Source organism: Cydia amplana, chromosome 26, assembly GCF_948474715.1.
Source record: "Cydia amplana chromosome 26, ilCydAmpl1.1, whole genome shotgun sequence".
NCBI lineage: Eukaryota > Metazoa > Arthropoda > Insecta > Lepidoptera > Tortricidae > Cydia > Cydia amplana.
In genome coordinates this window covers 2,230,941-2,336,994 of record NC_086094.1, presented here as the reverse complement: position 1 = coordinate 2,336,994, position 106,054 = coordinate 2,230,941, and the positions used below count along the sequence as shown (strand labels likewise).

General features: G+C 38.3%; 3 protein-coding genes across 4 annotated transcripts; 2 read left to right on the top strand and 1 right to left on the bottom strand.

Annotated features, from left to right (window-relative positions):
- The first annotated feature begins 15,381 nt into the window (after positions 1-15,381).
- LOC134660025 (uncharacterized protein DDB_G0283697-like) lies at positions 15,382-21,264 on the top strand. The gene is made up of 3 exons (XM_063515724.1): positions 15,382-16,194; positions 17,554-19,443; positions 20,425-21,264. Exons 1-3 carry the CDS (start codon positions 15,382-15,384, stop codon positions 21,262-21,264), a joined length of 3,543 nt encoding a protein of 1,180 aa, XP_063371794.1.
- Positions 21,265-28,233: 6,969 nt separating this feature from the next.
- LOC134660334 (S-phase kinase-associated protein 2-like) lies at positions 28,234-48,203 on the bottom strand. Its single transcript, XM_063516084.1, has 13 exons — positions 48,037-48,203; positions 47,815-47,884; positions 47,147-47,227; positions 46,815-46,980; positions 43,468-43,656; positions 41,375-41,513; positions 38,504-38,633; positions 37,373-37,547; positions 36,021-36,111; positions 33,113-33,237; positions 32,077-32,236; positions 29,921-30,040; positions 28,234-28,333 (listed from the first exon to the last, which is right to left on the bottom strand). The coding sequence occupies exons 1-13, from the start codon at positions 48,102-48,104 to the stop codon at positions 28,267-28,269; spliced, it is 1,581 nt and encodes a 526-aa protein (XP_063372154.1). The 5' UTR covers positions 48,105-48,203; the 3' UTR covers positions 28,234-28,266.
- Positions 48,204-48,740: 537 nt separating this feature from the next.
- Positions 48,741-100,746, top strand: LOC134660153 (BCL2/adenovirus E1B 19 kDa protein-interacting protein 3). Of its 2 annotated transcripts, none has more exons than XM_063515877.1 (7): positions 48,741-48,901; positions 91,371-91,503; positions 96,466-96,547; positions 97,021-97,079; positions 98,326-98,428; positions 98,709-98,812; positions 100,635-100,744. In XM_063515877.1, the coding sequence occupies exons 1-7, from the start codon at positions 48,862-48,864 to the stop codon at positions 100,687-100,689; spliced, it is 576 nt and encodes a 191-aa protein (XP_063371947.1). In that variant the 5' UTR covers positions 48,741-48,861; the 3' UTR covers positions 100,690-100,744. The 2 variants fall into 2 exon arrangements, with proteins under 2 accessions (XP_063371947.1, XP_063371948.1); XM_063515878.1 differs by lacking the exon at positions 48,741-48,901 and adding an exon at positions 81,759-81,924 and having other exon boundaries at positions 100,635-100,746.
- The last annotated feature ends 5,308 nt before the right edge of the window (positions 100,747-106,054 follow it).

Here is a 106,054-nt window from a genome sequence, read left to right as displayed (position 1 = left end):
GAAATTAATAGTCTGAACTGATGTATGGAGTGAGCACTCTTGTCTTACTACATTTCTCTATGCCCTAGAAGATACTTGGGCAAGTACGGTGTTAAAAATCGTTTTTATCACGTGATAAACGACACTTAATACATTTGACTCAATTTATATAAAATAATGTCAGAACGCCCTTTATTTTGTCATGGTTACGTGATAAACGTGAAAATAAAGTTTAAATGTTCTCTATCCTCCTAAGGCCCAAGGTCCTACCTATAGTACTTAATCAGTTCGAGGAAATTTAAACCATACTCAATTGGAACAGAGTTGCATTTCCTTTGTTTCGTTATATTGTAATGAACAAGTAAATTAATGTAATTGTGGACCGTCCGTCTTTACGCTAAGGTTGAAATTCTTTTGTATCACTATATTGTACTACAGTTGGCCGTAACTGGTGATCAATTTACGCCACTGTCTTAACAGTCACCATGGCTCAGCGGTAGGCGCTCAGACTAGCGAACGGGAGGTCCGAGGTTCAAACCCCGCAGTGCATAAACTTTTTCCTAGTTTTATATGTTTATTTTAAAGAACAAGTTTCTTTGTTTAGTTGTTGTTCGATGCATGAGGGGAGACTTGAAATAGAATTCAAACACGAAACACGTATCCTCTACTGGTGCAGTGATTAAGATTTCCGAAATAGCTTACCGAAATATATGGACATAAATCTGGATATCCCACTAGTGAGAGTGATTACCTTTTTGAAATTAAGTGTCATAATATTCCACAAAAGGGGTAAGTCGTAGTGTAAGATATATGTAAAAACCAAATATCAGATTTAACGTTAATTAGTTTTGCACACAGGTTTTGCAACTATTATAAATGTAATTCTATTCCTTTTAGCGTAACGCAATGCCCTTTTTGATGGACGCACAACAGAGTGCGCAGAGACTGAGCTAGTCACAAAGGCAGCGGGTAGGCAGAGAAACCCTATCGAACACCAGATTAAATCTCTCCTGGCGCCCTCGTAGTTTAAGTCTAGGTTTCATTAGTAAATAAACATTTAGTCAGTAATTTATATTTTATATTATTTTAACTCCCTCGACAACACATAACAAATAGCGCCCAACGATAAAATGTATGTCTAGTTGTCGAGCGGTAGACAGAGGGCAAAGGTCGTTGCAGTGAACTTTTTGTGGTTGCATTTATTTTATTTCCGCCGTTGTTGTTGCGGATACGATATTTGTATTGGATTTGGGATACTGTAGTTAAATTTAGTTTATTTGTTAGTTATATATTGTAGACAAGGATGGTCTCAGAACAGATCCAGGAAAGGTAGAGGCGATTTTAAATTTTCCTAGACCAAGAACCTTTACGGAATTAAAACGATTTATAGGACTCGCCAGCTGGTACAGACGATTTGTGAAAGATTTTGCAGAGGTGGCAGCGCCATTACATGATCTAACAAAAGGTAAGAAGACGAAGAAGCTAACTTGGACAGAAGAAGCAGAAGCAGCATGGTCAAATCTTAAGACATTGCTTACGTCAACTCCGGTTGTAACTTGTCCAGATTATACAAAACCGTTCATCATTCAATGTGATGCCTCAAACACGGGGGTGGGGGCAGTTCTGTGCCAGAAATCGGATGGTGAGGAGCGTCCGGTGGCGTATTTGAGTCGGAAATTGAATGATCAGGAAATGAAGTACTCGGCTTCGGAACGAGAGCTGTTGAGTGTAGTTTATGCGGTAGAGAAATTTAGATCATACGTAGATGGCACACATTTTACAGTCGTAACCGACCATAGCGCATTACTTTGGTTGCATAAAATGAAGGACCCGCATGGGAGGTTGGCGCGCTGGGCCATGAAATTGCAGCAGTTTGATTTTGAGATTATTCATAGACCAGGGAAATGTCATACAGTGCCGGATGCATTGTCCCGAGGGGTAGCACAGCCGGATTGTGAAATAAATCTCATCGAAGTCACCGATGAACATAAGGATGTATGGTATAAGGATAAATTAGCAAAGGTTTCAGCAGATGGTCATAATTCGGATTGGAAAGCTTCTGACGGACTTCTGTACAGGAAGATACGGATGAAGCAGTTTCCGAATAAGGAGGACGAATGGAAGTTGTTTGTGCCAGAATTGTTACGCGCAAAGGTTCTCCAGGAATGCCATGACACTCCAACATCTGGTCATTTGGGAATAAGAAAAACCTTATTTAGGATTAAACAGAAGTTTTACTGGCATAACATGTTAGAGGACGTTAAGCAGTATGTGAATGAATGTGATTGTTGTGCCAGTCGTAAGGTTTCACAGAAATTGCCTTTAGGTCATATGGGGCAGCATAGGGAAATCAAAGGCCCATGGCAAGAAATTGCTATGGATTATATGGGCCCTTTTCCTAAAAGCAAAAAATGTAATACTATGTTATTAGTTATTACTTGTGTTTTTAGTAAATTCACCTTGCTGTTTCCTCTGCGTACGGGCAAAGCTGATAAATTGTGTGAGATTGTAGAGAAACAATTCTTGCTTTACGGTGCTCCGAAGGTTATTGTATGTGATAACGGGAAACAATTTGGGTCTCAACTTTTTAAGGAACTGGCCATGAAGTATAATGTGAGGATTTCGTACACCCCAAATTATCATCCACAGAGTAACCCGACAGAGAGGGTCAACCGCGTTATTGGTACAATGATCTCATCATATATAAGCTCTAAAAATCATAATGAATGGGATAGTCATTTAGATGAGTTAGGTCATGCGATAAGAACCGCGGTGCATGAAACGACTGAGTATACTCCGTCTTATTTGTTTTTAGGTTGGGAGACCTCAGTCTCAAATTTGGCAGTGCCTATTAAACTAACGCCATCAAGGTCGGAACTAGGGGCAGTTGATGCAATAGATAGGACATATTATATAGAGAATCTTAAAGCCAGACATGAAGTTTTTAAACAGGTGCAAGCAAAATTAAGAATGGGTCACTTCAGGAGCAGTAATCACTATAATGCTAAAAGGCGAGATGAAACATTTCAGTTAGGAGATATAGTCTGGAGACGTACTAAATGTCTGTCGAATGCCAATAAAAAGTTCATGGCTAAGCTGGCGCCTAAATTCGAGAAAGCAATTATTGTTGAGAAATTGTCAGACATTGTTTTTAGATTAAATAATAAATACGGTAAGAACATAGGGGTCTGGCACATTAAAGACCTCAAGCCTTATTTTGTAAAAAATAAATAAATGGAATTTATTTATTTTATTGAGGGAGGGGGCATGTAATGAACAAGTAAATTAATGTAATTGTGGACCGTCCGTCTTTACGCTAAGGTTGATATTCTTTTGTATCACTATATTGTACTACAGTTGGCCGTAACTGGTGATCAATTTACGCCACTGTCTTAACAGTCACCATGGCTCAGCGGTAGGCGCTCAGACTAGCGAACGGGAGGTCCGAGGTTCAAACCCCGCAGTGCATAAACTTTTTCCTAGTTTTATATGTTTATTTTAAAGAACAAGTTTCTTTGTTTAGTTGTTGTTCGATGCATGAGGGGAGACTTGAAATAGAATTCAAACACGAAACACGTATCCTCTACTGGTGCAGTGATTAAGATTTCCGAAATAGCTTACCGAAATATATGGACATAAATCTGGATATCCCACTAGTGAGAGTGATTACCTTTTTGAAATTAAGTGTCATAATATTCCACAAAAGGGGTAAGTCGTAGTGTAAGATATATGTAAAAACCAAATATCAGATTTAACGTTAATTAGTTTTGCACACAGGTTTTGCAACTATTATAAATGTAATTCTATTCCTTTTAGCGTAACGCAATGCCCTTTTTGATGGACGCACAACAGAGTGCGCAGAGACTGAGCTAGTCACAAAGGCAGCGGGTAGGCAGAGAAACCCTATCGAACACCAGATTAAATCTCTCCTGGCGCCCTCGTAGTTTAAGTCTAGGTTTCATTAGTAAATAAACATTTAGTCAGTAATTTATATTTTATATTATTTTAACTCCCTCGACAACACATAACAATATTTTCAAACAAATAAAAATCAACTCTATTCCCTGCACTATAGGTTCAAATTTCAGTGGCAAATTTTGGATTTTTTAAGTATGGCTGGGCGTTAGGAGGCTAAAAATATCTACCTACAAGGTGTAACAAAAATAATTGGGATCCTGTTAAGGGCATATTCGCTATCGTGTTCTGATTAGGAAAAAATAGAAGAAAAAAATTTTTGACGCTTACCACATAGATTTTTGTACATAAACCCACATGTTGCTATCTCTTTTGCACGCGCATTATTTGCTGTCCCGCCCGTGAGCGCAGAATAAATAATAGTACTAGGTACAGAAGGTTCACTCTCTAACAAAACGCGCTTATTACGACAGATATGGCCGCTAGGTGGCGCAAGCGCGGTGCGCGGCAACAACTATGGCTAGACACCAAAATTGGTGTCGACCGCATGTACTTATAGGTACTTGTAGTGAGCCACGTCTGCCGTGAGGCCGGTTGTCAATGCCACTGTGCGAGCTTGACAGCAATATCGCGTGCAATAGAGATAGCAACATGCGTGTCGATGTACGCAAGTCTACGTGGAAAGCGTCTCTTCGTTAGGGCCCTTCATTATATGTGACGTTATCTATGAAAAGGGACCTTATTGTCGATGGCGCTTACGCCATTATTAACGATGCTCCGATATAAATACAATGCCGCGCGACGCTGTGCGGCGTAAGCGCCAGCGACAATAAGGTCCCTTTTCATAGATAATGCCCCTTATATTCCGTTCCATTCATATGATTCCTGCCTATTTTGCTCAGTATTCCAATTATGTTATAATCAACTTATTTTTTTAGGTCTTTATTAGTACCTAATCGAAAATTGTAACCTGTAATGTAGATAATAATTTTAGTGAAAATGTAATGTTTTTTTTTGTTTGTTTTTTTTATTTAAATATTTTGAACCTTAAAACTTTGATATAAGTTGCAAAATATCAACATTTTTGACGTACGCCATCAGATATATCGAGCGGGTAATGTGCTCATAATTATCTGAACACGCTCTTACTGACAAAACTATAGCATATTCAGAGGGCCTACCGCGAACCACCGTTAGACGTGTTGCCTCTCCGTCGCACTTGTAAATTCGTACGTAAGTGTGACAGGAAGGCAACACGTCAAACGTAGTTCACGATAGGCCCTCTGTTATTTTAGAGCACCTAGGCCGCTTCGATATATCTTATGACGAATGTATACAAAATACTATCTCTAAAGTCTATTTTTTATTCGGTAGACTGAAATGACAGTTCATAGTATGAACATAAAATGTCATTTCATACTATGAAATGTCATTTTAGTGTACCGAATAAAAAAATAGACTTTAGTCAACTCAAATGTCACTTTTATTTTACCTATTTCCACTGTCATTTTAGTTTGTCATTCGCCCAATCCGAAGATGCATAGTTTATCTTATCGCCGTCGATAAAGCATTCTCTCTCGCTCTAACATAAGTTACAGAAAGAGATAAGACGATAAAATAGACTATTCAACTCTGTCTATTCCATATATCTCTATATTATCTATCTATTCTATATAACATAAGCCACATAAGTTCCAGTCATTTACCTGAATCGATAAATATATAGAAATAGTGCTAAGTTCGCTCCAGTATTAAATATATAGAGATTGTAATCAAATGTTTATAAAATTACTCACAGTTATTTGTGCACAGAACTGTTTATTATAAAAATACGTTTATTCAGAAATATTTTTTTAATACGTCTTTTCATTATAGTTTCATAATGTCCGGAGGTCGCGGGTTCAAACCCCGGCTCGTACCAATGAGTTTTTCGGAACTTATGTACGAAATATCATTTGATATTTACCAGTCGCTTTTCGGTGAAAACATCGTGAGGAAACCGGACTAATCCTAATAAGGTCTAGTTTCCCCTCTGGGTTGAAAGGTCAGATGGCAGTCGCTTTCGTAAAAACTAGTGCCCACGCCAATGACTGGGATTAGTTGCCAAGCGGACCCCAGGCTCCCATGAGCCGTGGCAAAATGCCGGGACAACGCGAGGAAGATGATAATAAAAAGTTTGAAAAGTCGTGACGTATTTCGAAGAATATTTCTAAATACATATAAACTGAATAATAGGTATCTAAAATTATTGAGTGGATTAGAATTTATTTCAATGCAACTTGGCCTGATTGGATGGACTTTTAGAGGATATTTTTACATTAAAAAAAAAACTTCGATCGACGTTTTTCTAAAATTTACAAAATAAATTCTAGTCAACTTTTTTACGATCAGCCTCTAGTCTTATGAATAGTAGTACAATATGGATAAGAATCTGCCCCCATACTTGAAAGTTGCTTGAAAGTATAAAACATTGCTTCTATGATAGGTACCCGTAATAGACTAGGAATCCTCTAGACTGAGCATAGTAACGCTGTGTCTTTGAACGGACCAATCACGGCACGGGATTCACTCACCTCGTCTCCCCGCACCCCCGTATTTTTGGCAGCATCGGTTTCATTAAATAATTGCTCTAAACTCAGTCTAGAGGATTCCTAGTCTATGTAGGTACCTATGTACTTAAAGGCCAATCGAGACGGGATGATCAAGGCAACCGATTTGATTAGAAACGAAATTGGCGACAATCTCCATTTAAATCACCAATTTAAGATTTATGGTGATATTTCAGCCGCCTTAATTAAAAAAATGCACCCACTCAAAAATACTAGCATCACAGATAGCTATTCTTGCGTCCGCACCACGATTTTATCGGTAATATCGGTCATAATCGGCGGTCGAAATTGGCGAGCCAAATTGGTGGCACGGCCTGATTTGATCGGACAATTTATTGGCGAAAAATTGTCCCGTCTGGGCTTGGCATTAAACAATGTCCGCCGATACAAGACATCAATGAAAAATCATGTAATACAAATAGCGCTCAAAGATGGGCCCCAGAAATAATAATTAAGATTCAAAATACATAGTATTGTATGAACAATTTTGTAAGAATATCTTGATGCTTGTAAATTGCAAGGTTGTAATAAAAACTGGCTGCAAATATCAGAAAGAACTATATCAGATTTTTGGTTACCGTTAGTAATTGACTACCGGTATTAAATGCTCCGGTACGGTACCGGCCCGGTACCAGTATCAATTACTCCCGGTAATTATAATATACGTTGTTCAATGTATAAGTTGGTAATGGTTGGTTGGTAAAAATGAATAACTGCTGAAGACATTACTTATATTGCATTTTGCATTACCGCATCGTGCGAAAGTGCAATTTAAAGATATTTTATTTATACCTACTTATATGTATAGTATTTTATGATGTTATAGTTCTTCTGGTATTGCGAAATAAAGAATCATTACATACTATATAGCACACTAACTATCGATATATGTGTGAGTATGAATTATTGAATCTCCGTTTTTATAGGATGTGTATATCGTTATCGACATAACATACATTATATCATAGATACATTTTCGTCTATTGCATAGGAAGAGATGCTTTGTCTATAACTATAGAAGTGTGTATAGATCATCGTACGTATGAAGGCCGAAGGCCTCTATAAACGTCACCGACAATGGCATGCGATTTGCAATACATTGCGGCATTTGGTCGATGGATTCGATTCGTTGCTCCTACTTGGCCAGCAATCATCTAAAATCGCATGACATTTGTTGCAGCGTCTATAGAAGCCTTTGTTCAACTTAAGTGTGCTAACACACTATCGCACCGCACCGCGACCATGGAGCGTCGCACCCATAAGTGAGAGCGAGAAACAGATATCTCTATCTCGCTCTCACTTATGGGTGCGACGCTCCAAAGTCACGGTGCGGTGCGATAGTGTGTTACCACTTTAAAAGCCATTACAGACAAGCGTACCGGACCGCGACCTTGGTGAGGTCCGAGGCCTGTTCGATCGTGTGTAAGGTGGTCCGCCGTACGTCCGTTAATGACGCAGCTATACGTGAGAGCGAGAAATAGATATTTTGACCGGACCAAGGTCGCTGTCCTGTACGCCCGTCTGTTATAGCTTTAAGGTTGAAGATAGTATCGTTAGTTAAATGTTTGTTGAATCGTAAGCTAGCAGTGTCGTAGTTTACACGCACTGTGTGAATCTGTGTCCTAAATGGCAAAATATCTAAGTGTTTTGTGCCTAGATCAAAGAAATAGGTTCTCGGTACAAAAGTTGCCTTTTTACACAACATGTCTTAATGTTATACCGGTATGATACCGGTATACCTACACGATAGTGAACTTCTCGAAAACTTATTGCGGAACTATTTTTATCGATCGGATACGTAACAACAACCTAAACTTAGTATTATGATTTGTAAAGTTTTGTTCGAGAAATAAAAATATACCTATACAAAATTACCGAAATAATGAAACGGGTAAATAACATAAGTACCGGGAACTTCTACACTAGCACCTTGTTTAAGTGACTGGGCATAAGATATCTGTCATTAGTAATCTTGTGACCAAAGAAACTATATTTTTGTAGTAATAACGAGTTTTTACATGAACTTTTTCTAATGATAAACTTTGGATCCGACCACATAGCAGCACCTACTTATCTGGTAACCCTGGACTCTGCGTTATGGCCTAGCACCTGAAGGGGTACCGCGAAATCCGTTTTTCGCAAATTGCGGGGATCTTTCCCTTTTACTCCAATGAAGGCGTAATTAGAGTGACAGAGAAAAACGCCCGCAATTTGCGAACTTCGATTTTCGCGGTTATAGCCCCGGCACCGATAATCGCATGCGATTTGCGATACATTGCGGCATTTTATCGATCGATTGAATTCGTTCAATCTACTTAGCCAGCACGTATCTAACCTCCTGAGTCCCTGAGGCCTTTATAAAGGATTTAATCCTAATCGAATTTTGGATTAAAATGAAACACCTACAAGGTTCCAAATTCAAAACTGCAAAAATTACAAGCGGGACTCAGGAGGCTAAAATCGCATGCCAAATTGCCATTTATATTGCAAATCTTTTAGAATAAATAAATATTATTATATATGTTATGTCTGTAAAGAGTCTTTTGACGTTGAAATTTTCTGCACTTAACGTTTTGATTTCATTTAGTTAGTTAACTATTACATAGGTATAATTTTTCGGTATACCAGTACCGGTATCAAAAAACAATTGACCGGGAAACCAGATAAAATGGTGTTGCTTATATAAATTAGAAATTATAAAAACGATTATCAAAATTGGTTGTGTCCACCAATGTTGCCGTCTAAGTTTTGCCATTTTGTAAGAAAAAAATGTGTATAATGGTGTTTAGTACCAAACCATTAATATTTTTTTTAAAAATGACACAAATATGTACTCTTATTTCTATATTACTTTAAAGGCTTGGCCAAACACAGAGCGCGACGCAGCGCCGCGTCCGCGCTGCGCGACCGCGGCACATGCTAACAGAGGGTCTACCGCGAACCACGTTCGTCGTGTTGCCTCCCTGTCACACTTACGTACGAATTTACAAGTGCGACAGAGAGGCAACACGTCGAACGTGGTTCGCGGTAGGCCCTCAGGTTACCGACGTCAAACAGACTGCGTCCCGCCGGTATCACGCCCCGCTTTAATCTCAATTTTATGATTGTGTTTTTTAATTTCATTACGAAATAAAGTATCTATAGATGGTCAAGCCAATCTTGTCAGTAGAAAAAGGCGCGAAATTCATATTTTCTATGGGACGATATCCCTTCGCGCCTACATTTTTCAAATTTGCCGCCTTTTTCTACTGACAAGGTCGGCTTGACCAAGTATATTCGTGCGTAGTTGATAGCCAAGTGAATCTGTCCCTTGTCTCCAAGCATTACGGTTCTTATCTGAGTGTACATAGGAGGCTGTTCTGTCTACATTGGATAGTTATGTCATTTTGTAAAAGCTTTTGTAATAAACTTTCCTAATGTAAATATGTTGTTTTTTCCTTTTCGCCGCCACGTCAATCCATGCTAATATTATAAATGCGAAAGTGTGTCTGTCTGTCTGTCTGTTACCTCTTCACGCTTAAACCGCTGAACCGATTTAGTTTGGTATGAATGAAGATAGTTTGAGTCCCGGGGAAGGACATAGGATACTTTTTATCTCAGAACTCACCCCTTAAGAAGATGAAAAGGGGGGTGGAAATTTGTATGGGCAATCAATAACCGGTGAACCGATTTAGTTGAAATTTGGTATGGAGATAGTTTGAGTCCCGGGGAAGGACATAGAGTAGTTTTTATCCCTAAAATCTCCCTTTAAGGGGGGTGGAAGTTTGTATGGGGAGTCGTTAAAAAGCAGATTGGGTTAAGCTACCCAAATTACTAACTCCACGCAGACGAAGTCGCCGGCAAAAGCTAGTAAAGTAATAAAGTGTCATCAGCGCCATGTCAAAAATTGCTCGTATACAAACCTGACCAAAACTACGACTTGATATCAAGTCGTGGCGTGTGGAGCACGAAATTTTCGGACTTCATATCAAGTCAATGTCCTAGATCGACACCCAATACGACCTTGTTAGTTTCCGTACGTCCGTGTACGCCAACCCGAAGCTACATTGGCAATTAAATTGAAGGGTGACCTTGGCCCGTCCCGGGCGTCCCGTCGGATTCTTCGTTGTATTACAATCCGTGTAGTGGGAGCTATAGTTGGTCAAGCAAATCTTGTCAATAGAAAAATGCGCAAAATTCAAATTTTCTATTGGACGATATCCCTTCGCGCCTACGTTTTTAAAATTTGCCGCCTTTTTAGGGTTCCGTACCCAAAGGGTAAAAACGGGACCCTATTACTAAGACTCCGCTGTCCGTCCGTCTGTCACCAGGCTGTATCTCACGAACCGTGATAGCTAGACAGTTGAAATTTTCACAGATGATGTATTTCTGTTGCCGCTATAACAACAAATACTAAAAACAGAATAAAATAAAGATTTAAGTGGGGCTCCCATACAACAAACGTGATTTTTGACCGAAGTTAAGGAACGTCGGGCGGGGTCAGTACTTGGATGGGTGACCGTTTTTTTGCTTGTTTTTTTTTCTACTGACTAGATCTACTTGACCATCTATAACTATACTTCAATACTTCCATTGTGGGATTCCCCCGTGATTTACCAATAGACAATATAGACATATTATACTTTGACAGTTATGCTTAGGGTTACCACACGCAAAGTAAAAGTCCCAATTTACTACCCGGTCCGTGGTTATATTGTGTTGTCTGCCCTGAAATCTTTTTTTCTTGTTATTTAAAAGCCAAACCACCGTTAACTGGATTCCATGTTAACCCTAGAGTGATCGCATTTTGCCGCCCGTGGCTAAAGAACTGTGATTACTTGAACACGGTACATTTGTCAAGGTCATTTTTTGTACTACTAAGCGTAAAACTATAATAAACGTTACTTCTTCTAACAGTTTTTGATTTAATTTATCCCATTAAAGCTGATATATAAAAAAATAACACTCAAAATGCTTCCCACGCGAACATTCGCGTTTCATCAAAAGGCGCGACTACTTTAAGCCCCCTCTACACTTGTGAGCGAATCGCGGCGCGAAGCCGGCGGTTCACACACATAGTCTGGAGGGGGCTTTAGGGTTAACCCGCTTAACATTTTACTCATTTTTACCTTTAATCAATATATATAATAAAAGGAAGTGTACAATGTGCGTGCCGCTAAAACTCAGAAATGAGCCCCGATACGATCAAGGGAGTTTTATGGTGTGGTAGCCCTCTATCTCCCGTCCATGAAGAAGTTTCCCGTTTTTACCTGAAGCGTGTGCTTTTGAAGATATGAGGGCTGAAAGCTTCGCCCAGAGCCAGACCCAGAAGCTGTCGTATTGTTATTGAATATTGAACCTTAACTTAATAGACGAAAGTTCAGAATAGATCGTGAAATATATACCTACAAAAATGTGTACCTGGTGTGGTGTCTCGGGTCTCGGAGGCTAGACATTTCTAGAACAGTCCAGAACATTCGGGAGGATTCGAGAGCATTCCACAGCATTTCAGAACATTCTGGAATGTTTTCAAATGTTCGAGAATGATCTAGGATAGCTATCATTGTGGAACATTCCAGAACACTTTCGAATGTTCTGGAATATTCTGAACCATTCGAAGCCTTTTTTTGTAGGGTCAGAGCGGAGCTACCATTGGTACGCGTAGGTATATAGAGCAAGATCCGTCATGAGGTTCGAATGTTCGCGAACGACCCAGAATATTCTGGATTGTTGTCGAATATTCGGATATAGCCTAGAATCCAGAATATGTTGTCGAATGTTCGAGAACATCCCAGATCATTATGGATTATTCCAGAACACTCTCGAATGTTGTAGAATATGCTGGAATATTGGGGCCATTTGATTTTTTTACAACTACCACACAATAACATGTCAACTCCCTGAGCGAAGCCGGGTACCTCAGCTAGTATTATTATACGTAAGACAATTTTGCCCTATTTTATGGGTAAAGTAATTTTTAAGCCACTTGTCACCCTAAAACGAGGTGACAGTGACGTGACAGGCCTCACCCGCCTCAAGTCAAAACTTGTACAAGATCTCGGTACGCAATTACGCATTTTGGGCGTACGTTTTTATGCGTTAACTAATTAGTTTATTAGATATTTCACTATTCAATCAGTAATGAATTTATACTATACACCACGTCATAAGTGAGTTCCTATCCCCGTAACGTAGAAAAACATGGTAACAACATGGCAAAAGTGAAGTGCTATTGAAATTGTTTTTTTAAGGTTTGTATTTATACTTGATTTAATATGTTGGCAATTATAAAATAATAATTAAGGAAAGGTCATTGCGAACTGATAATTTATTTTTTCAATAATTACGAATAACCTAACCTATAACCCTGGATAGGTTGAGGTTACACTGAAAATTCTTTTTTTACCTAAAATATGAAGCAAAGGAAAATCAACTCTATTTTTCAAATAATTTGGATTAAATTTCAATGGCTTAAACTGAGTATGGTGGGCAGGACAAGGCTATAATGTATTACGCTGGAAATTCTATTTCATGTGACCATATTAGGGACTTTTAATGTAATTTATAAATAGGTATTCATTTGTTATTTTTATCTTATCAGAAAAAACACTAGAAAACATGTTTCATCTCTAGTGCTATAATTGGCATGAGTCACCAATGTTTGATGATTATGTATAATTATGTTTTATTTGATTTGACATGAAATTAAACTTCACAAACAAAATGACAGATAAGAGACATTGATACACATTTAACATTGATATTGACATGTTAATTAATTTTTTTTGATACCAAATTAAACCGGGTTATATCAGAAGAGGGGCAATAAGGATCTCGTTCAAAATTATTAATCCTACATACAATAATGTTTAAGCAAAATGGTGCACCATAATCACCAATCCAACAAAATATTCTTGATTAAATTTTTTAGGGACATGAGCTTGTTTAATCAAATTAATAGGTACTATTAAACCACCTAACAGTTATGTAGTCCAATACTACAACTATGGTCCACATTTTCATAATTTTCGGCTTCGCACAGGTTAACAAATTATACATAAACCTTCCTCTTGAATCACTCTATTAAAAAAAACCGCATCAAAATCCGTTGCGTAGTTTTAAAGATCTAAGCATACAGACAGACAGACAGACAGACAGACAGCGGGAAGCGACTTTGTTTTATACTATGTAGTGATTAATTAATAGCAATGTTATCTTTACTATTTTCTGGTTTTTACCATCCATTTATGAAAGTATTTAGCATCAGGACAGGACTAAGTCATTCAAATAATAGTCATGCTAAACCAAAATAATCGAGTTAGTTTTGGATTCTAGTTGGAAGATTTTTCACTATAGCTTGATGTTTGATGGATTTACGGTAGTTGTTTAGATATGAAAAATTTCAAGTATATGTAATCCTGATGTATCATTTTTAACATCCAATGTTAAAAGAGGGGTGTTATAATTTCTGTGTTTTATTTAATGGGCACAAAAAAAAGAGAGTGCAAACACCAAAATTTGATGCTTTTAAAGTAGAATCTCCAGGTAAGTTAAAAAAAAAATCAATATCAGGGGACATCTTACACAGATCAACCTAGCCCCAAACTAAGCAAAGCTTGTACTATGGGTGCTAGGCGACGATATACATACTTATGTACATAGAACACCCATGACTCAGGAACAAATATTAGTGTTCATCACACAAATAAATGACCTTACCGGGATTCGAACCCAGGACCATCAGCTTCACAGGCAGGGTCACTACCAACTAGGCCGTCATTTGCGAATAGGTATGGCCAGGGAATGAGATTTTTCAGGAATAACCCATTTAGTAAACAATTGTTTCAGGATTATGGAAGAAGACAACTCCGGCTCTGATCGCACAGTGCTGCTGACAGACTTTGTTGACAAACCTCAGAAAGTCGAAGCCAAAAGGCGGAGGTTGAGCCAATTACAAGATAGGAGCAAGCAAGCAGACCAACGTGACGACGAAAACACAGCGCGAGATGATGTAAGTCAAAATATACAAACAGATTTACCAAAGATTAATATCGAAAAGAAATGGCTTATAACAAAATATTTATCAAGCATTAATAAGACTAATATACGAAATATTCGAGGAAATGAATATTTGCACGAAAAAGCGCCAAAATATGCAATAGGTTCTCAAACGTATGCTGGAAATACAGAACTTACAACTAAATTTAACGATAGTGTCATAAGCCTGGATTCGGATGACGAAACGGAAAGTAATGAAAAGTCTCAAAACCAAGACACAAATAAAGGTAAGACTGAGATTTCTTCTGCTAATGATCTTTTACATGAAACAAAATTAAAAGTACTCAAGCCTGCAGCGATCAACGCTCGAAGAGCTACTATCAATATTTTTGAAAGCAATACAATGTTTTCTAATGACAATGTGTCGCAAAGACTAAAAGAAAATGAACCTGCCAGACTTGAAGTCTTGAAACCATCTATAATTAATGCACGGAGACCAACGACGCGTTTTGAAGAAAATATTTTAAAATGTTATTCGAGCAATGGAAAAGACATGTCTAAAAATGATAAAATGGAAAGTGGATATAATAAACCAGCTGATAAAGATAGTAATAGATTTATATCTCCTGGATTCTCTCCATTAAAAAGTAATATCCCTAATACTACCAGTTGTACTAGTTTAGGAACAGCTGCTGGTATATGTGTTGCGACAGAGGCTAAAAATAGTTTAACATCCATTTTAACCGTGTCAAATAGCAAGTTAAATACCGATATTTCCGACAGTACTATCATAGATAATACGTATTTCCAACAGGATACAGAAAATAACGCAGTTGCAAACGCAAAAGGAAACAAACGATCTGGTAATAATGAAACTCAAATAGAGCATAAACGCATTAAAATGAATCTGAAGCCAGTCAAACAACATGAGGATACTGAACAGATGACCAATGAAAAGTGTAAAGCGAATGAAACATGTGAAGAAATAACTAACGAAGAACACGCGTCACATGATAAAACAATAAAGATTAGACCTGCAAAATGTTATGGACATAACGAACCAAAATCGAACTTAGAAAATAACGTATGCGAAGCAGAAAAGAAGCTGGAAGAACATATATTGCCTGGAAAACCAGAAATAAGCAAAGTACAATATGAGCAAGTAATAAATGATGCACCTACAAAACTACAAATACCGAGCGACCCAGAAATAAGTCAAGTACCTCGTGAAGAAATGTGTGATCGTCATACGCAAGATGGAAGCAAAATGCAAGAAAATCGAGATGCAAACAAAAAAGCAGATGAACTCTTAACAAGTGAATATGTTCTAGATAAAACAATTGGGAATAAAATAAGTAAAAACCAAAAAACATGCCAAGTCGTTGATGAAACAGCACCAACTGAAGCAAACACTGAGCCAGAAACCTTGGAAGATCAAGATTCCGCAAATGAAGTATTAAATACAGAAAGAGCTATCAAAATACTAGATAAAACAACACTAAGCACAACAAACGAGGCGCAAGAATCGACACAAGTACAACATGCCAAAGTTCAAAACAGGCAAATAAAAAGCAAAGTATGTGATAAACAAGAAACAAACAAACTATATGAAGAGCAAACAACACTCAATAGAGAAGACGAAGAAGAAGAAACACGCCAAGTAAGCGGTGAACAAACTACAACTGAATCACACAGCAAGCAAGGAACAGATCAGGTAAATAAAACACCAAGAGAAGCGAGTCTCAATGTTGCCTCTGAAGATAATAAACGTGGGTTGAAATTCCAAATATTCTTTTTAACATACATTTTGGAAAATCTCATAAATGACGAGTACCCAGAATTTGCAATAACACTTCAAAATATCATCAAAACTTTACTCTATAACGCTAGACATGGGTCATTTCAAACCCATGTGCAGTATGCTTGTCCTAAATGTGGCTGTTTATCTTATTATTCGTCAAATTTGATCAATAGAACAAAATCTGGTGTAAATAAACTTAACATCGAAAGTACTCAAAACTGCGATCTATGTCGCGGCGTTAGAGAAATACACACCTCTTACCTGGAAAAATACTCCAACAAAAAAGCTCACATTGGCAACAAAAAAGGTGTTGAAAGTACACCGGCAATAAAAAAACATGCGAAACAACTCGTGGAGCAAAGGGACAAATCAAAAACACAGGAAACTATCAGTAATTCTAAAGCAATATTAGAAGAAAATAATAATAACGATTCAGTATCTAGGTCTGTAGTAGAAGACATAAGTGTCAGTTTAGCTGGTGATAAAGAGAAACAGACCGACAATATTACGTCAACTCAGAGTACTCTGGAAACGCAAACAGGAAATCATAATGATTCAAAGGAACACAACATTAACAGTGACACACCTTTCATAGAAACATCTGAAACTAAAACTCAAGGAAAAATTATATTAACTAGTAATAATATGAATGAAATAGTTTCAATTAAAGATAAATTAACAATAACTAACAAAAGAACGAATGAAATTGACGAAAAATCCGTTATTCATAAACGTATGAAAACTGTCACAGAAAGTAATAAGACTCAAAACGAAGAAAATCTGAAGACAAAAGATAATTCTTCTTATTTGGCAATTGATTTCCAAAGTGATAACAGTGCCATTGAAAATAACAAGAAAATGGATCAAGCAACGCAAATAAATAGTAACTCGGCCGTTGAACTGCCAAAAAACATATCAACAGGCATACATAATGTAAACCCAAGTATAGGAAGTAGTCATGTAAATAATAAAACCCGTTGTTCAGAAACTGATAATAGCTCGAATCTTGTAAATCCTGCAGTGGTTGTAAGCAATAGTGGTAGGGCAGATTTTAACCGTGATGTCCGTTCCGCACAAAATGACAACAATTCGAATGAACAATTCGAAACTTCAGAATCAATAAGATTTAAGTATTTTTGCTCTATTTGTAATGAAACACTCACTACTGATTATGCTGCAGCCAGGCAGCACAGGACTCAGTTCCATCCTGAATTTAAACACCGCCATATTATTAAAAAAATTAGAATTGGAATTAAAAGTAACAATGAACAGGAGGAAAAACAAAATGATGACCGTGAAGATCCAGGTGCAGATAACTTTGATAATTCAAACAGGATCTGTGGGAGTGTAGATGTTGCATCAGAAACTATTAGCACCGCGGCTATACCCAACCAAACAACCAAAAACTCTAGAAATAAAAGGAAATCAAGTACCAATAGTGATACAAGATGCAATGAGGATGAAGAAAGATGTGACAGTGACGAAAGTTCATCTTACGGTGGTCATTCGTATAAACCGAGTGAATCAAGCGACGACGAAGACGATGATAAAAGAGATGGTGAAGGCACATCTACTGATAACAATGCTTACACTACAAGCAAACGTCAAAGTTACGCTTTCATATGTGAGTTATGTAATCAAATATTATATTCTGATTATGCTAGACGAAAACATAGGATTCGTCAACATCCAAATATGCAAGGTAGGCCAATATTCAAAAAAATTAAAAAGTTTGCACCGAAGGGCAAGGCATCGAAGTCAAATAACGAAAGCAAAAGTGACACTGATAGAGTCACTAACGTTGGAAAGGTCAATAGCACAAGGGGCGGTAAAGTTATTAAACGTTGCAATGCTAATAAATGTAATAATAGTGAAAATGCCAGCGATAGTGACTGGAGTACGGTTAGTAATTCTGATTGTGTTGATGAAAGCTCTACTAGAGAACGAAAAGCCCACAAAAATAAAAAATGTACAGAGAATACAGAAACAGTTAGTGAAAATGAAATTATAAAAGCAGCATCTGATTACTTAGTAAGAATGAGAAAAAAACGCACCACAAAGCTCTTTGATGCTGAACGTCAAGGCTCGCGTGCAGTTGCTATTAAAGAAAACGCTGAAAGTGAAGAATATGATAGTGATTGGAACTATTCAATAATTACTAGTAGTAGTACTGATGAAAGTGCAGATAGTAGTCTAAATACAAGCTTCGTCGTTGAAACTGATGATGAAATGGAGGAAGATTATGATAGTCAGAAAACGGATGTCGGGGAAAGTAATGATGACAGTAATTTAACCACTGACGAAGAAGACCTATCAGTTAGTAACAATAAAACCCTAAACACATCCATGCGCACAAGTAAGAAAAGGAAACAACGTTTATTAAAGTATGTTAATCATTCAGCTGATACCGATGAAACAGATGGCGATCAGCAAGTAGCAAGCGAAGGAAGTGACAACGAACTATTAACAGATAACGATAATCAGTGTGATAATAATGAAATTGTTTCAAGAAACTTCGGAGAAGAAAGGTTTAGTGACGATGAAATTATAAAAGTGTCTGAGAATACCCGTAAAAAGAGGAAAGAACGCATGTCGACTCTATTTGACGATGATATTGAAATTTTAGCACAAAATAACGACGGCAATGAACAAGAACCAAATAATGAAACAAACAATTTAACTAATCATATTATTCCTGTCGTCGATAAAAGTGGCAGTGAAGAAGTTAAAATTAATAAAAGTTATGAGGAAAGACCTGATTTGAGAATAGGTGAAAATGATGATGAAAACTTTATAAACGTACGAGACGACCAAGCACAAAGTAAAAAACTATACTGTAATACAAATGATAGGGATTGTGATATGGAACCAGCGATTGAATCTATCAATACTACAGTGGTTAGCACACAGAATAACACTAGTGAATCAAGCCACGTGAAACTCCGCGACGATGATCGCCACGAGATAGACCTGATTGACTGTCTTCTTAAGGAGTACACTACTGCTGATCAACGAAATGATTCATGTGCCAATAAAGAAAAGGACGGTGAAGATGACAAAGAACCTGAAATGCATAACGATCAAATAGGAGACAACATTGACAATCAACCTTTACTTCCCCCTGAAATAAACAATTGCTTAGAAAATATACAAATCACTAATGTAAGAAGCATTGTAAATAAACTGTATATTTTCATATGCCAAGAATGCTCTTACGCTACGGACACCTATGACGATACCATACGCCATTGCCAAAATCATTTCAATCTAATCGAAGATCCAGTTACTTATTGTAATATTTGTCAAATTAAATACGACTCGTCATGCTTTGAAAGACATGAAATCTCACATGACAAATATTTGATAAATGTCAAGGTTAAATTCTCATATCAATGGCTGTTTTCGAATTGGCAAGCAGTCTTCGAAAATAATCATATATTGTTAGGTGAAGCGGAAGATATGCAAGTGCAAAGCATATATAAGACACATTACGTTTATATGACTGTTAAAGAACAAGGGCCATGGCAGTCTGCTCTATATTTATGTGCCAAGTGTAACATTTTCGTGCCACCTTTAGATATAGAGAAGCATGTGCAGGAAAAGTGCACGCTTACGTATTATGCGTGCGCCATATGTCACCGCCAATTTTTGACGCATGAAATGCGAGAGCACCACAAAATCTACCATACTGATGAGGTCACTCAACCATTTAAAACCATTGTATTTAATGAAAAAAAGGATGATCGCTTAAATTCAACATTAATTCAAATCAAGTTACAATTAACGCAAAATAAACGACTAAATGTTGAGATCTACAAATGTATATGCGGCCTGTGTTTCACAACGTTAAAACAATTCAAATTGCACTTTGTCGACTGTGAATCAGAGACAAACGATGGAGTGCAGTGTACGAAGTGTTTACGGCGGTTTCTGCCTTCAGATTTAGAGATACATATGTCACTTCACCATTCTGCAATAAAATATGAATTCAAAGTACAACAAATCGCCTTCCAAGAAGAACGTGATTATGACAGTTCTGAGCCATTAGGATCTACCGCAGATAAAAATGTTGAAGACTTAAATATTATAAACGAGATGTTAAAGGATGAAACATTATCACAAGTTGATATAAATAATGTTCAGGAAGATTCAGAGATCTTAAGTTCATTAGATAATGCAGTTCAACAAATGTCGATTGATACAGATTCAAATGTCAATAGAGAGGTGACAAAAGATGAATTATTATCACAAAATACCAATGACAATATAGATACTATAGAAGAAAATCTGAATACAAAAAGCATAGCAGATAATTCGGCACAAATAATGTCTACTGCTGACGATGTCAATTTAAAAAAAGACTTCAATAAGAGAGATAGTGAAACAAACCTGGATATTTCTAAAGGGCATTTAATAAACAAAAGTACGGTAGATAATACAACACAAATAGGATCTAATGTTGAAGATTTAAATATTAAACAAGATATGCTAAAAAATGAAGTATCTTCACAAAATACTATTGAAGAGGATATACAAGAATACACAAAAGCTTTTGAAGAACATTTGGAGACTGCAGGTTCGGAACAATTATTGGCTATTGATGAAGACTTAAATATTAAGAAAGAAATGTTAAAAGACGAATCATTTTCACAGAATACTAATAAAGTTAAAGATAATCAAAACAGTCTACATATTGAAGAAATAGAGAACATTAAAGAAAATCCAACACAAACGATGTCTTCTAATGAAGACTTAAATGTTCCAAGTCAATCGTTAAGACCACAAGTAAATAATGAAGAGGAAAATTTGAAAAACGACAATGTTGTTAAAGATAATTTAGCAATCGAAAGAGAAATATCTAAAGTTGTGGAGCCTGAAGATGATATTGTTATAGAAGTGATAGAAGTCTCGGATGATGATGATGATGTCGAATTTGTTGGAGAAGATGTAAATGATCAAAGATTCATTCGACGCCGTCCGTAATGGTAACATGGAATTATATTTATGGTAGGGGGGAGACCAAGAGGGGATTAAATGCCTTTTTCATTTCTCATGCTCTGAAAGAGGGTCATTGTTGTTCTAAAAGGTGTGCAGAAAATGATACGTTTCTGCACTAGAGCATTTTACGTTCCAAGTACGACTATATCATTTTTTACGATAAGCAATTGAAATTTGGGTTTAAATGGATTTGTTAAACAATTTTCATTCTGATATTTAACTCCCCATTCCATAAATAACGATACTTTTGCCAAAATTGTTATATGAAAGTACCCTCAAGAATTACAATTTTTTTACTTTCTCATGTTTAAAAAAAACACATGCATTTTACTTTCCTCGTATTCGAAATGAAAAGTAGAGTGTTTAACTCGGGTGAAAGGCATCATTTCAGCCTCAGACTATTGGTAAATGAGTGCCTTTCATCCCTTGGTTAACAATCTACTATTGTATAACAGAGTTTTTATACTTGTGCCATGTTAGTCGCAAACAAGCGTATGGCCCGTTTGGGCCGTCTACTAATGACATACAAGAAAGGAGTAATTAGTTAATTACTAAATAGTTGTAAGTTTTACATTTCTATATGTTGTGTCGTTCGTGTATTTAATGTTAATTACTGTTTGGCCCAAGGGTGGACTTGTAGAGAATGTCTACCGGCCATAAGGTCACCTTTTGAACACGTTCAATAGAGGCGGTTGAAAACACTGTTTCAAAAATGTATTTTTATTTGATGATAATTTTTTTATATTGTTTAATAATAAGTCAATTGAGTTTCTTGGCGGTTCTTCTCAGCCTTAGAGGATATAGCCAAACGGAGTAGCCACAGGGGTTCCCCTCTGTCGAAAATAGGCGGCCAATGGTCATACACAATGTATGGAGATGGACTGACGTTTATCTGACATGGCTATTTTACGTACGTATACATTTGACGTTCCCCTCCTCCGAAAAATCGGCAGATTGTTTTGTACAGAAAATTTTACAGACAAGGCGTCTCCGTTTGGTTACATCCTCTAAGTATTACTAAATAGTTGTAAGTTTTACATTTCTGTATGTTGTGTCGTTCGTGTACTAAATGTTAATTACTGTTTGACCCCAAGGGTGGACTTGTAGAGAACATCGGCCATAAGGTCACCTTTTGAACACGTTCAATAGAGGCGGTTGAAAATTAGTGTCCGACCGAAGATTCGTTTCGGTTTCGGCCAGTTTCGGACATAAAATCATGTTTCGGCCGTATTTTCGGTTTCAGCCAAAAAACGGCCGGACCTTTCGGCCGGGCCGAAACTTATGAAATGGTACTTCGTACTATGAAACTAAACTATGTGCAAAGATCAAAAAGTTGGGGAGCAAGTAGGACACCAATATTTATGTATACAGAAATTAATTGGTTTATTAGAAAACACAATTCCCCTAATGAGGGCGCCACTGGACGGTCGACGCAGTCTTAATGTGTATAAAAGCGGTTTAATGACATTTTTTCAATAATTTTAATAATGCTACAACAGTTTCGGTTTCGGCCGAAACTAGAGCCAAAGCCGAATCTTCGGTTTCGGCAAAAAAACATGTTTCGGTCGGACACTATTGAAAATACCTTTTCTCAAATATATTTTTTATTGATGACAATTTTTTTAAAGGTTTAATAATAAGTCAAAAGAGTTTTTTGGCGTTTCTTCTCAGCCTTAGAGGATATAGCCTAACGGAGTAGCCATTAACAGGGGTTCCCCTCTGTCGCAAATAGGCGGCCATTGGTCATACACAACACAATGTATGGACTGACGTTTATCTGACATGGCTATTTTACGTACGTTTGACGTTCTCCTCCCCCGAAAAATCGGCAGATTGTTTTGTACAGAAAATTATTTATGAACAGCCCCCAAGGCGTCTCCGTTTGTTATATCCTCTAAGTTGTCAGCAGTAATTTTTTTAACGAAGCTTTGGTTTTATACGATTCAGATATGTAAGGAAAGGATGATTTATTTTTACATTATATGAATGTATACATTTAATAATAATATTGGTATAAGATATTTTTTAAGTCTATCTTTAGATATACCTATATTACCTATATTGATGAATGTAATAAACGTGACAATCAAAATTATTGTTTTTTTATTTACTACCGTTTCCTGTCAATTATCGGCTTGAAGCTGACGCAGATCCGTTTCCACACATCGCAGGATCGGGAAAGTGGTGTGCTCTCGTTACGGAGGCCAAGATCCTCTTTGGGTCGCTGAGCCGTAATAGTTAGTTAGTTTTATTTAGGGTTCCGTACCCAAAAGGTAAAAACGGGACCCTATTACTAAGACTCCGCTGTCCGTCTGTCACCAGGCTGTATCTCACGAACCGTGATAGCTAGACAGTTGAAATTTTCACAGATGATGTATTTCTGTTGCCGCTATAACAACAAATACTAAAAACAGAATAAAATAAAGATTGAAGTGGGGCTCCCATACAACAAACGTGATTTTTGACCGAAGTTAAGCAACGTCGGGCGGGGTCAGTACTTGGATGGGTGACCGTTTTTTGCTTGTTTTGCTCTATTTTTTGTTGATGGTGTGTGGATGGTTCCCCTCCGTGCGCGAGTCCGACTCGCACTTGGCCGGTTTTTTACTAGCTTTTCGCAATTATACTCTAGCACACCCACTTTGTCAGAAAAAGGCGGCAAATTAAAAAAATGTAGGCGCTGGTCAGCCATAGAACATTTGAATTACTGTATGTTCGCGTTAACCTTTTCGACGCCTTTCAGACGCCACGTCACCGAAGTGTCAAAACTGAAATTGAACTTTATGCATATGCACGTAGGTCTATGTTGCTCTGTGGTCTGTGACCGATTAATCGGTCTTTGGCGTTGAACCTGCTGTGCGGATATATCAGTCATTGGCGTCCAAAGGGTTAATGCCCTGGATACCAGCCCTTTAAGCAAAATCTCAGAAAAAGGGGTAAGCTATGATGGCGCCATCTATGCAAACCTTCCCGCTGACAAAACCGAACAATGTTAAATATAATTTTCCTTGTGGTTTTATGTACGGTTTTATCGTGTTTTGAAAATATTTCATACATAAAACTTGCGGTGTTTGTTAATAAAAATATACAATGACAGAAGTTTGTTTACTTTTTACAAGACAGGTGTCAATTAAGGTTTGATTGCCATATAAAAATGAAAATGTTAATTCCCGTTTCTGCCACGACTCTTCTCTTTCCGCACAGACTCTAGTTGACAGCTGCTCAAATATTTACTCTGTCGGTACATGCTGTACAGAATAGGGAATAGTACGCAAAACTCTGCGTAGTTGACGCCACTAGTACAAACCAGGGATGTTGCGAATATCCGCATCCGCAACCGCGGAACTTCCGCATTATTTTCAACATCCGCATCCGCATAAAATCGATGCGGAGTTTAATGCGGATGCGGATGTGGAACAGATCGGTACAGGAACGTCTTAGCATCGGCGTAAGTGCTAGACTGCTAGGTAATTTAGTCATTAGCCAAAAAACCTATTAGAAATGAGCAGTCAAGCGCGAATGGGACTTAATGTACGGAACCCTTGGAACGCGAGTCCGACTCGCACTTGGCCGGTTTTTTGAAATAAAAATTACTAAAATGTGATATTTGACGTTTTTATGTGCCTATCTTGACATCCGCATCCGCATCCGCGGATGTGAACCTTTAAAAATCCGCATCCGCGGATGTCAAAAAATCGGCATCCGCAACATCCAAGGTACAAACAGTAAATAAACCGCCTTGATGCATCAATGTTAGATTATTTGTAACTAATCTATGAAAAAATTTCAAAATCCTGTTTACGACATATTTAACCTTTTGGCCGCCGGACCTAGTCCGCAAAGACGCTCACTCACACGCCAGAGTAAATTTTAAGTAAACAACTAATAAAAAGTTTAGGGATTGTAAATAGTGATATCGATATTTACAATTTATGGTAAAAATCTTCTCAATTTGGCTTTGTCCTTAACCAACTTTAATTTATTTCGAAAATGCCAAAAATTAACATATTTTTTACACACGACAATGTTAAAAATAAAGGTCTTTATCATTAAAAACAACCACTAAACAATATCGATTCATGACGTGAAATCACTGCACTAGGCTGTACGAGAAGGCTTTTATACAAGACAACGGCGCGCATGGACTGGCCGCAGTGCAGACCGACAAGGACTGTTTCCACGCGGATTAAGTAATAATAGTCTCTAGGTCAACGGCGTAAGCGCTCGTCGGTACGTAAACTTTATAAGCGTAACGTTAGAGCCGCGCATAGTGTGTCGATAATATAAATGTACCGGAACTGCATTGGGGAAAATTACACGTGGGTTGAATTGTCAATGAGTGAAGAACAATAATATTTATTCAGTCATTTATTAATGTAATAGTTTGACAAACAATTTAATAGGAGCATACCTAGCTTTACTTTATATCCTAACTCCTTATCAACGAACAATTAGGAGTTTTTTTTACTTTCCATCCTAACTTCTTATCAAAAAATAATCAGCTGTCCTTTTTCGGTTTGGTTCCTGTGTTTTTCGGTTCGAGTGAACAAAGAACATTTTAAGGGTTATAAACCGTCACATAATAAACGTTCGGCGCGCGGCGCGTCCTTTGTTCCTACGTGTGATTTAAAACAGTGTGGTATTTTTATACACTTGAACACGTGTGCGTGACTAAAAATATGCATGTGAAAATTGTAATCATCTTTAATTTAAAATGACTCACTGCAGGGGTATCACGCCCCAGTATACTATCATGTCAAAATGAATCATTTGTTCTGCAAATAGAGACCATAAGGACAGATTTACTTGTCTGACTCTACTGTCTACAGCTGAAGAAGCTCCCTGAACTTCAGCTATAGTTATGCCTGTCTCTCTCTCGTTTTACGTAATCTAGTTACTAGTTACCACCAATTGGCATTTAACAAGTGTTCAAATGCTTAAATAAAACGAGATTTGCGATTTGATATTTATTTTGAATATTTTCATATCGAGTTAACATTCCCATCCCTAGCTGTCTTGTATACAAGGCAACGGCGACGAGGAACATGAAAAACGTTGAAAACTGGAGCAAATTCTTTGATAGCCTTATTATAAAAGAATTGATTAATATAGCTGCTTTAAATGCATTTTTTTTTAAAACAAAGACCTAAAACATTAAAATGAGTGTAATTTTTTTTACAATTGATATTTTTTTCACATTTACCGAGCGGTTGAATTTGTGTCTTGTATACAAGACAGCGGCGCCAGTGTACCGTTCTATCGTTGTCTTGTATACATGCCAACGGCGCTCAAAGGGTTATGTTACTCTATGGTTTACGGTTTGTGCTAGTGCTTCACTCTGGCAGAACATTGCAGTAATTAAAAAAAGAATTACAAAATTACATCTTTATTTCAAAATAATAATAATTAGATATTTTCCTAAAAAATAATTTACAATATCAGCTCGATCGCTATATTTGTTTTTTGTTCATGTTTGATTTATTCTTACTTATTTAAAAAAATATTAAATACTTCTATAAGTGACATTGCCAGATGTGTTGACTTTTAACGAATTGATTAACGTTAAAAATAACTGACAATTGTCCGACTTCCTAAAATTTAGAAGATTTAGTGTTTTAAATCGACACGAGTTGCGAATTACTTATACTCGGTCAACCAGATCTTGACAGCAGAAAAAGGCGGCAGATTTGAAAAATGTAGGCGCGAAGGGATATCGTCCCATAGAAAAATTTAATTTCGCGCCTTTTTTTACTGACAAGGTTTGGTTGACCAGCTATATTAACACATGTATCGTACAACGTTTTACAGTACATATGGCATGGTTACGTAATGTGCTAATTATCGCACTAGTGCGGTAAAGTAGCACCATATGTACTGTAAAAAAAAATTTAACCTCAGATGGAATCCACAGCAATTTGGCCAAGTCCTTACAATTTTAAGAGATAATCATTTTAAGTTATAGCTATCCGTCCATTTGATTTTTTTAGATGTAATACAAGACGAGATCCATGGAACATTTAAAAATATATGTGAATATATTTTCAAATACGATATGTATTGTTTTAGTAAATGCGACAAAAAATACTCATTAATTTATAATTCTAAAAATGGAAGAGTTAAACCTCCTAAGGTCCAGTCATACAAGAAAAAAAGTCCAATAATGCCAGTGAAATTTGAACCTATAGTGTAAGAAATAAGGTTGATGACAGAACAATGCCAATGTGTTCCAATAGGGAATATTACGCATAACTCTGCGTAGGGGGCGCCACTAACACAATCTGAGGGCCTACCGCGAAACATTAAAATCGAAATTTCGTTATCTACCTCTCTATCACTCTTGCATATTCGAGCGATAAAGAGGCAGATATCTAATTTACAATTTTCGCGTTTCCCGGTAGGCCCTTTGTAAACATAGCGCCTTGGTGTATCAATGTCATATTTCATTATCTTTGAAAACTTGTCAAAAACTACACTGAAACTGTTTAAGGCACTTATGTTATAAGTTACTCTATGGCAGCGGTCGGCAACCTTTTAGCAGCCAAGGGCCACATAGTAGTTAACGAAGTTGACGCGGGCCGCACTTTAATATTTATGACTTTATCAGACATTGCCGTTTGTCAATATTACGCATGCGGGCCGCATGTGACAGGGTCACGGGCCGCAGGTTGCCGACCACTGCTCTATGGTCCACAATTTGTGCTAGTGGTGCACTCTGGCGGCAGAACATTGCAGTAATTATTGCTGATTTAACAGATTCAGTGCCGAAAACCCGACTATCGGGTATTTTATGATTTCGTTCCCAGGCCGGACGACCCGATAGTCGGGATCGTGGTACTGCAGCTTTATATGACGAAATGTTTGTGGCCTGGCGCGGATGTCTTGTTTGGCTGGGTGGCAATGAATGTGTTAAATTTAATTGAAATGAATAATTACTATAGGCATGGCCGTGATCCTTAGGAGGATAATAAAATATATTAATGTGTATGTAAGTCAGTCTCTGGTCCGCAGGCCCCAAATAGATGTTCTTCTAGCGCCGACGGTCGGCCGCGCTATCGCACTGTGGGTCAAAACAGTTTAGGTTATTATATAGTACTAAATATATAATAATATAAATTTTACCATTTATTTATTTATTAACTAGGGGCTATGGTGACTTTAACTGAGGAGTGTCTTTTCAAAAGGGTTTATTTTTTCTGGGAATCTATTTCTAAATTGGACCTTAAGTTTTCTTGAGCAAGGTTCTCTCTAGAAGTACCGCTAAGAAAAAAATAAACCCTTTTGAAAAGACACTCCTCAACTTTAAACAATACATTACATGGGTACTGCATACACTACACAATATTTTTGACTTTCGGAGCGGTACTATTTCCAAAAGTATTCACTGAATCAAAAAAACGTTTTTAGCAACCTCAGGGCCACTTGCACATCCCACTAACCCGGGGTAAAGCTGTTAACCACTAACCCAGTGTCAAATTGTACTGGTAACCATGGTAACTCCAGGTTTAATCGGTTAACCCCGAGTTAATTAATGGTGCAAGTGGCCCTTAATGTTATTATTGAAAACCTGTTGGTGTGCCACATGTTAAATTTACTTGTAATATTTTTATCAAACTTTCAGTTACATGTATGGAGAGCTCCCTAAAGATAGTAGTAAAATGGTTGTAACATACAGGCATACAGACAGACGAACATGACAAAACTATAAGGGTTCCTTGCCATTTTGGCTACGGAACCAAAATAAGTTTTTGACAAAAATTTCATTTTTGGTACAAGCTTTTATCGCCGACTGTACTTTTCTTTCCACAGACAACTAATACCATAGAGAAAAAAATACATAGAGTGCTCACTCCATACATCACTTTTAGTACCAAAAAGACTATTAGCATCTAGCATCGAGTAGCGGAACTATCAGTACTGCTACTTGACAATAGATGTAGCACCGACCGGAAAGTCTTATGCTGTTGAGATAAGACTTTCTGTTCGGTGCTACATCTATTGTCAAGTAGCAGTACTGACAGTTCTGCTACTCGATGCTAGATGTAGACACTGAAATTAATAGTCTGAACTGATGTATGGAGTGAGCACTCTATGTATTTTTTTCTCTATGCTAATACTCATGGAGACATTTCTAAAAACCCCAAACACAATTAGGTTGCGTTGTTTCATCACAGAGTTCCTATGGCCACCTCCTGTCTCCATCATCAGATCAGCTCGATGGTACCACAATATTGCATCGTCCCCCGACTTACACGTGTATGCAAATTTTCAGCTTCATCGGAAACCGGGAAGCGGATCAAATTTAACTTGCAAGATTTGATTACAGACAGACAACGGGACAGGTGAAACTAAATAAAAGCTTGTATAGTTTGTAGCTTTCTAATAGACCCCGAAGGCTAATCCTATTGTCTATTGTTCAGTAAAACCGCATACGCTCTCCGATAACGCGCCTTTGTTACGCATCTCGATGGCACATTTTAGACTGGTTCTGTAGCGTTCGACTCGCCGGCACTCAGTAACCGAAGTACCGATTTTTTATGCAGGTGGTTGTGGCACGTGGCACGAGCGGTTTTACTGAACAATAGACAATAGGATTAGCCTTCGGGGTCTATTAGAAAGCTACAAACTATAAAATGGTATCAGTTACCTGAACATGAACTGGTTGACTTGTATAGCGGGCAGCGCGGCCCTCAGGGCGTTTAGGGAAGCCGTTTGCAACATCCCCCACACCTCTAGGTACTGCAGGGACGGCATGTTGCTCAGCTTGCTGTAACAAGTTATGCTTGTTTAACCTTTTAGCACAAAACAGATACAGTACAGAAATCAATCTACATACAAAGTGCGCTCGAGCATAGAGAAAAAAATACACAGAGTGCTCACTCCATACATCAGTTTTAGTACCAAGAAGACTATTAGCATCTAGCTTCGAGTAGCGGAACTATCAGTACTGCTACTTGACAATAGATGTAGCAGTACTGATAGTTCCGCTACTCGATGCTAGATCTAGACACTGAAATTAATAGTCTGAACTGATGTATGGAGTGAGCACTCTATGTATTTTTTTCTCTATGGCTCGAGCAACGCACACATAGACACTGCTCACGGACACGATATCTCGGACCAGTTAGGACCAGTGCGAGCGCGAGTGTCAACCGCTTGAGACACGCGCCTGTGAACTTTTTTTGTGCAATAATGGAGAAACAAAAAAGATGTTATTATAACTGTTCAATGGACGGTTGTTTAAATTCAACAATAAAAGGTGAATTGTCGTTTTTTAAGCTACCAGTGGTTTCAGAGAGTAAGTAGGTGTCTGCTTGTATTTCGATGGTTTGTTTTAACGTTAACAGAACAGTTAGGTAGGTAGGTAAGCACCCCGCCCCGGCCACTACTAGATACGAGTGCCACTACCACGATAGTTTTTTGTGCATAAGTCATAGTTGACAACCCTAGAGCGATCGCCGAGCGTAGGTATGAAAAGTGAAGTACATACATGTGATTGACTTCTGTACTGTATCTATTTTGTGCTTTTAGTGTAAGGCCTGAGTGGCCGCTCGCTCGGCGACGCGTGCAGCGTGGCTGCGGGCTCACGCGTGATGTGAGCAGCGTGCACTAAGGCCGCTCCTATACGTGCGCATTTGTTTAACATGCACGCCGCACGCCCCGCCCCGCACAAGAGCGTCCACTCAGGCCTTACAGTTATAGGTTTGTGGTGGACAAACATCGTGCGTTGTGCTGTATAGAGCAGGGATGTTGGGGATGCCGATTTTTTGACATCCGCGGATGCGGATGTCAAGATAGGTACATAAAAAACGTCAAATATTACATTTTAGTAATTTTTATTTCAAAAAACCGGCCAAGTGCGAGTCGGACTCGCGTTCCAAGGGTTCCGTACATTAAGTCCCACTCACGCTTGACTGCTCATTTCTAATACTTTTTTTTGGCTAATGACTAAATTACCTAGTAGTCTAGCACTTACGCCGATGCTAAGACGTTCCTGTACCGACCTGTTTCACATCCGCATCCGCATTAAATCCGCATCGATTTTATGCGGATGCGGATGTTGAAAATAATGCGGAAGTTCCGCGGTTGCGGATGCGGATATTCGCAACATCCCTGGTATAGAGCACACAAACGTTATCTTATAATATCGGGTCTCCATTGTTTCCCAAAAAATTTTAAGTAATAATGTATTGTTTGCCCGCATTTTCGTGAGTCATAATTCATTTCGTTCAGAAACGCGTCACTTTTCAGGATTGCCATAAAACTAACCTATAATTATAGGATAACCTTACGAAAACTCTGAATAGTTAACGGTTTCAGTTTTATGACTAATGATAATATGGCAAACAATACATTATGACGTAAAACTTTATGTGAAACAACGGGACCTCTAAAAAAAATTGTTTTTTTTTATACATAAGTATAAGCCGTGCGTATCCACAGAATAAATAATAGTACTAAGTACAAAAGACTCACTCTCTAACAAAACGCGTCTGTTACGATCAGCACAGATATGGCCGCTAGGTGGCGAGAGCGCCACGCGCGGCTTATGGCTTTCCCCAAAATTGGTGTGGAACGGATGTACTTTTGGCTACCTGTAGCAAAGCGACGAAATCGCGGAGTGAGCCACGCCTGGCGTATCTCACTTCTGGTCAAGATTTCGAATCGGCAACCGATAAATTCGGATTAATAAAAAAAAAATCATTTATTTCGGAACATAGAATCCATAGAATTGATTCTTGAAGATTTTTTCAAGATGTGACTAGATTAATACATGTTGTGTATGGTGTATTGTATACTAACGTCAACACGTGAGGAGGCAGCAGATAGCACCGACTCAGAGCGAGGTGCTCTAACCGAGGCAGCAGAGCTACCGAGGTCACCGCCTTGGCCCCCAGTCGAGAGCAGTCGGATAAGTCCAGTTCAAGAAGTCTGGAGCCCCGAGAGCATAGCGTAGAAACCACTGGAAAAATATAATTCAATCAATGAGGTTGCACTATTACAGTTATTTATTTTAGTCATTAACTCAGTTACTTAGTTGTTAACTTGTTGGTTTAGTTTAATATTTTTGTGATTTTGTAATTTTAAGTTAATAGTTATTTGTACAACAAGAGATCAAAGTTTGATATTTCTTCGAGTGCTTATTTTGAGTCCCGTGCAAGCGAAAGATTCTATACTATAATTTAGAATCTTGAGCGTAGTAAGGGACTCAAAAGCGCACGAGATGTAAATAACTTAGATCTCGTGTAGTTCACAAAACTTTTCACCTCAGCAGTGAGAACATATTAGAGAACCCGAAAAATGTATTCCTTCTTCATCACTTACCTATTCACTCATGTTTTTCTTAAGATATACCAACAATTAAGTTTTCACCTCAGCAGCTCGAACAAGGGTACTTTGCTACTTAAAAACAGTAAGCAAAATCGCATTTTGCTCATTTTGTCTCACTCAGTGAGCAAAACGCGATTTTGCTCACTGTTTTTAAGTAGCAAAGTACCCTTGTTCGAGCTGCTGAGGTGAAAAGTATAGTTCAATCAATGAAGTTAAGATTGAATGTAACAATAGGGGGTATACTGCAATATTCTGCCGCCAGAGTGCAGCACTAGCCCATCGTAAACCATAGAGTATCATACACATACTGTGCCTTAAACTGTTTTTTGCCAAGATTTCACAGACAATAAAAAATTACATTGATGCATCAAGGCGGTTTGTTTACAAAGGGCTTTATCTAAATCACTGGCAACTTAGCTTGGTCTAACTCTATCTGTCTGCAGGGTCAAAATATCAAAAGAATACTAAATATTTTTTATTTACATTTTTTTAGATCTGTAATACTTACTGTCATCTGTCATAATCCTCGCGCCGCCTAAGTTCAGCCGTTGCAGTTTTTGGGGCAGTTTTGACACTAGCACCGTAAGCGCCGCTTCGCTCAGGTTGCACCAAGATATGTTCAATGATTGTAAACTGGAAAATAACAAATTAATATATAGCTTTTTGTGCAGACTTGTAAATAAAGTGACACTGAAGCCTCGTGAACATCAGATGCGGCTATTGGTATAATGATGGAAGTATTTTTTTTAAAGAGAAAACTTCTTTAGCGGCGCTGTGCACTTTTTGAGGTGGGGAAAAAAATGTTAAACTCGCGACAAGTCACGTGACCGACAGATTGAAAATTCATAAGACGGACACGTGACTTGATCGAAAAACTGTTACAATGTCATTGAGTTTTCACTTCTGCCGGCACTCCCAGAGTGCAACCCGTTGTTTTTATTTACGGTTCACAATAAAATAGTACATATTTCGAGATGACATAAGACAAACACTGGGGGAATAAGTACATTTTAAGTCCTTTATGGGATCGCAATATTGGTTGGTGGTGAGTCCCAGGCAAAATAAATTAAATATACTACAGTACCGGTCAAAAGTATGATTTCTGTGAGTACTTTTGTGCGATCAATCTCTTAATGTTTTCAGAGGTGCTTTTGATTAATCAATCAATCGATTAATCTTTATTGCAGATAACAAATTATACATATAACACAGTTATCTATATATATAAACGTGAAAGACCTGACTGACTTAAATCAACGCACAGCCCAAACCACTGGGACTAGAAAGTCCAAATTTGGCAAGTAGGTTCCTTATAAGGTCTAGGGGTGCACTAAGAAAGGATTTTTCAAAATTCATCCCCTAAAGGGGTGAAATGGGGGTCCAAACTTTGTATGGGGAAAATTTACTAATCCACGGGTACGAAGTCGCGGGCAACAGCGAGTTATAACAAGAACTGTGTTATAATCTCTAATCACGAACACGGTTATTATAACAATAAATAGGTACATAGGTAAATAGGTTAGGATTAATCGGCCGCAATTTCGTTTTACCCCATCCGGGCGCGGCTCGCCTTAAGGAGCGCTTGTGCGGTGCACTCCCATAAATAATCAAAATGAAATCATACCACCTATTTAATATATTACTATTTAAGATCTATCGTAAAAAACTCAATACCAATTAAATAATAACCTTTATTCATTATAAGTTTGTAGACAGCTCACCACTCGGCGTAATTTCATAGAAATCAAAGGTATAACGCGCGAAGCGGAGCGCTTTTGATTGCGCTCCTATGGAAAAAGATTTAGTACATTCGATCAATAGGAAATTCAATAAGAGCGAAAGAGAAGTTACAACACAGCTGCGCGCGTGAAACAGATAATTTTCTATGAGGGAACAGGCAAAATCGGTGCGGCGCTCCGAGCCCGGTTGACCTTGCGCGCGCATCCCGCGCACCATGTTGATGTTGTTGTCACTTGTTTCTAAACAGACCTTAGTCAATTTTAAAGGCGGGAATGCAATTTTGGCTTTTTTTCATAATAAATAATGAAACAAGAGTTTAAACAGTGAAAGCACATAATTTGTTTCTTGTGAAGTGTTTAAAAATTAATGAATTTAACGTGAGAATATGAAAAAGTTCACAAAATCGACTCGAGTTAAATTATGGACGACCTTGAACGTTCGTAACAATGTTAGTCAAAAACAAAAACTTATATATTTTTAAATCAGATCAATATGCAAAAACACCGTGGTTGTGTTGTGTGCAGCTTATTTTGTTTTTCGTGTTACTTAAGTATATACTCGTATTATGTTTTGTGTTTGGCTCGGGCGCGGGCGAAGTGCGGTGAGTTTGTTTGGACCGAAATAGGTGTGTTAACAATTTAGCACATCTTTCCAAAAAATTTAAATAAAAACATTGTATCCATTTGTAAAATGAACTGCAGTTGGTGTCTATCGGTCGTCAAGATATTCGTAATACCGAAAATCTATGAGAGAGTTCAATGACCGGGTGGACGGAAACCGACATCTAGGTACTTTGCGAAGGTTAATTGAATGTGTAGGTTTAGTTTTCGTTTTTTATTGTGAGTGAACACCCATAACACATAGCTACCGGCCGCCTCTGACCCCATCTCACCTTACATTATTTTTATTTATTAACTAGCGACCCGCCCCGGCTTCTCACGTTGAGTCACTCTATCTATTAAAAAAAACTACATCAAAATCCGTTGCGTAGTTTTAAAGATCTAAGCATACAGGCAGACAGACAGACAGCGGGAAGTGACTTTGTTTTATACTATGTAGTGATTAGATTATTTTGATTATATGAATGGAAGAAGCGCTGGCCTAGCGGTAAGAGCGTGCGACTTGCAATCCGGAGGTCGCGGGTTCAAACCCCGGCTCGTACCAATGAGTTTTTCAAAACCTATGTACGAAATATCATTTGATATTTACCACTCGCTTTTCGGTGAAGGAAAACATCGTGAGGAAACCGGACTGATCCCAATAAGGCCTAGTTTCCTCTCTAGGTTGGAAGGTCAGATGGCAGTCGCTTAGAAACTAGTGCCTATGCCAATTCTCGGGATTAGTTGCCAAGCGGACCAGGCTCCCATGAGCCGGCAGAATGCCGGGACAACGCGAGGAAGATGATGATATGAATGGAAGGTTTCATATTATTTTCCTTTACTATACAATTTTTTTTTCATGTTTGACGATCCTTTTGTGAAATTCTTAAATTTGTGTTAAATTTGATTTGTATAATAATCCAATATTATTATGGAATAATAACATCAATAAATTGCTCTGATAATTAGCTTAAGGTAATTTATAAGTAAGATGTTACGATTCACAAGTGCTTGTTGCTAGGCCTACATGAATAAAGTATATTTTGACTATTGACTATGTATGGCATTATGTCTTACCTAACACAGCCTTCTAGTATCGCGGTCAGTCCTTCGGCGGTGACCCCTTGCGCCATTGTCAGATTCAACGTTTCTAAATTACTACATTTGCCTGAAAATAAACATACAAATATTTATTGTATACAGTAGCACAGGGCGGACACGCCATACATCAAAAATCATTTGCGTTTATATGTGTGCACGGCACGTCTGTACACGCGTCATTGTGTATGTGTGGGTAAGTCGCTGTACTGAGAGCACGCCAGAAGTCCGTCAGATTCATGTCGCGGGGCGAGGTAATGCGAGTCGGGGCGGGGCGGTGCGTGCCTGTTCTGTATGATAATACTATTACTTATTCTGGGACAGTAGGTACAGAGTGCGTCGCCAGAGAGAGTAGAGAATGAAATTTGTAACAGAATGTATACCCCTCCCCTTCTCTCTCATATCAACTGTCCATAAATATCAGATCATAGAAATATCATATCAAAGCAGAGTTTATTCGGGGAACTGTTTTCATTGGTCAGTCGATAGGAGCCGCTTGCGGGGAACGGGAGATTTTTAAAACGCATGCCACAGGGCCCGCATTCGGGGAATCGTTTTCAGTGGCCAATAGGCCCCGCATGCGGGGCGCGGGAGATGTATAACGCATGCCAATATGAGTTTCATTGGTCGTTTTATCGCCTTCGCGTTGTATATCGACCGTGTTATCGACTAATGAAATTGAGCCTTGCATAGGGAGTATTACTGCAATGTTTTGCCGCCAGAGTGCAGTACTATACTTCGTTTTTTTTAGCATTAGAAATTTGGTAAACAATCTTGATGATTTTAATTGAAAAACACATTTTAAAAATAAGTTACGGTAAATATGTAACAATTATGAATCTAATACGATCTTTTATAGTCTTCTGCTTTAATAAGTAATAGTTATTCATTTTTAAAAAGTGTTTTTCAATTAAAAGACATGTCAAAATCGCTTACCTTCTTTCAAGTTCTTTCTAATGCTAAAAAAAACGAACTATAGCGGAGTAAGTATACCACAGAGTAACTTATACAGACTGTGTTTTGACAAGTTTTCACAGACAATTGACAACTTGATTTGTGTTTTGTACAATAAAGAGTTTATACATACTTACATACATACAATCAAATATGACATTGACACATCAAGGCGGTTTGTTTACAAAGGGCCTACCGGGAAACGCAAACATCGCAACTCGGCTATCTGCCTCTTTATCGCTCGAATATACAAGAGTGATAGGATAGATCACAAAAATTCGACTCTCTCGTTTGGGGTAGACCCTTAGATTGTGCCTTATCGTGGGAGTGGCGCCACCTACGCAGATTTTCACGTAATATTCCCTATTGAAACTTACCGATAAGTTGGCAGGTGCTATCCTGCACTTTGATACTCTCTAGGCTGAGTTTCTTGACGCCCCCGCATCGTTCTAGAAGACAGTCCAGGGTGAGGGGGTCGATGGTGCTCATGCTGAGGTCCAGGTACTGCACGCGGGACGGGGAGACCGGGGAGCTGGGGTGCCATTCTGAGATCTAAAAACGAAAAAAATAATCCAAACTGTGAAATAGTATTGATTTTCCAACTTGGGTATACATATTTTTTTGTGTCCGACCGAAACATGTTTTTTAGCCGAAACCGAAAACGAAGGTTCGGCTTTAGCTCTAGTTTCGGCCGAAACCGAAACCGAAACTTTAGTAGACCTGTTAAGATCGTTGAAAAAATTACATAAAACCGCTTTTATACACATATTATTATTAAGACTGCGTCCGACCGTCCAGTGACGCCCTCGTTAGGGGAACTATGTTTTCTAATAAACCAATTAATTTCTGTATACATAAATAAATCAGTACATTAATATTGTTGTCCTACTTGTTCCTCAACTTATGGCCGTTGTCACATAGTGAAGTTTCAGTTATTCATAGTACGAAGTACCATTTCGTAAGTTTCGGCCCGGCCGAAAGGTTCGGCCGTTTTTTGGCCGAAACCGAAACTAGGGCCGAAACATGAATTTTTGGCCGAAACTGGCCGAAACCGAAACCGAATCTTCGGTCGGACACTCATTTTTTTTTATAAAATGGCGCATTCACTATATTTAATTTATAACTTTATTTTGTAATAGGGTGAATTGACATGGTTACGTTCTCCTGAGTCACTCTTTAAAACCTGATTTTTAGGGATTTAAATTCACCAAACACGCTCATATGTGATACTTATAAACCCTTTCCATAGCAGGTCGTCTACCGAGCGTGTCAGAAGGTGGTGTACAATATCTTCTAACAAACTATGCTACTATTGTATCTTGGCTGACCGGACAGAATAACAACAAGAAATAGTTGATCCACCCAATAAAATTAGTAAAATTACAGATCAGTTGGATGTTTTAAGTAGTATTGTCATTGTTTGGTATATAAAAACAAGTGTTAAACGTCTGTAAGATCGCGAGTGGAATTGTTGAACGTTGAGCGTTGTGAATGATTCAATATCTTACCTCTGAGCTCGCAAGGCGAACTATCACGGGTAGACGTCCTAGTATCCTTCCTAGGGCGTTTTTATTGAGCGTTTTGTTGCCTAAGTCCAGTCTCTGCCACAGCGTCTCGTCGCACGCCACACGGTGCCACCTAGACCACACCAGAAAATATGGGATTATTACATAAGTGCGACCCCAAGTGTGCGATGCACGATTGTGCGACATAATTTTTTTAACGACACTGCAATTCTGCGAAGTGATATTGTGCGACATATCACTATTCGATCAAACTATAGTCCGGCAGTATTTTTGATCGAAGTTAAATTGTGCGACATATTACGGCTCGACAATACTTCTAGTGCACGACAGTATTTGTGGGTCTACGGGTAATTTATTTTTAACATGGTCTCAGTACTTACACTGTTTCTTCTCAAAAAACATTTCCTTAACAACTGAACTAGGGGCTCCTATTTCTGGGCGCTTTGCCCTTCGGGCATCTGAAGCTACCTAACGAACCTAACCTACCTATTGATTTATATTTCGCACACACGATGATTCGCTCAAACGGCACATCGTATAGTCGTGCATCGCCTAATAACGTTTCGCACGAACAATAGTTCAATGATATGTCGTACAATCGTACATCGCCTAATCATACGTCGCACTAACAATACTTCGCACAAGCGGGTATCGCACTCCCGTAGTAAAGCCGAAAATATTTAAAGCTGATCATACACACCATGACCTTAATAGTAATTAACACAGGTTTACAAATTTAATAGTAGTTTGTGTTACAAGGGATCAAAATGATATATTTCCGTCAAGGGCGTACATTGAACCCTGATTGAAGCGATGGATTCTACAATAGAATCCCGAATGTAGTGAGGGATTCTAAAGTAGAATCCTGAGCGCAATGAGGGATTCAAGTGTTAACGCCCAAGACGAAATAATGTTGATACCGTGTGACACATATTGCTTTTCACATCAACTATGAGGAAAATAAAAAAATCTTAGTGTTGACACAATCTGATGCTTAAACAGATTATTTAAGCTAAAACGATTATGTGCAAAAAAAATTAAAAATAGGGTGCTGGAACAGAAAAGTGTTACTTTGATCCCTCCTAGCAGGGAGGAAAAGTCTTTGATCCCTCCTAGCAGGGAAGAAAAAGCTCTTTTCCGAATAGGTGGTGTGAAAAATAAATTACAGTAATGGAACAAAGGCCAATTTATCCCTAAGGGTTTTTTTTTTCAATTTATTTGGGACAAAAAACAGTAACACAGGGGTTAGACACAGACATAGAGTACTTACAAAGGATAATAAAGTGTGAGACCAACAGCATTGTCTACAGATTACTAGATTACCTAAGTACCTACCACAGGTACTTACTGATAAATCTAAGCCAGCGGACACGCGTTTTGTGTGCGATCGATGTGGCAAGAAATGCCGCGCGGTTATAGGACTCTATAGCAGGGATGTTGCGAACATCCGCATCCGCAACCGCGGAACTTTCGCATTATTTTCAACATCCGCATCCGCATAAAATCGATGCGGAGCTTATGCGGATGCGGATGTCAAAGAAGTCGGTACAGGAACGTCTTAGCGGCGGCGTAAGTGCTAGGTAATTTCGTCATTACCTATAACGAAATCGTCTAGATCCAGAAAAGTCGGCCAAGTTACTGTTTATTAAATATAACGCACCTATATTCTTCCTCAAATACTAAACGTTTCGTTTTTTTTAAAATGTAATATTTGACGTTTTTTAAGTACCTAATCTTGACATCCGCATCCGCGGATGTGAGCCTTTAAATATCCGCATCCGCATCCGCGGATGTCAAAAAATCTGCATCCGCAACATCCCTGCTCTATAGCCATCAACGGCGTTGCGGAACCCCATAAACCCACAAGCGCCGCAACAAACATCTACAACAGATGCTGTGGCCAATGACCAGCTAACCTTCGTTTTATACTGGATTTGATGGTAAATTGGTGACAAACCTTTTTGAAGTGAAAACTTCTTTAGCGGCGCTGGGCACTTTTTGTGGTGGGGAAAAAATGATAAACTCGAAACAGCGTAAGGCGATCACGTGACCGTAAGGGGCGTAAGGCGATCACGTGACCGTGAGCCCCGTAAGGTGGCCACTCATAATTTAGATGGCACTTAAATCAATAAAGAAAAACTTAATGTTATTTGACATTTATGTTGCAGACTCCTTTTCAAGACTCTTTGCCTATGTCCAAATAATTTGACGTTGTCATGGCAGTATGTAAATAAATAAGTCAATGAAATAGTGTGATCTTGTTTCGAGAATGATAATAATATATAATAAATAAATAGAATACCTCCGCTAAAAGTATGTATCGTGTTACCGGGCGTCGGTAACATAGTGAGGCGAGTTTTCACTTCTATCGGCACTCCCGGAGTGCAACCGTTGTTGCTTGTTAGGGTTCCGTACCTCAAAAGGAAAAAACGGAACCCTAATAGGATCACTCGCGTGTCTGTCTGTCCGTCCGTCTGTCACAGCCTATTTTCTCCGAAACTACTGGACCAATTAAGTTGAAATTTGGCACACATATGTAAGTTTGTGACCCAAAGATGGACGTGTAACGTAAATAAATGAATTTTAAATATGGAGGCCATTTTTGGGGGGTAAATGAGAAAATTAAAAAAATAAAGTATTTCAAACTATATCGTGTTACATATCAAATGAGAGATTATCTCCAAAACTACTGGGTCTAAAATTTTGAAAAAAATACACAAAATAGTTATTTACCTAAAGATGACAGGAAAACCTATAAGAAATGTGCAGTCAAGCGTGAGTCGGACTTAATGTACGGAACCCTTGGAACGCGAGTCCGACTCGCACTTGGCCGGTTTTTTTTTATGGCCTCACCTTTTGCAGACAAGCATGCAGTGGGCCAGGGTCCGTTTCGGGAGCCACCTGAACACGCTCAGCATCATCTCATCCGATAATACTGAGAAAGAGTCCACGCCAGTCTGGTAATTCGCCAGTTGCAGCTCGGCTATGGGTGCTGAAATAAAATAAAAAAATTGAAAAGATGTACAGGGTGGCCAAATAAGAGGTATACACTTTATTTTTGAAATTTTATTCTACAAAACATAAAAAATATTAAGTATTCCTTGTTAAATATAATATGTAGGGTCAGCAATTACACATGGAAAATTAATGTCAGACAAATGTCCACCAGCAGCATGGCAGATGCGAACCCTTTTCATCGCGTTTTTCATCACTTTTTCACACATTTCTGGCGTTATCTCAGCGACAGTGTTTCGAATATTTTGTTTTAATTGCTGAAGGTTCGTTGGCCTATTAGCATAGACACGTCCCTTTAGATAGCCCCACAGAAAAAAGTCAGGAGCTGTTAAATCAGGCGATCTTGGGGGCCAGTCAATGTCACCGTTTCTCGAAATTAATCGACCGGGAAACGTTATTTTTAATGTTTCTATTGTTTTTAATGATTAAAACACGTTGTTCCGTCGTAAAACGCTCCATAATAAATTTGCCGTATCTACACAAACGAATTTTCATGCAATAACTGTCATATTTACCGCCAAAATAAAATGGCGGCAAAAAAAAGTTGTATACCTCTAAGTTGGCCACCCTGTACAACAAAACCAGCTAATTTCTGTGTAGTGTGGTGTTCCTGTAGACCTAGCACAGCAGCCTAGACCTAGACGTTATCGCCCGCGCGATAGATCCACCCCTCTCTAATTAATACAGTTAGAAAAGGAATGGCTGTCTGAAAATTGCTTTTATAGTGTAAGGGAATTTTTAGAGCACAAATTGTTAAATCAAATGGAATAATATTTTAATTAGCAGATATTATGTTTATTTCTTGACATCTTACTATTAATTTATATTCCCAATGACTTTTAAATAAATTATGTACAGGACAACCATTATGTAATTTGCCATTTCACATAATATTTTAATTATCGATTTTACTATTTAATTTGAAATTTTTATTTATTTAATACCTATTCAATTTGATACAATACAAAATTACCCACTGTTTTTATTTTTGTATCTAAGTTTTTTCAATATTGTGCTTTTATTTTATGTTAAAATTATTAATTGTCAATTATTTGCATGTCGTGTCTTCGACTGAATACTGATACTTACATGTAAACTGTTGTCATCTTGTACCATACGTATTCTGGCAAATAAAGAAATTCTATTCTATTCTATTCTATAATGGTAGGCTAGGCTTACAGTAAGCCGCTTACTGATGGAATAATGTACTCGTACAGTCAGCTGCAGAGATAACTGACCCTCCTACATATAAATTTGTTTGCAGGTAGGTCAGCTATCTTTGCAGCTGATTTTACAGAGAGCTGCGAAATTGCATGGAGAAATTATGAATGAGTTCATTGATAAAGTCGCCACGGACTTTTGCGGCTCATGCTGTAGGTTGACAGATTAAATTATAAAACTTGGTATCGTTAACAATGGCAACGCACTTGTGACACCGCTGGTCTCAATTAAAAACATTGTTTATTCAAGTAGGCCTAGTAGCAAGCGCTTTGCTTGAGTTGCAAGCATCCATAGGCTGCTGTGTTTGTTTTCCATAATCTTTATTACACAATATATGAAGGTACTGGTACAAATGGCGGACTTAATGCCTTAAGGCATTCTTCACCAGTAAAGGTAGTCAGGTATGTAATTTTTTTTTCCAATTGAATGAATGAAATCTTTATTTCTATAAAAAGCCTTGTTTGAAAAAAGTGCATCGCGCTCTAATTGCTAAATATATGTTGATGCTTACACTGGCAGACATCCTTATCCTTGTCCTGTCCGTCCTTGGTGTCGGTGTACACGGACAGCGGGGACTGCCCCGGAGACACGGGCAGGTACCGAGGAGCCACGGCTACTGACTGGCCCATCGGGGTCTCTTCCTCGATCACACTAGCAGAGATAGCACTATTGCATCCTGCTCTAATTGCTAAATATATGTTGATGCTTACACTGGCAGACATCCTTATCCTTGTCCTGTCCGTCCTTGGTGTCGGTGTACACGGACAGCGGGGACTGCCCCGGAGACGCGGGCAGGTACCGCGGAGCCACGGCCACTGACTGACCCATCGGGGTCTCTTCCTCGATCACATAGTCGTGCAGCAGTGTGGATTCCAGGTCCGTTGGGTGCAGGGGTTTAGCTAAAATATAAATAAATATTACAGGACATTCTTACACAGATTGACTAAGTCCCACAGTAAACTCAAGAAGGCTTGTGTTGTGGGTACTCAGTCAACGATATATATAATATACAAATACATAAATACATAGAAAACACCCAAGACTCAGGAACAAATATCTGTGCTCATCACACAAATAAATGCCTTCACCGGGATTCGAACCCATGAACACGGCTTCACAGGCAGGGTCACTACCCACTAGGCCAGACCAGTCGGCAAAATAATAATATAGGATATATGAACTTTTCAATATCCCATGCACCAAATAATTCTGGTTTCATATTAAAGTATTTTTTTATAGCAAGTTAGAGAATAAAAAGAAAATTTTAGGACTGAATGTCTTTGAACCTCCTTTTATTTTTATCCACAGTTGATAGACATATTTATTTGCAAGGGCATCAGTGTGGCTAGCACCAGTTTGGCACTGACATAAACACTATCGAGAAGTTAACTTACTTTCTATGCATCCCGCTCGGCACTACATATCACTATCACTACATAGTGTAAAACAAAGTTGCTTCCCGCTGTCTGTCTGTCTGTATGTATGCTTTTTTTTATGTAATAGTCAGCAAACGAGCAGACGAGCCGCCTGATGGGAAGCGGTCATCGTCGCCCATGGACATAAGCAACATCACAGGAGCCACTTAATCTTATGCTTAGATATTTAAAATTACGCAACGGATTCTGATGCGGTTTTTAGGGTTCCGTACCCAAAGGGTAAAAACGGGACCCTATTACTAAGACTCCAGTCCGTCTGTCACCAGGCTGTATCTCACGAACCGTGATAGCTAGACAGAAATACATCATCTGTGAAAATTTCAATTTCACAGATGATGTATTTCTGTTGCCGCTATAACAACAAATACTAAAAACAGAATAAAATAAAGATTTAAGTGGGGCTCCCATACAACAAACGTGATTTTTGACCGAAGTTAAGCAACGTCGGGCGGGGTCAGTACTTGGATGGGTGACCGTTTTTTTGCTTGTTTTGCTCTATTTTTTTTTAATGGTGCGGAACCCTCCGTGCGCGAGTCCGACTCGCACTTGGCCGGTTTTTTTAATAGATAGTGATTCAAGAGGAAGGTTTATGTATAATTTGTTAACCCGTGCGAAGCCTGGGCGGGTCGCTCGTCCTCGTATATTAGTGTGAGCGAGATGTATAGAAAGATTAAAAAGTAAATTACGTAGATGTTAGCATATATGACAAATAGCGTATAGTAAATTGGGCACATAAAATTGTTAAAATTAGTTTTTCTTGTGTAAGGTATCAGCAAATAAATGAGATCATTATTCAGCAAAACCGAATGTACACACATCATCAAAAACATCAAATGTAGTTCAATTTCAACTAGCACACAGAATCATCAGAAATATTGGCAGTCAACAAATAAGTAAAGTAGGTTGGTGTTACAGCATCATCATCAGTATCAGTTTTAATATATTTTATGAAAATTTTGATAGGAATTCAACATCAATTCAATCTAAAAACATTGCGAACTAAACAATAGTTACCAATAAATTGTAACTGTCTCTGGCTACATATTTTTGCTGTTTACTGTTCTGACAGACAGACAAACAGCAGAGCCTAAAAGATAAAGATAAAGAAAAAGCGGCCAAGTGCGAGTCGGACTCGCCCATGAAGGGTTCCGTATTTAAGCGATTTATGACGTATTAAAAAAAAACTACTTACTAGATCTCGTTCAAACCAATTTTCGGTGGAAGTTTACATGGTAATGTACATCATATATTTTTTTTAGTTTTATCATTCTCTTATTTTAGAAGTTACAGGGGGGGGGGACACACATTTTACCACTTTGGAAGTGTCTCTCGCGCAAACTATTCAGTTTAGAAAAAAATGATATTAGAAACCTCAATATCATTTTTGAAGACCTATCCATAGATACCCCACACGTTTGGGTTTGATGAAAAAAAAAATTTTGAGTTTCAGTTCGAAGTATGGGGAACCCCAAAAATTTATTGTTTTTTTTCTATTTTTGTCTGAAAATCTTAATGCGGTTCACAGAATACATCTACTTACCAAGTTTCAACAGTATAGTTCTTATAGTTTCGGAGAAAAGTGGCTGTGACATACGGACGGACAGACAGACGGACAGACGGACAGACAGACAGACAGACATGACGAATCTATAAGGGTTCCGTTTTTTGCCATTTGGCTACGGAACCCTAAAAAACAGGCCAAGTGCGAGTCGGACTCGCGCACGGAGGGTTCCGCACCATCAACAAAAAATAGAGCAAAAAAATCGTGTTTATTGTATGGGAGCCCCCCTCAAATATTTATTTTATTTTATTTTTAGTATTTGTTGTTATAGCGGCAACAGAGATACATCATTTGTGAAAATTACAGATGTCTAGACATCGCGGTTCATGAGATACAGCCTGGTGACAGACGGACGGACGGGCGGACAGCGAAGTCTTAGTAACAGGGTCCCGTTTTTTACCCTTTGGGTGGAACCCTAAAAAGAAGAAAAGTATGCATGTAACACCTCTGGAGTTGCAGGCGTCCATAGGCTACGGTGACTGTTTACCAACAGGCCGTATGCTTGTTTACCACCGATGTGGTATAAAAAGTGTGGAATTAACACTTGAACGTCATTGTGAACCTTGTTCACAATAAAATTTGGAATATACATACAATTTATTATACACAGTTTTAAGAGGTTAATACCAGGGATGTTGCGGATGCCGATTTTCTGACATCCGCGGATGCGGATTTTTAAAGGCTCACATCCGCGGATGCGGATGCAGATGCGGATGTCAAGATAGTACCATAAAAAACGTCAAATATTACATTTTAGTAATTTTTATTTCAAAAAACCGGCCAATTGCGAGTCGGACTCGCGTTCCAAGGGTTCCGTACATTAAGTCCCACTCACGCTTGACTGCTCATTTCTAATAGGTTTTTTGGTTAATGACTAAATTACCTAGCAGTCTAGCACTTACGCCGATGCTAAGACATTCCTGTACCGACCTGTTCCACATCCGCATCCGCATTAAATCCGCATCGATTTTATGCGGATGCGGATGCGGATGTTGAAAATAATGCGGAAGTTCCGCGGTTGCGGATGCGGATATTCGCAACGTCCCTGGTTAATACATACATTTCTCACAGCTCCTAGGGCTCTTAGCTTTAGAAGGCCCCGGGCTGGGGCTGCATATCTTGCCTCGGGGGCTCCGGGGGCTATACTTGGAGCGCGGTGAAGTGATACTGTTCACATTTGGGTTTACATTCTCTATGTCATGTTTGCGTTTAAGGTTGGGTTTAAGCTGAAACAATTATTTTTTTTAAGTCAGAAAGCTGTACGGACATCACTAGACAATGTGAGTCTACAAGCAAGACAGCCAACTTAATGATTTACAAATCCGTAAGCATTTTGATTTTGGATCCACAGTAGCAACTAGGCTAACATGAAATATCAGTATAGAAACTTACTGGACTGCCCAATGTTTCTGTTTCACAAGGCTGCTCATTTTCATCTGAATCTAGAAAACTGACTCCCATCTCTTGCAACACCTGATGAATTAAAAAAAAAACATAAAACATCATTTAAAAAGATATGACAAAGGCAACTAAACACACATAGTATATTTAAAATGCTAATGTATAGAAATTAAACCATCACTGAAAATGTGTAAAAAGTAATACCTAATATTGTACAAAGATTGTGACCATGCTACACTGGTTAAATTTAGGATAACAAAATCAGGAAGACGTAAATCATGTCTTGAATAAAACATGATGGTTTCTTGTTACATAAATTATATGATGTAGGTAATTTTACAAGCTTCCATATGTGCCAATAAATTAGATATTTCTGGATCATGATTTCATGCCACATGTACCAGGAGTTCAGAGTTCTGTGGTTCTTGCCTGCATGGGTGCACATTAAGACGTCAAAATGCATTTTTTAAGTATTTAGTTATCTTAATACAAATGAAATGTATGATTAATTCGCTATAAATGAAGATTGAATCTTGAAGAAAAGTGTAATTTAGAATAACAGTCTGAAAATATACCTGGATCTAAAATTGAGGCTAGAAAAATTAGCGGGAAGCGGGAACTGACCGGCACTTGTCAAAATTTGGGCGTTGGAAACTTACCTCCTGATCAGTTTTCCTGTCCGTTAAGCTCCAACTTTTACGTGCTGGGCTTTCAATACGCATACGTTTCCTAAAAATACACATAGCATCAGTATATTTTGATTAATAAGCTAAAATAATTCATGACACGTTTCGCGCCTTTTGACTTTTAGCGCCGAAAAATCAGCTGTCAGAGGTACAGGTGGAACTTTAAAGGGTTTATGAGAGGAACAGCCGGCTTACCGAGGACTATCCACTTCGTCCAAGCCGCTGGATAAAGGATGCACATCGTCGAAATTGTTAACGCTCATTACGTTATGAAAATTAAAATTATTTCACGCAAAATTAGCAGTCAATGATCGCACATCACATCACCATCACACAGCGAAAAATAAAATAGACATAGACAAGTGGATCAGTTAATGTTGCCATATAAAAACGGGTCCATCATGGATGGGTCCATCAAAATTTTTTTTTTACGAAATAAAAAACAATTTTAAATATAACAGTAATGAAATCATTTTAATAAAAAGCTATCAAAATTGTTTCTTTTTACTAATAACTATTCATTGTTCCAATTTTTTACTAGCATAGAGAAATAACCGCCATTTTGGAAGGTCAATGACATGAGCATAAAATAAATGTACTGATTTCATAGGACCTGAAAACCCAATTTTGGGTGTAAACTTGTAAAGGTCATAAAAGTAAAAATACTAGGTAAAAATGTATACCTTTTAGATTTGTTTGAATTTAAAAATTATTGTATTTTTAAATATTAAGAGAATGTTTTTTTTACTGGTAACATTAATTGTTGTTTACAATATGTTGACCAATCACAGCGTGCCGCCGTCACCAATAATGCTTCTATTGGTCCAAAATGCCGCACCATATTTTGGTTTTGCACCTCCATCCTGTCAAAACAGAAAACAAAGGCGCACGGTCACGTACGCCTGGTTCGTCGTAATTGTCGTATTTAAATACGCAAAAAAGTTCGCGAAACATTGATTGAAGTGATTATCTATATCTTAAAACGAATTTTCAAGTGCAGTGTTCACGTTTTTCGTTGAAATGGCGACGCGGAAGCTGAATACCATCGAAGATTTGAGCGGTAAGTTAACCGTAAATAAACAATGATGCTCCGAGCTGTGACGAAATTTATTCTATTTACACTTAGATTTCCGACACTGTGCGGTTCGTTAGCTCGTTATACGCCTAATTAATTGCGATTTGGCTCCTGTTTGATCAATTACGCAGTTAATTTAGTACAATTTTGCAACAGCTGTCTTTGTTTACTTGAGCGATGGGAGCGCTCAAATATGGCGTCATTAAGCATCAACTTTTTAAATAGCAGAAGGGTCATTGCAATACGTTTGCGTCATGCAATTAATGTTAGAGATTGCGTACGTGATTAAGTTTACTTCGAATATTAACCGTCTATGTAATGAATGCGTAAATATCATTGTACCGAGTAGAAGTGTGGGCTTCCTGATTTGGTAGTGTTTTATTCTGTAGTAAATGCCTCTTGGTGAATGCTGATTTCCTGGTACCTGTACCTATTGATCGGTAGACATTTTGTTTACAATTTTTGTTTGTAAACAAAGATTCTGCTTACCTGTCTCCTGAGAAATATTACCACATCACAGAGTTCAATGTAAATTCATTGGTAATATCAGTTGATAACAATATAATCTTTCTCAACTTTTGGACAAAGCTTGCTTACTTGCTTGATACATCCACTGTTCATTAAAAAAAAAGGCCAAGTCCGAGTCGGACTCGCGCACGAAAGGTTCCGTACCATTACGCTAAAAACGGCGAAAAATCACGTTTGTCGTATGGGAGCCCCACTTAAATATTTATTTTATTTTGTTTTTAGTATTTGTTGTTCACAGAAATACATCATCTGTGAAAATTTCAACTGTCAACAACCGAGATAGCTAGTCTCGGATCATGAGTTACAGGCTGGTGACAGACGGACAGACAGACAGCGGATTCTTAGTAATAGTTTCCCGTTTTCCTACCCCTACCTCCAAGGGCTCCAAGATATTTAAAGGCTTTTGCCCAGCACAGTGCATTGCTAAAGTAGGCTAACAGAAAGTACATAGCAACATATATTGCAACACATTTGCAACATTGCAAGTTCAATAAAAGCTAAAAAGGAACTACAAGCTAAAAAGGATCCTACACCTCTTCCCATTTCAAAACACCAACAGAAGAGTCTTTACAGTACATATGGCCCTATTTCCCTCACTAGTGCGTAAAATAGCACTTTTCGTGTGTATGTCAAAAGTTTCAAGGGCCATATGTACTGTAAAACGTTGTACGATACGCGTGCGAATAGGTAATCCGCAACTCGTGTCGTTTTGAAACACTCCCTTCGGTCGTGTTTTAATTTATCGCCACTCGTTTCGAATTTCCTCTTTTCCGCACTTTATATCGTAAATAACAAATGGGATTATTTCTCTTTTCAAACCCTACAATAATATGCCGCTTTGAAAAGACACTCCACAATCATGCTACAGTTGCAACACTTGCAACCAATTCAGCCAATTTGTAACCAATTTGAGTCCATAGACCCAGCTATATTTGGAGCGTTTGAGCATTTACTCAATCGAGACTGCTATTCTTGTATGATTGCCGGATCTCATGTGATTGTGGGGTCATATGAATGTAAGTCATATTAATTTCTTTAAGAGGCTAAGGGCTCATTTAGACGGTGCGACAACTCGCATGCGACTTTCATTACATTGCGTCATTTTGATCGGTGGGCTGAATTGATGTAACCTCAATGGGCCGCAATGTAACTAAAATCGTATACGAGTTCGCGCATCATCTAAATGAGCCCTAATCTGAAAATTGATTGTATGGATGTATTAGATTGTAGTTCTCTGTAAATAGTGTGTAATCTTTTATCTTCTTTTTTTACCCTGTGTGTTGGGGGTTGGGGGTAAAATGTATGGTGGGGGAACTAAAAACTTTGGTGGACTACTGTTTTCATACCATTTGAAATTCTGTAGCATTTATGTACCAAAGGTATGGCGCCATCTTTTTGAGCATAATTTTTTCTTGATATTCGGAGGCACGTTTTTTTCTTAGACTTTATTTATCTTATACGGAGTTATATATATCATTGCTTATAGTATTGATCTAAGTCTTAGGAGACAAAGCTTAGTTCAAAATTTCCATAGTCCAGGTTAAATACAAACTATACAAAGTAATTAATTTAAGTAGAATAGAAATAGGTCAAGTCAATAATCTGCACATTCCACGTCTAAACATTACACTAATGAAATTACGATGTCATCCGTCGTTCCTTCCCAATTAATATGTCGTTGGCTTAAACGCTTATACATTATCTTAATTGCTTTGATAAGACAATTACGAGTTGTTTTAGTTTTTTTTATGTTCAGAGAAAAAATATAGAGTATAATTTACCTGGAAAAGTTATAATTGCCGCAATCCCACTGCTGGGCATAAGAGGAGGCTTATGCCCAGCAGTGGGATGTATATAGGCTGACTTATTATTATTCCGAGAGTATTGCTTAGACATTAAGTGTATCCAAGTATCTAATAGATATTGTAGAGTTCTTTATCCGTATAGGGTATGTTAGACCCTGTACATGTAAAAGTATTTCCGACTTTGCAGTTTGCGACTATCGGTTAATCCTGGCACTCGTAACGTAACCTCGCTGATAAGCTATCAGTCAGCGATAAGTATCGGTTCGTTACGCTATACCATAGAGAAATATAGTAAGACAAAAGTGCTCACTCCATACATCAGTTTTGGTACCAAAAAGACTATTATTTTCAGTGTCGACATCTAGCATCGAGTAGCAGAATTATCGGTACTGCTACATCTATTGTCAAGTAGCAGTACTGATAATTCCGCTACTCGATGCTAGATGTCGACACTGAAAATAATAGTCTTTTTGGTACCAAAACTGATGTATGGAGTGAGCAATTTATGTATTTTTTTTCTCTATGGCTATACGCACTTTAACGCGTAGGTACCTACGTTAGTTGAACATTTTCAACTTACTACTTTCAGTGGGCAGGGCTGGAATCGAACCAGCGTCCTTAGGGTTGGCACCCAGGTGGCACCTGCTGATAGCAGAGGACGCTGGTTCGATTCCAGCCCTGGGCACTGGAGGCCTTGGTCACTTTTATTCGGTTTATAACATTTTACAAGTAGGTACAGTCGCCGTCAGATATAAGAGCGGCCAATGTGTTCACATATATCTGAACAAAGCCTGTATTATCAAGACGTAAAAGTTGTTAAGATATTTTTGAGCATCTTGGCCGCTCCTATATATCTGATGGATATACATAAACGCAAGATCCCATCCTACTCGTATTTAGAGGGCATGAGAGCGTCGACCTTTTATAAATAACCTAATTACGCAAGGTATTCGTTCGTACGGCAGTCATCCGTGGGGACGCGCTCTATTTTACTTGATGGTCTTGATGTATTGATATTGTTTTAAATGGGAAATCGAACAAACGAAGCATGAAGCTATTTCGTTACAGGGGAGATGGTCCTCTTAGCATCGGTTTGCAATCCATCTAGGAGAAGGATACTCCAAAATAAAACCCGGAACGGAGTTTCCGTAAGGCGCGAGTAGGGTCCAACCTGAAATAAGCGGCAGATTCCTGCAGCCGACCTGTCTCCACACGTATTGGCTCGCCTTTCCTGTGGGTTAAGACTGAAGCCGAGAGGGTAATGTAGGTGCTGGGCATCCCTGCGTTTCTTTAATTCCGTCCCAGGTGGTGTAATGGGATGTCTCTCCGGTTTTACACCATAAATCGTCTGCAATAGATGCTAAGGTCAATGATGATGATTGGGAAATCAATTCTTTTTATATCACGCTGGTGGCGAACAAGCATACGGCGCGAATGGAAAGCGGTCACGCGGAATTTCAAAGTCTAGTTACTAGGTCAAGTGGGGTATCATTTGTTTCAAGCAGGAAATACCTTTTATCTAACTGTTCAGTGTTCATCCTTGTTTCGACTGCCCCAATTGGTCCTTCCGTTATTGACCGAGCGAAGTGAAGGTCTCGGTTTCAGTTCCGATTCTCGTGGTCATTTGTGTAGCAGGTTCGATAATGGGCACGACCAACAATTTTAGTAAAAAGCTGATTGCAATGACCACTAGTTTTTACGAAGTTTTCTTACTTTATTGGCAAACTAGCTTCTGCCCGCGACTTCGTCTGCGTGAGATGGTCATGATGATTGATCAAAACATTCCCAAGTCCTTCCTCGGACCGCAAAATATCTGCAATACCAATCAAATTTCATCGAAATCAGTTCAGCGGTTTAAGCGCGAAGAAGGAACAGACAGACAGAGTTACTTTCGCATTTATAATATTAGTAGCGATCCACCCCGGCTTCGCACGGGTTAACCAATTATACATAACCCTTCCTCTTGAATCACTATCTATTTAAAAAAACCGCATGAAAATCCGTTGCGTATAGTTTTAAAGATCTAAGCATACAGACAGACAGACAGCGGGAAGCGATTTTGTTTTATACTATGTAGTGATGACTAGCGATCCGCCCCGGCTTCGCACGGGTTAACAAATTATACATAAACCTTCCTCTTGAATCACTCTATCTATTTAAAAAAAACCGCATCAAAATCCGTTGCGTAGTTTTAAAGATCTAAGCATACATAGGGACAGACAGCGGGAAGCGACTTTGTTTTATACTATGTAGTGATTAGTAGTAGGCATTTGTAAAATAGCAACACATTAGATATGAGCGCCGATAGGCATTTAGCCGGCGGCGGCGCGCCGGTCAAAATTGGTCGGCGGCGGCGGCGAATCGGCGGCGTGGCCTTGAAACACCTTCGATTAATGAAAAAAGAATTGAAACCAAAATTTTACCGAAAAAACATGTTTTTGCTGTAAGAAAGTTATAAAATAAATGCATTTATTATTTTCAAGGATAATTTATTGAATAATGGTACGAAAAAAAATGATATCGTATAAACTGTGGATAAGCGGTATTGCGCGGCATCAGAGGCGGTCTTAATCTTGGCGAGGCTCTGGCCGGAAGATCTTAGCGAGGCCCTTATCTTTTGTGCTAAGTTAAAAATTGCGGATTGACTGTATCAGGGAAACGTCTTGTTGACAGTCCTAAGAAAATCGAGCTCCGTCATTAACCAATATCATAGAAGGTAGCACCCTATAGAACTGGTCTACGCGTGCCTCCGTGAGGGACAAAACATACGCAATGCGCTATGATTGGTCGAATTTATTTGTTATGGTGGGCAACAAATCAATTCGACCAATCATGCATCTAATTTACGGTGGGGAATAAAAAAAAAGTGAGACTGTGACAAGGACATATAATAATAGCGCTTTCGCTGCTACTCCTACTGAAAGATACATAAGACTATCCCGTTCTGTCAGTTATCCCCACCACTCATGCCCAATCCAGTTTAATACTAGATTCATGACCAATATCGATTCAACAAAACCGATTTATGTCAAAAAGTGAGGCCCAACGCCGAGCTCCATGTAACATCGAAGACTTGATTTCGACGCCTCCCAATGCGAGGCCAGAGGATGAGCTGCAGGTAAGCATACAGCTAATAATCGAACGCCAAGTGTAAGCTTGGCTGACGGCCGAACGCCTGGAGCGCCGATTGCGGCGCGCTTCTGTGCGTGGCCGAGCTTCAAGAGAGCAGAGCGAGGGCGCAGGCCGATAAAGACAGAAGCCATAGTGTTAAAGATCTGTAGCTTTCCTGCGGGCGTATTCATGCGACGCCAAAACCCGAGTTGCAATGGAGCTAAGATCGGATAAGGACCAATGCTCAACCGTTTTAAAACAGGCCGAAAGTTGAGATCCAAACAGGGCCCAAAAACTTGCAGGTTCAGATAGCGGCTTAATTCCATGCGAGCGATGCAAGGCCAAAGATTGAGCTGCGAGAGAGCAAAGCTTGAAATTTGAACAGTGGCCAAGTTTACCTAATTGAGACCCGATTCCGACGCCCTTCCGTGCGAAGCCAACGGCCGGACGTGGAAACGCTTAATATCTCAAAATTAACCCCATTTTATACCTTTTAAAGACGTTTAACCATGCTTGCAATGGTTAAATTCGCGGATGACGGATGGTTAGCTGGCAAAATTAGTTATGCATTGGATCGGTAATCCAAAGATGTGGGTTCGAGTCTCATGTTAGCCAGAGTTGATCACAGTTAATTTTTTCATTGTGATTGACATATGTCTAGTGTATATATATCTATAAATTGTAATGTGGAACGTTCCACAATAAAAATGGAAGGAAATCAGTATACAGGGTGGATTTTCTTTTTGGGTCAGTGAGGGCAGCTACCAGATCCCGTGCTGCTACGAGAAAACGGTCTTAGAAGACCTTCCCTCGATTTCAAATTAATGAAGATTGGCTTTTACAGATTTAGGAAAAAACATACAGGATGCGAGAAAAAGGTTATTTTTGACAAACTTTTTTTTGATGCCAATCGATCCCATTCCTATTGAGGATCAAAAGCTTGTATGGGAGCAAAAAAAAATTTCCGGCTATAAAAGCCACAAATCGAGGAAAACTTTTCCCATACAATTTGTATGAAAATGAAAATTTTTATTTTTACATGCTATTTTTGTATGCCAATCGATTCCATTCCTATCCAGTATCAATAGTTTCCTAGGGGTCAACTTACGATAATGTACTAAAAAGTCACTGTTTTTTCCAAAATCTGTGAAGGCCAATTTTCATTAATTTGAAATCGAGGGAAGGTCTTCTAAGACCGTTTTCTTGTAGCAGCACGGGATCTGGTAGCTGCCCTCACTGACCCAAAAAGAAAATCCACCCTGTATATATTTATTACAAGCATATTGATGTTAAAATTGATATTAAATAATTTCGTTTCCCCAAGACTAGTAGCGCGGTTACTAGACAGATAAGTTTGCATTTGCCTTCGATATCTTTGAATTATATGGGCCTAAAATACCTTTTGAATGCCTATAAACTATTCGAAGTGGCGCCGTTAATGATCTAAACTCGATTAAAAATATATTATCTGATTCCGAAAGTAGTAGTAACTACCAAGGTCACGCCGATGCCACGCCGATAGCGCAGCGTCGGCGGCGGCGGCGCGAAAATTTTGTCGGCGGCGGCGGCGCGCCGGCGCGGCGCTCATAGCTACAACACATAGTTGAACGTAATAGCACTATTTCGACTATTCGCTCTGCAACAAACTAATAATAATGCAGAAGCATTCAATTTTAATCGCAAATAGCACTGATAAAGCCTAATTCTGTTCTCAATAACACACAAATATTTACTCTATTCTTAGGACTATTTGCTCTTGCAATTAGGCCTAAAATCCTTTGCAGAACTGCACTTTTGTAAGTCATTCTGGTTCGGGACTGCATGTTACTCTCGAAAGCGTATCAGAGTGGTTTAAATTTGCATACTTATCAATGTTGCTGGTATCTAACACGTACTCGCATGTAGTTGTGTAGGCGTATGACTGGGTCATTTGATATTTAGTTATTTACCAGTTTGGCGAAGGAAAATATCGAGAGGAAACTAGGAAAGACTAGATAGATATAAAATTATATTTAGAAAAATAGTGACGTACTAGCGACTCGCCCCGGCTTCGCACGGGTTACGTAAAACCCTTTTCATATAATGTCATAACATCATTAAGTAGTCATAAAACTGATACCGTTAACATTTCAGGATTTTCGTTAGGTTATCCTATAGATAAGTTAGGTTAGGTTAGGTTTGTTTTATGGCAATCCTGAAAAGTGACGCGTTTCTGAACCAAATGAATTATGAATTTATGACTAACGAAAATGCGGGCAAACAATACATTATGGCTTAAAACTATTTGGGAAACAATAGAGACCCTGATTATGTACCTCGAGAAGTAATCGCCTTTTTTTAATTAAAATATTATTCACCCTCACCCCCTCATCAGTCAGTTAACAGTGTTACGATGTACGTTTGTTTGCCACCGATGTGAAAAAAGCATGGTTTATCTGCTAAATATGAATAATTAATTATTCTATAAATAGAAATGTTTTCACTTATGACGCCAATACGAGCACGTTTTTGGCAAGTGTCCACTTCATTTCACCATCGATTCTAATAAGGCCATTGGTATATTTGGCATATTTGCCTCATCTGTTGTGTCAATCTGTGCGGATTCCGCTTTATTTCATAGTTATTTTTAACTATTTTAAAGTTATTTTTTCGCAAAATTTTGCGCGACCAATTTTACGACGCAAATATATATTCCTGCGTCTCTTCAAAATTTAGATCAATCTATGCTTTAATAGAAACGAAAACACTCCTTTCTCACTGCCGGCAAAAAAATAAACTACGTATGTTTACAATCCATGTGTTTACTAATTTCATTATACATAATTACCTTATCTAAATATTGAAAGTCTAAGTATAGGTTGGTGGATTAAACTTTGTGCAACACGTCAACATTAGATAATTTACGTAAAGTGTCATTTAATAGAACTTGTTAACTGTGTAAACAAACCGCCATAATAAAATTGACACTGAATGTCAAATTACTAGTAACTTTTGTTTACATAGTTAGCAAGTTCTATTGGATGACACTTTAGTCGCACGTAGGGTGGTCCGCAAAAGTTAACTGCGGTGTGGATCACCTTTATCCCGTCATATGACTGTCTCATTTCAAACATAGACGGAGAGAATCATATTATCTTTGTCTTACACTAGTACTAGTACCCAAAAGTAAAGGATGAATATGAAGTGTCATGCTATAGAACTTGCTAACTATGTAAACAAACCGCCATATTGAAATTGTCTCTGAATGTCAATTTACTAGTAACGTTTGTTTACATAGTGTACTATTATTTATTCTGTGACATAGTTAGCAAGTTCCATAGAATGACACTAGTTGTTTTTGTTCTTATTTACTGACAAATTGGTTTGACCAACTATAGATAATGTCAGACAACGCACAGCCTAAACAAGTAAACATTGAAGGTATGTATTAGGTACCTACTTGAAATTAGAAATATGATATAGGTAGGTACAGTTATTTGTACTAGGTACCTATACCGACTTCGAATGTTGTAGAAAGGATTTATGGAAATGGAATCCCTAATTGGGAATGGGGTTGAACGTTTTAAAGACACGGGCGAAGTCGCTAGTTTTACTACTGGAAAACTGTTTTTGTGCCTGTGCAAAACACATCTTGTTTACCTACACATTTTAGCCTACAGCCTGTCAATAAATAAGATAGACGTGTCCCACAGCACAGCCAAACAATATCTTCTGCCCGCCTTGAAGGTCAAACTACTAACTGCATCGTAAACAATAATGGCGGCGAGCGTTGAACTTGAACCACAACTTTACATTTACAGTTCAACTTGACGCTGAAACCAAATATTTGCACGCAAAACTGTTAGTCCGCTATTTAGCCACCGGTAAAGATAGTTTTGTTTTTAAGTTAGAACGGCAATTCTATATTTGCAGTTGAACTTTGTGCCGAAGCCAAGGATTTGAAAGGAAAAGTGTTTTGGACATCGCTAATATAAGTTTGTATTGATAAGCGCGGGAAACGACGTTCGATTTTCGAATTTATTTAAACGGTGCTGCATGATAGGATGCACTTATTGCTTGCTATAATGAATAATGAAGCTATTTAACTATGTAGGCGCAGGCATGATGCATATAAGGAATCTTTGGAATTTTGTCTGTTAGCACTTAATAGGGTCATGTTGCAACTTGCATAACAAACTACAACTAATATTACAAGCGGAATTCCTTTTCTACAAGCGGAATTCCTTTTCTAATTTCACTAATTAGAAAAGGAGTTCCTCTTGTAATATTAGTTGTAGTTTGTTATGTAACATGACCGTTGTTCTTTTGTAAACTTCACTTACAGCTAGGGTTGCCAACTATTTTTTGGTAGAATATAGTATTTTCCAGAATAGGGCATCAAAAATATAGTACATTTCAAAAAAATATGGTACTTTTAGATAAAATACTAAACATAAGTGTAACATACGTTTAATCGGAAATATAGTATTATAGCGTACTATATATTTTTCCAAAAGTATATAGTACAGAGAGCCAAAATATAGTACAATACTATATAATATAGTACGGTTGGCAACCCTACTTACAGCACATCTCCGTCTGATTTTATAGGAAGTCAGGTGCTGGTGTTGCATAGGAGCATAGATTGCATAGTCATATAGGTAATGTTGAATTGATGATCCTCCATTTTATAATATAAATCAAGAAAATATTTTGTTAAATTTTGTAGTTATGAAATTAGTTGTAAGAATTACGTTATTATAGGTAGGCATGTAGTCTTCTTTAGATTTTTGGTGTAGGTATACCTATATTGTGTCTAGACTTTTAGCCGCTATTGAAGGTTATCTTTTGCGATGTCTGTATAAAGAAATATACCTATATTTATTTCATTGAAGCCACATAAAGAAAGAGATAGCTACATATGTATTACCTATTTCACATTCGGTACCAAGCGACCGATCGATCGGCCAGGACTTCCAAGGTCGAAAACCTAGACGTCTCGTGTAAGGACAGTGACCCTGCGTGTTTTGAAAATTCGCCCCCAGCTTCTGCGTTTCATGGTCGCCTGGTACTTTAGACTGAATGGTGCCTGTGAAATAAGCACTAAAAATGGACTAGACGGTCTAGACTTTCTGATAGGTCGATAGGAAAATTGGCACCCGTTTTTTTGCCGATTTTAGTTTTTTTTTTCATTTATCGCAAAGATGATTTTATTTTTAATATTTAAAAAAATATGATACGTAACCTAAAATCGTGTCCAGGCATAAAACTATGTTTTCCCTAGAAGGAAATAATTACAACAATTTAGTACTGTTTTGTGTAGTTGTAGTATACAGTAAACGTAGCGAAAAAAATATGATGCGGGTACTTAATTCACCACAGAAAAACCTTGGCGTAATAAGTAGGTAACTTAGGTAAGTATAACATTCAATTTGTGAAAAATATTTAAGTATTGATATAATATACTTGCAGTCCGGCACTGTTTGTAATACCTATTGTTCACTTTGTATGAATATGAAATGAACATGTTTATTGTCTCCTATCACAGACAATCCAACCTCTAGACATAGCATAGTCGCGTTACCCCCTCTGCCACACATACGGTAGCATTACTCCATCTTCGAGTCAATCCCGTGCCGTGATTGGTCCGTGTCTTTGAACGGACCAATCACGGCACGGGATTCGCTCACCTCGTCCCCCCGCACCCCCGTATTTTTGGCAGCATCGGTTTCATGAAAGAATTGGCCTAAGCTCAGTCTAGAGGTTGGATTGTCAGTGTCTCCTATATGAGCGTTTTCCAAAAAAAGTGTACATTTCATTCATGTCTTCAAAATATTGACTTCTTGGGCTTATTTTACTCAGAATCATTTGTACATTCACGCCTCATACATGAAAAAATGTGTCCCAAAATTTTGTATGAAAAAAAATCTTCCAGTGCGTCACGTTCATACAAATAAAAAAAATTTCATACAAGAATGTGACAAACTGGAAAGGAATTTTTTGGACACATTTTTTTATGTATGAGGCGTGAATGTACAAATGATTGTGAGTAAAATGAGCCCAAGAAGTCAATATTTTGAAGACATGAATGAAATGTACACTTTTTTTGGAAAACGCTCATATATTCCTAAACCATTTTTTTTAGAAACGTTCGGCTCACCCGAGAATGCAAGAAATGTACTCGTGACATCAGCTGATATATTAATATTATCTCCTAAATAAGATTAAAATTCTCATATAAAAATAAGTGATGCATCATAGCATAACATAAACAACGCGAACTTCACGATAACATGTTTTGCACAATGACTGACGCGTTGTTTTGGTACGAGGCGAGTCGCAAAATCGGAATCGTCTTATCTAGAATATGTCATGACATTGACATTTGGGATAGGGTTTCCCCATAGAAGGTAGGATCCTATAGAAGTGGTATACGCGTGCCTCCGTGAGGGACAAAACATAGGCAATGCGACACTATGATTGGTCGAATTTATTTGTTGCCCACCATAATCCATACTAATTTATGGTGGGGAATAAAAAAAAAGTGAGACTGTGACAAGGACAAACAATAATAGCGCTTTCGCTGCTACTCCTACTGAAAGATACATAAGACTATCCCGTTCTGTCAGTTATCCCCACCACTCGTGCCCTATCCAGTTAAAATACTAGAGTCATGGGTTTCCCAGACCTATATTCAATATTAAATTTGTACAATATTTTTGGGTTGATTAGTTTGGCTACTTTGTATTTATATCCCAGATCCTCATAATGACAGTTTAATTGCTGTTTTGCAAATTTGTAAATGCGCCGCGCTAAGTATTTTCTTTTGAATATTGTTTGACATTGTAAAGTGAAGTCTATGAGAATTATAACAATACATTTTTAGTGTTCCGTACAAAACTTTGTCCACGAAACACTTATGGAATCGCTTCGGTCTTGCAAGTCGGTTAAATGCGTTTTTCTCAGAGACCGTACGACGTAGATAGCTAAAATTTGGAACAGTTATAGCAATTACCACCACTAACATTAATAAATCAAAACCGCTTATTTCCTTTTTTTTCCATATTGCAGCTATACTTACTCAACCTCGTATCTGCAACACACTCATTTGATGACAAAAACACCCGTATTCCGAATGAAAGAAAAGCGACATTTCCGTCAAATGATATGAGGTTGAGTAAGTATAGCGACGATATGTATGATATACTAATGAAATGTCAAAACATAGGAATCTAATATGACCAGCCTTATTTAGAATATCAATATTTTTTGGTCCCGTTACCGTCACTACAGGATCAGATGATGATGAGGTCCAATATGACGGGTGTGTTACGGGGTCCACTGATTAACAGTCCGCCGGACGGTATCGGCCTGTCAGTTAGAACAAAAAGTTGTCAGCTCCGAACAACTGACAGGCCGGTAGCATCCGGCGGACTGTTAATCCGTGGGCCCCTTTATACTGTTTTCTGGAGCCGGTGCATTTGTTCAAGATTATCTGACATCGAGAATTAAACCAGATCAACTTGAAATTTAGAATAAACAGTGGCATGTGGGCCGATCGGTAGGCGTGTCAAGGCCGCCCTGTCTTGCGTTGTAGCGTGCCGCCGATTCAGTAGGCATTTCATTCATGGCAGTTCTGATACAAATATGTACTTGTAATTTGTATAGATTTTTAAAATTTCTAGACTAAGGGCCAGTTGCACCAACCAGATTTGACAGACTGATCAACGTCAGCCGGCGCGCCCCGGCGCTTGACTATGAAACTTTTGCGAACTCTTTAACGATGCGAACAGTTTGGTGCAACCGACCCGATTAATAATATTATTATCGCCCAAAAAGGATCGTGGGTTACAATTTACAATTCACAAGAAGAACAAATTTGAAAGATAAAGTTTCAGTAGATTTTGCTTAGTATAATGTGTACGAGCAATACGAGCATACAACACATATGAGTCGCTTATTTCTTGAAATAAATACATCGAAAAAAATTCCACTGACAAATTTTGATAGCTAATCTCGGCGCATATTACTTTCTACGCAGCATTTTCGCTACGTAGCGGGAAAACATTCCTAATAAACAACGTCATATAGTCATATCATATAGAATAGTAGGCGTGTCAAGGACTTCGTGTCTTACGATGTCCCAGAATAAGTAATAGTATTATCATACAGAACAGCCAAGCACCGCCCCGCTCCGACTCGGATTACCTCGCCCCGCGACGTGAATCTGGCGGACTTCTGGCGTGCTCTCAGTAAAGCGACTTACCAACACATACACAATGACGCGTGTACAGACGTGCCGCGCACACATAAACGCAAATGATTTTTGATGTATGGCGTGTCCGCCCTGTGACGATGTCACAGAATAAGTAATAGTATTATCATACAGAACGGACACGCACCGCCCCGCCCCGATTCGGATTACCTCGCCCGCGACAGGCCGCGACATGAATGTGTGCGTAAGTCGCTCTACTGAGAGCATGTCAGGATTCCGTCAGAAACTCAATGACGCGTGTACAGACATGCCGAGCACACATATAAACGCAAATGATTTTTGATGTATGGCGTGTCCGCCCTGTGACGATGTTGCCGATCAACTAAATTGGCCCACTGATGGTTTTATTGACTTGATTGGTGTTACGGTGTCGTTAACCCTTCAACCGCTGAAAGGAAACCTGTTAACATGTGAAGTCTCACTATATAGTATAAAACAAAGTCGCTTCCCGCTGTCTCTCTGTCCCTATATATGCTAAGATCTTTAAAACTACGCAACGGATTTTGATGCGATTTTTAATAGATAGAGTTGGGTTGACAGGAATAGTGCCGCCAACCCACCAAGCAAAATAGGCGCAATAATATGACGTCGAGTTGCGGAAACCAAGCCCGCGAATACCTATAACCTATAAATAGAGTGATCCAAGAGGAGGGTTTATGTGTTTGTTTACCCGTGCGAAGCCGGGCGGGACGCTAGTGTTATAAAAAAGTTAGACAAAATGTCATGATCACATGATTTCTCGAACCTGAATAAAAAATGCCTTAGGTAAAGTGTCATTCTATGGAACTTGCTATGTAAACAAGTCACTAGTAAAATGACATTTAGAGACAATTTCAATATGGCGGTTTGTTTACATAGTTAGCATCGAAGGTTTGTGTTTGATCAATCCAGCCTCTGTTAAGATACTGATAATGCTCACGACCTTACCGATAAGGATTGTAATTACTAATCACTGTTTAGATTGTACGGTTACAGTGAGGCATTCATTTGGTTTTACCTAAGCTTTGTTTGTAAATTTACTAATGGGCCATACGTAAACTGAAAATCGTAATTAGATTCCAAAAAAAGTAAGACAATGTTGCCACTTTTTACTAGCGCGTCTTGTATTTATGTAAAAATAAGTAAATAAAACTACTTTTTTTAAATCGCAGGAGTAAAATTACCAATAAATAAATTATCTTAGCGTGTTTATTTATAAAAAGGAATTTACTATTTTACAAACAAATGATTGCAGTGGCAACATTGTCTTACTTTTTTTGGAATCTAATTACGATTTTCAGTTTAGATTTAGATTTTGTCTGTTCCCGTCCCGAAAGTTAAGAACATTTTGTCAACAATTTTGGTACAATCTAAAAACCACACATAGAAACGGTTTTGGCAAATGACCGTAGTTCTGTAGAAAGCGACCAACTTTTTATTTTTGTCAAAGTGAGTTACACCCTAACTCAGTGACTTTGGTCGCTTTCTGCATTGATAAAAAAATGGAGTTGGTCGTTTTCTGCATAACTACGGTCAAATATAAGTCGAAAATAGGGGGTACCCATGGGGTACCCACCGAAAGTTTCTAGAATATCAGCACAGAATAAATAATAGTATGTACTACCGTACAGAAAGGACACTTCCTACAAAACCGAAGTTTGACAGCGATTCAGGGACTAATCATGCTGTCCCTTTCTTATGTATAGTACTATCCCTTTCGGCTATTAAGGGGTGTCAAAATTCAAGTCATTATCTTATTTGTGGACGCAAAGGGACGTCAAATTGTGTCAACCCTAATAATTGCTCGGAGCAATGCTGAGCCGAACGGAGCCGAGAATGCCGGAAAGGAACAGTGTCGCCCTCCTGACACTACCAGGCGTGGCTCACTCCGCGATTTCGTCGCTTTGCTACAGGTAGCTAAAAGTACATCCGTTCCACACCAATTTTGGTGGCTAGCCATAAGCCACGCGTGGCGCTGTCGCCACCTAGCAGCCATATCTGTCCTGATCGTGACAGACGCGTTTTGTTAGAGAGTGAGTCTTCTGTACCTAGTACTATTGTTTTATATTCAATATTCGTGTAGGACTTTTCGAGGTGCCCTAAAAGTGAAACTGGGCTATAACCGCGAAAATCGAATTTCGCAAATTGCGGGCATTTTTCTCTGTCACTCTAATTACGCCTGCATTGGAGTAGGTACAAGAGAAAGATCCCCGCAATTTGCCAATTTCGGTTTTCGCGGTAGCCCCTCTGAGTAAGCTTGTTGATGCATTGCCAATATAAGAATCCACTGACGTCACAAATACGTCAGTAGTCTGCATCTAGGTATTGCAACGTGCATTGTACCGCAACGCAATACTTGTTCACACACATTTCACACACAATAGGCACATAAAATAAATAATAAATATAAATATTAAATATTAAATAAATATTATGGGACAATCTTACACAAATCGACCTAGTCCCACGGTAAGCTCATAAGGCTTGTGTTGTGGGTACTAGACGACGATATATATAATATATAGATACATATAAGTACTTAAATACATAGAAAACATCCATAACTAAGGAACAAATATTTGTGATGAACACACAAATAAATGCCCTTACCGGGATTCGAACCCGGGACCTCCAGCTTCGTAGGCAGGGTCACTACCGACTACACTCTAAAAAATGAAGACCAACTAAGAGCAGTTTTCTCTTAGTTGACGTTAAGTTAATTATAACAATAACGATCTTATATAAATCAAAGAAACCTGATTACTTAAAACAATAAGTGTATCTGTGATTGAACTAATAAAGTAGGTATGTTATTAATCCTAACAATTGTATACTTTGCATCTATCATTAACTTGTTGGCATAATTATGTAACGTAGGTTGATTCAATCCTTAACAAATTAATTAAAACAGATAAATATGTTAATAGTTATGAACATTTTAATAGTTTATGTGATTATTTACTCTTTGTTGATTTACATAAGACTTGGTATTTTAATCAACTAAACATATAATATTTAGAACAACGAAGATAAAACATTCAATGCCATTATGATCAAGTTATTGTATTAATTACGAAACTAATATTCCATTCTATTAAGAATTATTTGTTAAATCGATTTTCTTCATAATTAAATTAAATAATCAGTTAATCCGTTCAATCAAGAGATAAGTAGGGGGGCGCCGGTGCACCCGCGGTCCTCCCCGCCCGCGCCCCTGCGGCGCCTGTGACCGTGCGAGTGGGGAGTCAGTCTCAGCCTCGACGTTCAACATTCAACTACTTAGTCATTTCAAGTACGCGTCAACGAAATAAACTTTACTTGTGCCTTTATTTCACGGCAAGCCTGGAACAGTGAACGTGTTACCTTTGCTTTGTGTACCTAATGTATAATAGTGTATGTGCAACATGGAGCAAGTGATAATCGCGGCGACGGGAATAAAAGACGCGGGGACGGGCCGGGATGGTTATGTGGGAATCCCTGTTGTGGACTAATGAGACCCCAGGTCTACCCAGTAATACCCCTGTTGGCCGCCTCAAGGCTTTAAGGCGAGGCACGGGAAACGAACGGGACCATGCTTCCGAAACCCCGCCAGCGGCTGTCCGAACTGCGGACTCGACTTCGGAGGAACTGTTTCCCTTTACTTCTCTAAGAGTGCGCTATTTTTTGCGCATTGGCCATCCCAGGGACCCTCGTGTAGGCGACAGACGTCCCCGAGCCTGCCGCCAACGGGTACCCATAAGGGGGAAATCGACGGTTGTACGCCAAACGGTCCTTATATTTGTAGCCCGTTTTAAATGTTAATTATAATATATATGTAAGGTATGTAAAAGAAAGTTCGATTTGTAAATGTAAAACGTTTAGTTTTCTAAATGTTTAGATGAATAAATAACATCTTATTATATATATTTTTGTTTTATTCATTTACCCCCTTTTCATAAAACTTTACTTTGTTACATTTGAATCTCAATTGTTTAATCAGTTCAACTATGAAGCTTGTTGTTTGTTGTTGTGTTTTATTGTACTAGTACAATTGATGAAGAATGGTATATTGTACTAGACAAGCTTCATAGTTGAACTGATTAAACAATTGAGATTCAAATTTAACAATTTCTTAGTTCTGGCTAATAAGATGCATAAGTCGATGCAATCATGTTCTTAGTTGAACTTATTAGGGTCAAATAGTTGATACAGTAATTCTTCATGTTAACATTGATTTACATCTTAGTTGAAATGATTAAACAATTGAGATTCAAATTTAACAATATCTTAGTTCAGGCTAATAAGGTGCATTAGTCGAGGTAATCATGTACTTAGTTGAACTTATTTGGGTCAAATAGTTAATACAGTAATTCTTCATGTTAATATTGACCTACATCTTAGTTAAACTGACTTGTTTGTATTAGTTGGTACAGTAACTTATCATGATAATAATTGTCAAGCCCTTAGTTGATCTTGCTAGGATCAATTAGTTAGCATAATTATTTTTCGTGTAAATATTGAACAAGATCTTAATTGGTTCAGTTACATAGATATAGTAATAGCAATCAGAATTACCTTATTTGATGTGTCTAAGTTCTTGTTAGGCTCGTATGGAATCAAGATGCTTGATTACGACTATCAAGATATTGATAGGGCCAACCAAATTTTTTTTAGAGTGTAGGCTACGGAGGCCGTTTGTACATAAAAGGCGGTTATCACACTGGAACCGCTCCGGATACGGCGTCAGTGTGGTAACCGTTTAAATCATTTTATCTAAAGGCCCCAGTACACAATGGGCCATCGCCGGCCACTCCAAGGGACGCAGCCATGCGGTAGAATGAGATAGCAATATCACTTGCTCCCTCTAACGCATAAATGCGTCCCTTGGAGTGGCCGGCGATGGCCCACTGTGTACTGGGGCCTTAAGGCAAATTAGAGAGATTACAAGATGTAACTAGGGTTTGCAATCCGGATCCGAAATGTATGAAATTATCCGGATCTGGATCCGGATCCGCGGATATTCCCATACATTTCGGATCCGTCGTGCAAACCCTAGATGTAACCTAAACAAAGTAACTGTTTAGACTACAACGGTTTCTATTGGCGCGACATGTTTCGGGCCCTTCACCGCAATCGCCGCGAGCACTCGAGCCTGAGGAAGGACCCCCGAAGGGCCCGAAACATGTCGCGCCAATAGCGACTAAAAATTCAAGTGAGTTGAACCGTCCGTTGTCGTCTAAACAGTTTAAAATATGTCTCACGAAACTTTAATCGATCAAAGTAACTAACATTGTAGGTTAAACTTATTTGAATCATGCCACAATCAATAATGAGTCGATGGTAGATTGATCTTAATTTGATACAGGTCAGCAGTGTTACGTCAAATCACAGCCTCGTGTACGTGACGACCGATGCGTCTACATTATCTAACTAAGGGCTCATTTAGACGGTGCGAGAACTCGCATGCGAGTTTCATTACATTGCGTCATTTGATCGGTCGGCTGAATTGTTGTAACCTCAATGGTCCGCAATGTAGCTAAAATCGTATACGAGTTCGCGCGTTCTAAATGAGCCCTTATTAGGGATTGCAGAACCGGTACTGTTTAAAAGAACCGGGATTTTCGGTACCGGGCAAAAATGGAACCGGGATTTCCCGGTATTTTCGGTACTTTCGGGACTGCTTTCAAAAATCAGTTTTCACGTCAATTTTCAGTAAAAAAAAGCGTAAAACGACCACGAATCTTTCTTAAAACAATAAAAAAGTAGCTCAGTGAAGGTACACACTTCTTTTGTACCATATGTCTTTAAGTCACACAATCATTAATATAATTTGTTTTTTTTCCTAAACTACATGATATTTTTACTATCTTTATTGATTAGCAAAAACTGAATTGTGGCTCAGTAATATCATCATTTTTTTTAAATATGTAAGACGTTTTGTGAAAACGGATAAAAAAAATTGATAATTTTCGCATGCGTTCAAAATGGGCTGTGGACCTTCGAACATATAATAACAGAACTATCAATACGACAAATCAAGAAATTATTCAGCCAGAATTATTAATTCATTTAAAATATCGTTATCATATGTGAGTTTCTTATACCGTGTTTGAATTTGAATTAAAAGTAGTATTTTATTAATTACAAAATTGTCTCTATTTTTGCTTCTAGTTAGTATACAAATATGATATAACTAATTGTTCGTATAAAATTATTTATCGTACAAACATTTATGCCCTTAAAGTATCAAATTACGCAATTTTATATTGTCGGCATTGTCAAACCCATTGACTTTTTTTTTTAATTTATTTTAATGTAGTGGTCAGCCGTAAAAGTATTATCATCAGCCTTAGATTGATAAAATATATTTATTTTCTTTATAAAACATGATATTTCATGCTAAGTAACAGAAAGCAGTCAAATATTGTACCGGAAATTTTAGTCCCGAAAATCCCGGGAGTACCGGGATTTTAATTTTGAAATCCCGGTTCTTTGCTTGGCTCTAAATCCCGGGAATTCCCGGTACTTTCGGTACCGGTATTTCCCGGGAGCAAACCCTAGCCCTTATCTAACTATGTAATTTAGACGGGCGGCGCGTGAACTCGTATACGATTTTAGTTACATTGCGGACCATTGAGGTTACATCAATTAAGCCGACCGATCAAACGACGCAATGTAATGAAACGCATGGGAGTCCTCGCCTCGTCTAAATAAGCCCTTATCCTCGTGATAAAATTAACCGTCACTTTTTAACATCGCATTGAAAATGACGGACACCGTTTTATCCTTCACTAGCTACCCGCCCCGGCTTCGCACGGGTTGACAAATTATACATAAACCTTCTTCTTGAATCACTCTATTTTAAAAAAAACTGCATTAAAATCCGTTGCGTAGTTTTAAAGATCTAAGCATACATAGGGGCAGACAGCGGGAAGCGACTTTGTTTTGTACTATGTAGTGATTCTGGCACGTAAACAAATAACCACTATCACGCACAGCAGAGGGCAAATAATTGCGCATTTTTACCAGCAGGGGTCGCGTCATGAAAAATATTGACAACACATTAGGGAATAGATAAAACTGGACGTAGGACTCATTGTCATCAATCTCTGTCAATCTGTCATGCATACGTGACCGATATCACATTGAAATGTTAATGCGTTCCGTGACTCTTAGGCTGGTTTCAGTGTCACGCGGACCGTCCGTGCGGATCGCTCCGTACCGCCAAATTGTATGAGAAAGCTGTCCACGCGGACGGTCCCCCGCGCGGACCCGTCAGCTTTACTCTAAAACGCTCCCTGAACCTACATAATATTGTTCCGGTGCGGAGCGATCCCCATCACGGACGGTCCGCGTGACACTAAAACCAGCCTTAAAGTTCCTTGTCCCTTGCGCAGGCGCTTGCCAAATTCAGCTTCATCTCGATTGCTCTAAGCAACTGGACACGTTCAATGAAAATATGACGTCTGTAGTGACGCTGGCACACTACGTCGCTGCCAACTTGCCAAGTCGAATTGAATTGATTTGTTCCGTCATTAGTCATCAGGTCATCACCAAAGAGCCCACCGCAAGAACGATATCTACCTCTCCGTCGCTTGAACTTTCATGAATTTTGAACATGCAATATGGTGGAAAGATTTGCTGGCAATGGATGAGGTCTTGGTGGCTCAGATGGTAGAGCGCTGGAGTATCGATCCAGAGGCCATGAGTTCAAGTCTCACCCAAGACAGTAATTTTTCCACTTTTAAATTTATTCTAAGCTTAATAGCATCGTTCGCGTAAGATGTTTCTGCTTGTTAAAATTTAAAATTTGTAAATTGTATAATTATTAATTCAATTATTCAATTCATTTATTTATTTCAGACATATATATCCATAAAATTGTTAGTAGTTACATATTTACAAGACTTGCCAAAACTATGGTTAGTAACAATATCTGGGTAACCGAGCTTCGCTCGGAAAACATATAAAAACTCGAAAATGCGCGTTTTCCCAGAGATAAGACCTAGCTAGATCGATTTTTCGCCCCCGAAAACCCCCATATAGCAAATTTCATCGAAATCGTTAGAGCCGTTTCCGAGATCCCCGAAATATAAATAAATAAATAAATAAATAAATAAATAAACAAGAATTGCTCGTTTAAAGGTATTAGATTAGATAGATAGATAGATAGTATAGTATGTATTATAAATGTCCTTATATTTATAAACTTGACTGCAATCCCAAGGTCGACTCCGTGACCCTCTAACACAAATCTCCTTTCTCCCTCGCACACGGCGCACGCGCCGCCAGTCACGCATCCTGACGGCCTTCAACTCTTAATAGGAACCAGTAACGGTCTTTTCTTGATTCTTTAACCGTTTCACCTTCAAGATATTTAAATTAGGAAGCCGTGTTCTTTGTCTTCAGTTATGGATAACGGTTAAACCGGACTGCACTATAAGGTGAGGTAACGTTTTTCGAGTGGGAAGTATGGATCTTTAAGACGAAACAGGAGCTGAGATTTAAATATTTTAGGTAAATATACCCGTCTCGCTAACGGAAGCGTCTCCTAAAACTAGTGCGATAAGGACAAGGCGAAAAATCCTGCGTATAAATCTCAAAAATAGAGGTTTTTACTCGACTGTTTCCTCCTCCAAAACTTAACCAATCGTAACCAAATTTGGAAATCTAAATGATTATGAAATTAGCTGTGTCGGACCGTTTTACTTTTTTTGGTTAATTGATATCAGTTTTGAATACCGCACGCCTCTCATTGCGGCATAGTCAATTAGGCCATTTTGGCCATTTTTGAAGGGCTCTAGCGCCTTAAAAAACAAAAAAATCAAAACGGTCCGACACAGATATTGACAATATTAATCTGTGTTGAAAAAATCATTGCTCTAGCTTCAAAACCCACGGAGGAAACAATCGAGTACGTTTGTATGGAGAAATGACCACTCCTGTTGCCTCTTAATACTGGGCTGGGGCCCGTTTCTCAAAAGCTTGTAATTTGACAAAAGAGTGTCTGTGTCTTGTCGGTTTTCCCCGCTCTTCATTTCATTTTATATGGACCAGCTCCAAACATTCTCAATTTCATACATTTTATCACAGACTACATATATACAGACGCTGCTATCCCATACATTCAAATGTGACCGCCTAAAAGCGCATCATTACCAGATGGCGTCACTGAAAATGCACTGTTGCCTATCATGGATACAAGATGGCGCTGTGTCACATCCAAATCATAGAATTCCTAACGACATCTATACGTCTTCATTGAAAGTTAGTAGACATATGTCGTTGCCAACGATTAGAAGTAATCAACAGATGTCGCTTTATAGCGTATTGAATAAATCATGAATCTAGTTTAAAACTGGATCAAGCATCAAGCATGAGGGGTGGAAGGAAATGACCGAACAGGATAGTCTTATGTATCTTTCAGTATGAGTAAAGAGAGTTCGGGCACTTAAGGAGTACAGGGAGGGAAGGGAGAGGCAGGGTACAGAGAAATAGCGTAGCCAAACGGTATAACCATAAAGTAATTTCGGAAAACGATACTGTGGTGATGATAATTTTTATATATTATAAGAATGCTACATAAGTCTTGCCGAAACTATTTAAACCGGCTGAAAATAAATACCTGTCATAATAATTTTGCGCATGCTACCATTGGTGCATGGCAAAAGGATTAGACATTACTACTGGCGTAAGTCCGTCTATATGCCACCATGCCACTGGTACTTGAGCGTTTCTTTATATTTTTTTAATCCAATTGCTCAAAAAGTTTAGTTTTTGTAACTGCAAATCGTGCGTAAAGTTTGATTTTTTTACACTAGTGCTAAAAAGTAATCTGATTGATACATTTTAAATAAATGAGTATTATGCGAGACCCGCTTATAAATGACCCACCTGAACAACGCGCGATTGGGCATAAAGGAGTATTATTCGAGACCCAATACTATTACTTGAACAACGCGCGACTGAATGAAGCTGACGTTCGTACAATACACTTTATACACTTAATATAAATGTAATTAATTAGATATATATCAATATAATGAAATAAAAAAAGATTCATGTTTTTTTACATATAGCTGGTCAACCAAATCTTGTCAGTAAAATAAAGGCGCGAAATTCAAATTTTCTATGGGACGATATCCTTTCGCGCCTACATTTTTCAAATTTGCCGCCTTTTTCTACTGTCAAGATCTGGTTGACCATGTATAATTATATGTTCTGAAAATTAATTTTATTAATTTTAATAATACAATTTCTCTTCAATTGGCATAATGCTGACAACAGTGACAACAGAATCCACATTGAAAAAAATGGCAATTAAAAGTAAAACTTTTTTTATTCCCTTCCCGCCTTTTTTATTCAACATTTAAAGTGATTTATGTTTGTAAGTAATTGCCAAGAAAGCATAAGTTAATAAATAAAAATGAGTGATTCAGACGATTTTGGAGTTAATTTAACGCCACCAGATATCAAAGCAAAGGCATCCGTTGTAAGTGACAGGGCTATAACCGCGAAAATCGAATTTCGCAAATTGCGGGCATTTTTCTCTGTCACTCTAATTACGCCTGCATTGGAGTAAAAGAGAAAGATCCCCGCAATTTGCGAATTTCGGTTTTGGCGGTAGCCCCTCAGTATATTACCGGAAAAATCGAAAGCTCGGTACTCGTGCAAAATGACATACTTCTCGCACTTATATCGAAAACTACTATTTTTTGCCATTTTTTATATTGTGATCTTTTTTGCCACTTTTGTGTTATTTGTACTCAAATTCACGAGCTCTTTCGATCCTAATGAGATAAAATACCTCAATTCATGCTCAATTCACTCTTATCGTGCCTTCTAAAAATTTACGATACAAGTTGCATTGCAATAACTATAAAAAAGTAACTGATTTGACTAGTACGAAAATACCCTATTGTAACAATACGATGCGACGTTGTCGAGTTAAACTGGACTCGCTTCGCAGTAACTCATAGCAGTTTGGCAACGTCGCGTCGTGCTTTTATTTTTAAGCAACAGATTTGTACATGATTTGTACCATCTTAGTACCTATACATACAAAGATATGTTTTCATAACGTTCCTTTTCAACTTCTCCCATGGCAAAACCCGTACCTATCAAACCTGAAATTATTATACAAAAGCATTTAATGTTTGTTTTAATAAACTTTTTCTGTTATAATTAGAATAAATATATCTAATTTTGCGTATATTGACCAGGCAGGTGTTTGTATCACTAATTATGTGACCTATAAGTATAGACAGACAACAGCGTGCACAGAAACGTCAAAAACGGCATCAAGTAATGATTATTGCTATTTTAAAATTAGTCCCCTACTTCAGGGTAATGTTATACGCCTGTTCCTTAAAAAAGCTGAGGGCCTACCGCGAACCACGTTCGACGTGTTGCCTCCCTGTCACACTTACGTACGAATTTACAAGTGCGACAGAGAGGCAACACGTCGAACGTGGTTCGCGGTAGGCCCTCAGAAATGGACACTGAGGCATAATTATCATTATTTTGGAATTTAAGTACTATATAATATTATTTGTAGTCTTTTGGAATATCATATTTTATTTGAACTAATAATATTGTATAATAATAAATCATAAAAGCTCTATTTAGGGACAAGAAAGAACTTTCAACGGCAACACTAAAAATAAACTGTCAAATAGTCAAGTCGCCACAAAGCGGCACCGCGTTTGTTGCCTTTGCTTTGTTTCTGTTTATACAAACTTATTAATTTCATATTATAGCTTCATTTGAACTATAGTACAAGTACGTGAATAGAATACCTAGACGTGTCTTGCTTGGTGCAGTTGCGTAGGTATGCTAAAAGGAAAGTTGGAAGACCGATGTGGCGCTTTAAAGACTGTGCTAAGCGTGACATGTGCCCAAAATGTGGGAGGTCGTGCCGCTCACGCATCGGCCTCCACAATCACCAAACCCGTTGTCTAAACAGCAATGCATAAATCGTCTGCAATAGACGAAAAGACCTGTGATGATGACGTGAATTGCCGATGTAGTAACGGAACACTACTAATGGTAAAACCTACATATTAATCTGACAGTGTCTACTGTTTGCCAATAAATGATAAAAAATTAATACTTCAGGTAAGTTTGTTTTGAATACAAAGGTTAATTAAATAATTTATCACCACACCAACTGGTAAAGGCCCCCTTGATTGTTCAAATACTAATGAGAAAATTGCATTTTTCCCACATGTGGGGCAAAGTAATCAGATCTAAATTTTGAGTTTCCTTATGTTAGCTGGTAGAATTTACTTTTAAATGATGATTTTGAATTATAAATTCTTTATAATGTTCATGTGGATTTGATTTTTTTGGTATTTTATAGTTGGTATTTTCCCTGCGTTGGCATGGTGATAAATTCTGTGTTTTATTAGGTGGCAATGTTTGTTTAACCCTCGTGCCTTGAATTCTCACAACGCTCAAGATTCCACTTCTCGAACCACTCGCTACGCTCATAGTTCAAATCTTCTGCTTGCTCTGGAATCAACATTAGCATGAGCGGTTAAACAACTGCTTTGCCCCCTTGCCCACTAATAACTATTGTCAAGTTTTATTTTAACCCCCCATGCTAATATTGATACCCGAGCAAGTGAAAGATTCCAAAGTATTTGGAGTTAGAGCAAGAAAGAAGAAAGATACGTCATAATTTCAAAGACGTTTGACATTTAAAATAACACATGTACTGCGCAGGCGATCAATATCGCTGCATACTTTTCTTGGTCTAAATCTATACAATGGTTAGTGTTTGCAAACAGACTCCAATGTGAAGGCAATGTGTATTAAACTTTATTGTGATATTATTACATTTTATATATAAAAAATATGTTTCTGATTTCAGGACCCAGCCTCTAGCCACTAGAAGTTACAATGTATGCAACAAGAGAGTGAAGATGAAATAGTCAATGCATCTCTGTACAGTCGCCATCAGATATATCGGAACGGCCAAGGTGTTCACAATATCTGAACACGCACTCTAACGCCCTGACAATAGAGGCGTGTTCAGATATTTGTGAGCGCCTTGGCCGCTCCGATATATCTGATGGCGACTGTACCACAAGTAAAATATTTTGAGTGGAAGATGGTTGAGATTGATTCCTGTTTCAACGGACAGACACATGCTATGAAGATTCTCTTAAAAATAATAAAATACAATTAATAAATTCAATGTTTAACATGATAGTGACTTTATTTTGTCTACCCACTAACAACCAATTTGTTCAATGCTGGCGGGCAATGGCGGTAAACTTAAATATTTGATGTGGTATGAAGCTAAATGTTTTGAACATAATGGCAAGCCACTAAAAAGTTTTAATCCTAGATTAGCCATTAAACTGTGGCTACCAGTCTGATTTGTTAATTGTTATATAAGTACAGTCAGCGTCATATAGTAGGTAGCATCCAAAGTATTCAAATAGTTCGGTACACCATATTATTTGTATGGCGTACTGAACTATTTGAATACTTTGGATGCGACCTACTATACGACGCTGACTGTACTTAATTTAAATATATATAAATTGTATATTATTTCTACGGCCTCCTAGCTAGTCAGTAGTGACAGTGACCCTGCTCTGCTATGTGCTATGAAGTAGGAGGTCCTGGGTTCAAATCCACATAGGACATTTATTTGTTTTTTAATTGTGTGTGTATATATTAATGGTCTATATCTATTCCCATCTGTCCACACCTCTTGTATGGCGGCGGGGACAAATGGGCCACCACCATGGGACACCATATTAATACACTTTTAGGGGGATCCGAACCTAGGACTTCCAGCTTTGATATGATCATATAAGATATGTATGTATTTACATTTACACATTGTATTATTGCTCTCATACATATAGGGATATTTTTTAAAATGTCGGATGTCTCTTCTCTTTTGAGCATGAATAGAAGCAGGGGATAACTGACAGAACGGGATAGTCTTATGTATCTTTCAGTAGGAGTAGCAGCGAAAGCGCTATTATTGTTTGTCCTTGTCACAGTCTCACATCTTGTTTTATTCCCCACCGTAAATTGACCACCGTGATTGGTCGAATTCATTTGTTGCCCACCATAACAAATAAATTCGACCAATCATAGCGGCGCAATGCGACGCTATGATTGGTCGAATTTACATGTTTTGTCCCTCACGGAGGTACGCGTACACCACTTCTATAGGATGCTACCTTCACCTGTCACCTGCCCTGCTATTCAAACTGCTCAAGAATTTACAATGTTTTGTTACCAAGTAGGTCGATTAGTGTAAGACTGTCCTAAAATATATGTATAGCTATATGAGGACAATTTTGTAATGCGTAAGGTTAAGTAAATTAATATACAAACAGCAACACTCCTAACTGTACATCGGTACAGTTAACACTTAACAGTGTGGCTGATGATACCATGTAGGTTTAATATATTTTAATTATTATCACGTTTCTAAGAACAATAGTACATTATTGTCGAGGTTCGGAAGTAGCTACTTGCAAGCTGAGGATTCGTTTTAAACGGACGACCTTGGGAGTCCGTTTAATTGAATCCGAAGCCAGCAAGTAGCCTTCCAGCCGAGTCATATATAGTGCTTTTCTCAAAAATGGTGCAAGAGATATTTTACAGAAGCAACGTTCTAATTTTCACAGAGAAAAGTAAAACCATTAAAAAGATTTGCTTGCCGCCTTTAAAAAAAATAGAAGTGTATTTTTCTGCTGAAAATACGCCAACGTATTTGAGACACCTAAATAGTCGCGGTACCAACATTATATTAATAATAAGTGCTGATCATCTGTTTGGCTGTTTAATGGACCTATGCCTTCATTTGATATGGCCATTTAAAGTTTTAAAAAGTTTGGAACTCGTTTAATAATGGAATTTGTATGCAACATTGCAGTCCCGAAATCGAGACTGCAATGTTTTTAACTTTTTAATTTTTAGAATGACCATAAACTACACACTTCGCGACCTATTTTTTAACCGGCAACGTCGACTTTGCCGTCCATTTTTGAGAAAAATTATATTATTTATTACTTAATAATGTTGATATGTTGTCTGTGATATGATCATAAAGTATGAGGATTTACTACAGTGACATCTATTGATAGTCTTTCTCAAACAATCGAGCTATTTAGTGTGTTACAACGGCAAGAAACTAACTGTCTAGTAATGCGATAGATGGCGCTTAGAATAGTTCATGCCATTATTTATTTATTTTTTTCTGCGTCGATTTACTATGTGTAAATGGATGTTTTAAAAGGTTTTTGTTGTAATATGCTAAATAAATTAGAACTATACATGTTAATTTAAAAATTGGCAAGATTTGAAATAACACAAATATATATTTAGGCCCAATGGTGCTCTGAGTGACATCTCTTGAATTTTTGTGGAACTAAGCGAGGTTTGTATGGGCCGATTACTCTATACTATACTTACTTTATGATTTTATATGGAAAACGGGACACTTTTTATTACAATTAATTGTTTTTTTCTGAATACACCTAAATAATCCTTATGTACATTCAAGAATTTAATTTCCGACCCATTTCGTACGTTATCACAGTGACAATCAATATGATAGTCACTATACTTCATGTTATTGTCACTGTGACCAAGTACAAAATGGGTAGGAAATTAAATTATTTGACTGTATCTTCAGGTTCCAAGTACTACATATTAATCGCCTTATTATTTGCAGACCCAGACCCGATACCAAATTATTGACATATCATTTGGAGGTCACGCGATTAGTGGCAGTTTACTCAGACTATTTATCCAATAATTTATACAAGACTGTCCCCGAACTGAACTGGCAACGTCGCATTTTAATCTGCTAGTTTCAAGTTTTTAATTGATCTGGAATATACATCATTAAATAATTAATCGAAAAACCGAGTGCGAGGATTCGTACATGTTTTTAGGGTTCCGTACCCAAAGGTTAAAAACGGGTCCCGTTACTTTTATTATTTGTTATTACTAAAGCCCGTACCATGAGTCACTGACAGTATCAAAACTGACATTTACGCTATCGAGAACGTAATTTACTTTCTATACATCTCGTTTGCACTAATATGCGAGTAAGATCGAGATGTATAGAAAGTAAATTACGTTCTCGACAGCGTTTATGTCAGTGCCAAACTGATGGTAGCCCTATAAGACTGCTGTCCGTCTGAGTCTGTCTGTCATATTTGTAACTTATCTCTGAGAAAACGGTTTTATTTATAACTTATCTCCGAGAAAACGCGCATTTTTGAGTTTTTATACATATGTTTTCCGAGCAAAGCTCGGTCTCCCAGATATTGAAGTAATTTAAAAGTAGATTGTAACAAGAAAGGGGAAGATACACAAAGAAATCAAAACAAAAATATATGAGTCATCGGCTAAAACAAGTCCAGGCATGCAATGAGAATGCTTTTAGCGTTATTTTACACTTAGTCATAAAATACAACAATAGCTTTTGTATAAATACTGCTGTTTTCTAACAATACATTATATGTAACTAGCGCCCCGTTCGGCTTCGCACGGGTTAATAAATTATACATAAACATTCCCCTTGAAACACTATTAGTAATTTCTTGTAAAAGCGTAGTACACGAACCGGATTTTAATTGATATAATTAAACTAATCGGGTAAAAAGTGAAATCGAGGCCGTAATCGCACTCTCATTTCGTTATTTCCTATGATTTTTTGCTGATAGAACCTCTATACATTTGTAGTCATTTGAAACAAATAATCTTTCAGATACTTGTAAATAATGGGTTAAATTCTGTGGGTTTACAGCGATTTTATTTATTTATCGTATGGCGGTTACACACTGGTTAAAATGTAGATATTAGATGAAGGTATATAAATATGTTAGGTTTAAGGTTAGGACTCAGACAATGATACACGCACACGGTCGGTTGCTAATTTAAATAAGAAGCGGCGTTTTAGAAGAACGAGCACGTGCCTTTTTTTAACACCAATTCGGCCTCCTGTAGCCTTTTGAAAACTTCGTTTAACCGCTGCAAGTGACATACGTCAATATATTTCTCGAAACTGGTTTGTTGAGACAAACTATATGTATCTGGCTTATATCAGCCGTCAATTGGGGCTTATCGTCTATCTAGTCTGTTTCCTGTCTATCTGTCTGGCGCCGCCCTAAGTGCCACCACACACTAGCGTCTTTTGAGCGTCGGTGTATAGTCAGCGCTATGGAAAATGACGTCGCAGTGCAGTTGCGCCAACGTTGCGTCGAGCAGCAGCCATAGAGTTGACTAGACGCCGACGCTCTTGGTGGCTCTTATAGGTGAGGGACATATTGCTTATTTGGCAGTCGGCAGCTGCCAAATAGTATGAAGATGTCGTCCGCCGAAAGTTCATATTTTCACCACGTCGTGCGTTGGCGTCGCTTGTATTTGTCCTACCACCAGCATAGCTAATAGACTGAACGCAAAAACCATCGTTTTACTCATGATAAACATCCGTTTATGTAAATAGAAAATGTCAGGACGATGTTGGATGCTCCTGTACGTTAAACAGCGTTCAAATTATATATGTTAATTAATCTTTACACAGCACGATTACGATGTTTTTACTCCTTTATTTGTCACGGGTACTTTAACTGAACATACACGCGTGCAAAAGTATTGCATCACTTTGAATTTTTTCGTCCGCATTCAATATCTTTGTAATTCGATACCCGAACCCGAATCTGATAATTTTGGTATCAACTGAAAGCTTATGATGTAAGGCGTTAGAAAATTGGTAAATATAATGAAATTTCGAATCTGAAGACTAAAAAAAATGTATATACTGCTCTGTAGGCCTAGCATATGATTGGTGATACCCGTCTTTTTCTTACATATATAGCGAGATACTGTCGCGCCAATCATGTGCTAGCCCGGCTGTTCTTAAATTTGATAAGATCACTAGAAAATTATTCTTTCCATCCAGTCCAGTTTGGATGTTAATATTTACGTCGAATAAAGTTAATACCTGTATAACATTAACAACTTATTGCCTTGTTTTCGTATAGAAAACTTCTCGATTTTAAAAAGTCTGTATAAATATGCCCTATATAACATGTGTCAACATAACTGCATATCTATTGGTAGATTAACCTGTCCGATGTAAACAAGAAGTCGTGTCGTAACCGTCCCGTCAATAACAAAGACTATCACTCCTTTGTTTACATCGCAAACCTTACTGATGTTCGCTACGCTCTATTATCCGTACCGCTTTCCATATCACCGGCATAAGTTGACCTTCTCGGGAAATGCTCCTGATAATTCGTAAACATTCTTAAGTAAAGTTCCTATCTCTGTCATCATCATCATAATTCTTAAGAGCCCGGCTCTTGGAGACTGGAGTAACCGCTATTCCGTTCTCTCTGCCACTGTTTTGAGCTCTACCTTGATTTTCTCTTTTGCCTGGTCCAAAAACGCACGTCTCGGTCTTCCTCTGCCTCTTTTTTTCTATTCGTCATTCAATTATAGACTTTATGTAAGTATCATGCCGTATCAGGTGCCCAAACATGTTTCCCCTTCTGTTTTCAATTGTTCTCAGCCTGTAAATCTTGTAAAAGCGGCATGCCATGAATTGTCTACCGTTGTCGCTCAAACGCGAATTTTCCGAAGAATTGCTGTGCGCTTTTTTTGTGACAACAGCCCGTGGAATGCTAAAAAAGTGAATGCATGTGCTTGGGAGTGGGGCGTCTATAGATAATTAGATATCGATTTCCGCTTGCCTATTAATTCAAAAAGAAGAACCCAATTAGGTATATCTGTGGACTGTGGATATGTTTTGACGCGCACTACGTACCGGTTGATTGAACGCACAACTAATCAATTAGGGCTCTTTTGGACGGTGCGAGACAAATCTCCAATTTTCCAGCCACTCAAAAAGAGCAAATCACCAGCCACTTATGCCAGTCGTCGCTCAAACCGAATCGAGCGTACGCGAGTGTATTGTTTCGAACTCCGTAAAAAATAGTTAAAAAATTGTGTAAGCAATTGTAATTACGTCCAAGTGACTCAGTTTAAAGTCTCACTCACCACTCAGTCTTGCATCGTCGCTCAAACTGAGCGCACGCGAGTGTTGTTTTGAGCTCCTTAAAAAATGGTTGCATGAGCGTTAGACTCTGATTACTCTCTGTTATCAATAGGAATTACGCTCCAGCAGTGCCTTAAGTTTTGACTCTCAGTCAGTCTCGCTAAGTCGCTCAAACTGAGCGCGCGCGAGTGAAGTGAGTGCAACGTAAAAGTGAACGTACTACGCAATAAGTGATATTGATATTATACATACAGACAATCTATTTTTACGACCATGCTCGAGCCAAAGACCTGCACAGACGACCTCGGTTTGTTTATTATTGTTTACTTTTGTTTACACGTGCTGTTTGTTTACGTCTTTGTTTGATTTTCAATGATAGTCGGTGCATTGTATAAATTGTATGAAATGCGTTGTACGGAATGCGCTACGGATTGTAGAACTGTATGTATTGATATGTTTATAAAATGAAATACGTTCTCAAACTTATATACTTAGTACTTAAGAAGCTTGATGTGTCCAGGACCATCCCTCCCATTTTTAACGAATCTTTGTCAACATCATAAAAAGTTCAATTCAATTCAATTCAATAAGCCTATTTATTTAACAATCTTATCAACTAGTTTTACAAAATATAATAGAAACATCTTATTTCTCTCTTAACTTGAAAAAAAAATACAAATAAAGCGATTACTATATTTACGCTGTCAGACATCGGAGTCAAGATTGTCTTGCTTTCCAGCATAGGCCTCCCCCAAGGTACCTCCAAAGTTCCCGATCATGTGCTTTCCTCCGCCAAGTATCCCATAAAAAGTTATCATCAAATAACTATTAAATTAAAAAAATTAAAAAGTCCTACGCACATAAAAACCTTACATTATTTTGGATAAGAACGCTGATGCTCTTCAAACTGCTGGGCTATAACCGCGAAAACCGAAGTTCGCAAATTGCGGGGATCTTTCTCTTTTGCTCCAATGAAGGCGTAATTAGAGCGACAGAGAAAAATGCCCGGAAACGGTTATAAATATATTTTTTTGTCCAATCCAGAAAACTACCTTAAATCGTCGAGATACCCCCGAGATAAAGGAAATATTGTTTTTCGTATTCATAGGAAAAATGCACGTGTGTTGTATATGTATTCATAAGTGAAAATATAAGATAACAGCTACATTATCACAATGATTAATCAATTACGAATGCACCACCACAACAGTAAACAGCGAGCAATTAAAGATGGCCGCTTCCGGTGCGCGTGAGTCGATTTTACTGCATCCGGTTCGCCATTTGTAGCTGTATTCGCGATCATAATCTAGCGTAAACAATATGAAACGTAATTATTAGAAAAAACGTGTGATATTTCAGATAATAACAGGCAAAGTGTTTGAAAAACTATCGGCTTGGGTTTTTTGCAAAATCCATTTTTAAAGTTAAAACGTAAGTAGTCTATGATGTGCTATGATGTCACTCAGGATAAGACGATTGGAAAATGGACGCTGGAACACACATTCCCACAGACATAGGCAGCGGTGGTTAACGTTCTGTGTATATTTGACGTGTGTGTGTATTTAATTATAAATTTAAACATTTTAAACGATAAATAAGAAATAAATAGGTAGAGTTATTTATACGTTAACAAACCGCAAACTGACGCATACAAATACACTGATAAATGAGTAGCATCAGGGGCCTATTTCTGGAACGGTATTAGTCTAATATTATTACTATGTTGCCATGGTAACCCGTACGATTTGACAGTTCGTGGACTAATAATATTAGTCTAATATCGTTTGAGAAATAGGCGCCAGGTATACTGGCTTGTATGTTTGAATTGAATATATTGATGTATCACTAAGGGCCGATACAGACGTCCTGTAACCCGACTGCAATTTGTATGGGAACTGCACGCCAACTGCAACGTTTGCGTACAGTTCCCAACTTCCCATACAAGTTGCAGTTGGGTTGCAGTTTGCAGTCCGTCTGTACCGGCCGCGGACCTAAAGGGGCCCACTGATTACCAGTCCGCCGGACGACATCGGCCTGTCAGTTGTTCGGAACCGTCAACTTTTTATTCTAACTGACAGGCCGATATCGTCCGGCGGACTGTTAATCAGTGGGCCGCTTACAGGCAGGGAAAAACTGAGCCCACACGCACGCAGCGACGCAATGTTGAACTTCAAAAGGTCAAAGCTAGTAAATTCAAACTTCCTAGTCCGAAGTACCGAGTCTAAAATCATGCACACACTTTGTGCCTAGCTGATAGCGTCGCTTGATAACCCATGCTCCCCTGGTATTGCTTTTTCGATAAAATGTCTGCGATGTCTGTCATTTAGACAGTATGCTGAATATGTGATGTTTGGTTTGCGTTATGTCGACCCTCATTCAATTACTTGTCTAGAAAAATTGGGGGTCACTGACCACCAGTATTTTAAAGGACTGGTGAATTCTAATTACTTCTACTTCTAAACAGACCTAAAGAAAACACAAAAATCAGCTTATGGGTGAAATCACATCTGTCAGCATCGAGCCGCATTTTATATATGAGAAATCGCTCGTTAGTATGAAGATGCGTACGCATCGGAAAGCTGAAAGCATGCGTACGCATCTTCATACTAACGAGCAATTTCTCATATATAAAATGCGGCTCGATGCACAGATGTGATTCCACCCTATAACTCTTGATAACTCCGAGAGTGGCGTAGCGTGAACCAATCTAGCCGTGGGCGAAAACCACATCTGCAGGCCGTTTTCAATGTGTTTTCCAAGGTAGCAAAGTAGAGGCCTTCCTAATTGTGAGCCCGTGGGCGGAAGGCCCATTCCCCCACGCCATAAAGTAAGTATAGTATAGAGTAATCGGCCCATACAAGCCTCGCTTAGTTCCACAAAAATTCAAGAGATGTCACTCAGAGCACCATTGGGCCTAAATATATATTTGTGTTATTTCAAATCTTGCCAATTTTTAAATTAACATGTATAGTTCTAATTTATTTAGCATATTACAACAAAAACCTTTTAAAACATCCATTTACACATAGTAAATCGACGCAGAAAAAAATAAATAAATAATGGCATGAACTATTCTAAGCGCCATCTATCGCATTACTAGACAGTTAGTTTCTTGCCGTTGTAACACACTAAATAGCTCGATTGTTTGAGAAAGACTATCAATAGATGTCACTGTAGTAAATCCTCATACTTTATGATCATATCACAGACAACATATCAACATTATTAAGTAATAAATAATATAATTTTTCTCAAAAATGGACGGCAAAGTCGACGTTGCCGGTTAAAAAATAGGTCGCGAAGTGTGTAGTTTATGGTCATTCTAAAAATTAAAAAGTTAAAAACATTGCAGTCTCGATTTCGGGACTGCAATGTTGCATACAAATTCCATTATTAAACGAGTTCCAAACTTTTTAAAACTTTAAATGGCCATATCAAATGAAGGCATAGGTCCATTAAACAGCCAAACAGATGATCAGCACTTATTATTAATATAATGTTGGTACCGCGACTATTTAGGTGTCTCAAATACGTTGGCGTATTTTCAGCAGAAAAATACAGTTCTATTTTTTTTAAAGGCGGCAAGCAAATCTTTTTAATGGTTTACTTTTCTCTGTGAAAATTAGAACGTTGCTTCTGTAAAATATCTCTTGCACCATTTTTGAGAAAAGCACTATATATGACTCGGCTGGAAGGCTACTTGCTGGCTTCGGATTCAATTAAACGGACTCCCAAGGTCGTCCGTTTAAAACGAATCCTCAGCTTGCAAGTAGCTACTTCCGAACCTCGACAATAATGTACTATTGTTCTTAGAAACGTGATAATAATTAAAATATATTAAACCTACATGGTATCATCAGCCACACTGTTAAGTGTTAACTGTACTGTGGGGCTTAGTCAATTTGTGTAAAAAAATGTCCATTAATATTTATTATTATTTATTATTATGTACCGATGTACAGTTAGGAGTGTTGCTGTTTGTATATTAATTTACTTAACCTTACGCATTACAAAATTGTCCTCATATAGCTATACATATATTTTAGGACAGTCTTACACTAATCGACCTACTTGGTAACAAAACATTGTAAATTCTTGAGCAGTTAGAATAGCAGGGCAGGTGACAAAAACTTGCTCAAAAGCATAGAAGGTAGCATCCTATAGAAGTGGTGTACGCGTGCCTCCGTGAGGGACAAAACATGTAAATTCGACCAATCATAGCGTCGCATTGCGCCGCTATGATTGGTCGAATTTATTTGTTATGGTGGGCAACAAATGAATTCGACCAATCACGGTGGTCAATTTACGGTGGGGAATAAAACAAGATGTGAGACTGTGACAAGGACAAACAATAATAGCGCTTTCGCTGCTACTCCTACTGAAAGATACATAAGACTATCCCGTTCTGTCAGTTATCCCCTGCTTCTATTCATGCTCAAAAGAGAAGAGACATCCGACATTTAAAAAAATATCCCTATATGTATGAGAGCAATAATACAATGTGTAAATGTAAATACATACATATCTTATATTTTATGATCATATCAAAGCTGGAAGTCCTAGGTTCGGATCCCCCTAAAAGTGTATTAATATGGTGTCCCATGGTGGTGGCCCATTTGTCCCCGCCGCCATACAAGAGGTGTGGACAGATGGGAATAGATATAGACCATTAATATATACACACACAATTAAAAAACAAATAAATTTCCTATGAGGATTTGAACCCAGGACCTCCTACTTCATAGCACATAGCAGAGCAGGGTCACTGTCACTACTGACTAGCTAGGAGGCCGTAGAAATAATATACAATTTATATATATTTAAATTAAGTACAGTCAGCGTCGTATAGTAGGTCGCATCCAAAGTATTCAAATAGTTCAGTACGCCATACAAATAATATGGTGTACCGAACTATTTGAATACTTTGGATGCTACCTACTATATGACGCTGACTGTACTTATATAACAATTAACAAATCAGACTGGTAGCCACAGTTTAATGGCTAATCTAGGATTAAAACTTTTTAGTGGCTTGCCATTATGTTCAAAACATTTAGCTTCATACCACATCAAATATTTAAGTTTACCGCCATTGCCCGCCAGCATTGAACAAATTGGTTGTTAGTGGGTAGACAAAATAAAGTCACTATCATGTTAAACATTGAATTTATTAATTGTATTTTATTATTTTTAAAAGAATCTTCATAGCATGTGTCTGTCCGTTGAAACAGGAATCAATCTCAACCATCTTCCACTCAAAATATTTTACTTGTGGTACAGTCGCCATCAGATATATCGGAGCGGCCAAGGCGCTCACAAATATCTGAACACGCCTCTATTGTCAGGGCGTTAGAGTGCGTGTTCAGATATTGTGAACACCTTGGCCGTTCCGATATATCTGATGGCGACTGTACAGAGATGCATTGACTATTTCATCTTCACTCTCTTGTTGCATACATTGTAACTTCTAGTGGCTAGAGGCTGGGTCCTGAAATCAGAAACATATTTTTTATATATAAAATGTAATAATATCACAATAAAGTTTAATACACATTGCCTTCACATTGGAGTCTGTTTGCAAACACTAACCATTGTATAGATTTAGACCAAGAAAAGTATGCAGCGATATTGATCGCCTGCGCAGTACATGTGTTATTTTAAATGTCAAACATCTTTGAAATTATGACGTACCTTTCTTCTTTCTTGCTCTAACTCTAAATACTTTGGAATCTTTTGCTTGCTCGGGTATCAATATTAGCATGGGGGGTTAAAATAAAACTTGACAATAGTTATTAGTGGGCAAGGGGGCAAAGCAGTTGTTTAACCGCTCATGCTAATGTTGATTCCAAGCAGAAGATTTGAACTATGAGCGTAGCGAGTGGTTCGAGAAGTGGAATCTTGAGCGTTGTGAGAATTCAAGGCACGAGGGTTAAACAAACATTGCCACCTAATGAAACACAGAATTTATCGCACAACGCAGGGAAAATACCAACTATAAAATACCAAAAAAATCAAATCCACATGAACATTATAAAGAATTTATAATTCAAAATCATCATTTAAAAGTAAATTCTACCAGCTAACATAAGGAAACTCAAAATTTAGATCTGATTACTTTGCCCCACATGTGGGAAAAATGCAATTTTCTCATTAGTATTTGAACAATCAAGGGGGCCTTTACCAGTTGGTGTGGTGATAAATTATTTAATTAACCTTTGTATTCAAAACAAACTTACCTGAAGTGTTAATTTTTTATCAATTTTATCATTTATTGGCAAACAGTAGACACTGTCAGATTAATATGTAGGTTTTACCATTAGTAGTGTTCCGTTACTACATCGGCAATTCACGTCATCATCACAGGTCTTTTCGTCTATTGCAGACGATTTATGCATTGCTGTTTAGACAACGGGTTTGGTGATTGTGGAGGCCGATGCGTGAGCGGCACGACCTCCCACATTTTGGGCACATGTCACGCTTAGCACAGTCTTTAAAGCGCCACATCGGTCTTCCAACTTTCCTTTTAGCATACCTACGCAACTGCACCAAGCAAGACACGTCTAGGTATTCTATTCACGTACTTGTACTATAGTTCAAATGAAGCTATAATATGAAATTAATAAGTTTGTATAAACAGAAACAACGCAAAGGCAACAAACGCGGTGCCGCTTTGTGGCGACTTGACTATTTGACAGTTTATTTTTAGTGTTGCCGTTGAAAGTTCTTTCTTGTCCCTAAATAGAGCTTTTATGATTTATTATTATACAATATTATTAGTTCAAATAAAATATGATATTCCAAAAGACTACAAATAATATTATATAGTACTTAAATTCCAAAATAATGATAATTATGCCTCAGTGTCCATTTCTGAGGGCCTACCGCGAACCACGTTCGACGTGTTGCCTCTCTGTCGCACTTGTAAATTCGTACGTAAGTGTGACGGGGAGGCAACACGTCGAACGTGGTTCGCGGTAGGCCCTCAGCTTTTTTAAGGAACAGGCGTATAACATTACCCTGAAGTAGGGGACTAATTTTAAAATAGCAATAATCATTACTTGATGCCGTTTTTGACGTTTCTGTGCACGCTGTTGTCTGTCTATACTTATAGGTCACATAATTAGTGATACAAACACCTGCCTGGTCAATATACGCAAAATTAGATATATTTATTCTAATTATAACAGAAAAAGTTTATTAAAACAAACATTAAATGCTTTTGTATAATAATTTCAGGTTTGATAGGTACGGGTTTTGCCATGGGAGAAGTTGAAAAGGAACGTTATGAAAACATATCTTTGTATGTATAGGTACTAAGATGGTACAAATCATGTACAAATCTGTTGCTTAAAAATAAAAGCACGACGCGACGTTGCCAAACTGCTATGAGTTACTGCGAAGCGAGTCCAGTTTAACTCGACAACGTCGCATCGTATTGTTACAATAGGGTATTTTCGTACTAGTCAAATCAGTTACTTTTTTATAGTTATTGCAATGCAACTTGTATCGTAAATTTTTAGAAGGCACGATAAGAGTGAATTGAGCATGAATTGAGGTATTTTATCTCATTAGGATCGAAAGAGCTCGTGAATTTGAGTACAAATAACACAAAAGTGGCAAAAAAGATCACAATATAAAAAATGGCAAAAAATAGTAGTTTTCGATATAAGTGCGAGAAGTATGTCATTTTGCACGAGTACCGAGCTTTCGATTTTTCCGGTAATATACTGAGGGGCTACCGCCAAAACCGAAATTCGCAAATTGCGGGGATCTTTCTCTTTTACTCCAATGCAGGCGTAATTAGAGTGACAGAGAAAAATGCCCGCAATTTGCGAAATTCGATTTTCGCGGTTATAGCCCTGTCACTTACAACGGATGCCTTTACTTTGATATCTGGTGGCGTTAAATTAACTCCAAAATCGTCTGAATCACTCATTTTTATTTAATAACTTATGCTTTCTTGGCAATTACTTACAAACATAAATCACTTTAAATGTTGAATAAAAAAGGCGGGAAGGGAATAAAAAAAGTTTTACTTTTAATTGCCATTTTTTTCAATGTGGATTCTGTTGTCACTGTTGTCAGCATTATGCCAATTGAAGAGAAATTGTATTATTAAAATTAATAAAATTAATTTTCAGAACATATAATTATACATGGTCAACCAGATCTTGACAGTAGAAAAAGGCGGCAAATTTGAAAAATGTAGGCGCGAAAGGATATCGTCCCATAGAAAATTTGAATTTCGCGCCTTTATTTTACTGACAAGATTTGGTTGACCAGCTATATGTAAAAAAACATGAATCTTTTGTTATTTCATTATATTGATATATATCTAATTAATTACATTTATATTAAGTGTATAAAGTGTATTGTACGAACGTCAGCTTCATTCTGTCGCGCGTTGTTCAAGTAATACTATTGGGTCTCGAATAATACTCCTTTATGCCCAATCGCGCGTTGTTCAGGTGGGTCATTTATAAGCGGGTCTCGCATAATACTCATTTATTTAAAATGTATCAATCAGATTACTTTTTAGCACTAGTGTAAAAAAATCAAACTTTACGCACGATTTGCAGCTACAAAATAGTTATTTTCGATACAAGTGCGAAAAAAAGGAAATCCGAAACGAGTGGCGATAAATTAAAACACGACCGAAGGGAGTGTTTTAAATCGACACGAGTTGCGAATTACCTATTCGCACGTGTATCGAACAACGTTTTACAGTACATATGGCACTTTAAAGTTTCAACATACGCACGAAAAGTGCTATTTTACGCACTAGTGCGGAAAAGTAGCCCCATATGTACTGTAAACTAAACTTTTTGAGCAATTGGATTAAAAAAATATAAAGAAACGCTCAAGTACCAGTGGCATGGTGGCATATAGACGGACTTACGCCAGTAGTAATGTCTAATCCTTTTGCCATGCACCAATGGTAGCATGCGCAAAATTATTATGACAGGTATTTATTTTCAGCCGGTTTAAATAGTTTCGGCAAGACTTATGTAGCATTCTTATAATATATAAATATTATCATCACCACAGTATCGTTTTCCGAAATTACTTTATGGTTATACCGTTTGGCTACGCTATTTCTCTGTACCCTGCCTCTCCCTTCCCTCCCTGTACTCCTTAAGTGCCCGAACTCTCTTTACTCATACTGAAAGATACATAAGAATATCCTGTTCGGTCATTTCCTTCCACCCCTCATGCTTGATCCAGTTTTAAACTAGATTCATGATTTATTCAATACGCTATAAAGCGACATCTGTTGATTACTTCTAATCGTTGGCAACGACATATGTCTACTAACTTTCAATGAAGACGTATAGATGTCGTTAGGAATTCTATGATTTGGATGTGACACAGCGCCATCTTGTATCCATGATAGGCAACAGTGCATTTTCAGTGACGCCATCTGGTAATGATGCGCTTTTAGGCGGTCACATTTGAATGTATGGGATAGCAGCGTCTGTATATATGTAGTCTGTGCCCACGCCTAGCGACTGCGAGAGTGTTTATGTCTCGAGACTTGAAGACCGAAATTCATCAAAAATCGTCAAAAATAGATGACGTAATTTATGAACAGCACCTATATAGGAGTTTTCGAGGCCGAAAAGTCCATCTAGCTAGGTCTTATCTCTGGGGAAACGCGCATTTTTGAGTTTTTATGTTTTCCGAGTATATCTCGGTCTCCCAGATATTGTTAGGCTTAAAGTGCATATAAAGACGTATTCTATATCTTTCCAGAATCATGGGTGGAGCTGAACAGCGGCGGTGGTCTGGCCGCCGAGAACGAGTACATAAGACTGCTAAGGGAGGCTCAGAGGGAGAGCAGGGACTCCTCCGTGAGGCACTCCAGGGCTTCCAGCGTCAAAGGAAGGTAAGGGGAGAGGGGAGGCTGTGACGGACAGAAAGGGTTCATTACTGATTAGGGAGACTCCTCCGTTTGACACCAGGGCTATCAGCGTCAAAGAAATGTAGCCAAGGGGACAGAACGGGTACGGTAGATGTCGCTACGGTCCCATTGACCCATAATATGGTGGAAAGATTAGCTGGCTATGGATGAGGTCTTGGTGGCTATGGATTTGATAGCTGTTGGTCCAACATGCGATTCGTCCAAATGGGTTTCAGCACGCTTTTCGTCCAGCACGCTTTTCGTCTTCACGCTTTTCGTCTTCACGCTTTTCGTCCAACACAATTTTCGTCCAACACGCTTTTCGTCCAGCACGCTAGTCATCTCTAAATGTCATGAGAAAACCATAGCTATATTCCCAAGTCATTCCCAATAACATAATTATTTGTGTCCTCGACTGTATGGGTTATTCCTACTAGTTACCAGTGTTACTACCAAGTTGTTACCAGTGGTAACTACTGGGATTTTTTTCCCCACCTTTTACCACTGGTAACTACTGGGCTTTTTTTAGATTTGGTATTTAAGTTCTATAGACTATGAGGGCACCTAGAGCGCAGCGTTTTACGCCCTTATTAGTATGACGACCCGGGAACCCTGCAAACCCTTGGGGGAGGGGGACTTAAAATAAATAGTACTCATTTAATTTGATTACTGTGCAATTGTATATCTATGCCATAGGTATATCTTTCATTATTTGTATAAACGTAACATAGTCACACGCACTATATTGTTGTTATTATATATATAATATTTTTGTTAGGTACTAATCTTCGCTACACTTGAAGAACGGTTCAAACCCGCGGGTAGTTAAGATCGGTTTCTTCGTGTACCCGTGTACACTGATACCCGTGTAAATGTTTCTGATGGATCCGTGCGGGTTCGTATAGTTCGGGTTCATAGTACCGCGGGCTTAAGAACACGGGTACCCGTGTCAACGTGTAACACGTGTATTGTGAGCTCTAATATGAACGAATTGGGAATGTGAACGAGTTGAAAACATGGGGGCGAATCGCTATATGGATATACCGCATTAAGGATACCTACTTGACAAACCACGTAGTTGACGAACTAAGATTTAGACGAATGGCGACTTGGACGAATCGCGATATGGACGAACGGCGTTAAGGATACTTGACGAACCACGCAATGGACGAATCACAATTTGGACCAACAGCTATCAAATCCTCAGATGGCAGAGCGCTGGAGTATCGATCCAGAGGCCGTGAGTTCAAGTCTCACCCAAGACAGTAATTTTTCCACTTTTAAATTTATTCTAAACCCTTTAGACTGATTAGGGATAATAGGGAGAACCCACATGCCACAAGGCTTACCTTCCTAAAAATATCGAGTCCTTATCCCTCCAATATAACAAAAACATTTAAATAGTAATCTTACCCACAGGCACAGAGAAATATAGTAAGACAAGAGTGCTCACTCCATACATCAGTTAGACTATTAATTTCAGTATCTTAACAGTATAAGACTTTCCGGTCGGTGCTACATCTATTGTCAAGTAGCAGTACCGATAGTTCCGCTACTCGATGCTAGATGCTAATAGTATTTTTGGTACTAAAACTGATGTATGGAGTGAGCAATGTATGTATTTTTTTCTCTATGCCACAGGTCATAAAAAAGGCATTAAATTTAACTGATTTGCAAGACCGAAGTGATCCCCATAAGTGTTCCGTGAACAAAGTTTTGTACGGAACACTAAAAACGTACCTACTCTAAACCCACACTACACCACTGTTTAGGCTGTTCTCTGTTGCTAGCACGCTAATTACCCGAAGCCCCATTAGTGCACGCGTTTGCTGCACTGCACTGTTATGCAATTTTAATTACTGCAACGATATGAGAACGGGGGTAAACTGCCTATCTGTTGGAAGCTGAAGTGTTTTGATATGAACAGTACGTTAACATTAAAAATAGCGTGTGAGACTAAACGTCAAATGCTTACAAAAATGTTATTTTCGCACAAGCGTAGCGAGTGGCTCGATTAGTGACATCTTGAGCGTTGCGAGGGTTTCAAGGCAGGACGATTAAACAAACTGCTATATAATTTGGGTAAATCACAAATTATTTCATAAAATGCTGGCTGTGCAGCATCACAGATCATAAACAAATGAACGCTTTTCAATATTTATCTTCCACTGACATTTACTAGTTATAGTTATAAAAAAAACATCATTTTGTGAAAGATAATTTCGACATTCACAATACCAAGGCATGGTTGTGATAAAAGGCCATTGCCTTTTTCACTGACATTGGTTCATATCGAATTTTCAAGATAATAATTCGCCTTTCAGACATAATATATATAAATAATAGTAATACATACCTATGTATATTTTACATAAGTAATTAAGTAGATATAGTTTAATAACTACCTAGTTGGGTTATTTTTAGTCAATCTATCTTCTGTGTGTGTTTAATCTTCTATGCGTATTCGAGTTGTTACAATTTTGTTTCTTATTTCTATGGAACTAGATACATATTGCGAGAATGTGCAGAGACTGCAGAGTACATAACAGACGAGACAAGACGAGACCAGACCGACTGGTCCATTTAGCTAGCCGGTACTAGGCTATCATGAAATTAAATGATTTGAGCAACATCATACGATAAATTCCTAGGTAACTTAAACCAACAAAAATGCTTGTTGCCTAGTTTACATTCTGTGGCATTAAGATTAGGGTATCATAAGAGCCGATGGCCCCCACGCCCAGTGCTGGGCATAAAACTGCCAAGAATCTCCAAATGCAATGATTCCACCAAGGATGCGATTTTGATCAGATCGGTGCTCCAACTTGATCGCGGACAGCTTTCAAAAACTTCTATACGCTGATTACTCAAATTGACATAGATTACTCAAATATGTACAACATTTTAATGAACTACAAATGAATTAAGAGGTGGCGCCAAATGTCCAGCATTGATAACAAAATATTATCATAACAACTAATGCTATTTTCTAAATTACGATTAAAATGGACAACGAAACAGCGAATCATTTCGACACATTCCTCCGATCGGAACCTTTTTCAATATACAAAGAATGTAGCCACACCAAAACATCTCACGAATGCCAGACCCGCTGAACCGGTCCCGAGTACCAGGAGACCAGACGGCGGAGGCGGTGGCGTGTTTGTAAATAAAGAGAAATCCGCGTACTACGACTACACGCTTCTAAAACGACTTAAGTAACGAATTGTCTATTCGAAATTCAGCCATAAAACCACGCGTAAAAGTCTAAAACCGCGTTCACTGGCGTCTGCTAGCTTATATCTGAAACGTCTTTTGTAACTACACGTCTATTCGAAATACAACCTTAAAATCACGCGCCATGGTCTATAATCGTTTAATAATCTAAAAGGATTTAAGTCTATTTTCATTTCTATTTCAAATTGAACTATACTACGCAGACTGACGGTTGAGTTTCAAATGAACAGCTTTTAGGTTAGTGTGATTAATGTGATTCTTATAACGCTTGAAAGTGATGGTGCCTTGGTGTTTTTGTCGGGGAAATTGTATACGCGGATTTTTTTCGTTCCTTGTCAGCAAGTTTATAAACGTGTCACAAGGGTGAGGGATTCTAAAAGAGAATCCCGAGCGTAGAGGTATTCAAGTGTGCATCCTGTTTCGCACATCGCCTATGAGGCAATCATTTTCATTATGCAAAAAAAGTGTCCTAGAACAGAAAAGTCCAAAAAAGGGAATAAAAGTGCCACCTTGATCCCTCCTAGCAGGGAAGCAAAGCCTTTTTCGAATAGGTGATGTGAAAAATAAATCAAAGGAGAAATATGCATACGCACTTCACGTATATTCCTGCCAGCCTATTATGGATAGCTTTATCCATCTTTATCCACGTGATAAAATAACTGTCACTGTTTAACACCGTGGGAAAGAAAGTGACGGACACCGTTTTATCACGCTGTCACGTAGACAAGAACGACCATCATATCCGTACTGATGAAGGATTCCGTCCTTGTGACGCGGAGGCTACAGATATTGAAACACAATACGACATACACATCTACATATATAGTTGTGGCTAAAAACTCACTATTCGTAGACCGTATTACAAAGTTATAAGCACTACTATTGGTCAGTTCGTAAATACGCATATTATGTTACAAAGTGTACAAAGAGACCTTTCAAACGCTACCGACCGCGACGCGTGCAATGCGATATCTTGATAAAAAATCTACATATAAATAAATACCTATTATACTTATTTTAGTGCTTGTGAACCTGATACGAAATAACATTTAACAAAAATAAGTTTTTCGTCGATATTTTATTGTTTTTATACGAGCTTTATTCGCCAAATGTACTTTTCTTTCGACACTCATTCCTACACTGTCTTCAGAGATGTGTAAAATTTCATGTTATTTCAGAATGTCGTTTTAAAATGTGAGCGTAACTTCGATTACATGTATGACGGCAGTTAGATTCGTAATAATTATAAATAAAAGCTCGTAAAAAGAAAACAAATATCACGGTCCCATTTTAATATCACTACATAGTATAAAATAAAGTCGCTTCCCGCTGTCTGTCTGTCTGTATATATGCTTAGATCTTTAAAACTACGCAACGGATTTTGATGCGGTTTTTTTTTAATTAGATACAGTGTTTCAAGAGGAAGGTTTATGTATAATTTGTTAACCCGTGCGAAGCTGGCAAAAATCATTTGCGTTTATATGTGTGCACGGCACGTCTGTACACGCGTCGTTGTGTATGTAGGGTAAGTCGCTGTACTGAGAGCACGCCAGAAGTCCGCCAGATTCATGTCGCGGGGCGAGGTAATGCGAGTCGGGGCGGGGCGGTGCGTGCCCGTTCTGTATGATAATACTATTACTTATTCTGTGGCTGGGGCGGTTCGCTAGTTACATATAATTGTCAGTATTAACGAAGTAATGTCTGTTTCAGCCCGAAGTCGCCCCCGAACAGTCCCAACCTGGAACCCTCCACTGAAGACGAGCTCAAAGGAGTCTACATCAACTGCTGGAGGGTGAGCTTACAATTACCAGCCTTACTATTAGCAGCTTTAAGTCTACGTCATACGCGTAATGCAAAAACCCTACTTCTTCCTCGTGTTATCCTCGTATTTTGCCACGGCTCATGGGAGCCTGGGGTCCCCTTGACAACTAATCCCAAGAAGAAATATAAGACTAGATATACGTCTAGTGAAACTAACCGTGAATCATTCAAAACTGTTTATCCCTTGAATTGGTGTAGCCACTAGTTTTTGCGAAAGCGTGACCTTCCAACCCAGAGGGGAAACTAGGCCTTATTGGGATCAGTCAATGCACAGACCCTACTAAATGAGTGTATAACTAATCTGTATTCACATAGCTTTAACCGCCATAAGGCATATGACTAAGTACTCAACTTTGATCCCGATATACCATACTAAGGCGCAACTCTAGTGCATATTTCTTTACACTATACCTAGGTAGTAATCAACCGATGTGTACGTTTCAGGATGAGTCCAACGACTGGGTATGGGAGTGGAGCAGTCGGCCCGACCAGATGCCTCCAAAGTAAGTAAACTATGTATATATTAAAATTTTCTTCTTAGACCTGATAAGGTATTTCTACTTTCATCAGTTATTTCATTTATAGATAGATAGATAGAATACTCTTTATTGGCACACCTCAGTAAAAAGATACAAAAGAAAAGAACAATTGAGTATATCAAGACTGTATTAAATAGATTGGTAAATTTTGGAGTTGGCACACTAACAAATGTTTTCCAGTATGGACTACCTAATCTTATTGCACAATATGGCCAAAGATTAAAAAAAGTCTGTGTAAAAATAGATATACTTGGTCAACCAGATCTTGACAGTAGAAAAAGGCGGCAAATTTGAAAAATGTAGGCGCGAAGGGATATCGTCCCATAGAAAATTTGAATTTCGCGCCTTTTTTACTGACAAGATTTGGTTGACCAGCTATATGTAATATGTATTCTATTTGCCATAATCAAAGGATCGAATTCTGTTCCTTATTGATATTTATTAACAAAATTTTCCAGTAAAACGTAAAGTTTTCTAGTACAGAACCCGTATTAAACTCGTGCCGCCCGCCGCGGTATTGGGTTGAAATTCACTTGTTCAAAAACTTTGTGGCAAAAGAAATGCTACTTCACTACATAGTATAAAACAAAGTCGCTTCCAGCTGTCTGCCTGTCCCTATGTATGCTTAGATCTTTAAAACTACGCAACGCATTTCGATGCGGTTTTTATTAGTAGATAGAGTGATTCAATAGGAAGGTTTATGTATAATTTATTAACCCGTGCGAAGCCGGGGCGGGTCGCTAGTCGTTTTTATAAAACTGGATAATTCAATTAAAAGAGAGACAACGTACATTGGGCGGCACGAAATTACGTCTAGAAAAACCGGCCAAGTGCCAGTCGGACTAGCGCACGGAGGGATCCGCACCATCAACAAAAAAATAGAGTAAAACAAGCAAAAAAACGGTCACCCATCCAAGTACTGACCCCGCCCACGTTGCTTAACTTCGGTCAAAAATCACGTTTGTTGTATGGGAGCCCCACTTAAATCTTAAATTTATTCTGTTTTTAGTATTTGTTGTTATAGCGGCAACAGAAATACATCATCTGTGAAAATTTCAACTGTCTAGCTATCACGGTGACAGACGGACGGACGGACGGACGGACGGACGGACAGCGAAGTCTTAGTAATAGGGTCCCGTTTTTACCCTTTGGGTACGGAACCCTAAAAAATGACATTTCACCATTTTCAAATGATGACCTTGTTTTTCAGGGACTGGCGGTTCAAGCACCCTGTGTCGGCGCGCGGGCCTCCCTCAGCCACGTCCTCCATAGAGGTGCTAGAGCAACAACTGTGCGTCCCCTCCAACCAACAGGTACGCATAATCACCCACAGGAAGACTAACATACACATGAGTAGCGTGGATGTGATGCAGGCTGGTGGTTCAAGCACCCTGTGTCGGCGGTTTCTCGGACTTACGTTAAATCTTATGGAGTAAAATTAGTTCAAGCGGCTGCTTGCTACTAATGTCGGACATTCCATAAGATTACCTGTGTTTGTGACGATCAGCGCCACTTCCCCCTCCATCGACTTCGCACCTTGCCAATAGATTGCAAAAAAACTAAGCGTTTGCTATAAAAAGTGTATATTTGCAGAGCCACTGCCTGTCTGTGCGGCGCACCTGCCTGTTCAGCCGCGGCGCCATCGCTGCTGTCCTGGTCACCAACCTCGTGTCGCTGCTGCTGGGCGCCGGCATCGGGTAACTAGCTCCATCACTTATACAACACAGTACACACCGGCCCTCTACATACTAACCTCCCCCCCCCCCACCTCTCCCACCACACACTCGTACAGCAACTGGTAGCCACATACACACAACACAGTACACCTCGTATAGGAAGCACTGGCCTGTTCAGCCGCGGCGCCATCGCTGCTGTCCTGGTCACCAACCTCGTGTCGCTGCTGCTGGGCGCCGGCATCGGGTAACTAGCTCCATCACTTATACAACACAGTACACACCGGCCCTCTACATAACCTCCCCCCCCCCACCCGTCCCACCACACACTCGTACACCAACTGGTAGCCACATACACACAACACAGTACACCTCGTATAGGAAGCACTGGCCTGTTCAGCCGCGACGCCATCGCTGCTGTCCTGGTCACCAACCTCGTGTCGCTGCTGCTGGGCGCCGGCATCGGGTAACTAGCTCCATCACTTATACAACACAGTACACACCGGCCCTCTACATAACCTCCCCCCCCCCACCCGTCCCACCACACACTCGTACACCAACTGGTAGCCACATACACACAACACAGTACACCTCGTATAGGAAGCACTGGCCTGTTCAGCCGCGACGCCATCGCTGCTGTCCTGGTCACCAACCTCGTGTCGCTGCTGCTGGGCGCCGGCATCGGGTAACTAGCTCCATCACTTATACAACACAGTACACACCGGCCCTCTACATACTAACCTCCCCCCCCCCCCCCCCACCACACACTCGTACAGCAACTGGTAGACACATACACACAACACAGTACACCTCGTATAGGAAGCACTGGCCTGTTCAGCCGCGACGCCATCGCTGCTGTCCTGGTCACCAACCTAACCTGGTAACTAAATATATTTGTCACCGTAAAATTGTAAACACTCGTCATATTATAATCTCGCTAGTTACATTATAAACTGACGGTAGGGAGATTATAATATTTATAATCTAACCTACGTTAGATTATAAACTAACGGGTTCACAATCTTACGATGTCATATTCATTGCCTACGAGCCGTTAAGGCCCCGTAGGTTCGGGTTCTTCTCTCACTCGCACTGTGATGGATGTGCGTGCTCGGGACCCCGGATATCATGTTTTTGAATTTATATTTGTTTTTGTATATGTTGTCCCCGCCCAAGTGACCGCCGCCATACACGAGGAGGGGACAAATGGATATCATTCATATGAAATTATGAATGCACCCATTCGGCGGGAACAAATCAAAAGAACCCTAGAATGCGCCCTATTCTGTAACATACATAGACTAGGAATCCTCTAGACGGAGTTTAGAGCAATTATTTCATGGAACCGATGCTGCCAAAAATACTGGGGTGCGGGGGACGAGGTGAGCGAGTCCCGTGCCGTGATTGGTCCGTTCAATGACACGGACGTCACACAAAGACACTTTGACTCGAAGATGGAGTAAAACTATCGAATATTTGTGGCAGAGGGGGTAGCGCTACTATGCTCAGTCTGGAGGATGTCTTGTCTGTGGTAACATATGACACATCATTTATTGTTTCTCATGCCTCATGAAGGCCTATCGCATTGCATTGATTTTCATAAAAAAAAACTGTTAATCGTGTACGTAAATCAATCAACAAACATACATGAATCACTACATAGTATAAAACAAAGTCGCTTCCCGCTGTCTGTCTTAGATCTTTAAAATCACGCAACGGATTTTAATGCGATTTATTTTTAAAGATAGAGTGACCAAGAGGAAGGTTTATGTATAATTTGTTAACCCGTGCGAAGCCGGGGCGGGTCGCTAGTTTAATATATAACTTGTATGTTTGTGTGTTCCAGTGTTTGGCTGAGCAAACGCGGCATGCTGCCCCCCAGACTGATCGTGCTGAATTAGACAAGACTGACGCTCCGAGGCGGATGCACACCCTGTATACCATCACCCATCACCCTGTATGTCTCTATTGAGTCTCATTGTGTCTGTGGTCTCTATTATTTCCCAAAAAGTTTTAAGTCATAATGTATTGTTTGCCTAGTTTACCCTCTGGGCCTAGTTTACCCTCTGAGTTGGAAGGTCAGATGCCAGTCGCTTTCGTAAAAACTAGTGCCCACGCCAATTACTGGGATTAGTTGCCAAGCCGTGGCAACATTCCGGGACAACGCGAGGAAGATGAGGATTGTTTGCCCGCATTTTATTATCATAATTTATTTGGTTCAGAAACGCGTCACTTTTCAGGATTGCCATAAAAAAACTAACCTAACCTATCTATAGGATAACCTAACGAAAATCCTGAAAAGTTAACGGTTTCAGTTTTATGACTAATGATAATATGACAAGCAATACATTATGATTTAAAACTTTAAGGGAAACAAAGGGACCCCTTCCACAATCAGTAATAGAATCCTGTAAAAACTTTACAGCCTGTATACATTCGGTTGAAAATACCGTGTAGGGTGAATGCTACAGTTATAGGACCCTCCACAGTAATTGGCTACTCTTAACAATAAGACATATTGGCTTGATTCTTCCTGCCTTGTATTAAAAAAAAAGCATTTATTTCAGACGTAAAGTCCATCGGGGCTAGTATCATTATTACTAAACTTAAAGTTAGGGTAAATATTATATAAAACTAAAAAATAAAATTTAGCTTAACCGATGACTCGGTACATAAGGAAATGGCGCATGCAAAAAAAGCCACTGCCAAATTAGGCACTGTGTTGAGTGGCCAATTATTATGAAAGAGCCAATAATTATAACAGTCACCCTATAAGTAATTGATTTTAATAGGACATTTTATTTATAGTTGTACCACATTCTACACTAAATTTTTTTTCACATTTGGAATTTTTAATGTTATTTCTACTCAAAATCACGAGCTCTTTCCATCCTAATAGGAGAAAAAAAGTGTCCCATATTTTCTATATTATTGGAAATGGAAATATTATTAATGGAAATAAAAATATTGGTAGGTACAACTTTCCCTCTATTAGGATCGAAATAATTCGTGAATTTGAGTAGAAAAAATGTAAAATTTAAAAAAAAAGAAGTTGTAGTGTATGGTTAATAAAATGACCCAATAGTGGTTTTAAATAATTCATTTGAATTTCTACCTTAATATTAACAAAATAAAGTCTATATTTATAACGCCGGCCAATATTATGCTTGTAATTCGGACTATTCTTGAAATATGGTAGAAAATTAAATGTCGCCATCAGATATATCGGAGCGGCCAAGGTGCTCAAAAATATCACATGCACTCTAACGCCTTGACAATAGAGGCGTGTTCAGATATTTGTGAGCAGCCTGGCCGCTCCGATATATGATGGCAGCTGTATAACCATAGAGAAAAAAATACATAGAGTGCTCACTCCATACATCAGTTTTAGTACCAAAAAGACTATTAGCATCTAGCATCGAGTAGCGGAACTATCAGTACTGCTACTTGACAATAGATGTAGCACCGACCGGAAAGTCTTATGCTGTTGAGATAAGACTTTCCGGTCGGTGCTACATCTATTGTCAAGTAGCAGTACTGATAGTTCCGCTACTCGATGCTAGATGTAGACACTGAAATTAATAGTCTGAACTGATGTATGGAGTGAGCACTCTTGTCTTACTTATTTCTCTATGGTATAACCAAGGTGTGTGTCGCTGCCTTTCGCTGGCGTGTGTAGGGTATTTTATGTAATGAGTGTAATGTGTGATGTAGTGATTGCACTATTATATTTGGGTGGATCAACTATTTCTTGTTGTTATTCTGTCCGGTCAGCCAAGAGACAATAGTAACATAGTTTGTTAGAAGACATTGTACACCACCTTCTTCTGACACGTTTGGTAGACGACCCTCAATGGAAAGGGTTTATAAGCTTCACAAAAAAGCGTGTTTGGTGAATTTAAATGCCTAAAAATCAGGTTTTAAAGAGTGACCCAGGAGAACGTAACCATGGCAACGAGTGACAAGAAAAAGTTTATATAAATATTAAAAAATAAATGTACTAATATTTACTATACATACTGAATATTTTCTAATATTGACAGCATTTAGAAGAATCGTAAATGTGCTTCGTTAATCTACTTTGAACAGCAAAGTATTATTGATTGTAGAAGAGTTGTATAGTAAGAAAACCGAGTTTGACAGCTAAAGTAGATGGCACTGAACAACGTTGTTTATTTTTAGCAGTCACTTCATTGTCAAATGTCAATTTTTGACAACCAGAACTCGCAGACACTACGGAGGCGGCGCCTTCTACTTCAGCTGCCATTTCTTTACTCCACTTCAAGAAAGAACTCATTAAAAAGCACCTTAATAAATAAAACAAATGAGTATGCGATGTCTTTTTACGCCTGTCAAATAGAAGTCCCGGTTTCAAAATGGCCGCCATCACTACATCGACACGAGTGTACGTGAAACGAGTAAAATGCTAAGAGAGCTCTTAAAAAACCGTATTTGTTAGAGTTAGGACCACTTTTGTATTTTCTTACTCGCTCATTCTGTTTCCACGAATAGATTGTGTTTTAATTTTTTATACTAAATAGACGTAATTAAATAATGGTACTTTCACACTGTTGGCACGGTCGAGTTCGCAATAGTACATTACGATACAAGTGCGAAAAGTAGGAAATAGTTACCGCACTAGGGCGGTAAAGTAGCTCCATATGTACTGTAATAGTACATTACATACCTAGGGAGGTGAATTCGTGAATGCTCCAGATCGCAGGTGTTTGTGGCCCGAACTAAAGGTGAGGGCCATAAATATGCGATCTGGGGCTCTACGAATTACCGCCCGTGGTTTGTCTAAAGTTTTACGTCTTGCCCTGGCCAGAAAATGAGATTTTCTTCTCGCGTGGCGGGGAGAAAATCCCACTTACGGGCCTAGGGTGACGTAAATATCTTTACAAACCAACGTTCCTAATAATTATTTTCGATACAAGTGCAAAAAAAGGAAATTCGAAACAAGTGGCGATAAATTAAAACACGAGTAAAATATATTTACAGTACATATGGGGCTACTTTTCCGCACTAGTGCGTAAAATAGCACTTTTCGTGCGTATGTCGAAACTTTAAAGTGCCATATGTACTGTAAAACGTTGTTCGATACACGTGCGAATAGGTAATTCGCAACTCGTGTCGATTTAAATAACACTCCCTTCGGTCGTGTTTTAATTTATCGCCACTCGTTTCGAATTTCCTCTTTTTCGCACACAAGTGCGATACAAATCACACTTGCTCGTAAAATTATTCTTCACGTTCTTATTCTCTAAACAATAAAGTCGCGTCAAGATCATTTTGAACACCTCGCCCGTTTAGCAACTTCTGCCGCTGACTGTATCTCACTTTTTCCCATCAAAAATATAGTACCTATGTTTTAGAAAGAAGAAAAGTTAAAACATATGAAAACGTGGAATCAATTTTCGACTCTCATAAGATTTTAACTACCTAGTCTATTAAGTGTATAATTATATTGAGGGCTTGTTATATTTTAAAATATTGCTACGAAATTATTTTAAGTATGTTTTTTTTAACTTCTATAGTTCGTTTTTTTAGCATTAGAAATAAGGTAAACAATCTTGATGTGTCTTTTAATTGAAAAACACATTTTAAAAATAAGTTACGGCAAATATGTAACAATTATGAATCTAATACGATCTTTTATATTCTTCTGCTTTCATAAGTAATAGTTATGATTTTTAAAAAGCGTTTTTCAATTAAAATACATGTCAAGATCGCTTACTTTCTTTCAAGTTCTTTCTAATGCTAAAAAAAACGAACTATAGGACAAGTTCTTTTTGTCTTTTCGGGATATTTTTGTAGTACATACTTTGTGATGTAAAATTTACTAATAGAGCTAAACGGAATATATCTTACTTTTTGGTTTGTAATAATATTTTAAAATATAACCCATTTAAGTTAATATGCCATGTTATGTTTCATCTATTGTAAGATCATTTGGACTTGTAAGTCATATCAATAATGTATTTAAAAAAGGAATATTTCTTTGTAAATTTTGCCATTTTGTTTTGAATAGCAAGGGTTAGATGAATTATTAAAAATAAAAAATATTTTTTTTCTACAATTTCAGTTTTTAAAGCGTCATTTAGTAGATTTTCTAAATACCTATAATAGACCTAAGCGGTAACCTCGTAAGGCCCAATGTGCATTACAATGTACAGTCCGATTCAATCTAATTTGAACCTTTCAAAAACTAAATAAGGTAGCATTTCTTTTGTTTTATTGTTTTCTAAAGTAAACGAAAGTCACCCTAATGTACTATGCAACAAGGTTCAAATTAAAAATAGGGAATTTTTTATCATAGGCCTTACGAGGTTAAATTATACCACATATACTAAAGTAATACTTCGATTTATTACCCAATTTTCCTGGATTGGGGCAATCAAATCGCCAATTTAGTGTATGTGATATGTAGTCTGTCCAAGCTAACTCGACATGGCATTTGCAATGACAGAGTGTGTCAATGTCATCATTAATGTCAAAATTGTATGAAATATGTCGTTTGTAATGACATACCTCCACTTTGTTTTGTTTAAAGTGGAGTCCAGACGAGACAATTTTTCGCTAATCTGATGAAATTGTCCGATCGAATCAGGCCGTGCGTACGCAAACGCCAATTTGATTCCCCAATCAGCAGGCGCGGACACAAAAATACCAATTTTCGAAGTTAGTATCTATGGAATGCAAATTGGTGATTAAATTGTGTACGTGTGGACGCTAGATGTGATTGGCGCCAATTATTTTCCTGATCAAATCGGTCGATTTGCCCAGCTCGTCTGGACTCTACTTAAATCGGTGCAAAGTCTAACTTGACATATCTGTATTTTGCATATTGTGGCTTATTTGATGTTTAACATAGGCCTTACTATAAAATATTTCGTTATATTTTTCTTGTGAATTTAGAATTTCGTTTACTGTTTATTATTTATCTTTTTCGTTTGATTGGTTTTCATTTATTTTAAAATATTATAAAAAAAATTAAAATGAATACTTAAATTTATTAATAAATTCGTTTTCGTTATTTCTTTTTTGTAATCTCTTATTATTCTTTCCTAGTATATATTTAGTTCTACAATTTAAAAGAGCCACAATATTCCAAAATATCAAAAAGTGTTTTTTAGATTCGAAAAAATATGCCGTAGAGTGTAGAGCTATATTTTTGTTTTTTTCTACTTCATGTAAATATTTATATTTGTACTACATGTATCACATTCGTGTCATTTGTACTCTAGGGTAAGTGCTTAAGGAATA

Bases quoted from the DNA above. Each gene is read 5' to 3' on its own strand.
- LOC134660025 (XM_063515724.1), top strand. From the start codon at position 15,382: ATGAATCTGAAGCCAGTCAAACAACATGAGGATACTGAACAGATGACC. The intron at 16,195-17,553 runs GTAAATAAAACA...AACAATGAACAG, and splicing joins GCAAGCAAGGAACAGATCAG to GAGGAAAAACAAAATGATGA. The intron at 19,444-20,424 runs GTAAGAAGCATT...AATAATGTTCAG, and splicing joins AAAATATACAAATCACTAAT to GAAGATTCAGAGATCTTAAG.
- LOC134660334 (XM_063516084.1), bottom strand. From the start codon at position 48,104: ATGAGCGTTAACAATTTCGACGATGTGCATCCTTTATCCAGCGGCTTG. The intron at 41,514-43,467 runs GTAAGCATCAAC...ATTTTATTTCAG, and splicing joins GGATAAGGATGTCTGCCAGT to CACCCATAGCCGAGCTGCAA. The intron at 36,112-37,372 runs GTAAGTTTCAAT...GTTTATTTTCAG, and splicing joins TAGCACCTGCCAACTTATCG to GCAAATGTAGTAATTTAGAA.
- LOC134660153 (XM_063515877.1), top strand. From the start codon at position 48,862: ATGGCGACGCGGAAGCTGAATACCATCGAAGATTTGAGCG. The intron at 48,902-91,370 runs GTAAGTTAACCG...ATATCTTTCCAG, and splicing joins TACCATCGAAGATTTGAGCG to AATCATGGGTGGAGCTGAAC. The intron at 98,429-98,708 runs GTACGCATAATC...GTATATTTGCAG, and splicing joins GCGTCCCCTCCAACCAACAG to AGCCACTGCCTGTCTGTGCG.